This window comes from Amia ocellicauda, unplaced genomic scaffold (genome assembly GCF_036373705.1).
Source record: "Amia ocellicauda isolate fAmiCal2 unplaced genomic scaffold, fAmiCal2.hap1 HAP1_SCAFFOLD_30, whole genome shotgun sequence".
NCBI lineage: Eukaryota > Metazoa > Chordata > Actinopteri > Amiiformes > Amiidae > Amia > Amia ocellicauda.
In genome coordinates this window covers 1,158,373-1,271,253 of record NW_027102865.1, presented here as the reverse complement: position 1 = coordinate 1,271,253, position 112,881 = coordinate 1,158,373, and the positions used below count along the sequence as shown (strand labels likewise).

General features: G+C 43.3%; 28 non-coding genes and 81 pseudogenes across 28 annotated transcripts; 108 read left to right on the top strand and 1 right to left on the bottom strand.

Annotated features, from left to right (window-relative positions):
* Positions 1–11,974: 11,974 nt before the first annotated feature.
* On the bottom strand, positions 11,975–12,089 carry LOC136729262 (U5 spliceosomal RNA). Its single transcript, XR_010808875.1, has one exon. It is a non-coding gene; the product is annotated as a U5 spliceosomal RNA (small nuclear RNA).
* A 28,281-nt stretch (positions 12,090–40,370) lies between these two features.
* LOC136729295 (5S ribosomal RNA) lies at positions 40,371–40,489 on the top strand. Its single transcript, XR_010808905.1, has one exon. It is a non-coding gene; the product is annotated as a 5S ribosomal RNA (ribosomal RNA).
* A 209-nt stretch (positions 40,490–40,698) lies between these two features.
* Positions 40,699–40,817, top strand: LOC136728825 (uncharacterized; annotated as a pseudogene).
* Positions 40,818–41,032: 215 nt separating this feature from the next.
* On the top strand, positions 41,033–41,151 carry LOC136728990 (uncharacterized; annotated as a pseudogene).
* A 218-nt stretch (positions 41,152–41,369) lies between these two features.
* LOC136729547 (uncharacterized) lies at positions 41,370–41,488 on the top strand (annotated as a pseudogene).
* A 216-nt stretch (positions 41,489–41,704) lies between these two features.
* Positions 41,705–41,823, top strand: LOC136729686 (uncharacterized; annotated as a pseudogene).
* A 220-nt stretch (positions 41,824–42,043) lies between these two features.
* On the top strand, positions 42,044–42,162 carry LOC136729113 (uncharacterized; annotated as a pseudogene).
* Positions 42,163–42,372: 210 nt separating this feature from the next.
* On the top strand, positions 42,373–42,491 carry LOC136729399 (5S ribosomal RNA). Its single transcript, XR_010808999.1, has one exon. It is a non-coding gene; the product is annotated as a 5S ribosomal RNA (ribosomal RNA).
* A 216-nt stretch (positions 42,492–42,707) lies between these two features.
* On the top strand, positions 42,708–42,826 carry LOC136729442 (uncharacterized; annotated as a pseudogene).
* A 209-nt stretch (positions 42,827–43,035) lies between these two features.
* LOC136728824 (uncharacterized) lies at positions 43,036–43,154 on the top strand (annotated as a pseudogene).
* Positions 43,155–43,368: 214 nt separating this feature from the next.
* LOC136729298 (5S ribosomal RNA) lies at positions 43,369–43,487 on the top strand. The gene has a single exon (XR_010808908.1). It is a non-coding gene; the product is annotated as a 5S ribosomal RNA (ribosomal RNA).
* A 216-nt stretch (positions 43,488–43,703) lies between these two features.
* LOC136729396 (5S ribosomal RNA) lies at positions 43,704–43,822 on the top strand. The gene has a single exon (XR_010808996.1). It is a non-coding gene; the product is annotated as a 5S ribosomal RNA (ribosomal RNA).
* A 217-nt stretch (positions 43,823–44,039) lies between these two features.
* Positions 44,040–44,158, top strand: LOC136729546 (uncharacterized; annotated as a pseudogene).
* Positions 44,159–44,367: 209 nt separating this feature from the next.
* On the top strand, positions 44,368–44,486 carry LOC136728823 (uncharacterized; annotated as a pseudogene).
* A 214-nt stretch (positions 44,487–44,700) lies between these two features.
* On the top strand, positions 44,701–44,819 carry LOC136729296 (5S ribosomal RNA). Its single transcript, XR_010808906.1, has one exon. It is a non-coding gene; the product is annotated as a 5S ribosomal RNA (ribosomal RNA).
* A 216-nt stretch (positions 44,820–45,035) lies between these two features.
* Positions 45,036–45,154, top strand: LOC136729672 (uncharacterized; annotated as a pseudogene).
* A 213-nt stretch (positions 45,155–45,367) lies between these two features.
* LOC136729723 (uncharacterized) lies at positions 45,368–45,486 on the top strand (annotated as a pseudogene).
* A 209-nt stretch (positions 45,487–45,695) lies between these two features.
* LOC136729611 (uncharacterized) lies at positions 45,696–45,814 on the top strand (annotated as a pseudogene).
* Positions 45,815–46,038: 224 nt separating this feature from the next.
* Positions 46,039–46,157, top strand: LOC136729554 (uncharacterized; annotated as a pseudogene).
* A 218-nt stretch (positions 46,158–46,375) lies between these two features.
* On the top strand, positions 46,376–46,495 carry LOC136729508 (uncharacterized; annotated as a pseudogene).
* A 207-nt stretch (positions 46,496–46,702) lies between these two features.
* On the top strand, positions 46,703–46,821 carry LOC136729602 (uncharacterized; annotated as a pseudogene).
* Positions 46,822–47,377: 556 nt separating this feature from the next.
* Positions 47,378–47,496, top strand: LOC136729570 (uncharacterized; annotated as a pseudogene).
* Positions 47,497–47,711: 215 nt separating this feature from the next.
* On the top strand, positions 47,712–47,830 carry LOC136729100 (uncharacterized; annotated as a pseudogene).
* Positions 47,831–48,386: 556 nt separating this feature from the next.
* LOC136728983 (uncharacterized) lies at positions 48,387–48,505 on the top strand (annotated as a pseudogene).
* Positions 48,506–48,720: 215 nt separating this feature from the next.
* On the top strand, positions 48,721–48,839 carry LOC136729610 (uncharacterized; annotated as a pseudogene).
* Positions 48,840–49,048: 209 nt separating this feature from the next.
* On the top strand, positions 49,049–49,167 carry LOC136729503 (uncharacterized; annotated as a pseudogene).
* A 212-nt stretch (positions 49,168–49,379) lies between these two features.
* LOC136729496 (uncharacterized) lies at positions 49,380–49,498 on the top strand (annotated as a pseudogene).
* A 218-nt stretch (positions 49,499–49,716) lies between these two features.
* LOC136728987 (uncharacterized) lies at positions 49,717–49,835 on the top strand (annotated as a pseudogene).
* Positions 49,836–50,046: 211 nt separating this feature from the next.
* Positions 50,047–50,165, top strand: LOC136729488 (uncharacterized; annotated as a pseudogene).
* Positions 50,166–50,378: 213 nt separating this feature from the next.
* On the top strand, positions 50,379–50,497 carry LOC136729000 (uncharacterized; annotated as a pseudogene).
* Positions 50,498–50,723: 226 nt separating this feature from the next.
* Positions 50,724–50,842, top strand: LOC136729187 (5S ribosomal RNA). Its single transcript, XR_010808852.1, has one exon. It is a non-coding gene; the product is annotated as a 5S ribosomal RNA (ribosomal RNA).
* Positions 50,843–51,052: 210 nt separating this feature from the next.
* Positions 51,053–51,171, top strand: LOC136729552 (uncharacterized; annotated as a pseudogene).
* Positions 51,172–51,394: 223 nt separating this feature from the next.
* On the top strand, positions 51,395–51,513 carry LOC136728853 (uncharacterized; annotated as a pseudogene).
* A 558-nt stretch (positions 51,514–52,071) lies between these two features.
* LOC136729601 (uncharacterized) lies at positions 52,072–52,190 on the top strand (annotated as a pseudogene).
* A 556-nt stretch (positions 52,191–52,746) lies between these two features.
* LOC136729569 (uncharacterized) lies at positions 52,747–52,865 on the top strand (annotated as a pseudogene).
* Positions 52,866–53,080: 215 nt separating this feature from the next.
* LOC136729099 (uncharacterized) lies at positions 53,081–53,199 on the top strand (annotated as a pseudogene).
* A 556-nt stretch (positions 53,200–53,755) lies between these two features.
* Positions 53,756–53,874, top strand: LOC136728982 (uncharacterized; annotated as a pseudogene).
* A 216-nt stretch (positions 53,875–54,090) lies between these two features.
* LOC136729609 (uncharacterized) lies at positions 54,091–54,209 on the top strand (annotated as a pseudogene).
* A 209-nt stretch (positions 54,210–54,418) lies between these two features.
* On the top strand, positions 54,419–54,537 carry LOC136729502 (uncharacterized; annotated as a pseudogene).
* A 213-nt stretch (positions 54,538–54,750) lies between these two features.
* Positions 54,751–54,869, top strand: LOC136729495 (uncharacterized; annotated as a pseudogene).
* Positions 54,870–55,087: 218 nt separating this feature from the next.
* On the top strand, positions 55,088–55,206 carry LOC136728986 (uncharacterized; annotated as a pseudogene).
* Positions 55,207–55,417: 211 nt separating this feature from the next.
* Positions 55,418–55,536, top strand: LOC136729628 (uncharacterized; annotated as a pseudogene).
* A 210-nt stretch (positions 55,537–55,746) lies between these two features.
* On the top strand, positions 55,747–55,865 carry LOC136728832 (uncharacterized; annotated as a pseudogene).
* A 218-nt stretch (positions 55,866–56,083) lies between these two features.
* On the top strand, positions 56,084–56,202 carry LOC136729707 (5S ribosomal RNA). The gene has a single exon (XR_010809053.1). It is a non-coding gene; the product is annotated as a 5S ribosomal RNA (ribosomal RNA).
* Positions 56,203–56,421: 219 nt separating this feature from the next.
* On the top strand, positions 56,422–56,540 carry LOC136729639 (uncharacterized; annotated as a pseudogene).
* A 214-nt stretch (positions 56,541–56,754) lies between these two features.
* On the top strand, positions 56,755–56,873 carry LOC136728999 (uncharacterized; annotated as a pseudogene).
* Positions 56,874–57,099: 226 nt separating this feature from the next.
* Positions 57,100–57,218, top strand: LOC136729175 (5S ribosomal RNA). Its single transcript, XR_010808851.1, has one exon. It is a non-coding gene; the product is annotated as a 5S ribosomal RNA (ribosomal RNA).
* Positions 57,219–57,428: 210 nt separating this feature from the next.
* Positions 57,429–57,547, top strand: LOC136729536 (uncharacterized; annotated as a pseudogene).
* Positions 57,548–57,773: 226 nt separating this feature from the next.
* Positions 57,774–57,892, top strand: LOC136728852 (uncharacterized; annotated as a pseudogene).
* Positions 57,893–58,450: 558 nt separating this feature from the next.
* On the top strand, positions 58,451–58,569 carry LOC136729474 (uncharacterized; annotated as a pseudogene).
* A 209-nt stretch (positions 58,570–58,778) lies between these two features.
* Positions 58,779–58,897, top strand: LOC136729379 (5S ribosomal RNA). The gene has a single exon (XR_010808982.1). It is a non-coding gene; the product is annotated as a 5S ribosomal RNA (ribosomal RNA).
* A 216-nt stretch (positions 58,898–59,113) lies between these two features.
* LOC136728948 (uncharacterized) lies at positions 59,114–59,231 on the top strand (annotated as a pseudogene).
* A 211-nt stretch (positions 59,232–59,442) lies between these two features.
* On the top strand, positions 59,443–59,561 carry LOC136729453 (uncharacterized; annotated as a pseudogene).
* A 210-nt stretch (positions 59,562–59,771) lies between these two features.
* On the top strand, positions 59,772–59,890 carry LOC136728830 (uncharacterized; annotated as a pseudogene).
* Positions 59,891–60,104: 214 nt separating this feature from the next.
* Positions 60,105–60,223, top strand: LOC136729514 (uncharacterized; annotated as a pseudogene).
* Positions 60,224–60,440: 217 nt separating this feature from the next.
* On the top strand, positions 60,441–60,559 carry LOC136728985 (uncharacterized; annotated as a pseudogene).
* A 211-nt stretch (positions 60,560–60,770) lies between these two features.
* LOC136729627 (uncharacterized) lies at positions 60,771–60,889 on the top strand (annotated as a pseudogene).
* A 210-nt stretch (positions 60,890–61,099) lies between these two features.
* On the top strand, positions 61,100–61,218 carry LOC136728828 (uncharacterized; annotated as a pseudogene).
* Positions 61,219–61,445: 227 nt separating this feature from the next.
* On the top strand, positions 61,446–61,564 carry LOC136729513 (uncharacterized; annotated as a pseudogene).
* A 218-nt stretch (positions 61,565–61,782) lies between these two features.
* On the top strand, positions 61,783–61,901 carry LOC136729642 (5S ribosomal RNA). The gene has a single exon (XR_010809047.1). It is a non-coding gene; the product is annotated as a 5S ribosomal RNA (ribosomal RNA).
* A 209-nt stretch (positions 61,902–62,110) lies between these two features.
* On the top strand, positions 62,111–62,229 carry LOC136729487 (uncharacterized; annotated as a pseudogene).
* Positions 62,230–62,442: 213 nt separating this feature from the next.
* Positions 62,443–62,561, top strand: LOC136728998 (uncharacterized; annotated as a pseudogene).
* Positions 62,562–62,787: 226 nt separating this feature from the next.
* LOC136729163 (5S ribosomal RNA) lies at positions 62,788–62,906 on the top strand. Its single transcript, XR_010808850.1, has one exon. It is a non-coding gene; the product is annotated as a 5S ribosomal RNA (ribosomal RNA).
* Positions 62,907–63,116: 210 nt separating this feature from the next.
* LOC136729535 (uncharacterized) lies at positions 63,117–63,235 on the top strand (annotated as a pseudogene).
* A 226-nt stretch (positions 63,236–63,461) lies between these two features.
* On the top strand, positions 63,462–63,580 carry LOC136728850 (uncharacterized; annotated as a pseudogene).
* A 216-nt stretch (positions 63,581–63,796) lies between these two features.
* LOC136729762 (uncharacterized) lies at positions 63,797–63,915 on the top strand (annotated as a pseudogene).
* A 220-nt stretch (positions 63,916–64,135) lies between these two features.
* LOC136729111 (uncharacterized) lies at positions 64,136–64,254 on the top strand (annotated as a pseudogene).
* A 222-nt stretch (positions 64,255–64,476) lies between these two features.
* LOC136729332 (5S ribosomal RNA) lies at positions 64,477–64,595 on the top strand. Its single transcript, XR_010808939.1, has one exon. It is a non-coding gene; the product is annotated as a 5S ribosomal RNA (ribosomal RNA).
* Positions 64,596–64,811: 216 nt separating this feature from the next.
* LOC136729398 (5S ribosomal RNA) lies at positions 64,812–64,930 on the top strand. Its single transcript, XR_010808998.1, has one exon. It is a non-coding gene; the product is annotated as a 5S ribosomal RNA (ribosomal RNA).
* Positions 64,931–65,146: 216 nt separating this feature from the next.
* Positions 65,147–65,264, top strand: LOC136729320 (5S ribosomal RNA). The gene has a single exon (XR_010808928.1). It is a non-coding gene; the product is annotated as a 5S ribosomal RNA (ribosomal RNA).
* Positions 65,265–65,480: 216 nt separating this feature from the next.
* LOC136729213 (uncharacterized) lies at positions 65,481–65,599 on the top strand (annotated as a pseudogene).
* A 216-nt stretch (positions 65,600–65,815) lies between these two features.
* LOC136729626 (uncharacterized) lies at positions 65,816–65,934 on the top strand (annotated as a pseudogene).
* Positions 65,935–66,159: 225 nt separating this feature from the next.
* LOC136728843 (5S ribosomal RNA) lies at positions 66,160–66,278 on the top strand. Its single transcript, XR_010808821.1, has one exon. It is a non-coding gene; the product is annotated as a 5S ribosomal RNA (ribosomal RNA).
* Positions 66,279–66,497: 219 nt separating this feature from the next.
* On the top strand, positions 66,498–66,616 carry LOC136729325 (5S ribosomal RNA). Its single transcript, XR_010808933.1, has one exon. It is a non-coding gene; the product is annotated as a 5S ribosomal RNA (ribosomal RNA).
* Positions 66,617–67,167: 551 nt separating this feature from the next.
* Positions 67,168–67,286, top strand: LOC136729413 (5S ribosomal RNA). Its single transcript, XR_010809012.1, has one exon. It is a non-coding gene; the product is annotated as a 5S ribosomal RNA (ribosomal RNA).
* A 225-nt stretch (positions 67,287–67,511) lies between these two features.
* LOC136729375 (5S ribosomal RNA) lies at positions 67,512–67,630 on the top strand. Its single transcript, XR_010808978.1, has one exon. It is a non-coding gene; the product is annotated as a 5S ribosomal RNA (ribosomal RNA).
* Positions 67,631–67,849: 219 nt separating this feature from the next.
* LOC136729631 (5S ribosomal RNA) lies at positions 67,850–67,968 on the top strand. The gene has a single exon (XR_010809046.1). It is a non-coding gene; the product is annotated as a 5S ribosomal RNA (ribosomal RNA).
* Positions 67,969–68,177: 209 nt separating this feature from the next.
* Positions 68,178–68,296, top strand: LOC136729324 (5S ribosomal RNA). The gene has a single exon (XR_010808932.1). It is a non-coding gene; the product is annotated as a 5S ribosomal RNA (ribosomal RNA).
* A 210-nt stretch (positions 68,297–68,506) lies between these two features.
* LOC136729140 (uncharacterized) lies at positions 68,507–68,625 on the top strand (annotated as a pseudogene).
* Positions 68,626–68,834: 209 nt separating this feature from the next.
* Positions 68,835–68,953, top strand: LOC136728939 (uncharacterized; annotated as a pseudogene).
* Positions 68,954–69,168: 215 nt separating this feature from the next.
* On the top strand, positions 69,169–69,287 carry LOC136729151 (5S ribosomal RNA). Its single transcript, XR_010808849.1, has one exon. It is a non-coding gene; the product is annotated as a 5S ribosomal RNA (ribosomal RNA).
* Positions 69,288–69,497: 210 nt separating this feature from the next.
* On the top strand, positions 69,498–69,616 carry LOC136729476 (uncharacterized; annotated as a pseudogene).
* Positions 69,617–69,836: 220 nt separating this feature from the next.
* On the top strand, positions 69,837–69,965 carry LOC136729159 (uncharacterized; annotated as a pseudogene).
* Positions 69,966–70,175: 210 nt separating this feature from the next.
* Positions 70,176–70,294, top strand: LOC136729568 (uncharacterized; annotated as a pseudogene).
* Positions 70,295–70,512: 218 nt separating this feature from the next.
* Positions 70,513–70,631, top strand: LOC136729722 (uncharacterized; annotated as a pseudogene).
* A 216-nt stretch (positions 70,632–70,847) lies between these two features.
* Positions 70,848–70,966, top strand: LOC136729394 (5S ribosomal RNA). The gene has a single exon (XR_010808994.1). It is a non-coding gene; the product is annotated as a 5S ribosomal RNA (ribosomal RNA).
* A 216-nt stretch (positions 70,967–71,182) lies between these two features.
* On the top strand, positions 71,183–71,301 carry LOC136728901 (uncharacterized; annotated as a pseudogene).
* A 209-nt stretch (positions 71,302–71,510) lies between these two features.
* Positions 71,511–71,629, top strand: LOC136729186 (uncharacterized; annotated as a pseudogene).
* Positions 71,630–71,844: 215 nt separating this feature from the next.
* On the top strand, positions 71,845–71,963 carry LOC136729366 (5S ribosomal RNA). Its single transcript, XR_010808970.1, has one exon. It is a non-coding gene; the product is annotated as a 5S ribosomal RNA (ribosomal RNA).
* A 216-nt stretch (positions 71,964–72,179) lies between these two features.
* LOC136729606 (uncharacterized) lies at positions 72,180–72,298 on the top strand (annotated as a pseudogene).
* Positions 72,299–72,514: 216 nt separating this feature from the next.
* On the top strand, positions 72,515–72,633 carry LOC136728900 (uncharacterized; annotated as a pseudogene).
* A 209-nt stretch (positions 72,634–72,842) lies between these two features.
* LOC136729118 (uncharacterized) lies at positions 72,843–72,961 on the top strand (annotated as a pseudogene).
* Positions 72,962–73,176: 215 nt separating this feature from the next.
* LOC136729383 (5S ribosomal RNA) lies at positions 73,177–73,295 on the top strand. Its single transcript, XR_010808984.1, has one exon. It is a non-coding gene; the product is annotated as a 5S ribosomal RNA (ribosomal RNA).
* A 219-nt stretch (positions 73,296–73,514) lies between these two features.
* LOC136729644 (uncharacterized) lies at positions 73,515–73,633 on the top strand (annotated as a pseudogene).
* Positions 73,634–73,857: 224 nt separating this feature from the next.
* LOC136728795 (uncharacterized) lies at positions 73,858–73,976 on the top strand (annotated as a pseudogene).
* Positions 73,977–74,196: 220 nt separating this feature from the next.
* Positions 74,197–74,316, top strand: LOC136729098 (uncharacterized; annotated as a pseudogene).
* A 213-nt stretch (positions 74,317–74,529) lies between these two features.
* On the top strand, positions 74,530–74,648 carry LOC136729219 (uncharacterized; annotated as a pseudogene).
* Positions 74,649–75,530: 882 nt separating this feature from the next.
* On the top strand, positions 75,531–75,649 carry LOC136729617 (uncharacterized; annotated as a pseudogene).
* A 216-nt stretch (positions 75,650–75,865) lies between these two features.
* Positions 75,866–75,984, top strand: LOC136729386 (5S ribosomal RNA). Its single transcript, XR_010808987.1, has one exon. It is a non-coding gene; the product is annotated as a 5S ribosomal RNA (ribosomal RNA).
* A 222-nt stretch (positions 75,985–76,206) lies between these two features.
* LOC136729657 (uncharacterized) lies at positions 76,207–76,325 on the top strand (annotated as a pseudogene).
* A 216-nt stretch (positions 76,326–76,541) lies between these two features.
* Positions 76,542–76,660, top strand: LOC136728938 (uncharacterized; annotated as a pseudogene).
* Positions 76,661–76,878: 218 nt separating this feature from the next.
* Positions 76,879–76,997, top strand: LOC136728871 (uncharacterized; annotated as a pseudogene).
* Positions 76,998–77,221: 224 nt separating this feature from the next.
* On the top strand, positions 77,222–77,340 carry LOC136729486 (uncharacterized; annotated as a pseudogene).
* Positions 77,341–77,555: 215 nt separating this feature from the next.
* LOC136729165 (uncharacterized) lies at positions 77,556–77,674 on the top strand (annotated as a pseudogene).
* A 214-nt stretch (positions 77,675–77,888) lies between these two features.
* Positions 77,889–78,007, top strand: LOC136729731 (uncharacterized; annotated as a pseudogene).
* Positions 78,008–78,223: 216 nt separating this feature from the next.
* On the top strand, positions 78,224–78,342 carry LOC136728917 (5S ribosomal RNA). Its single transcript, XR_010808828.1, has one exon. It is a non-coding gene; the product is annotated as a 5S ribosomal RNA (ribosomal RNA).
* Positions 78,343–78,549: 207 nt separating this feature from the next.
* On the top strand, positions 78,550–78,668 carry LOC136729012 (uncharacterized; annotated as a pseudogene).
* Positions 78,669–78,889: 221 nt separating this feature from the next.
* Positions 78,890–79,008, top strand: LOC136729646 (uncharacterized; annotated as a pseudogene).
* Positions 79,009–85,199: 6,191 nt separating this feature from the next.
* Positions 85,200–85,314, top strand: LOC136729278 (U5 spliceosomal RNA). Its single transcript, XR_010808890.1, has one exon. It is a non-coding gene; the product is annotated as a U5 spliceosomal RNA (small nuclear RNA).
* Positions 85,315–112,881: the final 27,567 nt, after the last annotated feature.

Below are 112,881 nucleotides of genomic sequence, written 5' to 3'. Positions count from 1 at the left end.
CACACGGCACGAGGTCCGTGTGGTTTGGAACAAAGGAAGTCCGGTTCGGCTTTGTCCAAGAACTTCCACTCAGTCGATGCACCTGGAAGTTGGGGTTTCGCGAAAGTAGAGTCGTTTCCAAACAGATTTTCCACTGGTTTGAAGGCTCCAAGGTTGTGCACAAAATCTTCTTTGTAAGCAGGGTTCCACCGTAGTTACTTGAAGACAAAGTCTTTGAGGAAAGCAGGGCCCTGTTTGTTCCAAGGGTCAAGTTTCTTAAAACTCAAATAGCTATTTAAATGACTGACACTTTCGTATTCAGTCGACTTAGTCATTTGTCCAGCTGTAAAACTCCACTGATCAGGTGGGCACAGGCGGGCAGCGCAGTCTGTAAAGTTCTTTATTTAATAAAGTCCTTTAAAAGAATTCTTTGTACGGCTCAATCTCCTTCTCCCAGTTTAACTCTTCTGTTGCCGGCAAAGACTTGGTTGGTTTCTGGTTCCGGTTCGGGCAACAGAGCTACAGGTTGAGCTGTGGCAGCGAGTTACTGGTTCAGGTGAGAGAGAGAGAGAAAGAAAGGCCGTGTTTGTCCTTTATAGTCTGTCAGATCAATAGGTGATTGGTTCCTGAGTTCTTGAGATTGGATTTTGGTTTCAGCCCCCAGTGTCCTATTGGAGGGGGGCTTGATTTATGACTGATGTCAATCCATGCCATCTTTTGGAAATGCCGGTTGGCCTGGGTTCGTAGCTCTATGTCGGGATTTCGGCTCTCATCCACTTCAAAGAGTTTTTATCACCTACAGGCCCCTTTCTCCAGACATCTCATAGCAGAATTCCAAACTATTTGGCCTCTTCTCGGTGCCATCCTCCCCAAAACTGTCACTTTGATGCAAACCAGTTCCAAGCTGATGAGCTAAGGAAATCTGATAACTTTGGGGGGGAGAGGTCTTCTTTAGATCCGTGCTTCAGCTCAGAGCCCAAATACTCTTATCCAAATACACCCAACATAACGCTACATACCCCCTTTCTTGAATGGGACTGAGGTCGACTAGGACGTTATCCCCTTCAAGACAAAATAAGACGTTAAGCATTTATCTCAAAGTTATGTAACAGAATTCAACAGTGGACTTCACCATTCATGACCCCGAGAAATCAAAGAAAACAAACTAATAGTTCATTATTTAAGCAGAATGTATTCCAATCAAATTGACAATCCTATACTAGCACATATACAGGTTACATATTATAACACAAGTACATTAAAACAAAAAAACAATTGGTATTACTCAGTATTGAGTATGGTTACTGACGGTAACCAATAGGTGGAAGTTGATTAACAGAGGGAGGTGACTGGGAATTCAGGTGTTATTCAGGCACCTGACCTTCACTATGTCTATAATAGTTGGTAGGGACCTGGGTTCGAATGGTTGGCTTACATGGTAAGTCGGTGCCCCCTTTAGGGACATGCACAAAAAATGGTCTCATTGGGAAGTTGTACCTTGGTGGCTGTATCATATCTGTCATTCAATTCCACCGGCTTTGGTGATTCAACTTGAGCCCACAACCTGTTCAATAGATCCTGACCAATGATCAACTTCTCTGTTTCAAATTTGGAAATATAAACTGGATGAACCAACTTAATCTTCCCAAAGGTGAACTCTAACAATGCCTTTTGAGTGAGCTGTGCCTTAGTCTCTGTGTAACTTGTAATGTTCACACTACAAGCTTCCACTTTCAGTCGTTGGTCTGAGGTTTCCATAATTTGTTTCAGGTTGCCCATTGTGGTGGCAGACATTAAACAAATTTCAGCCCCAGTGTCCAACAAGGCTCCTCACTCCCACACATTCTCAATGGTCACTTCTATGTAAACTTGCTTGGCTCTGCCTCTCTGTGTCAGATCACCCAGTAACATCACCAAAGGTTCAGCTTGCCTGCAGGCAACTTCCCCCACTGGGAGGTCCCAGTGGGCTGATGTGTCAGAGAAACCCCCCTGCTGTTCCTCACATCCAATCAAAAACACAGAGGCGGGGACAGGGGGTGGTTCCAGAGCTAGTCATTCCTTAGGTGGCGAGTCCGGCCCTTTACCCTGGCTACTAACTTCCAGTTTGGGAAGAGGGGGCAAAGGGAGCAGAGCTAAGCGTAGCAGTAGCTCAGAAACTGCAACATTGCTCAGAGACTGAGTTTAACCCACCTAGGCTAGGAGCAGATTTCTTTTTTTTATTGTAAGCCTGGGTGTCTTGGATTCCATCCTTGGGAGGTTCTTTCCTTCTTTGAATCTCTGTCCCCTCTAACTCCAGTGGAGAAATAGGGCTCTCAGAGCGCCTTGCCAGTACTTGGGTGCTTGAATCTTTACGATCAGAAGTGCTATTGTACTTGCTTTCCCAAGCTTTCTGTGCCATTTTTTCGAATTTCAGCTATGTTCATATACGTTGCGTCTGCATGTAATATGATCATTTCCTTAATCGTTGGGAACAAATTAGCAACAAACAACCCTTTAAAGCTCACCTCTTCCTCGGCCCCGGGTCGATCTTGACCCGCAAAATAGGTTTTCCTAAGCTTTTCATAGTAATCACGGGGGGACTCATGCTTACCCTGTTTGATCTGGTGAGCGGCAGTCACTGCTGCCACTGGATCAATGAACCTGGAATAGTCCCTAACTAATGCTCTGCACAAGCGTTGAAACCTATCGCAGACCATGGACCCTTGCCTCTCCATCCAAGAATGGACTTGGCGAGAGGTAGTTTTGCGGATTAGGAGAACCTTTTCCTTCTCCGTAGCCTCAGGATAGAAACTCAAAGCATACTTAATGTCCTTAATATACGCTTCCACATTTCCTTCCTTGTCTGCTGGGTTAAAGGTTTCACAATCTTTAGCCAGTTCTCTCAACTGGCGCATGTTAACCTTTCGGTCTGGACTCTCGGGAGAGGAAGTTCGTCTGTGCGACGAGCTTCTTACCCTGGGTGGAGAAAGACTACAGGGAGGGGTACGATCAGGACGAGGCAACCCGGGGCCTAAATGTGGAGACGGTGTGCGACTCCGTGCATTGGCCGGTTCCGGCTGTTCCTTTATGCTGTCAGGTGTCAGCTTTGCAGCCCACCAAGAGGCAGCTTTCAGGGCCCCTATTTGTTGCTTGAGACGCTCATTTTCAACTTCAGTTGATTTGAGTTCTCCCCTAAGCACCTGATTTACTCTCCTCATTTCTTCACTGTCCCTTTTTAAATGTATGACCTCGCCTTCGAGTATCTCCATTTTTACAGTGCCCAAATCTTTCTCCCTGACTGTTTTGCAAAGACGCATTTCCAAAACATCCCGGTCCTTCAAAACTATCCTTTCATTTTCAACCGCTTTACATCTGTCATTTTGCAGACCTTTTACTTGGATCAGAGTTGTTTCCAATTCAACTTGACATTGTCTTAAATCATTTCCTAATTGCTCTCTCTGTTCAATTAAGTCCTCTTTTTCAGCATTCAACACAATGACTTGTTTTCCACAAGTATCTAGCTTTCCTTCAAATTCTAAAACCATTCCATGCCGTTTGGCTCTTTCTTCTTTCGCTTTAGCATACTTTTCTCCTAGCTTTTTCAGTTTTTCAAACTTGCTTATGATCCAGTTCACTACCCTTGAGCTCGCAAGTGCTAAGCTAGCCATAACTTTCATCACCTCTATCGACTCTTTTTCGAGTTGCGTCGTAGTGTCGTTTACCAACTGAGTTCGACGCGACTCTACTTCAAAGTCCAAACTGCCTAGGCGTCCAAGGAATTCAGGAATCTCTGTTCCTGGTACCTTAACAATCAATGCTTCACATGGGGACATTTGGGTAATCATTGTTTTGGCTATTCAGTAACAACCCAACAGAACAGTACTCGATTAATCACCTAATGACTCTAATGCCAACGCTTAGGATATCAACAATTTATCACAAGTAACTAAAACAGACTTAATCTTTTGTGACTTTGGATTTATGACTGATGTCAATCCATGCCATCTTTTGGAAATGCCGGTTGGCCTGGGTTCGTAGCTCTATGTCGGGATTTCGGCTCTCATCCACTTCAAAGAGTTTTTATCACCCACAGGCCCCTTTCTCCAGACATCTCATAGCAGAATAACAAACTATTTGGCCTCTTCTCGGTGCCATCCTCCCCAAAACTGTCACTTTGATGCAAACCAGTTCCAAGCTGATGAGCTAAGGAAATCTGATAACTTTGGGGGGGAGAGGTCTTCTTTAGATCCGTGCTTCAGCTCAGAGCCCAAATACTCTTATCCAAATACACCCAACATAACGTTACACACCACATCCCAAAGATGCTCTATTGGGTTGAGATCTGGTGACTGTGGGGGCCAGTTTAGTACAGTGAACTCATTGTCATGTTCAAGAAACCAATTTGAAATGATTCGACCTTTGTGACATGGTGCATTATCCTGCTGGAAGTAGCCATCAGAGGATGGGTACATGGTGGTCATAAAGGGATGGACATGGTCAGAAACAACGGGCCGTGGCATTTAAACGATGCCCAATTGGCACTAAGGGGCCTAAAGTGTGCCAAGAAAACATCCCCCACACCATTACACCACCACCACCAGCCTGCACAGTGGTAACAAGGCATGATGGATCCATGTTCTCATTCTGTTTACGCCAAATTCTGACTCTGAAATCGAGACTCATCAGACCAGGCAACATTTTTCCAGTCTTCAACTGTCCAATTTTGGTGAGCTTGTGCAAATTGTAGCCTCTTTTTCCTATTTGTAGTGGAGATGAGTGGTACCCAGTGGGGTCTTCTGCTGTTGTAGCCCATCCGCCTCAAGGTTGTACGTGTTGTGGCATCACAAATGCTTTGCTGCATACCTCGGTTGTAGCGAGTGGTTATTTCAGTCAAAGTTGCTCTTCTATCAGCTTGAATCGAGTCGGCCCATTCTCCTCTGAGCTCTAGCATCAACAAGGCATTTTCGCCCACAGGACTGCTGCATACTGGATGTTTTTCCCTTTTCACACCATTCTTTGTAAACCCTAGAAATGGTTGTGCGTGAAAATCCCAGTAACTGAGCAGATTGTGAAATACTCAGAGCGGCCCGTCTGGCACCAACATCCATGCCACGCTCAAAATTGCTTAAATCACCTTTCATTCCCATTCAGACATTCAGTTTGGAGTTCAGGAGATTGTCTTGACCAGGACCACACCCCTAAATGCATTGAAGCAACTGCCATGTGATTGGTTGGTTAGATAATTGCATTAATGAGAAATTGAACAGGTGTTCCTAATAATCCTTTAGGTGAGTGTATATGTATGTATGTATGTATGCATGTCCAATTGCTTTGACAATTCAAATGCACTGAATTGAGAGAGAGAGAGAGAGAGAGAGAGAGAGAGAGAGAGAGAGTTGTAGTCCAGACCACTGCAAAATTCCTGCTGAAGTGATCTGGATCACCACCCAATGGCCCAAGGACCACTGCAAACTTGGATTTCAATGTATTTGTGTAATCTGTGTTGCAATAGCACCTACCATGTTCCTTTGTGGTGATCTGGTTAATTCTGATCTGGGAAAACCACAATCCTGCAGGTTTAATAAGTCTCTCTACACATCAGTCCCTGAGTACCTTCAACCAATGGTCATTTTGACCAATTAAGCCCAAGATTTGAGTCAATTAAGTTGTCAAGGACTACCCAGTGAAGACGTGAACTCACGACTAGGTCACACTGTGAGCTCACCAGAGCAGACATTACACTGAGCTCACTGTGAGCTCACTTAGCGCTTTTCCAGCGACATGGTGCCGGTGCTGGAGCCGGAGCCGCTGCCCTTAGCCGGTGGCTAACCCACCTCTATGTTACAAATGTTCCCTAAACACTTATTTTGCAAGATCAATAAAAATCCTTTAGGAAATTTAAACTTTTACTGACACACATAGTTAATAGCAATGTATTATAACTTTACCAAAAATAATAATCTGTATATCTTTAATTGTTTAGACGTTATTAAGATATAATGCATCTTTCACATAGGGAACATTTGTAACATGTTAGGAAAAACAAACAAATGATTTGAAAATATTCATAATTACAGCATACAATTTGTCAGGCTTCATAAGAATGGTATTTATAACATACTCTGTAAAAATCAAGCAAATAGCATTTGTGGTTCACGAGAAAAAAAAAAAAAAAAAAAAAAAATATATATATATATATATATATATATATAATCAAAGCTATCAGACTATAGCAGCCGGTGTATGAAGACACATACGATTATACAGCATTATTTGGCAGCTTCGCAAGACCTAATTTTAAATGTTGGTGGTAAGTTAGATAATTAGTGGGGACCCGCTATCTGCAGTTCTTCCCCTCCATAATTGCTAAAATAAAGTTTTACTGACATTTTATTGACCCTACCACTGCATAGGGCACATCTGTAACATGAACGCTACTGAATGGCACATACATTGAAAACTACGGAGAACTGAGACAAATCCACTTTACACTTCATAAATAATCTTAAAACGTTTCCAACCAAGGCAACACCCACTTGAAATACGTTCATTCTCATTTTTGGTAAACAAAAAGAGAGATTGTTACATATGTTCCCTATGATGCATCTACAGAGAGAGAGAGACAGACAGACACTCTCTCTCTCTCTCTCTCTCTCTCTCAGCTGGGAGTGTGTGGGAGGGGTCTGCAGTGAGCGGGAGTGCTGCTGAGAGCTCTGTCCTTTGGCTGCGTTTTTTTGTTGCTTTACTTTTTTCAGTTTGTTTATTTTGTCTTCTGTTTTCAGTGCTTTTCTTATTGTGGGGGAACAGGGGAGGGGAGGGGGGAGTACCGGTAGTTCTTCCCGGGTCGGGGGGTCGGACCCCCTGAATGCGTCTTTTGAAAAACTGACCCGACGCCATGGAGTCAAGATCGCTCCGGTGCAGTTCTGCCCCCTAGAGCAGTGTGTGTTAGCGGTTGGGGAGGTAGCAGGGTGTGAAAATATCAAGTCTGCTGCCATTGTTATCTTCTTAAAAACCACTGATCTGCTCAATCAGCTAGTGGCTAATGGCACAGTGTTAGACGACACTTTCACCCCGGTGTTGCCGCTCGCTGCTCCTGCCCGGAAGGTAACGCTGTCTAACGTCCCTCCGTTCATCCGCACCGGCTCGGGCAGCTGATGTCCGGCATTAAGAGGGTCCCGCTGGGCTGCAAAGCCCCGCAACTGAAACACGTCATGTCCTTCCGAAGGCAGCTGTATATGATCCTCAATAACATCAATGAGGATCTTAATGTCATTTTTAAATTTAAGATCGACAATACCGACTACGTCGTGTTCGCTACTTCGGAGTCCATGAAGTGTTTCAGGTGTGGGAGCGAGGGGCATGTCGTGAGGAACTGTCCCGAGCAGGACAGGGAGCGGGAGGAGGAGCGGGGCGACGCGGGGAGGAATAGAGACACCGGCCCGCAGCCACAGATGCAGCGGGCAGACAGAGATCGAGCCCCGGCGGAGGAGACAGTCGCCGGTCGGACCGATGGTACCACTGATGCCGTGACGGGGGAAGAGCTGCCCGGAGGCGATGACGCACAGCTGGGGGACGGGGTCGAGGCAGCGGGGGATAGTGACGACCGAGACGCCGGGGGGAGATGGTGTTGAGGCGGTGCACGGGGCGCTGGTTAGTGACGAGGAACAACCTCAGCAGCCAGCAGACGGGCGGACAGACACACAGGGTGTAGCCGAGGAGGAGGCAGGGCCAGGCTCGGCGGTACAAGCCGAGGCGCCGGGTGGAAAAAACGCACTAAGAAGGTGCTGGGAGGCAGCACGGACGGTGTTGGTAAATAGTGGCAGTAAAAGAAGTGGTGGCACAGTAGTGAAGCTGGGGTAGCGAGCGGCTTGGTGGGGAAAGGTCCGGCTACACGCTGGAGCATCGTGGCAGCCACCGGGGACGCCTCGGGCTCGGAGTGACAGTGAGGGCGGCTTCACGGATTCCTCTCTCGCCTCCTCGTCCTCGGTGAGTCAGAGCTGCAGTGAAGGATATCAGGAGGTTTTTAGAGAAAACGAAGGGAAAGAGGTCTGTTGTAGTGGAGCAGTTTTTCCCAGATCGTGCACGCCTGCTGGCCTCTATTAAGTTTTTACAGAAACCCTGACCTATCAATTTGTACAACACTCACTGAAAACCATGGTTGGGGTCAATTCCTGTTTTTCAATTCCAATTCCTCCTACAAATCAATTCAAAATTGCAATTACTTTTTGGAATTGAATTGAAAAGGGAATTAAAAATTGAATTGGAATTGACCCCAACCCTGTTGAAAACAAAACAAAAAATACAGATCTGGTTCTTCAAATCTTCACTCTGGTTTCATTCTGTGTCGTAGTTCATTTATCTTGCTGTTAATTGCACCACCAATTACACTCTTTGGGGTACTGGGCAATTTTTTCAAGGTAGCCCCTAAAAAACATGTATCACATAGATTTAATGACTTGCACATAGATATATAAAAATCTTTTAATAAACATACCACATATCTTTGAGAAGGGTTCATTAGTTACATATTGCCACAGTAAATCAACATTTTTGTGTGTGGGTGTATTTAAATGTTTTGGTGTATGCTCTTAAACTTGTCTTACACTAGTTCATAGTAAAATCTGTACTTGGCGAAGCAGCTATGCAAAGGCAGTCTTTTCTCCATTAATACCTTGCTTAAGCATTACATTGATGTGGCACAACTGGACTGAAATGTGAAGTATTTGCTCAAAAGTCAAATTTAAATGAGACATGAAAGTTTATATTGTCAAGGATCCCATGGCACTATTCATTATTATTATGTATTAATATGTCTGAAGCATTAATCCAAGGTGATTTACAAGGTGTTGTTGAAAGAGTGACGTGGCTGAATTCTAAGTCAGGCTTCCCTCAATCAGGTCTAACAAATTTGTTATGACTCCACCTTTACTGCTGTGTAGTAATCTGCTGGTACAAAATGGCTGCACCCCAGAGGGTGGTGGGTGAAGTGAGTCTGTAGAGCACTTTGGGATATTTCCAGCTGCTACATGTAAGGTATTATTATTTATTAATAAATTAACTTTAGTCTCTGAAACTAAAACAAAGGCCAAAGGAACATTTCAAATGCTAACCCTTTGTGTTCTATACAGTTAAAAAGGAGAGTTAGAAATTTTGTACAACAGCATTTACATACCATATGTGGCTTCCACCTTTAAGCGATCCAGAGGTGTCTTTTTCTCCGAAGTTGGATCTCTCTTGCTGCCACCACCACGAAGATTGCTCTTTAATAATGTTGGAAGTGAATCTGTGACACCCATAATTCAATTACATTCTTATTATCAACTATAACTATGAATATAACTGATAATGTAGCATCATTAGATTGTTTACAACCAATATTTGTTTTCAATATATATATTTTTACCTTGTCTTTGTAATATTGTAGACCAAGAGTGTTATACCTGTTTTGGTGATTCTTTGTCAGATTCAGAACAATTTGCTGTGGGGCTGTCAGAACCACTTGATGGTGACACACTTTTGTCTTCATTGCTGATAAATGTGGCTTTTGTTACAATTTTTTTCAGATTGTCCAAAAGGTCTGGAATCTCTGGAGAAAAAAACCTTAGTATTAAATGATAATCATTTCTAGTAATATATTTAATACAAAGTGAAAACAAAACCATCAATGCCTGCAATTATACTTGAGAGACTTGCTCTATGTTATTGGCAAACTGACCTTTTTGTGGGTCATTAACATTAGCTACGAAAAAAATAAAAGAGATAAAATACAAGAATTACCAGGTCTAATGTAATGCATATAGTCATTAATGTAGGATTATGAAGTTATGTTGAAAAACTTTATTTAATAATCAGTATTATTAAACTATTAGACAGTGCACATTAAGAGTCTGTATTGTGGTTCTAGATTACTTCAGTATGATCAACTATAATACATTACTCTGGAATCTAAATTACTGAAGAATAACATTTATCAAGGTAAGGAATTATTTGCTATAAATAAAAAAACTTACCATCAACCATACGGTTTCGAAGACATTGGTTTTCATTTTTAAGTCTTGTGTTTTCCTTTTCGAGCTGCTTAACTTTTTGCTGTAGCTCAACTTCACTGGACTCTTTAAATGTCTGTAGAATATGACGGGATCTAATTCTTGAAGCTCCATCGGTTTTCTTTCTTATTTTGTGCTGTATTCAGAGAGGAAGAGAGTTTAAAATGAAAATATATATATATATATATGAATATGATTAAAAAAAAACAATCCTGCAATACATTTATTTAATATTTGCAGTAATTATCTCACCGGTAACTGTGGTTCATCAAGGTCACTATCATCTGAAATTTGAAGTTTTTTGTTTGGTTTAGGTACTCTCTTCATTTTAGGACAGGGCATTTTTGTTAGGTCATTAAGTTTTCTTCTTAGTTCGCCTTCTTTTCCTAAAATAAAAATAAAATAAATAAAACCCTGCATTATGTCCACAGATATTTGGGGATTATATTTATTTGTCATAAAAATACTGTGCTTTGACCATACAAATTAAGATGAACAGCCAACACTGAATCAAAACTGAAGTTAAATTATATCTGGTTTAATTTATTTTGTGATTTGGGGGATTTTATTGTAAAGCACAACACACAATAAATCGTTCTTACAAATGCCAGTCAAGTATGATGAGTTTTTAGCGCCCTCACCACCACCTACCATGTTATAAGAGTATGTTAGAAGTACAACACATTAATAACTTAAACATTCATTTCAAATATACTGTGATTGTATATATCAAATAGCATGTAAAGACTTTAATGTTTTTTTTTTAAATAAACATTGTTACCAGTCATAATGATCTGCGCTTCATGGACAGGCCATCCACCTTTTGGAGGTTTGTTCGTGTCTCTCCACTCTGCTCTGAAGTTTCGAGTCGTCTCTTCGTCATCATCAGCAATGCTGAATAAATCAAAATTGCGAAAGCAAGCAGTGGGAATCACGCTGTAAGAGTCTTTGTCGACCCCGCTTTCCCACTTCACCAACGCGTGCATCACCGCCATACTACCTTCACCTTCTCGTCCGTTTTTTCTGCGCCTTTTTCCCCCGACAAGTCACGGCACAAAAAACAGTCCCGCTCTGCATTCTGGTACTTGGCGTTCTTAATAACACCAACAGGGTGTAATCGCATAGACCACTCGAGTATAAAGTACTACATATCCCATCAGTTACAGTTTTTTTTCATCTTCTGAAACTGCAATTTAGCACTTTCAACTGTTTCTTAGTGATTCCTAGAATTACTAACCGGTATTGTAGTCAATGTGTTTATAACCTTTTTTGTTTAACGATTTGTGTGTTATCCTATGGGATCCCATGGTCTTTGATTTGGTCACGGAAGTGATTTGTCTTTGATTTGTTGATCTAGAGTTGAATTTTAATTAGTTTTTCCCTTTTGTATAATTAGTGTAGTGCTACATTTAGTCTTTGTTTTTAAATAAATTTGACAATTTATATCTTTGGAATTGGTGTCTGCGTCCAATTATTACAGAAATTGAGTTCTACAAGACTCCAGGATTCGTGATAAGGTGATACTATGAATTCACTTCTTTAATTGAAATGTATAAGTGTACCTTACGCTACATATATGTATGTATGTATGTATGTATGTCCAATTGCTTTGACAATACAAATGAATTGAATTGAGAGGGAGAGAGAGAGAGAGAGAGAGAGAGAGAGACAGACATACAGACTGACAAACAGAAAAACAGACAGACACAGACACACACACACACAGAGCCAGCCAGCCAGCCAGCTCAGCGATGACATCACGAGCCTCTCTCAGCTGACTGCTATGACATCACAGAGCACGTACATTCCGTTGCTTGCCGTCTGTCTGCCAGACTGGCTGGCTGGCTGGATGGGGGGGCTGCTTGCTGCTGCTGCGTACCTTAGCAAGCTTATTTGCTTGACCGGCCTTCCTACTCCTCTGCCCACATGCCCACCTATGCCCGATCTGCTGTTCACCTGGATCACAGCTCCGCCCCAACAAGGCAGAGCCCCCCAAGAATGGTACAAACTCACCCACGATCCCCTCCACGGAAAGCTTTAGCAAAAGGCAAAAGCGTTATACGTAATGAAGAGGAACCCGAGTCCAAGACGCATCCGACCAGCCATACATATTTGTGTGTATTAAAGATCACATTTTCTTACATTTAGTTTTTCTGTACTTTATTACATCTTATTGTGATTTATAAAAGTATTGTTTCTTTTCCATATGTATGTATGTATGTGTGTGTGTGTGTGTGTGTCTGTCTCTGTGTGAAAGTTAGTGTGTGTGTCTGTACGTGTGTGTGCCTGTCTCTGTGTGAAAGTGTGTGTGTGTGTGTGTGTGTGTGTGTATATGTCTCTCTGTGAAAGTGTGTGTGTGGGTGTGACAGTGTGTGTGAGTGTCTGTCTGTCTGTCTGTCATGTAACTCGCACATCTGTGAGGGCACCATTTTTGCAGAAGAGATGTACACATTTTGGAGCAACATATGCTGCCATCCAGACATCATCTTTTCCAGTGACGTCCCTGCATTTTCAAACAGATCACATTTTATTACACTTTGTTTATCTGTACCTTATTACATCTTATTGTGATTTATACTTGTAATGTTTCTTTTCCATATATATGTATGTACAGTGGGGGAAAAAAGTAATTGATCCCCTGCTGATTTTGTACGTTTGCCCACTGACAAAGAAATGATCAGTCTATAATTTTAATGGTAGGTGTATTTTAGCAGTGAGAGACAGAATAACAACAAGAAAATCCAGAAAAATGCATTTCAAAAAAGTTATAAATTGATTTGCATGTTAATGAGGGAAATAAGTATTTGACCCATTTTCAATGCCCTGGCTTAGGGAAGGAGGTTCTCACCCATGATTTGACGGTACATGGCCCCGTCCATCGTCCCTTTGATGCGGTGCAGTTGTCCTGTCCCCTTAGCAGAAAAACAGCCCCAAAGCATAATGTTTCCACCTCCATGTTTGATGGTGGGAATGGTGTTCTTGGGGTCATTCCTCCTCCTCCAAACACGGCGAGTTGAGTTGATGGCAAAGAGCTTGATTTTGGTCTCATCTGAGACCACTTTCACCCAGTTCTCCTCTGAATCATTCAGATGTTCATTGGCAAACTTCAGACGGGCCTGTACATGTGCTTTCTTGAGCAGGGGGACCTTGCGGGCGCTGCAGGATTTCAGTCCTTCACGGCATAGTGTGTTACCAATTGTTTTCTTGGTGACTATGGTCCCAGCTACCTTGAGATCATTAACATCTTTACATCTACATTTACATTTACATCTTTTTGTGATTTTTAAATGTATTGTTTCTTTTCCTTATATATGTATGTATGTATGTATGTATGTATGTATGTGTGTGTGTGTCTGTGTGAAAGTGTATGTGTTTGTGTGTCTCTGTGTGAAAGTGAGTGTGTGTGTGTCTGTCTCTGTGTTTGTGTGTCTGTCTCTGTGTGAAAGTGAGTGTGTGTGCGTGTGTCTGTCTGTGAAAGTGTGTGTTTGTGTGTGTATGGGTGTGACAGTGTGTATGAGTGTCTGTCATGTAACTCGCACATCTGTGAGGGCACCATTTTTGCAGAAAGAGATGTACACATTTTGGAGCAACATATGCTGCCATCCAGACATCGTCTTTTCCAGGGACGTACCTGCATTTTTCAGCAGGATAACGCCAAACCACATTCTGCCCAGATTTCAAGCGCATGGTTGCATAGGCAGAGAGTGCGGGTGCTAGCATGGCCTGCCTGCAGTCCTGACCTGTCTCCGAATTGAGAATGTGTGGCGCACTATGAACTGCAAATTAAGACAACGAAGGCCCTGTGCAGTTGCGCAGCTGAGGAAATGCATAATGGATGAATGGGGGAAAATCCCGCTTGCTAAACTTAACCAAGTGGTGTCTTCAGTGCCCAAGTGCTTAATAAGTGTTATTAAAAGAAAAGGTGATGTTACATAGTGGTAAACAGTCGACTGTCCCAACTTTCTTGGTTTCTTTTCACTGCTAATGAGATGCTGTAGAGTGAGTTAGTTATATTGCTTTCAGGAGCTCTAATCGTATTGATGAGTTCATGCAGCATTTGTAATTGAATTTCAAAAAGAAATCCTTGCTGTCTGGCCTGTGTGTATGAGATGTACTCTGTCAATCTTTGGCTAACAACTGAAACATTGGTAGAACAGAAATGGCAACATAAAAAAGAAAAGTACATTTTAAAAGAGCACATTAAATAGGATGAATATACAGTTTTTTACAATCACTTTGTCACTAATTTCAGAACCTTGATGTCATTTTTCAAAACTCTAGACACAAAACTCAAAACGGTCATCACTTGTAACACAGGCTGTCCAATGTTCAAAACATTGCATTGTGCATTCATAAATTTAAAGAAACCTAGCACTTGCAGACTTGTTGGTTCAAATAACTCATTTATCATGAAATACCATAGTAACATAGTAACACAGAAGATACCGATAGTTTCACTGTGTAGTTGTTCGTACAATCATTAAATATTGTAGTACAAAATATGTGATACATGTTTCATTATGGTACTACACATAAATACATCACTGTAAAAGGACTAGTAGAGAGAATACTACAGATTTGATTGAATCATTGTAGCTGCCTCAGTCATGGTCATGCCATGATTTACAACATGTTCTACAACTATTTCTCGGATTTCACTGGACACTATTTGCTGTTGCTGCCGCTGTCTGGTCCGTGGCCTTGTCCTCTACCACGTTCCCCCAACACCTCTCAAATGAGGCCCATGGCTGCCTCTCTGGTGAGGCCTAAGCCCTCCTCTATGACGAGGCCCACGACCACCTCTCAGAAGGGGTGCATGTCCCCTTCCATTCCTTTGACCACCACGTCTTCCTCCTCCCACTGCTTGACCTCTATTGTGACCTGGATGACCTGCCGGCTCCATGTTATCACTGTGTTGCTCGGGTGGATAGCACTCATTTCACTCGATACTCGTACCACAATGTGAAATCAATCATCAATAACCAGTTGGCAGTATTGGAAAAGCAATTACAAGGGCCTGCATACATACAGTAATGTCAAATCTGATGTGGAAGAACAATCATCTTCAACCAGGTTGGAGTGTTAGTTGCAATGCCTTTAATACATGCAGCGTGGAGAGGAACAGTGACTCAAGAAGATCCCAAAGTCGCTCTGCCTTCATTTTAACAGTCAGAGCTTTTATACACAAAAATCAAAGAGCTGGTTATAATCAGAAAGTCATTACTATGTTATCTTAAAAGTTAGCTAAGCAGAATTTATATCATTATAGGACAGAGTTCATAGATCAACACATGGATTAGGGAGCAGGCACTTCAATCATACTGTTTGACATTGTCTCCAAGATTCTCATCGTAAATAACAAGCAGAAATCAAACTACCTTCTGGCCTGACCTTCTAGCTTGACCTTATCTTTCTTAAGTATACAAGAGAGAAAAACAGGTATTAGAGAAAGAATTTCTAACTTTCCTTCCACACTGAAAACATGGTGTGGAAAAGTGCTACATGATGATGAATGATGATGAAATATTACATCCATAGATAATGTAGTCCAACTGGTTCATGCTCCTCGGTTATTGGTGTCAATGGATCTCATTATCCTGAAACTTTCATGATCGAAACATGGAATACTGTTCGTCAGTTTCCATAAAACTATGAATTAAGAGTAATGCAACAGTCACTTAACATTTTGAGCAGCTGTATCAATTGATAGTTAGATCTTTGTAATGAAATGAATAGACAGTGATCTCAGATGTAATGTGTGAATTGCATTTTGAAATGGTAATACTTTGACGTTAAGTTGTATCATTTTAGTTCAATGAACAAATGATCTGAGGTTGAAGTGTATTGTATCCAAGCAATTGAAAAATGTGCATTTTGATCATCGGGTGTGAGTTTAGTGTCTAGAGTTTTGAAAAATGACATCAAGGTTCTGAAATGAGTGCCAAAGTGATTGTAAAAAAGTGTAATATCAGGGGACAGTGGCTATTACTGATCTGGCCTTCCGTGGCCTCTGTATTAATGTAACAGGTCACATTGTATGTGTACACTGATACTTGATAGTATAATATAGTACAAGTAAAAAACATACATAGGTATCATAGAAGTATTTTGCAGAAATGATTAAGGATACTTATCAAAATGGAGAGGAAATGCTAAATCCAGTCTCCCCAGGCTGAGCTTCTATTGCTACACCTGCTAAGTGGCTGCTGGCCCCACTATATGGATAGAGCCACACCAAGTACAAGAGTCTCCCCATTGCTATTTATATCTCCCTATCCAGTCTTCTATACGTGTCAGGTATACAAGTGTGTGTGTGTGTGTGTGTGTGTCTGTCTGTCTGTCTGTCTGTGAAAGTGTGTGTGTGTGTGTGTGTGTGTGAAAGTGTGTGTGAGTGTCTGTCTGTCTGTCTGTCATGTAACTTGCACATCTGTTAGGGCACCATTAATGCAGAGATGTACACATATTGTTTATTTTCCATATATATGTATGTATGTATGTATGCATGTCCAATTGCTTTGACAATACAAATGCACTGAATTGAGACAGAGAGAGAGAGAGAGAGAGAGAGAGAGGTGCTAAGGCACATTTGTAACATAAATTAGGGAACATTTGAAACATGCTTAGGGAACATTCATAAGAACATAAGAACATAAGAACATAAGAAAGTTTACAAACGAGAGGAGGCCATTCGACCCATCATGCTCGTTTGGTGTCCATTAATATCTAAGTGATCCATGGATCCTATCCAGTCTATTTTTAAATGTTCCCAAACTTTCAGCTTCTACCACTTTCCATCTTGAATGCCTTGAAGCCCAATTTCCATTTGTTGTCCCCTGGTGCGTGTGTCCCTGCTGATCTGGAAAAGCTCCTCTGGTTTGAGGAACCTTTCATGATTTTGAAGACTTGGATCAAGTCCCCACGTAATCTCCTCTGTTCCAGGGTGAAAAGGTTCAGTTCCCTCAGTCTCTCCGAGTAGGACTTTCCCTTCAGACCTGGAATAAGTCTGGTTGCTCTCCTCTGAACTGTCTCTAAAGCAGCAATATCCTTCTTGAAGTGTGGTGCCCAGAACTGTACACAGTATTCCAGATGAGGTCTAGCGCATTGTACAGTCTTAACATTACTTCCCTTGTTTTAAATTCTACACTTTTGACGATATACCCTAGCATTCTGTATGCCTTTTGTATTGCTTCCCCACATTGTTTGGATGGAGAAAGTGAATCCACATAGATTCCTAGGTCTTTCTCATGCATTACTTCATCTAGATCTGTACCTCCCATAGTGTAATTATAGTGGACATTTTTGTTTTACTGCATGTATTACCTTGCACTTGTCCACATTGAATTTCATTTGCCAGGTGTCAGCCCACAACTGAATTTATCTAAGTTCCTCTGAATAGCATGTGCTGCCAAGATTGTATCTGCTAAGCCACCTATTTTAGTATCATCTGCAAATTTGACAAGGTTGCTAAGTATCCCAGAGTCCAGATCATTAATATAGATTAGAAAAAGCAAAGGCCCTAGTACTGATCCCTGTGGAACTCCACTAACAACCTCACTCCAGTTAGAAGTGACTCCTCTAATCTGTTTCCTATACATCAACCAGTTCATAATCCATCTACTTACATGACCCTGAATGCCTACAGCTTCCAATTTGAGGATCAGTCTTTGGTGTGGAACCTTATCAAAAGCTTTTTGGAAATCTAAGTATATCATATCATATGCTTTCACGTGATCTACAGCTGCAGTTGCATGTTCAAAAAAATGTATTAAGTTAGTAAGACATGATCTGCCTCGTCTAAACCCATGTTGACTATCTCCAAGAATATGGTTTTCATTGAGATGCTCCTCTATTTTCTGTCTAATCATTTTTTCCAACATTTTACAGGTGATGCAGGTGAGACTGATTGGTCTGTAATTTCCTGGCTCAGTTTTGTCCCCTTTCTTGTGGATTGGTATGAAATTTGCTGTCTTCCAGTCAGTGGGAACATCCCCTGTTCTAAGTGTCATTTGAAATAATCGAGTTAACGGCCTATACATAATTTCCCTCATTTCTTTAAGTACTGTTGGAAATATCCCATCTGGCCCAGGTGATTTGTTTGATTTTAATTCTGCTAGTCCCTTTAGTACCTCCTCCTCATTTATCCTGATCTCTCTTAGGGTTTGACTGGATTGATTGTCAACCTGTGGCATGTCATCTGTTTTTTCTTTTGTACAAACCTCTGTGAAATACTCATTTAGAATATTTGCCACATCTTGTTCGTTTTCCAAGATACCTCCATTTTTGCCCTTTATCTGTTTCACCTCCTCCTTAATTGACCGCTTGCTGTTGTAATTTTGAAAAAAGCTCATTGCATTGGTTGTAGCTCCAAGAGCTATGTTTCTTTCTATTTCCCTCTTTGCTTTCCTGATCCCTTTCTTAAGATCTCTTTGCAGCTCAACATATTCTATGTATTTTGTTTCATCACCATCCCTTTTGTATGTGCTATACAACATTTTCTTCCTCTTTATATTTTTTTGCATGCCTCTGGTTTGTATGTATGTATGTATGTATGTATGTATGTATGTGTGGAAGGAAAGTTAGAAATTCTTTTCTCACAACTGTTTTTCTCTCTTGTATACTTAAGAAAGATAAGGTCAAGCTAGAAGGTCAGGAGGCCATAAGGTAGTTTGATTTCTCTTTGTTATTTACAATGAGAACCTTGGAGACAATGTCAAACAGAATGACCTACGTGCCTGTTCCCTAATACCATGTATAGACCTATGAACTCTGTTCGATAATGATATATGTTCTGCTTAGTTAGCCTTTAAGATAACATAGTAATGACTTTCTAGCATGTATGTATGTATGTATATATATATATATATATATATATATATATATATATATATATATATATGTATGAATGTATGTATGTCCAATTGCTTTTGACAATACAAATGAATTGAGAGGGAGAGAGAGAGAGAGAGACAGACAGACAGACTGACAAACAGAAAAACAGACACACACACAAACACACACACACACAGAGCCAGCCAGCCCGCCAGCCAGCCAGCCAGCTCAGCGATGACATCACGAGCCTCTCTCAGCTGACTGCTATGACATCACAGAGCACGTACATTCCGTTGCTTGCCGTCTGTCAACCACTCAGTCACTGCCAGCCAGACTGGCTGGCTGGCTGGATGTGGGGGCTGCTTGCTGCTGCTGCGTACCTTAGCAAGCTTATTTGCTTGACCGGCCTTCCTACTCCTCTGCCCACATGCCCACCTATGCCTCTACTCCAAGATACTTATACAATAGAAAAACTATGGTAATAATAATATAGCCCAAGACAAAAAATATTAATCTTTCTAGACTGTATTAAAGTTCAGCACTTCGGAAAAATAGAATTATTTTGTATTTCAATAAAACAAAAATTATTACTGGTATCCACACACCCAACCAATGTAAATGTCACGGACGGTGTTAATTAGCTCCTTAATCACCATTACTTATTATATTTATATTTCACTTCACTTTATGCAATATGGCTTGTGTATTTTGTTTGGTTCTATATTGCCATTATTTTGTGTGTTGATTATCTTTCACTTTATTGTTTAATTTGTTATTCACTTAGTATTATTTTGATTGTTTGCACGCGTGCCTTATTATTTTTGTTTCTTCTTTCTTTCACAACTCACCTGGGTCCACCTGCACTCTTCACACGCGTCCCCACTTAATCACCCTGCCCTGGGAGAGGAGAGGATTATCTGCTGTAGTCCACTTTCCAATGTGGGAGGTCTCTGCGGCTCATATCTCATTCAATTATTTATTCATTTATCCTACATCAAGTTTATTTATTTTCCCACGTTTCATTCAATCACCATCAGAAGCTCTCTGTGCTAAAAGTGGCAGCACATTTGTCTCACACACATCAAACTCGCCTTTTCCTGCTTCCCAAGCCTTATCAACTTACTCAGACCCTTGTCAACTTACTCAAACCCTCTTCAACTTTGGTTAACATTGCTCTGCATTCTAACAGCTATTCTTTCTCCTATTCTTAATTTCTTACAAGAAATGTATTCAGGTTTTTTTATCAATATGTTTTATTTATATTTATACAGATGTCACTCCATTATTCGTTTATTGAAGTCATATATGTACCTAACAAAATATTAGCCAATAGGCCATTGATCTCAATAATGATTCCCATAATCCTAGGACACCTTCTCTTTTACTCTTCCTTTCCATTCTTACTTTTCTCCTGTAAAGCATTTTATATTACTTGAGCTTACTTATTCTATAGTTGTAATCTTATACTTCTGCGGTATCTTACCCTTTTCCTACATCACTCATCTTAAAACCATGGTCTACTTTGACTTTCATTTCAGGTATTATATGCTAGGCACCAATAACCAAACATTTTCTGAAAGACTGTAACATGTCACCAGACTGTTTACATTCTCCTGCTTTCACAGGCTGTCAGGGCTGCACCAGGCTCTCTTCTAGCCTTTCGTTTCCTTGAATTTGACTTTTGACAGAGCTTGTCCATAACATGATGTTTAACAAACAAATTCTGGTTCTTCTTGTGGAGACACCATGACTATTTATGTATTACTATTATTATCCATCTGTTTATTCAATGTATATTTTGGATTACTTTTCTTATAATAGTCTTTCTTTCTGATTTCTGATGCTTGAGGCACTCTGTATAGAGCCAAAGATCCTCATGAATATGATAAATCTGTTGTTACATTTTTAAATATAATTCTAAAATGATTGCCAAAACATAGACATTTACCTTATATCACCTTCAAACTATACATATACATAAACACACAAAGCACATACACATTGATATCTAAAGATAATTCAGATATCCGATCTGTGGCATGTTTTATTGACCCTGCAGTGTCTCAAACAGCCCTTATAACTTATTATTTAAGCTTATGATTATTTAGAATAAAATGTCAAATAATCCCACTCGATTATTTCATTATTTCACTATCTCAGTTTTCTTGATCCATTGTGAAAAAGTTCTGTTATTTCCTCCTCATCTGTAGAGGCTACATTAGCCCACTCCCCGGTCTGATATTCTCGTAGTAACTGTATCCAAATGTTGGGCGGACATTTAGCCTTCACGATGATGTGTACATCGTGCGGGTGAAGGAGGTGAATAACCATCTTTTCATCTAGAATATCCCAAAAAGTTGTGTTACCCTGGTTTGGTTTTAATTTTGGGAGGGACGCCCATATCATTTCTTTTTCTCCTGGGGAGAAGGGGACATGGGTTTTAGTCGTATAGACTATTGATTGACCTTCCTCTTTACTCTGTCTAGTTTTGACTTGCATGGGTGCAGCTGGGACCGTTTTCAGAGCGGTCAGATCTGGATACAATGTATTATTATAACCAAAATCAGTGATTGATTTATATTCCGGATTATATGGGGGAGGAGCGCTAGCAAAACCTCCTTTTTCATATTCCCATGCTTTGCGATCTAAATCATCCCAATCGGGCCTGTCGTCCTCGGAGTGATCTGTGTCGCGACGCGCTCCTAACACGGCAGCACATCGCGCACCTACACCTTCACCTTTTCTGACCACTTTTCTTGCCCTTCTAATTTGCCTTGTAGTTCTATTAATTCTATCGTATTTTTCACAACTTCTTCTCTCAATTCACATTACTGTTTATGATGATCTTCCATTTCTGTTATTTTCTTTTCTTGATTCTCACCAACCTGACACAATATCACAATTCCTTTCTCTGTCTTATCTGGTTGTTGTTGCTTCCACCAGTCCCGGTGCTCCTTCGGAGACCAGTCTTTCTCCCAACTTCCTTCCAACATTTTCTTCTCTACATTCTGTTTTTTTATTTCTCAAAAAACCAATAATGCTGGTGTCACTCACTGTGACGATTTATCTGAAATATTACATTATTATATATTATATTATGTATATATATTATAATAAAAACAAACACTCCAGTAAGGTACGGACACCCGTACATGACACTGGCTAAGGTAAGGGAACCCATAAACAACCATAAGCACCCCCGGACCTAGGACAGACTGTAACTTGCTAACTTGCTAACTGTTTTGTTTGCTTCACATCGTTTGCTGCTAGTTGCATGCCAAACGAGTTCGTTCTGTCCAAAATATAAGCTTTTTTCTTCTAATAAACTCAATAAAAATACAGTGCACTAGCAACTATTTCCCTTTCAAAAGTTGTAGTCCCGTTTCAGTTAAAACAAAATGTGTTCTTCAAACAAAGAAAATACTTGTGTTTCTTTTCCCTCTTTACCTGCTCTTATCACAAAGCTTCTCAACACAATCTCAGGTGCAGGTGCACTCTGCGCTATCCTTTGCCCGAGCTTTGTCCAGGAAAACTCACTGTAGCCATCTTAGTTCAACACGGGCTCTCCTTACCTGCGAGTCACACGGGTCCAGTTCACTTTGCAAGTGAACAGTCTCTTCTCAGAAACAATAAGGAAACTTGGAAAGAAACACAATCCCAGGTCGGTGTTAAAAAAAAGTTCTTTGTTTTCATATTAAAAGAAAACATTTGTATTTTCTCTGCACACTTCACAGCTCCAATTAGCACACTCAACTAATCCCTGCCCCCCTCAGAAGCGTCACTAAACAAAGGTACTCACAGTCATTTTAAATATGACATCCTGTAGTGTTTGTTTTCAAAATATGATCTTATTATCACTTGAACCAAATAAATCCTTTGACCCACTAATACCAAATTACAGTTATGGGGGCCACAGATGTGATTTGAAAATACGATCTTCCATGTCTTTCTGTTGTGTTTTGACCTGGGGATCTGTAATTGTCCAAGTGGCTACTGCACATGTACTTATTTAATATTAAATGTGTTATTTAATTAGGCTTGGTTCTGGTGAGCATGTACAAGACGTCAGCTTTTTAAATAACTGTGTGTATTGGATCATACACATTTTAGAAATACTCTCTCAAACTTCCCGCATTGGTACCTCACCAGGGAGGTAGAAAACAGCAATAGCATTGAAAAAGTGTGATTGTAGTTCTGCTCTTCTGCAATATATTTCTACAATATCTTTAACATCTTCTTTAACATTGTTTTAAAGGCTGGGACCAATATGGTGGAATATCTCCAACACACGGACATTGAGAGACTCGACCCCTTTGTGCTGCTGCTCAGAGACCAACTCTCAGTTGTCTCTGAGTAGGCTATGGATCAACTTCCTTTCCTAATATGAAGGAGACCATGGATACAAAACCTATGAAAAACAGGTGATTATTGTTATTCTTCTCATTATAAACTACTTAATACATCTCTCCCATAAAGTACAACAGGATAGTGGTGACGTCATTCAGGATTGGATTGCCATTGGTCAAAAGCCCTCTGAGAGAAATTGTGTGGCGACACTCCACACTCTTAGAAGAAATTGTTCTGCACAGAACCATAAAGGGTTCCTCGAGTAATCGCTCTGGTGGATCCCTTTATGGTTCTATGTAGAACCCCTTCAAAGGGGTTACATGAAGAACCCCCAAACATAGCGTTCTACACAGAACCATTCGTTTTAAAATGTTATATATAGAACCCATTCAAAAGGGGGACACGTGCTATACCTGAATTTGTTTTCCAAATACAATCTTTAAAAAATGTATGAGTTCATATATACAAACACACATACACAACGTAGAAATCGCACTACTAGTGAAGTAACTTCATTTACATTATATGCCACAACTCCTCAATTTGGAACGCAAAAACAAGACATCTGATGTAAAAGTGTAAACTAATTACGAACAGCACTTTTGATTTTTATCTTCAATTCAGGGGCTACTTATTCGAACAGTAAACTGTATTCTCTCTTCAGAGTGACTGGAATGTTTTTGCCTACATTCAACTTAAATATGAAAGTTTCCAAAAACGGCATAGTTTTCTTTAAGGCTATTCAATGCCAAACACAAAATTCTCTCTGCTTTCAGTGCTTGTCCTTCAGCACAATTACACAGGTTCATGATGTTCTCATTTCAATACATTGTTTTCTTATTTAAACTATTTGACTTTGAGCTTACATTGAGAATAAAATCACTTTTGCAAGTAAAACCTGGCCAAGAAAGGAAGCAGCACTACAATAAAACAATACACAGAATACAAAGCAGTTCCTTCAAAAGTGAAAGTGATAAAGAGTGATGTCTGTCAGTAAATTACGTTGAGATACATATTGGTTATTTTGAATTAGGAGTCCAACTTCAATAATTTCTATTAACAAGCCAAAATACAGATCAGAATTACGGGTAATTGAAAATAATATGTAGCGCCTAGGTAAGCTTGGATGTGTTCAGAGAAACACTAAAAACGGACCTTCCTCACACCCGTCTTGTTGAGGTGGACGTGGTCATACAGGTGATGTGGCTGGATGTCTCAGTGGTGTGCCAGGTGGACGTTGGGGAGGAGGGCACATCTTCGGGATACTTCTGCGTTGATGGCCTGGATGATGTGCAGGGGCACGTCTGTGCGGGGCAGCAGTGTGGAGATGGTGATTTTGGCAGTTTGGAATTCCTCTGTGGCTTTCTTTGCCACCTGTCTCAGGGCTGAGGCCACATCGCCCCTGCGGGCACTCAGGTCGTTAGTGCCGGTGTGGATGAGGATGTGTTTGACCTGGCACAGCCTCCTCTTGGAGAGCAGCTCCAGGGCTCTCTGTGCTGTCGGGCACCAAAGCTTTTTCACTTTTCGCCCAGGGAAGAGGCGCCTCTCATCCAGGAACTTCCCATTGGAGTCGCTCAGAATGACCACCTCTGTGTTGACCTGCCACTCCGGGTTTTGCGTCGGGAGTGGTGGGGGCAGCGGGTGTGTTTTAGGGGAGTGGCGTTTCAGGGGTTTGTGTATTAGTGGCAGGTCTGGTGATAGTGGGGGTGTCAGGAGTGGTGGGGAGTGTGGGTGGATCAGTGGGTGCGTCAGTGGGTGCGTCAGGGGTTGTAGGTGTTGTGGGGTCAGTGCAGTGCAGTCTCTGTGCTCCTCTCTTAGCTTCTCCAGCTGGCTCTGCAGGCTCCTCAGCTGGCTGTGCTGGGGTGTCCTGGTCAGCTCCTCCCTCGCTCTGTGCAGCTCCGTCCTCAGGGTTTGGCTCTGCTCCTCCTGGTCTCTCACTGCTGCTCTCAGCTTATGGATCTCAGCCTTGTGGTGCATCTTTAGTCCCTGAACTCCGCAAACTTCAGCTCCAGCACTGATAGGCATTCCTTTAGTGTTTTAATGTTGCTGGAGAGTTTTGGGGAGACAGGGGGGCAGTCTGTGGGAGATGGGGCACTGTCTGGCTCCGTGTGGCTGGGGGCAGACTGCAGGGTGGCCGGCTCTGGCTCGTGTTTCTCTACCTCAGTCTGCTGCTTTGAGGTGTGGAAGCCGAGAGATAATTGGTCCAGGCTGCTCTCGCTGTCCTGCACCATGATGGTCCCGTTGTGGTATACATTAAAAGTGAGCATCACACTGTCTGTGTCTTTCTCTACCAGCACTGAGATCTGCCTGCCTCTGCTAATGCCCCTCTTGTTGTTATTGGGGTATGTCTGGCACAGGGTTTTGTGAAAGGCGGTGGGGTACTGAGTGTAGAACAGTAGATTGTTCTTGACCCTGTTTTCTCCTTTACCGGTGTAGTCTAGGATGAGGGTCTCAGGAGATGCTCTCATCACAGCTTGTTTGTAGTCCTTATAGCCTGTGCAGAGCGAATGTCTTCAGGGTATCGGATTTCAAAAGGCAGCTCTGCAGTCAGACTGCTGTTCGATAGATTTGTATCAGTCTCAGTGGCAGTTGGGCTCTCTCCTACTGTCACTCTATTCAAATTGGAGCTCTGCATTTTCATTGGCTGAGTCAACTACTGAGAATGCTTATTTATTTTATTAATACATATTTTTTTGTTTAATTATTTGTCTCTATAGGTGAAAGGTCTTACCTCCAATTCTTGTCTTCAGCTTTTCTTTTCTGACTTTTCTTCCTGAACTGTCTCTCTGCTTTCTTCTTTTTGTGTTTCTCTTAAAATTATTATTTTTTGAATACTTTTTCTTCTGAATTTCTATTCCATGTCTTCTGTGTATGTTTATAGTGCTATATATTCATTTGTAAATGACAAATTAAATCCGCTTATGTATAAAAACAAATGTTTTTAGGAGCTCATATTCCTCTCTCTCTCTCTCTCTCTCTCTCTCTCTCTCTCTCTCTCTCTTTCTCTCTCTCCCTCTCAATTCAATTCATTTGTATTGTCAAAGCAATTGGACATACATACATATACATACATACATACATACATACATACATACATACATACATCTACACGGAAAATAAATAATAGAATTATGAATCACAATAAGATGTAATGAAGTACAGAAAATGAAAATGTAAAAAAATGTGATCTTTAATACATACAAATAAAGAAAATAGGTTTACTATTTCCAGATTCCTTTTTTGAAATACAATGACATGCATAACAAACAAGTATTTACATTATATTTACAGCCGGTGCTCGTGTGTCACTGTGTCCCTCAGGCTGTGGTAGGCGCTGACATATTGGGCAGCCAGGGTGGCTGTGTGTCCCTCCCCCAGGAGGACTGGCGTTTTTCTTTTTTCTCAGTTTTGTCACAGGTTGGGTGGGCATCCATTATGTTGTTACAGAATTTGTCCCTTATTTTGGGCTAAAGCTTTCCGTGGAGGGGAACGTGGATCAGTTTGTACCATTTTTGGGAGAATCTGCCTTGTTGGGGCGGAGCTGTGACCAGGTGAACAGCAGATCGGGCATAGGTGGGCATGTGGGCAGAGGAGTTGGAAGGCCGGTCAAGCAAATAAGCTTGCTAAGGTACGCAGCAGCAGCAAGCATCCCCCACATCCAGCCAGCCAGCCAGTCTGGCTGGCGGTGACTGAGTGGTTGTCAGACGGCAAGCAACGGAATGTACGTGCTCTGTGATGTCATAGCAGTCAGCTGAGAGAGGCTCGTGATGTCATCGCTGAGCTGGCTGGCTGGCTGGCTCTGTGTGTGTGTGTGTATGTCTGTGTGTGTGTGTGTGTGTCTGTTTGTCTGTTTTTCAGTCTGTCTGTCTCTCTCTCTCTCTCTCTCTCTCTCTCTCTCTCTCTCTCTCCCTCTCAATTCAATTCATTTGTATTGTCAAAGCAATTGGACATACATACATTCATACATACATATATATATATATATATATATATATATATACATACATACATGCATACATGCTAGAAAGTCATTACTATGTTATCTTAAAGGCTAACTAAGCAGAACATATATCATTATAGAACAGAGTCCATAGGTCTACACATGGTTTTAGGGAACAGGCACGTAGGTCATACCGTTTGACATTGTTTCCAAGGTTCTCATCGTAAATAACAAACAGAAATCAAACTAGCTTCTGGCCTGACCTTCTAGCTTGACTCTATCTTTCCGCCTTATATACTTGGTGAATAATTGAGGAAGTAGCACCAAGTGACCACATTAGGCTGCCTGAGGGTTTCTGGGGAGTGTAGTTGTCTAGGGTCGGTTTTCTTCCCTAGAGTGCAGACCTTGCAGCAGACCTGGCCTGACATGTCTGCCATGTATGACCCTGCCCCTTGGTTTGTCCCACATCCTCCCCCCCAGCTGCGACCCCATAGGTCGAGCGACAGCCGCAAAAAAGCATGCACCCGGGACAGCCCATCAACATTCCCCATGGCCTTCCCTGGCCTGTGCTGCAGGGTGAAATGAAAATGTTGGAGACTCAAAAACCACCTCATCACACGGGCATTCCTGTCTTTCGAACGATGCATCCAAGTGAGGGGGGCATGGTCAGTGATCAGGGTGAAGTGCCTGCCCAACAAATAGTATCGAAGACTGTCCAAAGCCCACTTCACTGCCAAACATTCTTCTTCAACTACCAAATAATTTATTTCATTGGATTCCAACTTTCTGCTAAGGAACAACACCGGGTGTTCGTGATCACCCATTCTTTGGGACAAAACCACTCCGATCCCCACCTCAGAGGCGTCCGTCTGGACTATAAATTCTTTCTGAAAGTCAGGTACCATTAAAACGGGGTTGCGGCAGAGCGCCTCCTGTAGGCTCCGGAAAGCCCGGTTTGCTGTATCACCCCATCTAACCATATTGGGTTCTGTAGCCTTAGTCATATCAGTCAGAGGGGCCGCTAAGGTAGCATAGTTGGGAATAAACCTCCGGTAATACCCAGTTAACCCTAAAAATGCCCTAACCTGCTTTTTATTGACAGGCCTAGGCCAAGAGTTTATGGCTTCAACCTTGGATATTTGGGGTTTCACCATACCCCTCCCTACTGTATAGCCCAAGTATTTGGCCTCTTCCAACCCCAAATTGCATTTGGTTGGATTAGCCATCAGGCCTGCTGCATGTATTGAATCCAATACCGCTTGGAGCTGAGACAAATGTGATTCCCAATCTGGACTGTGAATGACCACATCATCTAAATATGCTGCCGCATACGTCCTGTGTGGTCTAAGTATGTGGTCCATCAACCTTTGAAAGGTGGCAGGAGCACCATGCAGGCCAAAGGGCATCACTGTGTAGTGAAACAGACCATCTGGGGTTGCAAAGGCTGTTTTTTCTTTGGCACCCGGGGTCAAGGGAATCTGCCAGTAGCCCTTGGCTAAGTCAATAGTTGAAATATAGCGAGCATTCCCAATATTCTCTAACAATTCATCTACTCGGGGCATTGGGTATGCATCAAACTTTGAAATTTCATTAACCTTTCTAAAATCATTACAGAATCTCCAGGAGCCATCAGGTTTGGAAACCATGACTATAGGGCTGGACCACTCACTGTGGGATTCTTCAATAACCCCTGCCTCCAGCATTTCCTTAACCTCATTTCTAATAGTGTTCCTGCGAGCTTCTGGTACCCTGTAAGGCCTCATATTTACCTTCTTTCCTGGGAGAGACACAATGTTGTGAGAGACTAAATGGGTACGCCCCGGTATGCCTGAGAAAACTTCCCTATTACGTATTATCAAGTCGTTCACCTCCTTCAACTGGTCAGGTGACAAGGCAGCTGCAATATTCACCTTCGGTGTCCCTAGTGGCTGAGGGGGGTAAGTCAACATCAACACTTCCCTGTCCTTCCAGGCTTTTATTAAGTTGACATGATATATTTGTTCTGGGGGTCGGCGGCCGGGTTGCTGAACCTTATAGTTCACTTCCCGTATTCGCTCTATAATCTCATAAGGTCCCATCCACGTAGCCAGAAATTTACATTCTACAGTGGGAACCAACACCAACACCCTATCACCAGGCTGGAACACCCTCAGTGTAGCCTGACGATTATAGGCGAATTGTTGGTGTTCCTGTGCCTGCCTTAGGTGCTCTCTCACAATGGGAGTGACTGTGGCTATTCTCTCTTGCATAGCATTGATGTGCTCGACTACACTCCGGAAAGGAGTGGACTCGTGTTCCCACGTTTCACGGGCTATGTCTAATATCCCCCTGGGGTGCCTCCCATATAACAGTTCAAAAGGCGAAAAGCCCAGGGAAGCCTGTGGGACTTCCCTAATGGCAGACATCAAGTAGGGCAGCATGAATTCCCAATTTTTCCCATCCTTATCGATTACCTTTCTTAGCATGGACTTCAGGGTCCTATTAAATCTCTCAACCAACCCATCTGTTTGTGGGTGGTAGACTGATGTTCTCAACTGCTTAACCTGCAACAATTTACACAGATCGGTCATAACCTTAGACATAAAGGGTGTGCCCTGATCTGTTAATATCTCCCTCGGTATCCCCACCCTACTACACATCAACATTAGCTCTTTTGCAATACCTTTTGAAGCCATGGTCCGCAGTGGAATGGCTTCTGGGTACCTGGTGGCATAATCCAAAATAACCAGTATATACTGATGCCCTCTGGCTGATTTCGGGAGAGGTCCCACCACATCCATAGCTATCCTAGCAAAGGGGGTCTCTATGATGGGCAAAGGGACCAGTGGGCTTCTGAAGGCTGGTTTAGGAGCATGTAGTTGACATTCAGGACATGAGCTACAATGTTCTGTCACGTCTGCATGTACGCCTGGCCAGTAAAACCTCCTCAGGAGTCTATCCTTGGTTTTGTCCATCCCCAGATGTCCCCCCAGGATATGCCCATGTGCCAGATTGAGAACTGTTCGTCTGAATGGGGTGGGAACTAGCAATTGCTCCACAATGTCCACCCCTATCTTATTTACACGGTACAATAGGTCATTTTTTACCATAAAATAAGGATAAGCTGTTGGCGGGTCTGCAGTAGTCATAGGGGTCCCATTTACTACCTTCACATTTTCTTTAGCATAGTGTAGAGTGAGATCTCGCACCTGTGCGCTGCCAAAATCAGTGGGGAGTCCCTCTAACACTGACACTTCTACATTGTCAGCTTCAGGGGTCTCTATGAATGGATTCTCACCCACCCTGCTAGTGCTGGGTTCCTCACCCTCCATAGGGTCATCTACGTCACTACATTCCACCCCTATGTTTTCAGTTAATTTTCCCCAACCAAAACCTTCACTGTCGACTCAACTGGAACCAGGTCTACTTTTAGCTCTAGTTGTGGGATCGAGGCAACTTCTGGCTTACAGTTTTCAGTGTGCATTTCCAATTTACTATGTTTTCTATCTAGTTTTCCAAAATTAGGAAAATATCGTCCCAGTATCACATCATATGGCATGTTGGGTACCACACCGACTTCGTAATCTAGTTTCCCGGCCTCTGTCTGTATGTTTACAAGGGCTGTGGGATAGGGGCGTGTGTCACCATGTGTGCATGTGATACTGAGCTCCTGATGTCTATCCAGCTTGTTGGTCGCTACTAATTTTTCTGTGACCAGTGTAACCATACTGCCAGAGTCGAGTAGAGCAGCCACTTCTTTCTCATCGACTATCACTGTACACATGTGTTTTGGATTAGGTACTCCGCCTATGAAAACATCCGTCCCAACAGGGCAGGCATAAAATACCGGTTTCTCTTTCCCCATATCACACACATTACATTGCATTGGTTCCTCTCTACCTGGGCAGTGGGCCGCAATATGTCCTACTTTGTCACAATTGTAGCAGACAATTGGTTGTGATGGTGACCCCCTATAACCCTTAGTCTCGGCTTTAGGCCCCACCTTTGCCCCCCCCAGTCTTGCTCTTTTCTTCCAACCCAGCGCGTCATGTTTCCCAGAGTACTTTGGAACCATCTTACCCGGTCCGCTGGTTCGTCATGGCCTGGGGAACGAGTTTTTAACCTCCGGTACATGCTCTGCTGCTCCGGCTGTATAGAACCGCTCTACAATGGCCACCAAGGTGTCAGCGGACAGCACCTCATTCTGGCCAACCCAGCGTCGAACGTCCTTGGGCAAACAGCGTTGGTAGTTGTCAAGGACTATGGCCTCCACCACCTCGGCTGATGAATGGACCTCTGGCTGTAGCCATTTCCTGGCCAGATGGATCAGATCAAACATCTGCGTTCGGATTGGTTGTCCTGGTTGGTAGGCCCACTGCTGAAACCGATGTGCCCTCATCTCCGCTTTCAATTTATCATAGTCCTGGGCGTCCTTCAGCTCCAGATCAAAGTACGCTTTCTGTGCATCCCCTGCCAGATAAGGTGCCACAAGCCCTGCCCAGGAATCTTTTGGCCATCCCTCTCTCTGCTGTCCTCTCAAAGGTCATAAGGAAGGCCTCAACATCGTCCTGTTTTGTCATTTTCTGCAGAAAGTGATTGGTGCGGGGAGTGGAATGGGTTGCAGCCCCCTGTGGCCCAATCCCGGTTGCAAGTGCTTCAACACTCTCTTTCAGCTCTTTAGTCACCTTTTCCTGCTCTTCTCTAAACATTTTATTTGTATCATGCTGGACCTGCAGTGCTTCCTGATGCATCCGCATAGCATCCTGGTGAGCCACCTGCTGCACCCTGGTCGCTTCCTGTTGGGCTATTACAGCCTGTAGTTTTTTTTTTTTTGGATAAAAAAATTCACTCAGCCAGTCTGGGTTTCATGAGGTGCTGCCCGCATTCTACACCAAATGTGACAAAACGCCTTGGCTGTACACATGTGCGGGTCTTCTCTGTGATCTTCTTAGGAGTAAAAACCAGTCATGACCCAGGGAGGAGGTTGCAAATACAGGGCTGTGCCTGTATGTTTACTTCAAACAAAACAAATCTGAAAACAAAACCTAACTCACACTGGAGTTGTAACTAATCTTACATAATCATTCTATTTTAAACAAAGTCTGGAATAAATAAGTCTTGGCTTTCTCCTTATGAGCTACCTCTGTTTTCCAGATAACTCACCCTATTGTCTCTCACTTCTCTCTCTCTCAGGCCCGCCTTATATACCTGGTGAATAATTGAGGAAGTAACACCAAGTGACCACATTAGGTGCTAGAATGGCTGCCTGAGGGTTTCTGGGGAGTGTAGTTGCCTAGGGTCGGTATTCTACCCTAGAGTACACACCTTGCAGCAGACCTGGCCTGACATATCTGCCATGTATGACCCTGCCCCTTGGTTTGTCACAATACATACATACATACATATACACGGAAAATAAATAATAGAATTATGAATCACAATAAGATGTAATGACGTACAGAAAAAGAAAATGTAATAAAATGTGATCTTTAATACATACAAATAAAGAAAATAGGTATACCATTTCCAGATTCCTTTTTTGAAATACAATGACATGCATTACAAACGAGTATTTACATTATATTTACAGCCGGTGCTCGTGTGTCACTGTGTCCCTCAGGCTGTGGTTGGCGCTGACATATTGGGCAGAATGTGTCCCTTATTTTGGGCTAAAGCTTTCCGTGGAGGGGAACGTGGATCAGTTTGTACCATTTTTGGGAGGATCTGCCTTGTTGGGGCGGAGCTGTGATCCAGGTGAACAGCAGATCGGGCTTAGGTGGGCATTTGGGCATAGGAGTAGGAAGGCCGGTCAGGCAAATTAGCTTGCTAAGATACGCAGCAGCAGCAAGCAGCCCCCCCATCCAGCCAGCCAGCCAGTCTGGCTGGCAGTGACTGAGTGGTTGACAGACGGCAAGCAACGGAATGTACGTGCTTTGTGATGTCATAGCAGTCAGCTGAGAGAGGCTCGTGATGTCATGGCTGAGCTGGCTGGCTGTCTGGCTGGCTGGCTCTGTGTGTGTGTGTGTGTGTGTGTGTGTGTGTGTGTGTGTGCGTGTGTCTGTCTGTCTGTCAATTCATTTCAATTCAATTCAAAGGTGCTTTATTGGCATGATCTATCACAATATTGCCAAAGCAGATACAAATGTTCTATCAATCAAGACAAAACATTGCAATACAAGATTCAGTGGAACAAATATAGTACACATTGAAATAAAATTAAGTAGGATATAAACCATATTTGTTGTTTGTATCAAAATTTGTGTCATGATATCAGAAAAATCACTGTTTTTATTTTGTTTTGCAAATGGAGTGCCACAGGCTGGTGTCTACACACTGTCTCGCAGGCTGTGGCAGGTGGATACATATTGCGCTGCTAAGAAGGCAGTGCGCTCCTCCTCTCCCAGCAGGACGGGGAGTTTGCAGCAATCGGGGATCATGCTGAACTCAGGGATATGCATTTTTAATATTTTAAAGTATGTCTCCCTGATTTTTGTGTATTTAGGGCAGGACAGCAGGAAATGCGCCTGTGTTTCGACCTCCCCTAGGTCACACTGGCTGCACAGCCGCTCTTCTCTGGCAACCCAGAATTTTCTGTAGCGGCCTTTTTCAATGGCGAGGCTGTGGTCACTGAGCCTGTATTTAGTTAGATTTTGTCTCTCTTTTATATTTTGGATTTTTAAGTATTCAGCCAATGTAATGTTTCTATTCAGGGCCCGGTAGCATTCCAATTTGTTTTGTAATTCTAATTCGTGTCTCTAATCTTTTGTGTATTTGCTTTTCAGGTACATGTCAATTTTCCCAATTGTTGTTGTTTTGGTCATTGTGTGTTCGGGCTCTGTGAGCCTCAGAGCCGTGGGGGCGTTTCTGTGTACGTGTAAGATGTTTTTATTAAATTCTAGGTGGAATATTTCCATGGGGCTTTTGTCCCAATTGTTGTTATTGAGGTTCATGAGGGGACCCCACACTTCGCTCCCATATAGCAGGATTGGTTGGATGATGGAGTTTAATATTTTAATCCAAATAGTTATTGGTATTGTTGTTTTCCCAAATTGTGTCTTTATGGCATAAAATGCCCGGCGTGCCTTGTCTTTTAATGCGTTTATAGCCAGGCTGAAGCTCCCTGACGCACTGATGGTCAGGCCAAGGTAGTTGTATCTGGTGCAGTGCTCTAATCCAGTGCTGCCCAGAGTGAAGCGGTACCTGTTTCCCTGAGATGGGGCTTTTTTCTGGAAAACCATAACTCTGGTCTTGTCCAGATTGACTGCCAGGGCCCATTTCTGACAGTACTGCTCTAGCAGCGCCAGGTTCTGCTGAAGCCCCTGCTCTGTGGGCGACAGCAGCACCAGGTCGTCTGCGTAGAGCAGGAACTTGATCTCTGTGTCATGGAGAGTTAGGCTGCGGGCGTCAGACTGCTCCAACACTGTGGCCAACTCGATGATGTAGATGTTGAACAGTGTTGGACTCAGACTGCAGCCCTGTCTCACTCCCCGCCCCTGAGTGAAGAACTCTGTTCTTGAGTTGCCAATTTGAACTCCGCATTTGTTTTCAGAATACATTGATTTAATGATGTCATAAACTTTACCCCCTACACCACTCTGTAGAAGTTTATAAAATAATCCCTTGTGCCAGATTGAGTCAAATGCCTTTCTAAAGTCTACAAAACAGGCAAATATTTTTCCTTTATTGTTTTGGGTATATTTATTTATGAGGGTGTGTAGAGTGTAAATATGATCGGTTGTGCTGTGTTTTGGTAGGAAGCCAATCTGACTCTTATTCAGGACACTGTGCTTGGTAAGGAAGGCCAGTATCTGGGCGTTGATGATACTGCAGAACACCTTCCCCAGGTTACTGCTCACACAGCTGCCCCAGTAGTTATTGGGGTCTAATTTGTCTCCACTTTTAAAAATCGGGGTGATCAATCCTTGATTCCCGACCTCAGGGAAACACCCGGCTCTCAGCACCAGGTTAAAGAGTTTGAGCAGAGCCTCCTGCAGCTGCGGGCTGCTGTGCTTCAGCATCTCAGGGCTGATGCTGTCGGGGCCGCTGGCTTTCCTGGGTTTGAGGATTTTGAGTTGATGTTTTAGTTCCTGTATTGTAAATGGGTTATCTAAGGGATTTTGGTTATTCTTAATGATTTCTTCCAATTTATTTAGGTTTTTTAATATTTTAACCTGTTCTGGCTTTGGATTGTTTTCAACATTTTGGTAAAGTTTTTCAAAGTGTGTTTTCCAGATTTCTCCATTTTGAATTGGTATTTCATTTTTTGTTTTTGGGGTATTTATTCTGCCCATATAGTGGTCTTTTTTCTTACTGAGGAGTTGCTTGTAGTGCCGCAGGGCCTGGCAGTAGCTGAGGCGAGCCTCCTGGTTGTCGGGCTCTCTGTGTTTAGTGTTGGAGAGATGTCTCAGGTGTTTCCTAGAAGTTTCACACTCCTGGTCACACCACTGTTCTTTTTTTCTTTTAGACGATTTCATATTTTGGTTTTTAATTGTTTTAATGTTTGATTTTAAAGCCAGTCTCTCAAATATTTCATTCAGTGTTTTGGTGGCTGAGTTTATTCCGTTTTGGTTTATTTGATAGTGTGAGGATTGATATCTGTCTAACATGTTTTCAATCTCATCACTATTCAGGGCTCTTGTGTAGTTCTCTGTGCTGGGCTCTGACCATCTCTAACTGGGTGGCAGGGAGACCAGTTTTGTGGGAAGTTTGGCTCTGACTTGTGGCTGCGCTGATCTTTTTAGGTAAAGTGTTATTTGGCTGTGGTCTGATAGTGGAGATTGTTGTCTGACTATAAACGCATTGTTGGCTTGTGGGTCCAGGTCAGTTATGGCGTAGTCCACCACACTGCTGCCCAGAGCCGAGCAGTATGTGAATCTCCCCAGAGAGTACCCCCTGGTCCTGCCATTGATGATATATAGACCCAGGCTTTTACATAGGCGCACTACCTGCTTCCTGCTCTTGTTTACCACGCTGTCGTGGCTGTGTCAGTGTGGAGGTGTGTGTGTGGCACAGCGGGGAGTCTCCGAACAGGTGTGTGTTCCCCTCTGTATTGATGTAGTCCATCTCTCTGCCAGTCCTGGCATTGAGATCGCCACACAGCAGTACAGAGCCCAGGGTCTGGAAGTGGCAGATTTCGTTTTGAAGCTCATGAAAGCCTTCCTCATTATAGTAGGGGGAGTCTGCGGGTGGCATATAAATTGCACATAGGTATATATCTGTGTTATTTTGTAGGGTGTCTTTTCTGATTTTCATCCACAGGTGTGTGTCTCCTCTCTGTACTGGGCATAGGGCTGCTCGGAGCTCCTCCCTGTACCACACGATAATCCCCCACGAGGCCCTGCCACACCTGACTTTGGGTTTTTTATAGGAGGGCACAATCAGCTCCCTGTATCCATTGTATCCATCCAGTGTATAGACATATCTGCACAGCACCAAGTCTCTACAAGAATGAAAACATCTGAACTATTTACAGTGTTGATCAGTTCAGGGCCTGTGCTCTTCATTCCAAAAGTTGAGGAGCGTAAACCCTGCATATTCCAACTGCTTATTTTAAAGGACATGTTAATATATTTTATTATACTTGTCTCTTCTACATAAGAAAGTTTAATTTGTGGTCTACAACTGATATTATATTACTATTAATAATTATATATGGATATACATAATAATCACACAAAGATTTTATCTTTGCATCAAAATATCAGAATAATTAAATCACATTTTTTCTTACTCTCCATCTCCACAACCATATATATGTGTGTTGAGGCTCAGTTAACTCAGCAGTGTGGTACAGATGACACTGAGGAGTTGCCTTATCTGGGCCAGCTGGGCAGCATCGGGCCTCCAGGCTCTGGAAGCCGCTTCTGCGTGGCTGTGTTGCTGTGCTGGTCCCCGGCTGTCCGCTCTGCTGTGCTGGACGGGCCCTCTGGGGATGGGGGGGTGGGGAATGGGGCCGCGGGGTCTCAGGGGCTGGGGCTGGGGTGGAGCCGGTGGCTGGGGATGTGGCCGGGGGCTGGGGGGTTTGCTCCTGGTCTCGAGGTGGGGGTGTGTGGGGTTTCGGCCCAGGGTTGTGTCCTTGAGGACCTTTGAGATGATCCTCACACCCGTCTTGTTGAGGTGGACGTGGTCATACAGGTGATGTGGCTGGATGTCTCAGTGGTGTGCCAGGTGGACGTTGGGGAGGAGGGCACATCTTCGGGACACTTCTGCGTTGATGGCCTGGATGATGTGCAGGGGCACGTCTGTGCGGGGCAGCAGTGTGGAGATGGAAATTTTGGCAGTTGGGAATTCCTCTGTGGCTTTCGTTGCTACCTGTCTCAGGGCTGAGGCCACATCGCCCCTGCGGGCACTCAGGTCGTTAGTGCCGGTGTGGATGAGGATGTGTTTGACTTGGCAAAGCCTCCTCTTGGAGAGCAGCTCCAGGGCTCTCTGTGCTGTGGAGCACCAAAGCTTTTTCACTTTTCGCCCAGGGAAGAGGCGCCTCTCAACCAGGATCTTCCCATTGGATTCGCTCAGAATGACCACCTCTGCGTTGACCTGCCACTCCGGGTTTGCGTCGGGAGTGGTGGGGGCAGCGGGTGTGTTTTGGGGGAGTGGCGTTTCAGGGGGTTGTGTATTAGTGGCAGGTCTGGTGATAGTGGGTGTGTCAGGAGTGGTGGGGAGTGTGGGTGGATCAGTGGGTGCGTCAGGGGTTGGAGGTGTTGTGGGGTCAGTGCAGTGCAGTCTCTGTGCTCCAGTGATGTGTAGCTCCTCTCTTAGCTCCTCCAGCTGGCTCTGCAGGCTCCTCAGCTAGCTGTGCTGGGGTGTCCAGGTCAGCTCCTCCCTCGCTCTGCGCAGCTCCGTCCTCAGGGTTTGGCTCTGCTCCTCCAGGTCTCTCACTGCTGCTCTCAGCTCATGGATCTCAGCCTTGTGCTGCATCTTTAGTCTGTGCATCTCATCCCGGAGCTGATCACACAAGGAGGTCTGGGCCAGGGTGCTCAAGGTCTGCTCCCTGAACTCCGCAAACTCCAGCTCCAGCACTGATAGGCATTCCTTTAGTGTTTTAATGTTGCTGGAGAGTTTTGGGGAGACAGGGGGGCAGTCTGTGGGAGATGGGGCACTGTCTGGCTCCGTGTGGCTGGGGGCAGACTGCAGGGTGGCCGGCTCTGGCTCTTGTTTCTCTACCTCAGTCTGCTGCTTTGAGGTGTGGAAGCCGAGAGCTAATTGGTCCAGGCTGCTCTCGCTGCCCTGCACCATGATGGTCCCGTTGTGGTATACATTAAAAGTGAGCATCACACTGTCTGTGTCTTTCTCTACCAGCACTGAGATCTGCCTGCCTCTGCTAATGCCCCTCTTGTTGTTATTGGGGTATGTCTGGCACAGGGTTTTGTGAAAGGCGGTGGGGTACTGAGTGTAGAACAGTAGATTGTTCTTGACCCTGTTTTCTCCTTTACCGGTGTAGTCTAGGATGAGGGTCTCAGGAGATGCTCTCATCACAGCTTGTTTGTAGTCCTTCTTAGCCTGTGCAGAGCGAATGTCTTCAGGGTATCGGATTTCAAAAGGCAGCTCTGCAGTCAGACTGCTGTTCGATAGATTTCTATCAGTCTCAGTGGCAGTTGGGCTCTCTCCTACTGTCACTCTATTCAAATCGGAGCTCTGCATTTTCATTGGCTGAGTCAACTACTGAGAATGCTTATTTATTTTATTAATACATATTTTTTTGTTTAATTATTTGTCTCTTACCTCCAATTCTTGTCTTCAGCTTTTCTTTTCTGACTTTTCTTCCTGAACTGTCTCTCTGCTTTCTTCTTTTTGTGTTTCTCTTAAAATTATTATTTTTTGAATACTTTTTCTTCTGAATTTCTATTCCATGTCTTCTGTGTATGTTTATAGTGCTATATATTCATTTGTAAATCACAAATTAAATCCGCTTATGTATAAAAACAAATGTTTTTTAGGAGCTCATATTCCTCTCTCTCTCTCTCTCTCTCTCTCTCAATTCATTTCATTTGTATTGTCAAAGCAATTGGACATACATACACATACATACATATACACTCACCTAAAGGATTATTAGGAACACCTGTTCAATTTCTCATTAATGCAATTATCTAATCAACCAATCACATGGCAGTTGCTTCAATGCATTTAGGGGTGTGGTCCTGGTCAAGACAATCTCCTGAACTCCAAACTGAATGTCTGAATGGGAATGAAAGGTGATTTAAGCAATTTTGAGCGTGGCATGGTTGTTGGTGCCAGACGGGCCGGTCTGAGTATTTCACAATCTGCTCAGTTACTGGGATTTTCACGCACAACCATTTCTAGGGTTTACAAAGAATGGTGTGAAAAGGGAAAAACATCCAGTATGCGGCAGTCCTGTGGGCGAAAATGCCTTGTTGATGCTAGAGGTCAGAGGAGAATGGGACGACTGATTCAAGCTGATAGAAGAGCAACTTTGACTGAAATAACCACTCGTTACAAACGAGGTATGCAGCAAAGCATTTGTGAAACCACAACACGTACAACCTTGAGGCGGATGGGCTACAACAGCAGAAGACCCCACCGGGTACCACTCATCTCCACTACAAATAGGAAAAAGAGGTGAGACATTCAGATGGTAGAGTCAGAATTTGGCGTAAACAGAATGAGAACATGGATCCATCATGTCTTGTTACCACTGTGCAGGCTGGTGGTGATGGTGTAATGGTGTGGGGGATGTCTTCTTGGCACACTTTAGGCCCCTTAGTACCAATTCCAGCAGGATAATGCACCATGTCACAAAGGTCGAATCATTTCAAATTGGTTTCATGAACATGACAATGAGTTCACTGTACTAAACTGGCCCCCACAGTCACCAGATCTCAACCCAATAGAGCATCTTTGGGATGTGGTGGAACGGGAGCTTCGTGCCCTGGATGTGCATCCCACAAATCTCCATCAACTGCAAGATGCTATCCTATCAATATGGGCCAACATTTCTAAAGAATGCTTTCAGCACCTTGTTGAAGCAATGCCACGTAGAATTAAAGCAGTTCTGAAGGCGAAAGGGGGTCAAACACAGTATTAGTATGGTGTTCCTAATAATCCTTTAGGTGAGTTCATCGTAGCTCTTAATACTCTCTTTCTGTCTGGAGGAGATATAATTGAAGTATTGTACACGTACCCGGCTACTTTCAACACCCATTGCTGCACTGATATTTTTCCCTCCATTTTTCTTTATCCATTTTTTTTTTGCTGGAAGTTCCGTCAATACCCGTCAGCCTTTAAGAGACATCATGCAGCCAGGCTTCTCGGCTTGCGGCCACACCGTCCTGAATGCGCCCGATCTCGTCAGATCTCGGAAGCTAAACGGGGCAGGGCCTGGTCAGTACTTGGATGGGAGACCTCCGAGAAATACCAGGTGCTGCAAGCCTTTTACGTCTCCTGGGTAACTTCATCGTAGCTCTTAATACTCTCTTTCTGTCTGGAGGAGATATAATTGAAGAATTGTACACGTACTAGGCTACTTTCAACACCCTTTGCTGCACTGGTATATTTCCCTCTATTTTTCTTTTTTTTTTTGCTGGCAGTTCCGTCAATACCCGCCAGCCTTTAAGAGACATCATGCAGCCAGGCATCTCGGCTTGCGGCCACACCATCCTGAACGCGCCCGATCTCGTCAGATCTCGGAAGCTAAACGGGGCAGGACCTGGTCGGTACATGAATGTGAGACCTCCTGGAAATACCTGGTGCTGCAAGCTTTTACGTCTCCTGGGTAACTTTATCGTAGCTCTTAATACTCTCTATCTGTCTGGAGGAGATATATTTGAAGTATTGTACACGTACCCAGCTACTGTCAACACCCTTTGCTGCACTGATATTTTTCCCTCCATTTTTCTTTTTTCTTTTTTATTTTGCTGGAAGTTCCGTCAATACCCTCCAGCCTTTAAGAGACATCATGCAGCCAGGCCTCTTGGCTTGAGGCCACACCGTCCTGAACACGCCCGATCTCGTCAGATCTCGGAAGCAAAACGGGGCAGGTACTGGTCAGTACTTGGATGGGTGACCTCCTGGAAATACCAGGTGCTGCTAGCTTTTTCGTCTCCTGGGTAACTTCATCGTAGCTCTTAATACTCTCTTTCTGTCTCCAGGAGATATAATTGAAGAATTGTACACGTACCCGGCTACTTTCAACACCCTTTCCTGCACTGATATTTTTCCCTCCATTTTTCTATTTTTTTTTTTTTTTTTTTGCTGGAAATTCCGTCAATACCCGCCAACCTTTAAGAGACATCATGCAGCCAAGCCTTTCGGCTTGTGGCCACACCTTCCTAAATGCGCCCGATCTCGTCAGATCTCGGATGCTAAACGGGGCAGGGCCTGGTCAGTACTTGGATGGGAGACCTCCTAGAAATACCAGGTGCTGCAAGCTTTTTACGTCTCCTGGGTAACTTCATCGTAGCTCTTAATACTCTCTTTTTGTCTCCAGGAGATATAATTGAAGAATTGTACACGTACCCGGCTACCTTCAACACGCTTTGCTGCACTGATATTTTTCCCTCCATTTTTCTTTTTTCTTTTGTTTCTTGCTGGAAGTTCCATCAATACCCTCCAGCCTTTAAGAGACATCATGCAGCCAGGCCTCTTGGCTTGAGGCCACACCGTCCTGAAGACGCCCGATCTCGTCAGATCTCGGAAGCTAAACGGGGCAGGGCCTCGTCAGTACTTGGATGGGAGACCTCCTGGAAATACCTGGTGCTGCAAGCTTTTTACGTCTCCTGGGAAACTTCATCGTAGCTCTTAATACTCTCTATCTGTCTGGAGGAGATATAATTGAAGTATTGTACACGTACCCGGCTACTTTCAACAGCCTTTGCTGCACTGATATTTTTCCCTCCATATTCCATTTTTTTTTTTTTTTTTTTTTGCTGGAAGTTCCGTCAATACCCGCCAGCCTTTAAGAGACATCATGCAACCAGGCCTCTCAGTTTGCGGACACACAGTCCTGAACGCCCCCGATCTCATCAGATCTTGGAATTTAAACGGGGCAGGGCCTGGTCAGTACTTGGATGGGTGACCTCCTGGAAATGCCAGGTGCTGCCAGCAATTTACGTCTCCTGGGTAACTTCATCGTAGCTCTTAATACTCTCTTTCTGTCTGGAGGAGATATAATTGAAGAATTGTACACGTACCCGGCTACTTTCAACACCCTTTGCTGCACTGGTATTTTTCCCACTATTTTTCTTTTTTTTTTTTGCTGGTAGTTCCGTCGATACCCGCCAGCCTTTAAGAGACATCATGCAGCCAGGCATCTTGGCTTGTGGCCACACCGTCCTGAATGTGCCTGATCTCGTCAGATCTCGGAAGCTAAACGGGGCAGGGCCTGGTCAGTACTTGGATGGGAGACCTCCTGGAAATACCAGGTGTTGCAAGCTTTTTACGTCTGCTGGGTAAGTTTATCGTAGCTCTTAATACTCTCTTTCTGTCTGGAGGAGATATAATTGAAGTATTGTACACGTATCCAGCTACTGTCAACACCCTTTGCTGCACTGATATTTTTCCATCCATTTTTCTTTTTTTTTTTTTTTTTTGCTGGAAGTTCCGTCAATACCCGCCAACCTTTAAGAGACATCATGCAGCCAGGCCTCTTGGCTTGCGGCCACACCGTCCTGAATGCGCCAGATCTCGTCAGATCTCGGAAGCTAAACGGGGCAGGGCCTGGTCAGTACTTGGATGGGAGACCTCCGAGAAATACCAGGTGCTGCAAGCCTTTTACGTCTCCTGGGTAACTTCATCGTAGCTCTTAATACTCTCTTTCTGTCTGGAGGAGATATAATTGAAGAATTGTACACGTACTAGGCTACTTTCAACACCCTTTGCTGCACTGGTATATTTCCCTCTATTTTTCTTTTTTTTTTTGCTGGCAGTTCCGTCAATACCCGCCAGCCTTTAAGAGACATCATGCAGCCAGGCATCTCGGCTTGCGGCCACACCATCCTGAACGCGCCCGATCTCGTCAGATCTCGGAAGCTAAACGGGGCAGGACCTGGTCGGTACATGAATGTGAGACCTCCTGGAAATACCTGGTGCTGCAAGCTTTTACGTCTCCTGGGTAACTTTATCGTAGCTCTTAATACTCTCTATCTGTCTGGAGGAGATATATTTGAAGTATTGTACACGTACCCAGCTACTGTCAACACCCTTTGCTGCACTGATATTTTTCCATCCATTTTTCTTTTTTTTTTTTTTTTTGCTGGAAGTTCCGTCAATACCCGCCAACCTTTAAGAGACATCATGCAGCCAGGCCTCTCGGCTTGCGGCCACACCGTCCTGAATGCGCCCGATCTCGTCAGATCTCGGAAGCTAAACGGGGCAGGGCTTGGTCAGTACTTGGATGGGAGACCTCCTAGAAATACCAGGTGCTGCAAGCTTTTTACGTCTCCTGGGTAACTTCATCGTAGCTCTTAATACTCTCTTTCTGTCTCCAGGAGATATAATTGAAGAATTGTACACGTACCCGGCTACTTTCAACACCCTGTGCTGCACTGCTATATTTCCCTCTATTTTTCTTTTTATTTTATTTTTTTGCTGGAAGTTCCGTCAATATCCGCCAGCCTTTAAGAGACATCATGCAGCCAGGCATCTCGGCTTGCGGCCACACCATCCTGAACGCGCCCGATCTCGTCAGATCTCGGAAGCTAAACGGGGCAGGGCCTGGTCAGTACTTGGATGGGAGACCTCCTGGAAATACCAGGTGTTGCAAGCTTTTTACGTCTCCTGGGTAACTTTATCGTAGCTCTTAATACTCTCTTTCTGTCTGGAGGAGATATAATTGAAGTATTGTACACGTATCCAGCTACTGTCAACACCCTTTGCTGCACTGATATTTTTCCATCCATTTTTCTTTTTTTTTTTTTTTTTTTGCTGGAAGTTCCGTCAATACCCGCCAACCTTTAAGAGACATCATGCAGCCAGGCCTCTCGGCTTGCGGCCACACCGTCCTGAATGCGCCAGATCTCGTCAGATCTCGGAAGCTAAACGGGGCAGGGCCTGGTCAGTACTTGGATGGGAGGCCTCCGAGAAATACCAGGTGCTGCAAGCCTTTTACGTCTCCTGGGTAACTTCATCGTAGCTCTTAATACTCTCTTTCTGTCTGGAGGAGATATAATTGAAGAATTGTACACGTACTAGGCTACTTTCAACACCCTTTGATGCACTGGTATATTTCCCTCTATTTTTCTTTTTTTTTTTGCTGGCAGTTCCGTCAATACCCGCCAGCCTTTAAGAGACATCATGCAGCCAGGCATCTCGGCTTGCGGCCACACCATCCTGAACGCGCCCGATCTCGTCAGATCTCGGAAGCTAAACGGGGCAGGACCTGGTCGGTACATGAATGTGAGACCTCCTGGAAATACCTGGTGCTGCAAGCTTTTACGTCTCCTGGGTAACTTTATCGTAGCTCTTAATACTCTCTATCTGTCTGGAGGAGATATATTTGAAGAATTGTACACGTACCCAGCTACTGTCAACACCCTTTGCTGCACTGATATTTTTCCATCCATTTTTCTTTTTTTTTTTTTTTTTGCTGGAAGTTCCGTCAATACCCGCCAACCTTTAAGAGACATCATGCAGCCAGGCCTCTCGGCTTGCGGCCACACCGTCCTGAATGCGCCCGATCTCGTCAGATCTCGGAAGCTAAACGGGGCAGGGCTTGGTCAGTACTTGGATGGGAGACCTCCTAGAAATACCAGGTGCTGCAAGCTTTTTACGTCTCCTGGGTAACTTCATCGTAGCTCTTAATACTCTCTTTCTGTCTCCAGGAGATATAATTGAAGAATTGTACACGTACCCGGCTACTTTCAACACCCTGTGCTGCACTGGTATATTTCCCTCTATTTTTCTTTTTATTTTATTTTTTTGCTGGAAGTTCCGTCAATATCCGCCAGCCTTTAAGAGACATCATGCAGCCAGGCATCTCGGCTTGCGGCCACACCATCCTGAACGCGCCCGATCTCGTCAGATCTCGGAAGCTAAACGGGGCAGGACCTGGTCAGTACATGAATGTGAGACCTCCTGGAAATACCTGGTGCTGCAAGCTTTTACGTCTCCTGGGTAACTTTATCGTAGCTCTTAATACTCTCTATCTGTCTGGAGGAGATATAATTGAAGTATTGTACACGTACCCAGCTACTGTCAACATCCTTTGCTGCACTGATATTATTCCATCCATTTTTCTTTTTTTTTTTTTTTTGCTGGAAGTTCCGTCAATACCCGCCAACCTTTAAGAGACATCATGCAGCCAGGCCTCTCGGCTTGTGGCCACACCGTCCTGAATGCGCCCGATCTCGTAAGATCTCGGAAGCTAAACGGGGCAGGGCCTGGTCAGTACTTGGATGGCTGACCTCCTAGAAATATCAAGTGCTGCAAGCTTTTTACTTCTCCTGGGTAACTTCATCGTAGCTCTTAATACGCTCTTTCTGTCTGCAGGAGATATAATTGAAGAATTGTACACGTACCCGGCTACTGTCAACACCCTTTGCTGCACTGGTATTTCTCCCTCCATTTCTCTTTTTTTTTTTGCTGGATGTTCCGACAAAACCCGCCAACCATTAAGAGACATCATGCAGCCCGGCCTCTTGGCTTGCAGCCACACCGTCCTGAACGCCCCCGATCTCATCAGATCTTGGAATTTAAACGGGGCAGGGCCTGGTCAGTACTTGGATGGCTGACCTCCTGGAAATGCCAGGTGCTGCAAGCTTTTTACGTCTCCTGGGTAACTTCATCGTAGCTCTTAATACTCTCTTTCTGTCTCCAGGAGATATAATTGAAGAATTGTACACGTACCCGGCTACTTTCAACACCCTGTGCTGTACTGGTATATTTCCCTCTATTTTTCTTTTTTTTTTTTTTTTTTTTTTTTTTGCTGGAAGTTCCGTCAATACCCGCCAACCTTTAAGAGACATCATGCAGCCAGGCCTCTCGGCTTCCGGCCACACCGTCCTGAACGCCCCCGATCTCGTCAGATCTCGGAAGCTAAACGGGGCAGGGTCTGGTCAGTACTTCGTTGGGTGACCTCCTGGAAATACCAGGTGCTGCAAGCTTTTTACGTCTCCTGGGTAACTTCATCGTAGCTCTTAATACTCTCTTTCAGTCTGGAGGAGATATTATTGAAGAATTGTACACGTAGCCGGCTACTTTCAACAGCCTTTGCTGCACTGATATTTTTCCCTCCATTTTTCTTTTTTTTTTTTTTTTTTTTGCTGGAAGTTCCGTCAATACCCACCAGCCTTTAAGAGACATCATGCAGCCAGGCCTCTTGGCTTGCGGCCACACCATCCTGAACGCGCCCGATCTCGTCAGATCTCGGAAGGTAAAAAGGGGCAGGGCCTGGTCAGTACTTGGATGGGTGACCTCCTGGAAATACCTGGTGCTGCAAGCTTTTTTGTCTCCTGGGTAACTTCATCGTAGCTCTTAGTACTCTCTTTCTGTCTGGAGGAGATATAATTGAAGTATTGTACACGTACACGGCTACTTTCAACACCCTTTGCTGCACTGGTATTTCTCCCTCCATTTCTCTTTTTTTTTTGCTGGCAGTTCCGTCAATACCCGCCAGCCTTTAAGAGACATCATGCAGCCAGGCATCTCGGCTTGCGGCCACACCGTCCTGAACGCGCCCGATCTCGTAAGATCTCGGAAACTGAGTGGGGCAGGGCCTGGTCAGTACTTGGATGGGAGACCTCCTGGAAATACCAGGTGCTGCAAGCTTTTTACGTCTGCTGGGTAAGTTTATCGTAGCTCTTAATACTCTCTTTCTGTCTGGAGGAGATATAATTGAAGTATTGTACACGTACCCGGCTACTTTCAACACCCATTGCTGCACTGATATTTTTCCCTCCATTTTTCTTTTTCTTTATTATTTTTTCTGGAAGTTCCGTCAATATCCGCCAGCCTTTAAGAGACATCATGCAACCTGGCCTCTCGGCTTGCGGACACACAGTCCTGAACAAACCCGATCTCGGAAGATCTCGGAAACTAAACGGGGCAGGACCTGGTCAGTACTTGGATGGGAGATCTTCTGGAAATACCAGGTGCTGCCAACTTTTTACGTCTCCTGGGAAACTTCATCGTAGCTCTTAATACTCTCTTTCTGTCTGGAGAATATATAATTGAAGAATTGTACACGTACCCGGCTACTTTCAAAACCCTGTCCTGCACTGATATTTTTCCCTCCATTTTTCTATTTATTTATTTTTTATTTTTTGCTGGAAGTTCCGTCAATACCCGCCAGCCTTTAAGAGACATCATGCAGCCAGACATCTCGGCTTGCAGCCACACCGTCCTGAACGCGCCCGATCTCGTCAGATCTCGGAAGCTAAACGGGGCAGGACCTGGTCAGTACTTGAATGTGAGACCTCCTGGTAATACCTGGTGCTGCAAGCTTTTACGTCTCCTGGGTAACTTTATCGTAGCTCTTAATACTCTCTATCTGTCTGGAGGAGATATAATTGAAGAATTGTACACGTACCCGGCTACCTTCAACACGCTTTGCTGCACTGATATTTTTCCCTCCATTTTTCTTTTTTCTTTTGTTTTTTGCTGGAAGTTCCATCAATACCCGCCAGCCTTTAAGAGACATCATGCAGCCAGGCCTCTCGGCTTGCGGACACACCGTCCTGAACGCGCCCGATCTCGTCAGATCTCGGAATTTAAACGGGGCAGGGCCTGGTCAGTACTCTTATGGGTTACCTTCTGGAAATACGAGGTGCTGCAAACTTTTTACGTCTCCTGGGTAACTTCATCGTAGCTCTTAATACCCTCTTTCTGTCTCCAGGAGATATAATTGAAGAATTGTACACGTACCCGGCTACTTTCAACAGCCTTTGCTGCACTGATATTTTTCCCTCCATTTTTCTTTTTTTTTTTTTTTTTTTTTGCTGGAAGTTCCGTCAATACCCGCCAGCCTTGAAGAGACATCATGCAGCCGGGCCTCTCGGCTTTCGGCCACACCGTCCTGAACGCGCATGATATTGTCAGATCTCGGAAGCTAAACGGGGCAGGACCTGGTCAGTACTTGAATGTGAGACCTCCTGGAAATACCAGGTGCTGCAAGCTTTTACGTCTCCTGGGTAACTTTATCGTAGCTCTTAATACTCTCTTTCAGTCTGCAGGAGATATAATTGAAGAATTGTACACGTACCCGGCTACTTTCAACACCCTTTCCTGCACTGATATTTTTCCCTCCATTTTTCTATTTTTTTTTTTTTTTTTTTGCTGGAAGTTCCGTCAATACCCGCCAACCTTTAAGAGACATCATGCAGCCAGGCCTTTCGGCTTGTGGCCACACCGTCCTGAATGCGCCCGATCTCGTCAGATCGCGGAAGCTAAAAGGGGCAGGGCCTGGTCAGAACTTGGATGGGAGACCTCCTAGAAATACCTGGTGCTGCAAGCTTTTACGTCTCCTGGGTAACTTTATCGTAGCTCTTAATACTCTCTATCTGTCTGGAGGAGATATAATTGAAGTATTGTACACGCACCCAGCTACTGTCAACACCATTTGCTGCACTGATATTTTTCCATTCATTTTTCTTTTTTTTTTTTTTTTTTGCTGGAAGTTCCGTCAATACCCGCCAACCTTTAAGAGACATCATGCAGCCAGGCCTCTCGGCTTGCGGCCACACCGTCCTGAATGCGCCCGATCTCGTCAGATCTCGGAAGCTAAACGGGGCAGGGCCTGCTCAGTACTTGGATGGGAGACATCCTAGAAATACCAGGTGCTGCAAGCTTTTTACGTCTCCTGGGTAACTTCATCGTAGCTCTTAATACTCTCTTTCTGTCTCCAGGAGATATAATTGAAGAATTGTACACGTACCCGGCTACTTTCAACACCCTTTGCTGCACTGGTATATTTCCCTCTATTTTTCTTTTTTTTTTTGCTGGCAGTTCCGTCAATACCCGCCAGCCTTTAAGAGACATCATGCAGCCAGACATCTCGGCTTGCGGCCACACCGTCCTGAACGCGCCCGATCTCGTCAGATCTCGGAAGCTAAACGGGGCAGGACCTGGTCAGTACTTGAATGTGAGACCTCCTGGAAATACCTGGTGCTGCAAGCTTTTACGTCTCCTGGGTAACTTTATCGTAGCTCTTAATACTCTCTATCTGTCTGGAGGAGATATAATTGAAGTATTGTACACGTTCTCGGCTACTTTCAACACCCATTGCTGCACTGATATTTTTCCCTCCATTTTTCTTTTTTTTTTTTTTTGCTGGAAGTTCCGTCAATACCCGCCAACCTTTAAGAGACATCATGCAGCCAGACATCTCGGCTTGCGGCCACACCGTCCTGAACGCGCCCGATCTCGTCAGATCTCGGAAGCTAAACGGGGCAGGACCTGGTCAGTACTTGAATGTGAGACCTCCTGGAAATACCAGGTGCTGCAAGCTTTTTACGTCTCCTGGGTAACTTCATCGTAGCTCTTAATACTCTCTTTCTGTCTCCAGGAGATATAATTGAAGAATTGTACACGTACCCGGCTACTTTCAACACCCTTTGCTGCACTGATATTTTTCCCTCCATTTTTCTCTTTTTTTTTTTTTTTTTTGCTGGAAATTCCGTCAATACCCGCCAGCCTTTAAGAGACATCATGCAGCCAGACATCTCGGCTTGCGGCCACACCGTCCTGAACGCGCTCGATCTTGTCAGATCTCGGAAGCTAAACGGGGCAGGACCTGGTCAGTACTTAAATGTGAGACCTCCTGGAAATACCAGGTGCTGCCAGCTTTTTACGTCTCCTGGGGAACTTCATCGTAGCTCTTAATACTCTATTTCTGTCTGGAGGAGATATAATTGAAGAATTGTACACGTACCTGGCTACTTTCAACACCCTTTGCTGCACTGATATTTTTACCACCATTTCTCTTTTTTTTTAGTTGCTGTATGTTCCGTCAAAACCCGCCAGCCTTAAAGAGACATCATGCAGCCAGGCGTCTCGGCTTGCGGCCACACCATCCTGAACGCGCCCGATCTCGTCAGATCTCGGAAGCTAAACGGGGCAGGACCTGGTCAGTACTTGAATGTGAGACCTCCTGGAAATACCTGGTGCTGCAAGCTTTTACGTCTCCTGGGTAACTTTATCGTAGCTCTTAATACTCTCTATCTGTCTGGAAGAGATATAATTGAAGTATTGTACACGTACCCAGCTACTGTCAACACCCTTTGCTGCACTGATATTTTTCCATCCATTTTTCTTTTTTTTTTTTTTTGCTGGAAGTTCCGTCAATACCCGCCAACCTTTAAGAGACATCATGCAGAACAGGCCTCTCGGCTTGTGGCCACACCGTCCTGAATGCGCCCGATCTCGTCAGATCTCGGAAGCTAAACGGGGCAGGACCTGGTCAGTACTTGATTGTGAGACCTCCTGGAAATACCTAGTGCTGCAAGATTTTACGTCTCCTGGGTAACTTTATCGTTGCTCTTTATACTCTCTATCTGTCTGGAGGAGATGTATTTGAAGTATTGTACACGTACCCAGCTACTTTCAACACCCTTTGCTGCACTGATATTTTTCCCTCCATTTTTCTTTTTCTTTTTATTTTTTTATTTTTTTTTGCTGGAAGTTCCGTCAATACCCGCCAACCTTTAAGAGACATCATGCAGCCAGGCCTTTCGGCTTGTGGCCACACCGTCCTGAATGCGCCCGATCTCGTCAGATCTCGGAAGCTAAACGGGGCAGGGCCTGGTCAGTACTTGGATGGGAGACCTCCTAGAAATACCAGGTGCTGCAAGCTTTTTACGTCACCTGAGTAACTTCATCGTAGCTCTTAATACTCTCTTTCTGTCTGGAGGAGATATAATTCAAGTATTGTACACGTACCCGGCTACTTTCAACACCCTTTGCTGCACTGGTATTTTTCCCTCTATTTTTCTTTTTTTTTTTTGCTGGCAGTTCCGTCAATACCCGCCAGCCTTTAAGAGACATCATGCAGCCAGGCATCTTGGCTTGCAGCCACACCATCCTGAACGCGCCCGATCTCATCAGATCTTGGAATTTAAACGGGGCAGGGCCTGGTCAGTACTTGGATGGGTGACCTCCTGGAAATACCTGTTGCTGCAAGCTTTTACGTCTCCTGGGTAACTTTATCGTAGCTCTTAATATTCTCTATCTGTCTGGAAGAGATATAATTGAAGTATTGTACACGTTCCCGGCTACTTTCAACACCCTTTGCTGCACTGATATTTTTCCATCCATTTTTCTTTTTTTTTTTTTTTTTTTTTTTTTTGCTGGCAGTTCCGTCAATACCCGCCAGCCTTTAAGAGACATCATGCAGCCAGGCGTCTCGGCTTGCGGCCACACCGTCCTGAATGCGTCCGATCTCGTAAGATCTCGGAAACTGAATGGGGCAGGGCCTGGTCAGTACTTGGATGGGAGACCTCCTGGAAATACCAGGTGCTGCAAGCTTTTTACGTCTGCTGGGTAAGTTTATCGTCGCTCTTAATACTCTCTTTCTGTCTGGAGGAGATATAATTGAAGTATTGTACACGTACCCGGCTACTTTCAACACCCATTGCTGCACTGATATTTTTCCCTCTATTTTTCTTTTTCTTTTTTTTTTTTTCTGGCAGTTCCGTCAATACCCGCCAGCCTTTAAGAGACATCATGCAGCCAGGCGTCTTGGCTTCTGGCCACACCGTCCTGAACGCGCCCGTTCTCGTCAGATCTGGGAAGCTAAACGTGGCAGGGCCTGGTCAGTGTTTGGATGGGTGACCTCCTGGAAATACGAGGTGCTGCAAACTTTTTACGTCTCCTGGGTAACTTCATCGTAGCTCTTAATTCTCTCTTTCTGTCTGGAGGAGATATATTTGAAGAATTGTACACGTACCCGGCTACTTTCAACACCCTTTGCTGCACTGATATTTTTCCCTCCGTTTTTCTTTTTTCTTTTTTTTTTTTTTTTTGGCTGGAAGTTCCGTCAATACCCTCCAGCCTTTGAGAGACATCATGCAGCCAGGACTCTCGGCTTGCGGCCACACCGTCCTGAACGCGCCCGATCTCGTAAGATCTCGGAAACTGAGTGGGGCAGGGCCTGGTCAGTACTTGGATGGGAGACCTCCTGGAAATACCAGGTGCTGCAAGCTTTTTACGTCTGCTGGGTAAGTTTATCGTAGCTCTTAATACTCTCTTTCTGTCTGGAGGAGATATAATTGAAGTATTGTACACGTACCCGGCTACTTTCAACACCCATTGCTGCACTGATATTTTTCCCTCCATTTTTCTTTTTCTTTATTATTTTTTCTGGAAGTTCCGTCAATATCCGCCAGCCTTTAAGAGACATCATGCAACCTGGCCTCTCGGCTTGCGGACACACAGTCCTGAACAAACCCGATCTCGGAAGATCTCGGAAACTAAACGGGGCAGGACCTGGTCAGTACTTGGATGGGAGATCTTCTGGAAATACCAGGTGCTGCCAACTTTTTACGTCTCCTGGGAAACTTCATCGTAGCTCTTAATACTCTCTTTCTGTCTGGAGAATATATAATTGAAGAATTGTACACGTACCCGGCTACTTTCAAAACCCTGTCCTGCACTGATATTTTTCCCTCCATTTTTCTATTTATTTATTTTTTATTTTTTGCTGGAAGTTCCGTCAATACCCGCCAGCCTTTAAGAGACATCATGCAGCCAGACATCTCGGCTTGCAGCCACACCGTCCTGAACGCGCCCGATCTCGTCAGATCTCGGAAGCTAAACGGGGCAGGACCTGGTCAGTACTTGAATGTGAGACCTCCTGGTAATACCTGGTGCTGCAAGCTTTTACGTCTCCTGGGTAACTTTATCGTAGCTCTTAATACTCTCTATCTGTCTGGAGGAGATATAATTGAAGAATTGTACACGTACCCGGCTACCTTCAACACGCTTTGCTGCACTGATATTTTTCCCTCCATTTTTCTTTTTTCTTTTGTTTTTTGCTGGAAGTTCCATCAATACCCGCCAGCCTTTAAGAGACATCATGCAGCCAGGCCTCTCGGCTTGCGGACACACCGTCCTGAACGCGCCCGATCTCGTCAGATCTCGGAATTTAAACGGGGCAGGGCCTGGTCAGTACTCTTATGGGTTACCTTCTGGAAATACGAGGTGCTGCAAACTTTTTACGTCTCCTGGGTAACTTCATCGTAGCTCTTAATACCCTCTTTCTGTCTCCAGGAGATATAATTGAAGAATTGTACACGTACCCGGCTACTTTCAACAGCCTTTGCTGCACTGATATTTTTCCCTCCATTTTTCTTTTTTTTTTTTTTTTTTTTTGCTGGAAGTTCCGTCAATACCCGCCAGCCTTGAAGAGACATCATGCAGCCGGGCCTCTCGGCTTTCGGCCACACCGTCCTGAACGCGCATGATATTGTCAGATCTCGGAAGCTAAACGGGGCAGGACCTGGTCAGTACTTGAATGTGAGACCTCCTGGAAATACCAGGTGCTGCAAGCTTTTACGTCTCCTGGGTAACTTTATCGTAGCTCTTAATACTCTCTTTCAGTCTGCAGGAGATATAATTGAAGAATTGTACACGTACCCGGCTACTTTCAACACCCTTTCCTGCACTGATATTTTTCCCTCCATTTTTCTATTTTTTTTTTTTTTTTTTTGCTGGAAGTTCCGTCAATACCCGCCAACCTTTAAGAGACATCATGCAGCCAGGCCTTTCGGCTTGTGGCCACACCGTCCTGAATGCGCCCGATCTCGTCAGATCGCGGAAGCTAAAAGGGGCAGGGCCTGGTCAGAACTTGGATGGGAGACCTCCTAGAAATACCTGGTGCTGCAAGCTTTTACGTCTCCTGGGTAACTTTATCGTAGCTCTTAATACTCTCTATCTGTCTGGAGGAGATATAATTGAAGTATTGTACACGCACCCAGCTACTGTCAACACCATTTGCTGCACTGATATTTTTCCATTCATTTTTCTTTTTTTTTTTTTTTTTTTGCTGGAAGTTCCGTCAATACCCGCCAACCTTTAAGAGACATCATGCAGCCAGGCCTCTCGGCTTGCGGCCACACCGTCCTGAATGCGCCCGATCTCGTCAGATCTCGGAAGCTAAACGGGGCAGGGCCTGCTCAGTACTTGGATGGGAGACATCCTAGAAATACCAGGTGCTGCAAGCTTTTTACGTCTCCTGGGTAACTTCATCGTAGCTCTTAATACTCTCTTTCTGTCTCCAGGAGATATAATTGAAGAATTGTACACGTACCCGGCTACTTTCAACACCCTTTGCTGCACTGGTATATTTCCCTCTATTTTTCTTTTTTTTTTTGCTGGCAGTTCCGTCAATACCCGCCAGCCTTTAAGAGACATCATGCAGCCAGACATCTCGGCTTGCGGCCACACCGTCCTGAACGCGCCCGATCTCGTCAGATCTCGGAAGCTAAACGGGGCAGGACCTGGTCAGTACTTGAATGTGAGACCTCCTGGAAATACCTGGTGCTGCAAGCTTTTACGTCTCCTGGGTAACTTTATCGTAGCTCTTAATACTCTCTATCTGTCTGGAGGAGATATAATTGAAGTATTGTACACGTTCTCGGCTACTTTCAACACCCATTGCTGCACTGATATTTTTCCCTCCATTTTTCTTTTTTTTTTTTTTTTGCTGGAAGTTCCGTCAATACCCGCCAACCTTTAAGAGACATCATGCAGCCAGACATCTCGGCTTGCGGCCACACCGTCCTGAACGCGCCCGATCTCGTCAGATCTCGGAAGCTAAACGGGGCAGGACCTGGTCAGTACTTGAATGTGAGACCTCCTGGAAATACCAGGTGCTGCAAGCTTTTTACGTCTCCTGGGTAACTTCATCGTAGCTCTTAATACTCTCTTTCTGTCTCCAGGAGATATAATTGAAGAATTGTACACGTACCCGGCTACTTTCAACACCCTTTGCTGCACTGATATTTTTCCCTCCATTTTTCTCTTTTTTTTTTTTTTTTTTGCTGGAAATTCCGTCAATACCCGCCAGCCTTTAAGAGACATCATGCAGCCAGACATCTCGGCTTGCGGCCACACCGTCCTGAACGCGCTCGATCTTGTCAGATCTCGGAAGCTAAACGGGGCAGGACCTGGTCAGTACTTAAATGTGAGACCTCCTGGAAATACCAGGTGCTGCCAGCTTTTTACGTCTCCTGGGGAACTTCATCGTAGCTCTTAATACTCTATTTCTGTCTGGAGGAGATATAATTGAAGAATTGTACACGTACCTGGCTACTTTCAACACCCTTTGCTGCACTGATATTTTTACCACCATTTCTCTTTTTTTTTAGTTGCTGTATGTTCCGTCAAAACCCGCCAACCATTAAGAGACATCATGCAGCCAGGCCTCTTGGCTTGCAGCCACACTGTCCTGAACGCCCCCGATCTCATCAGATCTTGGAATTTAAACGGGGCAGGGCCTGGTCAGTACTTGGATGGGAGACCTCCTAGAAATACCAGGTGCTGCAAGCTTTTTACGTCTCCTGGGTAACTTCATCGTAGCTCTTAATACTCTCTTTCTGTCTCCAGGAGATATAATTGAAGAATTGTACACGTACCCGGCTACTTTCAACACCCTTTGCTGCACTGGTATATTTCCCTCTATTTTTCTTTTTTTTTTTTGCTGGCAGTTCCGTCAATACCCGCCAGCCTTTAAGAGACATCATGCAGCCAGGCATCTCGGCTTGCGGCCACACCATCCTGAACGCGCCCGATCTCGTCAGATCTCGGAAGCTAAACGGGGCAGGACCTGGTCAGTACATGAATGTGAGACCTCCTGGAAATACCTGGTGCTGCTAGCTTTTACGTCTCCTGGTTAACTTTATCGTAGCTCTTAATACTCTCTATCTGTCTGGAGGAGATATAATTGAAGAATTGTACACGTACCCAGCTACTGTCAACACCCTTTGCTGCACTGATATTTTTCCCTCCATTTTTCTCTTTTTTTTTTTTTTTTTTTGCTGGAAATTCCGTCAATACCCGCCAGCCTTTAAGAGACATCATGCAGCCAGACATCTTGGCTTGCGGCCACACCATCCTGAACGCGCCCGATCTCGTCAGATCTCGGAAGCTAAACGGGGCAGGGCCTGGTCAGTACTTGGATGGGAGACCTCCTGGAAATACCTGGTGCTGCAAGCTTTTTACGTCTCCTGGGTAACTTCATCGTAGCTCTTAATACTCTCTTTCTGTCTCCAGGAGATATAATTGAAGAATTGTACACGTACCCGGCTACTTTAAACACCCTTTCCTGAACTGATATTTTTCCCTCCATTTTTCTTTTTTTTTTTTTTTTTTTTTGCTGGAAATTCCGTCAATACCCGCCAGCCTTTAAGAGACATCATGCAGCCAGACATCTCGGCTTGCGGCCACACCGTCCTGAACGCGCCCGATCTTGTCAGATCTTGGAAGCTAAACGGGGCAAGGCCTGGTCAGTACTTGGATGGGTGTCCTCCTGGAAATACCAGGTGCTGCAAGCTTTTTACGTCTCCTGGGTAACTTCATCGTAGCTCTTAATACTCTCTTTCAGTCTGGAGGAGATATAATTGAAGAATTGTACACGTACCTGGCTACTTTCAACACCCTTTGCTGCACTGATATTTTTACCTCCATTTTTCTTTTTTTTTTTTTTTGCTGGAAGTTCCGTCAATACCCGCCAGCCTTTAAGAGACATCATGCAGAACAGGCCTCTCGGCTTGTGGCCACACCGTCCTGAATGCGCCCGATCTCGTCAGATCTCGGAAGCTAAACGGGGCAGGACCTGGTCAGTACTTGATTGTGAGACCTCCTGGAAATACCTAGTGCTGCAAGATTTTACGTCTCCTGGGTAACTTTATCGTTGCTCTTTATACTCTCTATCTGTCTGGAGGAGATGTATTTGAAGTATTGTACACGTACCCAGCTACTTTCAACACCCTTTGCTGCACTGATATTTTTCCCTCCATTTTTCTTTTTCTTTTTATTTTTTTATTTTTTTTTGCTGGAAGTTCCGTCAATACCCGCCAACCTTTAAGAGACATCATGCAGCCAGGCCTTTCGGCTTGTGGCCACACCGTCCTGAATGCGCCCGATCTCGTCAGATCTCGGAAGCTAAACGGGGCAGGGCCTGGTCAGTACTTGGATGGGAGACCTCCTAGAAATACCAGGTGCTGCAAGCTTTTTACGTCACCTGAGTAACTTCATCGTAGCTCTTAATACTCTCTTTCTGTCTGGAGGAGATATAATTCAAGTATTGTACACGTACCCGGCTACTTTCAACACCCTTTGCTGCACTGGTATTTTTCCCTCTATTTTTCTTTTTTTTTTTTGCTGGCAGTTCCGTCAATACCCGCCAGCCTTTAAGAGACATCATGCAGCCAGGCATCTCGGCTTGCGGCCACACCATCCTGAACGCGCCCGATCTCATCAGATCTTGGAATTTAAACGGGGCAGGGCCTGGTCAGTACTTGGATGGGTGACCTCCTGGAAATACCTGTTGCTGCAAGCTTTTACGTCTCCTGGGTAACTTTATCGTAGCTCTTAATATTCTCTATCTGTCTGGAAGAGATATAATTGAAGTATTGTACACGTTCCCGGCTACTTTCAACACCCTTTGCTGCACTGATATTTTTCCATCCATTTTTCTTTTTTTTTTTTTTTTTTTTTTTTTTTTTGCTGGCAGTTCCGTCAATACCCGCCAGCCTTTAAGAGACATCATGCAGCCAGGCGTCTCGGCTTGCGGCCACACCGTCCTGAATGCGTCCGATCTCGTAAGATCTCGGAAACTGAATGGGGCAGGGCCTGGTCAGTACTTGGATGGGAGACCTCCTGGAAATACCAGGTGCTGCAAGCTTTTTACGTCTGCTGGGTAAGTTTATCGTCGCTCTTAATACTCTCTTTCTGTCTGGAGGAGATATAATTGAAGTATTGTACACGTACCCGGCTACTTTCAACACCCATTGCTGCACTGATATTTTTCCCTCTATTTTTCTTTTTCTTTTTTTTTTTTTCTGGCAGTTCCGTCAATACCCGCCAGCCTTCAAGAGACATCATGCAGCCAGGCGTCTTGGCTTCTGGCCACACCGTCCTGAACGCGCCCGTTCTCGTCAGATCTGGGAAGCTAAACGTGGCAGGGCCTGGTCAGTGTTTCGATGGGTGACCTCCTGGAAATACGAGGTGCTGCAAACTTTTTACGTCTCCTGGGTAACTTCATCGTAGCTCTTAATTCTCTCTTTCTGTCTGGAGGAGATATATTTGAAGAATTGTACACGTACCCGGCTACTTTCAACACCCTTTGCTGCACTGATATTTTTCCCTCCGTTTTTCTTTTTTCTTTTTTTTTTTTTTTTTGGCTGGAAGTTCCGTCAATACCCTCCAGCCTTTGAGAGACATCATGCAGCCAGGACTCTCGGCTTGCGGCCACACAGTTCTGAACGTGCCCGATCTCGTCAGATCTCGGAAACTAAACGGGGCAGGGCCTGGTCAGTACTTGGATGGGTGACCTTCTGGAAATACCAGGTGCTGCAAGCTTTTTCGGCTCCTGGGTAACTTCATCGTAGCTCTAAATACTCTCTTTCTGTCTGGAGGAGATATAATTGAAGTTTTGTACACGTACCCGGCTACTTTCAACACACTTTGCTGCACTGATATTTTTCCCTAAGTTTTTTTTTTTTTTTTTTGCTGGAAGTTCCGTCAATACCCACCAGCCTTTAAGAGACATCATGCAGCCAGGCTTTTTGGCTTGCAGCCACACCGTCCTGAACGCGCCCGATCTCGTCAGATCTCGGAAGCTGAATGGGGCAGGGCCTGGTCAGTACTTGGATGGGTGACCTCCTGGAAATACCAGGTGCTGCAAGCTTTTTTCGTCACTTGGGTAACTTCATCGTAGCTCTTAATACTCTCTTTCTGTCTGGAGGAGATATAATTGAAGTATTGTACACGTACCCGGCTACTTTCAACACCCATTGCTGCACTGATATTTTTCCCTCCATTTTTCTTTTTCTTTATTAATTTTTCTGGAAGTTCCGTCAATATCCGCCAGCCTTTAAGAGACATCATGCAGCAAGGCCTCTTGGCTTGCGGCCACACCGTCCTGAACGCGCCCGATCTCGTCAGATCTCGGAAGCTAACGGGGCAGGACCTGGTCAGTACATGAATGAGAGACCTCCTGGAAATACCAGGTGCTGCAAGCTTTTTACGTCTCCTGGGTAACTTCATCATAGCTCTTAATACTCTCTTTCAGTCTGTAGGAGATATAATTGAAGTATTGTACACGTACCCGGCTACTTTCAACACCCTTTGCTGCACTGATATTTTTACCACCATTTCTCTTTTTTTTTATTTGCTGGATGTTCCGTCACAACCCGCCAACCATTAAGAGACATCATGCAGCCAGGCCTCTCGGCTTGCAGCCACACCGTCCTGAATGCGCCCGATCTCGTCAGATCTCGGAAGCTAAACGGGGCAGGACCTGGTCAGTACTTGGATGGGAGACCTCCTAGAAATACCAGGTGCAGCAAGCTTTTTACGTCTCCTGGGTAACTTCATCGTAGCTCTTAATACTCTCTTTCTGTCTCCAGGAGATATAATTGAAGAATTGTACACGTACCCGGCTACTTTCAACACCCTTTGCTGCACTGGTATATTTCCCTCTATTTTTCTGTTTTTTTTTTGCTGGCAGTTCCGTCAATACCCGCCAGCCTTTAAGAGACATCATGCAGCCAGGCATCTCGGCTTGCGGCCACACCATCCTGAACGCGCCCGATCTCGTCAGATCTCGGAAGCTAAACGGGGCAGGACCTGGTCAGTACATGAATGTGAGACCTCCTGGAAATACCTGGTGCTGCTAGCTTTTACGTCTCCTGGGTAACTTTATCGTAGCTCTTAATACTCTCTATCTGTCTGGAGGAGATATAATTGAAGTATTGTACACGTATCCAGCTACTGTCAACACCCTTTGCTGCACTGATATTTTTCCATCCATTTTTCTTTTTTTTTTTTTTTTTGCTGGAAGTTCCGTCAATACCCGCCAACCTTTAAGAGACATCATGCAGCCAGGCCTCTCGGCTTGCGGCCACACCGTCCTGAACGCGCCCGAATTCGTAAGATCTCGGAAGCTAAACGGGGCAGGACCTGGTCAGTACTTGGATGGGAGACCTCCTGGAAATACCTGGTGCTGCAAGCTTTTACGTCTCCTGGGTAACTTTATCATAGCTCTTAATTCTCTCTTTCTGTCTGGAGGAGATATAATTGAAGAATTGTACACGTACCCAGCTACTGTCAACACCCTTTGCTGCACTGATATTTTTCCCTCCATTTTTCTCTTTTTTTTTTTTTTTTTTGCTGGAAATTCCGTCAATACCCGCCAGCCTTTAAGAGACATCATGCAGCCAGACATCTCGGCTTGCGGCCACACCGTCCTGAACGCGCTCGATCTTGTCAGATCTCGGAAGCTAAACGGGGCAGGACCTGGTCAGTACTTAAATGTGAGACCTCCTGGAAATACCAGGTGCTGCCAGCTTTTTACGTCTCCTGGGGAACTTCATCGTAGCTCTTAATACTCTATTTCTGTCTGGAGGAGATATAATTGAAGAATTGTACACGTACCTGGCTACTTTCAACACCCTTTGCTGCACTGATATTTTTACCACCATTTCTCTTTTTTTTTAGTTGCTGTATGTTCCGTCAAAACCCGCCAACCATTAAGAGACATCATGCAGCCAGGCCTCTTGGCTTGCAGCCACACTGTCCTGAACGCCCCCGATCTCATCAGATCTTGGAATTTAAACGGGGCAGGGCCTGGTCAGTACTTGGATGGGAGACCTCCTAGAAATACCAGGTGCTGCAAGCTTTTTACGTCTCCTGGGTAACTTCATCGTAGCTCTTAATACTCTCTTTCTGTCTCCAGGAGATATAATTGAAGAATTGTACACGTACCCGGCTACTTTCAACACCCTTTGCTGCACTGGTATATTTCCCTCTATTTTTCTTTTTTTTTTTTGCTGGCAGTTCCGTCAATACCCGCCAGCCTTTAAGAGACATCATGCAGCCAGGCATCTCGGCTTGCGGCCACACCATCCTGAACGCGCCCGATCTCGTCAGATCTCGGAAGCTAAACGGGGCAGGACCTGGTCAGTACATGAATGTGAGACCTCCTGGAAATACCTGGTGCTGCTAGCTTTTACGTCTCCTGGTTAACTTTATCGTAGCTCTTAATACTCTCTATCTGTCTGGAGGAGATATAATTGAAGTATTGTACACGTATCCAGCTACTGTCAACACCCTTTGCTGCACTGATATTTTTCCATCCATTTTTCTTTTTTTTTTTTTTTTTTTTTTTTTTTTTTGTTGGAAGTTCCGTCAATACCCGCCAACCTTTAAGAGACATCATGCAGCCAGGCCTCTCGGCTTGCGGCCACACCGTCCTGAACGCGCCCGAATTCGTAAGATCTCGGAAGCTAAACGGGGCAGGACCTGGTCAGTACTTGGATGGGAGACCTCCTGGAAATACCTGGTGCTGCAAGCTTTTACGTCTCCTGGGTAACTTTATCATAGCTCTTAATTCTCTCTTTCTGTCTGGAGGAGATATAATTGAAGAATTGTACACGTACCCAGCTACTGTCAACACCCTTTGCTGCACTGATATTTTTCCCTCCATTTTTCTCTTTTTTTTTTTTTTTTTTTGCTGGAAATTCCGTCAATACCCGCCAGCCTTTAAGAGACATCATGCAGCCAGACATCTTGGCTTGCGGCCACACCATCCTGAACGCGCCCGATCTCGTCAGATCTCGGAAGCTAAACGGGGCAGGGCCTGGTCAGTACTTGGATGGGAGACCTCCTAGAAATACCAGGTGCTGCAAGCTTTTTACGTCTCCTGGGTAACTTCATCGTAGCTCTTAATACTCTCTTTCTGTCTCCAGGAGATATAATTGAAGAATTGTACACGTACCCGGCTACTTTAAACACCCTTTCCTGAACTGATATTTTTACCACCATTTCTCTTTTTTTTTTTGCTGGCAGTTCCGTCAATACCCGCCAGCCTTTAAGAGACATCATGCAGCCAGGCGTCTCGGCTTGCGGCCACACCATCCTGAACGCGCCCGATCTCGTCAGATCTCGGAAGCTAAACGGGGCAGGACCTGGTCAGTACTTGAATGTGAGACCTCCTGGAAATACCTGGTGCTGCAAGCTTTTACGTCTCCTGGGTAACTTTATCGTAGCTCTTAATACTCTCTATCTGTCTGGAAGAGATATAATTGAAGTATTGTACACGTACCCAGCTACTGTCAACACCCTTTGCTGCACTGATATTTTTCCATCCATTTTTCTTTTTTTTTTTTTTTGCTGGAAGTTCCGTCAATACCCGCCAACCTTTAAGAGACATCATGCAGAACAGGCCTCTCGGCTTGTGGCCACACCGTCCTGAATGCGCCCGATCTCGTCAGATCTCGGAAGCTAAACGGGGCAGGACCTGGTCAGTACTTGATTGTGAGACCTCCTGGAAATACCTAGTGCTGCAAGATTTTACGTCTCCTGGGTAACTTTATCGTTGCTCTTTATACTCTCTATCTGTCTGGAGGAGATATATTTGAAGTATTGTACACGTACCCAGCTACTTTCAACACCCTTTGCTGCACTGATATTTTTCCCTCCATTTTTCTTTTTCTTTTTATTTTTTTATTTTTTTTTGCTGGAAGTTCCGTCAATACCCGCCAACCTTTAAGAGACATCATGCAGCCAGGCCTTTCGGCTTGTGGCCACACCGTCCTGAATGCGCCCGATCTCGTCAGATCTCGGAAGCTAAACGGGGCAGGGCCTGGTCAGTACTTGGATGGGAGACCTCCTAGAAATACCAGGTGCTGCAAGCTTTTTACGTCACCTGAGTAACTTCATCGTAGCTCTTAATACTCTCTTTCTGTCTGGAGGAGATATAATTCAAGTATTGTACACGTACCCGGCTACTTTCAACACCCTTTGCTGCACTGGTATTTTTCCCTCTATTTTTCTTTTTTTTCTTTGCTGGCAGTTCCGTCAATACCCGCCAGCCTTTAAGAGACATCATGCAGCCAGGCATCTCGGCTTGCGGCCACACCATCCTGAACGCGCCCGATCTCATCAGATCTTGGAATTTAAACGGGGCAGGGCCTGGTCAGTACTTGGATGGGTGACCTCCTGGAAATACCTGTTGCTGCAAGCTTTTACGTCTCCTGGGTAACATTATCGTAGCTCTTAATATTCTCTATCTGTCTGGAAGAGATATAATTGAAGTATTGTACACGTTCCCGGCTACTTTCAACACCCTTTGCTGCACTGATATTTTTCCATCCATTTTTCTTTTTTTTTTTTTTTTTTTTTTTTTTTTTGCTGGCAGTTCCGTCAATACCCGCCAGCCTTTAAGAGACATCATGCAGCCAGGCGTCTCGGCTTGCGGCCACACCGTCCTGAATGCGTCCGATCTCGTAAGATCTCGGAAACTGAATGGGGCAGGGCCTGGTCAGTACTTGGATGGGAGACCTCCTGGAAATACCAGGTGCTGCAAGCTTTTTACGTCTGCTGGGTAAGTTTATCGTCGCTCTTAATACTCTCTTTCTGTCTGGAGGAGATATAATTGAAGTATTGTACACGTACCCGGCTACTTTCAACACCCATTGCTGCACTGATATTTTTCCCTCTATTTTTCTTTTTCTTTTTTTTTTTTTCTGGCAGTTCCGTCGATACCCGCCAGCCTTTAAGAGACATCATGCAGCCAGGCATCTCGGCTTGCGGCCACACCATCCTGAACGCGCCCGATCTCGTCAGATCTCGGAAGCTAAACGGGGCAGGACCTGGTCAGTACTTGATTGTGAGACCTCCTGGAAATACCTAGTGCTGCAAGCTTTTACGTCTCCTGGGTAACTTTATCGTAGCTCTTTATACTCTCGATCTGTCTGGAAGAGATATAATTGAAGTATTGTACACGTACCCGGCTACTTTCAACACCCTTTGCTGCACTGATATTTTTCCCTCCGTTTTTCTTTTTTTTTTTTTTTTTTTTTTTCCTGGAAGTTCCGTCAATACCCGCCAGCCTTTAAGAGACATCATGCAGCCAGGCCTCTCGGCTTGCAACCACACCGTCCTGAACGCGCCCCATCTCGTCAGATCTCGGAAGCTAAACGGGGCAGGGCCTGGTCATTACTTGAATGTGGGACCTCCTGGAAATACCTGGTGCTGCAAGCTTTTTACGTCTCCTGGGTAACTTTATCGTAGCTCTTAACACTCTCTTTCTGTCTGGAGGAGATATAATTGAAGAATTGTTCACGTAACCGGCTACTTTCAACACCCTTTGCTGCACTGATATTTTTCCCTCCATTTTTCTATTTATTTTTTTCTTTTTTTTTTGCTGGAAGTTCCGTCAATACCCGCCAGTCTTTAAGAGACATCATGCAGCCAGGACTCTCGGCTTGTGGCCACACCGTTCTGAACGCGCCCGATCTCGTCAGATCTCGGAAGCTAAACGGGGCAGGGCCTGGTCAGTACTTGGATGGGAGACCTCCTAGAAATACCAGGTGCTGCAAGCTTTTTACGTCTCCTGGGTAACTTCATCGTAGCTCTTAATACTCTCTATCTGTCTGGAGGTGTTATAATTGAGGAATTGTACACGTACCCGGCTACTTTCAACACCCTTTGCTGCACTGATATATTTCCCTCCATTTTTCTTTTTTCTTTTATTTTTTGCTGGAAGTTCCGTCAATACCCTCCAGCCTTTAAGAGACTTCATGCAGCCAGGCCTCTTGGCTTGCGGCCACACCGTCCTGAACGCGCCCGATCTCGTCAGATCTCGGAAGCTGAACGCGGCAGGGCCTGGTCAGTACTTGGATGGGTGACCTCCTGGAAATACCAGGTGCTGCAAGCTTTTTTCGTCACTTGGGTAACTTCATCGTAGCTCTTAATACTCTCTTTCTGTCTGGAGGAGATATAATTGAAGTATTGTACACGTACCCGGCTACTTTCAACACCCATTGCTGCACTGATATTTTTCCCTCCATTTTTCTTTTTCTTTATTAATTTTTCTGGAAGTTCCGTCAATATCCGCCAGCCTTTAAGAGACATCATGCAGCAAGGCCTCTTGGCTTGCGGCCACACCGTCCTGAACGCGCCCGATCTCGTCAGATCTCGGAAGCTAACGGGGCAGGGCCTGGTCAGTACTTGGATGGGTGACCTCCTGGAAATACCAGGTGCTGCAAGCTTTTTACGTCTCCTGGGTAACTTCATCATAGCTCTTAATACTCTCTTTCAGTCTGTAGGAGATATTATTGAAGAATTGTACACGTACCCGGCTACTTTCAAAACCCTTTGCTGCACTGATATTTTTCCCTCCATTTTTCTTTTTTCTTTTTTTTTTTGCTGGAAGTTTCGTCAATACCCGCCAGCCTTAAAGAGACATCATGCAGCCGGGCCTCTCGGCTTTCGGCCACACCGTCCTGAACGCGCATGATATCGTCAGATCTCGGAAGCTAAACGGGGCAGGACCTGGTCAGTACTTGAATGTGAGACCTCCTGGAAATACCAGGTGCTGCAAGCTTTTACGTCTCCTGGGTAACTTTATCGTAGCTCTTAATACTCTCTATCTGTCTGGAGGAGATATAATTGAAGTATTGTACACGTACCCAGCTACTGTCAACACCATTTGCTGCACTGATATTTTTCCATCCATTTTTCTTTTTTTTTTTTTTTTTTTGCTGGAAGTTCCGTCAATACCCGCCAACCTTTAAGAGACATCATGCAGCCAGGCCTCTCGGCTTGCGGCCACACCGTCCTAAATGCGCCCGATCTCGTCAGATCTCGGAAGCTAAACGGGGCAGGACCTGGTCAGTACTTGGATGGGAGACCTCCTAGAAATACCATGTGCTGCAAGCTTTTTACGTCTCCTGGGTAACTTCATCGTAGCTCTTAATACTCTCTCTCTGTCTGGAGGAGATATAATTGAAGTATTGTACACGTATCCAGCTACTGTCAACACCCTTTGCTGCACTGATATTTTTCCATCCATTTTTCTTTTTTCTTTTTTTTCTTTTTTTTTTTTCTGGAAGTTCCGTCAATACCCGCTAACCTTTAAGAGACATCATGCAGCCAGGCCTTTCGGCTTGTGGCCACACCGTCCTGAATGCGCCCGATCTCGTCAGATCTCGGAAGCTAAACGGGGCAGGGCCTGGTCAGTACTTGGATGGGAGACCTCCTAGAAATACCAGGTGCTGCAAGCCTTTTACGTCTCCTGGGTAACTTCATCGTAGCTCTTAATACTCTCTTTCTGTCTCCAGGAGATATAATTGAAGAATTGTACACGTACCCGGCTACTTTCAACACCCTTTCCTGCACTGATATTTTTCCCTCCATTTTTCTATTTTTTTTTTTTTTTTTTTGCTGGAAATTCCGTCAATACCCGCCAGCCTTTAATAGACATCATGCAGCCAGGCATCTTGGCTTGCGGCCACACCATCCTGAACGCGCCCGATCTCGTCAGATCTTGGAAGCTAAACGGGGCAGGGCCTGGTCAGTACTTGGATGGGAGACCTCCTAGAAATACCAGGTGCTGCAAGCTTTTTACGTCTCCAGGGTAACTTCATCGTAGCTCTTAATACTCTCTTTCTGTCTCCAGGAGATATAATTGAAGAATTGTACACGTACCCGGCTACTTTCAAAACCCTTTGCTGCACTGATATTTTTCCCTCCATTTTTCTTTTTTCTTTTTTTTTTTGCTGGAAGTTTCGTCAATACCCGCCAGCCTTAAAGAGACATCATGCAGCCGGGCCTCTCGGCTTTCGGCCACACCGTCCTGAACGCGCATGATATCGTCAGATCGCGGAAGCTAAACGGGGCAGGACCTGGTCAGTACTTGAATGTGAGACCTCCTGGAAATACCAGGTGCTGCAAGCTTTTACGTCTCCTGGGTAACTTTATCGTAGCTCTTAATACTCTCTATCTGTCTGGAGGAGATATAATTGAAGTATTGTACACGTACCCAGCTACTGTCAACACCATTTGCTGCACTGATATTTTTCCATCCATTTTTCTTTTTTTTTTTTTTTTTTTGCTGGAAGTTCCATCAATACCCGCCAACCTTTAAGAGACATCATGCAGCCAGGCCTCTCGGCTTGCGGCCACACCGTCCTAAATGCGCCCGATCTCGTCAGATCTCGGAAGCTAAACGGGGCAGGACCTGGTCAGTACTTGGATGGGAGACCTCCTAGAAATACCTGGTGCTGCAAGCTTTTTACGTCTCCTGGGTAACTTCATCGTAGCTCTTAATACTCTCTCTCTGTCTGGAGGAGATATAATTGAAGTATTGTACACGTATCCAGCTACTGTCAACACCCTTTGCTGCACTGATATTTTTCCATCCATTTTTCTTTTTTCTTTTTTTTCTTTTTTTTTTTTCTGGAAGTTCCGTCAATACCCGCTAACCTTTAAGAGACATCATGCAGCCAGGCCTTTCGGCTTGTGGCCACACCGTCCTGAATGCGCCCGATCTCATCAGATCTCAGAAGCTAAACGGGGCAGGGCCTGGTCAGTACTTGGATGGGAGACCTCCTAGAAATACCAGGTGCTGCAAGCTTTTTACGTCTCCTGGGTAACTTCATCGTAGCTCTTAATACTCTCTTTCTGTCTCCAGGAGATATAATTGAAGAATTGTACACGTACCCGGCTACTTTCAACACCCTTTCCTGCACTGATATTTTTCCCTCCATTTTTCTATTTTTTTTTTTTTTTTTTTGCTGGAAATTCCGTCAATACCCGCCAGCCTTTAATAGACATCATGCAGCCATGCATCTCGGCTTGCGGCCACACCATCCTGAACGCGCCCGATCTCGTCAGATCTCGGAAGCTAAACGGGGCAGGGCCTGGTCAGTACTTGGATGGGAGACCTCCTAGAAATACCAGGTGCTGCAAGCTTTTTACGTCTCCTGGGTAACTTCATCGTAGCTATTAATACTCTCTTTCTGTCTCCAGGAGATATAATTGAAGAATTGTACACGTACCCGGCTACTTTCAACACCCTTTGCTGCACTGGTATATTTCCCTCTATTTTTCTTTTTTTTTTTGCTGGCAGTTCCGTCAATACCCGCCAGCCTTTAAGAGACATCATGCAGCCAGGCATCTTGGCTTGCGGCCACACCATCCTGAACGCGCCCGATCTCGTCAGATCTTGGAAGCTAAACGGGGCAGGGCCTGGTCAGTACTTGGATGGGAGACCTCCTAGAAATACCAGGTGCTGCAAGCTTTTTACGTCTCCATGGTAACTTCATCGTAGCTCTTAATACTCTCTTTCTGTCTCCAGGAGATATAATTGAAGAATTGTACACGTACCCGGCTACTTTCAACACCCTTTGCTGCACTGGTATATTTCCCTCTATTTTTCTTTTTTTTTTTTGCTGGCAGTTCCGTCAATACCCGCCAGCCTTTAAGAGACATCATGCAGCCAGGCATCTTGGCTTGCGGCCACACCATCCTGAACGCGGCCGATCTCGTCAGATCTCGGAAGCTAAACGGGGCAGGACCTGGTCAGTACATGAAAGTGAGACCTCCTGGAAATACCTAGTGCTGCAAGCTTTTACGTCTCCTGGGTAACTTTATCGTAGCTCTTAATACTCTCTTTCTGTCTGGAGAAGATATAATTGAAGAATTGTACACGTACCCGTCTACTTTCAACACCCTTTGCTGCACTGGTATTTTTCCCTCTATTTTTCTTTTTTTGTTTTGCTGGCAGTTCCGTCAATACCCGCCAGCCTTTAAGAGACATCATGCAGCCAGGCATCTCGGCTTGCGGCCACACCATCCTTAACGCGCCCGATCTCGTCAGATCTTGGAAGCTAAACGGGGCAGGACCTGGTCAGTACATGAATGTGAGACCTCCTGGAAATACCTGGTGCTGCAAGCTCTTACGTCTCCTGGGTAACTTTATCGTAGCTCTTAATTCTCTCTTTCTGTCTGGAGGAGATATAATTGAAGAATTGTACACGTACCCAGCTACTGTCAACACCCTTTGCTGCACTGATATTTTTCCATCCATTTTTCTTTTTTTTTTTTTTTATTGCTGGAAGTTCCGTCAATACCCGCCAACCTTTAAGAGACATCATGCAGCCAGGCCTCTTGGCTTGTGGCCACACCGTCCTGAATGCGCCCGATCTCGTCAGATCTCGGAAGCTAAACGGGGCAGGGCCTGGTCAGTACTTGGATGGGAGACCTCCTAGAAATACCAGGTGCTGCAAGCTTTTTACGTCTCCTGGGTAACTTCATCGTAGCTCTTAATACTCTCTTTCTGTCTCCAGGAGATATAATTGAAGAATTGTACACGTACCCGGCTACTTTCAACACCCTTTGCTGCACTGGTATATTTCCCTCTATTTTTCTTTTTTTTTTTTGCTGGCAGTTCCGTCAATACCCGCCAGCCTTTAAGAGACATCATGCAGCCAGGCCTTTTGACTTGTGGCCACACCGTCCTGAATGCGCCCGATCTCATCAGATCTCGGAAACTAAACGGGGCAGGGCCTGGTCAGTACTTGGATGGGAGACCTCCTAGAAATACCAGGTGCTGCAAGCTTTATACGTCTCCTGGGTAACTTCATCGTAGCTCTTAATACTCTCTTTCTGTCTCCAGGAGATATAATTGAAGAATTGTACACGTACCCGGCTACTTTCAACACCCTTTCCTGCACTGATATTTTTCCCTCCATTTTTCTTTTTTTTTTTTTTTTTTTTTTGCTGGAAATTCCGTCAATACCCGCCAGCCTTTAAGAGACATCATGCAGCCAGACATCTCGGCTTGCGGCCACACCGTCCTGAACGCGCCCGATCTTGCCCGATCTTGTCAGATCTCGGAAGCTAAACGGGGCAGGACCTGGTCAGTACTTAAATGTGAGACCTCCTGGAAATACCAGGTGCTGCCAGCTTTTTACGTCTCCTGGGGAACTTCATCGTAGCTCTTAATACTCTCTTTCTGTCTGGAGAAGATATAATTGAAGAATTGTACATGTACCCGGCTACTTTCAACACCCTTTGCTGCACTGGTATTTTTCCCTCTATTTTTCTTTTTTTTTTTCGCTGGCAGTTCCGTCAATACCCGCCAGCCTTTAAGAGACATCATGTAGCCAGGCATCTCGGCTTGCGGCCACACCATCCTGAACGCGCCAGATCTCGTCAGATCTCGGAAGCTAAACGGGGCATGGCCTGGTCAGTACTTGGATGGGAGACCTCCTAGAAATACCAGGTGCTGCAAGCTTTTTACGTCTCCTGGTAACTTCATCGTAGCTCTTAATACTCTCTTTCTGTCTCCAGGAGATATAATTGAAGAATTGTACACGTACCCGGCTACTTTCAACACCCTTTCCTGCACTGATATTTTTCCCTCCATTTTTCTATTTTTTTTTTTTTTTTTTTGCTGGAAATTCCGTCAATACCCGCCAGCCTTTAAGAGACATCATGCAGCCAGGCATCTCGGCTTGCGGCCACACCATCCTGAACTCGCCCGATCATATCAGATTTCGGAAGCTAAACGGGGCAGGGCCTGGTCAGTACTTGGATGTGTGACCTCCTGGAAATACCAGGTGCTGCAAGCTTTTTACGTCTCCTGGGTAACTTCATCGTAGCTCTTAATACTCTCTTTCTGTCTCCAGGAGATATAATTGAAGAATTGTACACGTACCCAGCTAATGTCAACACCCTTTGCTGCACTGATATTTTTCCATCCATTTTTCTTTTTTTTTTTTTTTTTTGCTGGAAGTTCCGTCAATACCCGCCAACCTTTAAGAGACATCATGCAGCCAGGCCTCTCGGCTTGCGGCTACACCATCCTGAATGCGCCCGATCTCGTCAGATCTCGGAAGCTAAACGGGGCCGGGCCTGGTCAGTACATGGATGGGAGACCTCCTAGAAATACCAGGTGCTGCAAGCCTTTTACGTCTCCTGGGTAACTTCATCGTAGCTCTTAATACTCTCTTTCTGTCTCCAGGAGATATAATTGAAGAATTGTCCACTTACTAGGCTACTTTCAACACCCTTTGCTGCACTGATATTTTTCCCTCCATTTTTCTTTTTATTTTATTTTTTTGCTGGAAGTTCCGTCAATATCCGCCAGCCTTTAAGAGACATCATGCAGCCAGGCCTCTTGGCTTGTAGTCACACTGTCCTGAACGCGCCCGATCATATCAGATTTCGGAAGCTAAACGGGGCAGGGCCTGGTCAGTACTTGGATGTGTGACCTCCTGGAAATACCAGGTGCTGCAAGCTTTTTACGTCTCCTGGGTAACTTCATCGTAGCTCTTAATACTCTCTTTCTGTCTCCAGGAGATATAATTGAAGAATTGTACACGTACCCGGCTACTGTCAACACCCTTTGCTGCACTGGTATATTTCCCTCTATTTTTCTTTTTTTTTTTGCTGGCAGTTCCGTCAATACCCGCCAGCCTTTAAGAGACATCATGCAGCCAGGCATCTCGGCTTGCGGCCACACCATCCTGAACGCGCCCGATCTTGTCAGATCTCGCAAGCTAAACGGGGCAGGACCTGGTCAGTACATGAATGTGAGACCTCCTGGAAATACCTCGTGCTGCAAGCTTTTACGTCTCCTGGGTAACTTTATCGTAGCTCTTAATACTCTCTATCTGTCTGGAGGAGATATAATTGAAGTATTGTACACGTACCCAGCTACTGTCAACACCCTTTGCTGCACTGATATTTTTCCATCCATTTTTCTTTTTTTTTTTTTTTTTTGCTGGAAGTTCCGTCAATACCCGCCAACCTTTAAGAGACATCATGCAGCCAGGCCTCTCGGCTTGCGGCTACACCATCCTGAATGCGCCCGATCTCGTCAGATCTCGGAAGCTAAACGGGGTCGGGCCTGGTCAGTACATGGATGGGAGACCTCCTAGAAATACCAGGTGCTGCAAGCCTTTTACGTCTCCTGGGTAACTTCATCGTAGCTCTTAATACTCTCTTTCTGTCTCCAGGAGATATAATTGAAGAATTGTCCACTTACTAGGCTACTTTCAACACCCTTTGCTGCACTGATATTTTTCCCTCCATTTTTCTTTTTATTTTATTTTTTTGCTGGAAGTTCCGTCAATATCCGCCAGCCTTTAAGAGACATCATGCAGCCAGGCCTCTTGGCTTGTAGTCACACCGTCCTGAACGCTCCCGATCATATCAGATTTCGGAAGCTAAACGGGGCAGGGCCTGGTCAGTACTTGGATGGGAGACCTCCTAGAAATACCTGGTGCTGCAAGCCTTTTACGTCTCCTGGGTAACTTCATCGTAGCTCTTAATACTCTCTTTCTGTCTCCAGGAGATATAATTGAAGAATTGTACACGTACTAGGCTACTTTCAACACCCTTTGCTGCACTGATATTTTTCCCTCTATTTTTCTTTTTATTTTATTTTTTTGCTGGAAGTTCCGTCAATATCCGCCAGCCTTTAAGAGACATCATGCAGCCAGGCCTCTTGGCTTGTAGTCACACTGTCCTGAACGCGCCCGATCATATCAGATTTCGGAAGCTAAACGGGGCAGGGCCTGGTCAGTACTTGGATGTGTGACCTCCTGGAAATACCAGGTGCTGCAAGCTTTTTACGTCTCCTGGGTAACTTCATCGTAGCTCTTAATACTCTCTTTCTGTCTCCAGGAGATATAATTGAAGAATTGTACACGTACCCGGCTACTTTCAACACCCTTTGCTGCACTGGTATATTTCCCTCTATTTTTCTTTTTTTTTTTGCTGGCAGTTCCGTCAATACCCGCCAGCCTTTAAGAGACATCATGCAGCCAGGCATCTCGGCTTGCGGCCACACCATCCTGAACGCGCCCGATCTCGTCAGATCTCGCAAGCTAAACGGGGCAGGACCTGGTCAGTACATGAATGTGAGACCTCCTGGAAATACCTCGTGCTGCAAGCTTTTACGTCTCCTGGGTAACTTTATCGTAGCTCTTAATACTCTCTATCTGTCTGAAGGAGATATAATTGAAGTATTGTACACGTACCCAGCTACTGTCAACACCCTTTGCTGCACTGATATTTTTCCATCCATTTTTCTTTTTTTTTTTTTTTTTTGCTGGAAGTTCCGTCAATACCCGCCAACCTTTAAGAGACATCATGCAGCCAGGCCTCTCGGCTTGCGGCCACACCATCCTGAATGCGCCCGATCTCGTCAGATCTCGGAAGCTAAACGGGGCAGGGCCTGGTCAGTACATGGATGGGAGACCTCCTAGAAATACCAGGTGCTGCAAGCGTTTTACGTCTCCTGGGTAACTTCATCGTAGCTCTTAATACTCTCTTTCTGTCTCCAGGAGATATAATTGAAGAATTGTCCACTTACTAGGCTACTTTCAACACCCTTTGCTGCACTGATATTTTTCCCTCCCTTTTTCTATTTTTTTTTTTTTTTTTTTGCTGGAAGTTCCGTCAATACTTGCCAGCCTTTAAGAGACATCATGCAGCCAGGTCTCTTGGCTTGCGGCCACACCGTCCTGAACGCGCCTGATCTCATCATATCTCGGAAGCAAAACGGGGCAGGGCCTGGTCAGTACTTGGTTGGGTGACCTCCTGGAAATGCCAGGTGCTGCAAGCTTTTTACGTCTCCTGGGTAACTTCATCGTAGCTCTTAATACTCTCTTTCTGTCTGGAGGAGATATAATTGAAGAATTGTACACGTATCCGGCTACTTTCAAAACCCATTACTGCACTGATATTTTTCCCTCCATTTTTCTTTTTCTTTTTTTTTTTTTTTTTTTTGCTGGAAGTTCCGTCAATACCCGCCAGCCATTAAGAGACATCATGCAGCCAGGCCTCTCGGCTTGCGGCCACACCATCCTGAACGCGCCCGATCTCGTCAGATCTCGGAATTTAAACGGGGCAGGGCCTGGTCAGTACTTTTATGGGTGACCTTCTGGAAATACGAGGTGCTGCAAACTTTTTACGTCTCCTGGGTAACTTCATCGTAGCTCTTAATACTCGCTTTCTGTCTGGAGGAGATATAATTGAAGTATTGTACACGTACCCGGCTACATTCAACACCCTTTCCTGCACTGATATTTTTCCCTCCATTTTTCTATTTTTTTTTTTTTTTTTTTTCTTGGATGTTCCGTCAATACCCGCCAGCCTTTTAGAGACATCATGCAGCCAGGCGTCTTGGCTTGTGTGCCACACCATCCTGAATGCGCCCGATCTCGTCAGGTCTCGGAAGCTAAACGGGGCAGGTCCTGATCAGTACTTGGATGGGTGACCTCCTGGAAATACCATGTAATGCAAGCATTTTACGTATCCTGTGTAACTTCATCGTAGCTCTTAATACTCTTTCTGTCTGGAGGAGATATAATTGAAGTATTGTACACGTACCCGGCTACTTTCAACACCCTTTGCTGCACTGAAATTTTTCCCTCCATTTTTGTTATTTCTTTTTTTTTTGCTGGAAGTTCCGTCAATACCCTCCAGCCTTTTAGAGACATTATGCAGCCAGGCCTCTTGGCTTGCGGCCACACCGTCCTGAACGCGCCCGATCTCGTCAGACCTTGGAAACTAAACGAGCCAGGGCCTGGTTGGTACTTGGATGGGTGACTTCCTGGAAATACCATGTAATGCAAGCTTTTTACGTATCCTGTGTAACTTCATCGTAGCTCTTAATACTCTCTTTCAGTCTGGAGGAGATATAATTGAAGAATTGTACACGTACCCGGCTACTTTCAACACCCTTTGCTGCACTGATATTTTTCCCTCCATTTTTCTTTTTTCTATTGATTTTTGCAGGAAGTTCCATCAATACCCTCCAGCCTTTAAGAGACATCATGCAGCCAGGCCTCTTGGCTTGCGGCCACACCGTGTTGAACGCGCCCCATCTCGTCAGCTCTCGGAAGCTAAACTGGGCAGGGCCTGGTCATTACTTGAATGTGAGACCTTCTGGAAATTCCAGGCGCTGCAAGCTTTTTTCGTCACCTGGGGAACTTCGTCGTAGCTTTTAATACTCTCTTTCTGTCTGGAGGAGATTTAATTGAAGAATTGTACACGTACCTGGCTACTTTCAACACCCTTTGCGGCAGTGATATTTTTCCCTCCATTTTTCTTATTTCTTTTTTTTTTTTTATTTGCTGGAAGTTCCGTCAATACCCGCCAGCCTTTAAAAGACATAATGCAGCCAGGTCTCTCGGCTTGCGGCCACACCGTCCTGAACGCGTCAGATCTCGGAAGCTGAACGGGGCAGGGTCCTGGTCAGTACTTGGATGGGTGACCTCCTGGAAATACCAGGTGCTGCAAGCTTTTATCGTCACTTGGGTAACTTTATCTTAGCTCTTAATACTCTCTTTCTGTCTGAAGGAGATATAATTGAAGTATTGTAAACGTACCCGGCTACTTTCAACACCCTTTGCTGCACTGATATTTTTCCCTCCATTTTTCTTTTTTCTTTTTTTTTTGCTGGAAGTTCCGTCAATACCCTCCAGCCATTTAGAGACATCATGGAGCCAGGCCTCTTGGCTTGCGGCCACACTGTCCTGAACGTGCCCGATCTCGTCAGACCTTGGAAACTAAACGGGCCAGGGCCTGGTTAGTACTTGGATGGGTGACCTCCTGGAAATACCAGGTGATGCAAGCTTTTTACGTATCCTGTGTAACTTCATCGTAGCTCTTAATACTCTCTTACAGTCCGGAGGAGATATAATTGAAGAATTGTACACGTACCCGGCTACTTTCAACACCCTTTGCTGCACTGATATATTTCCCTCCATTTTTCTTTTTTCTTTTATTTTTTGCTGTAAGTTCCGTCAATACCCTCCAGCCTTTAAGAGACTTCATGCAGCCAAGCCTCTTGGCTTGCGGCCACACCGTCTTGAACGCGCCCGATCTCGTCAGATCTCGGAAGCTGAACAGGGCAGGGCCTGGTCAGTACTTGGATGGGTGACCTCCTGGAAATAACAGGTGCTGCAAGCTTTTTTCGTCACTTGGGTAACTTCATCATAGCTCTTTATACTCTCTTTCTGTCTGGAGGAGATATAATTGAAGAATTGTACACGTACCCGGCTACTTTCAACACCCTTTCCTGCACTGATATTTTTCCCTCCATTTTTCTATTTTTTTTTTTTTTTTTTTTTTTCTGGAAATTCCTTCAATACCCGCCAGCCTTTAAGAGACATCATGCAGCCAGGCGTCTCGGCTTGTGGCCACACCGTCCTGAATGCGCACGATCTCGTCAGATCTCGGAAGCTAAACGGGGCAGGGCCTGGTCAGAACTTAGATGGGAGACCTCCTGGAAATACCAGGTGCTGCAAGCTTCTTACATCACTTGGGTAATTTCATCGTAGCTCTTAATACTCTCTTTCTGTCTGGAGGAGATATAATTGAAGTATTGTACATGTACCCGGCTACTTTTAACACCCTTTGCTGCACTGATATTTTTCCCTCCAGTTCTCTTTTTTCTTCTTCATTTTGCTGGAAGATCCGTCAATACCCACCAGCCTTTAAGAGACATCATGCAGCCAGGCCTCTTGGCTTGCGGCCACACCGTCCTGAACGCGCCCGATCTCGTCAGATCTCGGAAACGAAACGGGGCAGGACCTGGTCAGTACTTGGATAGGAGATCTCCTGGAAATACCAGGTGCTGCCAGCTTTTTACGTCTGCTGGGTAACTTTATCGTAGCTCTTAATACTCTCTTTCAGTCTGGAGGAGATATAATTGAAGTAATGTACATTTACCCAGCTACTTTTAACACCCTTTGCTGCACTGATATTTTTGCCTCCATTTTTCTTTTTCTTTTCTTTTTTTCTGCTGGAAGTTCCGTCAATACCCACCAACCTTTAAGAGACATCATGCAGCCAGGCGTCTCGGCTTGTGGCCACACCGTCCTGAATGCGACCAATCTCGTCAGATCTCGGAAGCTAAACGGGGCAGTGCCTGGTCTGTACTTGGATGGGTGACCTCCTGGAAATACCAGGTGCTGCAAGCTTTTTACTTCTCCTGGGTAACTTTATCGTAGCTCCTAATACTCTCTTTCTGTCTGTAGGAGATATAATTGAAGTATTGTACACGTACCCGGCAACTTTCAACACCCTTTGCTGCACTGATATTCTTGCCTCCGTTTTTCTTTTTTTTTTTTTTTTTTTTTTTTTTGCTGGAAATTCCGTCAATACCCGCCAGCCTTTAAGAGACATCATGCAGCCAGGCATCTCGGCTTGCGGCCACACCATCCTGAACGCGCCCGATCTCGTCAGATCTCGGAAGCTAAACGGGGCAGGACCTGGTCAGTACTTGAATGTGAGACCTCCTGGAAATACCTGGTGCTGCAAGCTTTTACGTCTCCTGGGTAACTTTATCGTAGCTCTTAATACTCTCTTTCAGTCTGGAGGAGATATAATTGAAGAATTGTACACGTACCCGGTTACTTTCAACACCCTTTGCTGCAGTGGTATTTTTCCCTCCATTTTTCTTTTTTCTTTTTTATTTTGCTGGAAGTTCCGTCAATACCCTCCAGCCTTTAAGAGACATCATGCAGCCAGGCCTCTTGGCATGCGGACACATTGTCCTGAACGCGCCCGAACTCATCAGATCTCGGAAGCTAAACGGGGCAGGACCTGGTCAGTACTTGAATGTGAGACCTCCTAGAAATACCTGGTGCTGCAAGCTTTTACGTCTCCTGGGTAACTTCATCGTAGCTCTTTATACTCTCTTTCTGTCTGGAGGAGATATAATTGAAGTATTGTACACGTACCCGGCTACTTTTAACACCCTTTGCTGCACTGATATTTTTCCCTCCATTTTTCTTTTTTCATTTTTTTTTGCTGGAAGTTCTGTCAATACCCTCCAGCCATTTAGAGACATCATGCAGCCAGGCCTCTTGGCTTGCGGCCACACCGTCCTGAACGCGCCTGATCTCGTCAGACCTTGGAAACTAAACGGGCCAGGGCCTGGTTAGTACTTGGATGGGTGACCTCCTGGAAATACCAGGTGATGCAAGCTTTTTACTTATCCTGTGTAACTTCATCGTAGCTCTTAATACTCTCTTTCAGTCTGGAGGAGATATAATTGAAGAATTGTACACGTACCCGGCTACTTTCAACATCCTTTGCTGCACTGATATTTTTCCCTCCATTTTTCTTTTTTCTTTTTTTTTTTGCTGGAAGGTCCGTCAAAACCCGCCCGCCTTTAAGAGACATCATGCTGCCAGGCCTCTCGGCTTGCGGCCACGCCGTCCTGAACGCGACCGATCTCATCAGATCTCGGAAGCTAAACAGGGCAGGGCCTGGTCAGTACTTGGATGGGTGACCTCCTGGAAATACCAGGTGCTGCAAGCTTTATACGTCTCCTGGGTAACATCATCGTAGATCTTAATACTCTTTCTGTCTGGAGGAGATATAATTGAAGAAATGTACACGTACCCGGCTACTTTCAACACCCTTTGCTGAACTGATATTTTTCCCTCCATTTTTCTTTTTTTATTTGCTGGAAGTTCCGTCAACACCCGTCAGCCTTTAAGAGACATCATGCAGCCAGGCCTCTCGGCTTGCGGCTACACCGTCCTGGACGCACCCCGTCTCGTCAGATCTCGGAAGCTAAACGGGGCATGGCCTGGTCAGTACTTGGATGGGAGATCTCCTAGAAATACCAGGTGCTGCAAGCTTCTTACGTCTCCTGGGTAACTTCATCGTAGCTCTTAATACTCTCATTCTGTCTGGAGGAGATATAATTGAAGAATTGTACACGTTCCCGGCTACTTTCAACACCCTTTCCTGCACTGTTATTTTTCCCTCCATTTTTTAATTTTTTTATTTTTTATTTTTTGCTGGAAATTCCGTCAATACCCGCCAGCCTTTAAGAGACATCATGCAGCCAGGCATCTCGGCTTGCGGCCACACCGTCCTGAACGTGCCCGATCTCGTCAGACCTTGGAAACTAAACGGGCCAGGGCCTGGTTAGTACTTAGATGGGTGACCTCCAGGAAATACCAGGTGATGCAAGCTTTTTACGTCTCCTGGGTAACTTCATCGTAGCTCTTAATACTCTTTATCTGTCTGGAGGAGATATAATTGAAGTATTGTACACTTTGTCTTAGGGACAGTCTGGCTAGCAGTGACTGAGTGGTTGACAGACGACAAGCAACGGAATGTACGTGCTCTGTGATGTCATAACAGTCAGCTGAGAGAGGCTCGTGATGTCATCGCTGAGCTGTCTGTCTGTCTGTCTGTCTCTCTCTCTCTCTTTCTCTCTCTCTCTCTCTCTCTCTCTTCCTCTCAATTCAATTAATTTGTATTGTCAAAGCAATTGGACATACATACATACATATGTATATATATATACATACATACATACATCCATACATGCTAGAAAGTCATTACTATGTTATCTTAAAGGCTAACTAAGCAGAACATATATCATTATAGAACAGAGTTCATAGGTCAACACATGGTTTTAGGGAACAGGCACGTAGGTCATACCGTTTGACAATGTCTCCAAGGTTCTCATTGTAAATAACAAACAGAAATCAAACTATCTTCTGGGCTGACCTTCTAGCTTGACCGTATCTTTCTTAAGTATACAAGAGAGAAAAACAGGTGTAAGAAAATAATTTCTAATTTTCCTTCTACACATATATACATACATACATACATATGTAGCGTTATGTTGGGTGTATTTGGATAAGAGCATTTGGGCTCTGAGCTGAAGCACTGATCTAAAGAAGACCTCTCCCCCCCCAAAGTTATCAGATTTCCTTAGCTCATCAGCTTGGAACTGGTTTGCATCAAAGTGACAGTTTTGGGGAGGATGGCACCGAGAAGAGGCCAAATAGTTTGGAATTCTGCTATGAGATGTCTGGAGAAAGGGGCCTGTAGGTGATAAAAACTCTTTGAAGTGGATGAGAGCCGAAATCCCGACATAGAGCTACGAACCCAGGCCAACCGGCATTTCCAAAAGATGGCATGGATTGACATCAGTCATAAATAAAGCCTCCCTCCAATAGGACACTGGGGGCTGAAACCGAAATCCAATCTCAAGAACTCAGGGACCAATCACCTACTGATCTGACAGACTATAAGGAACAGCGGACAGTCTTTCTCTCTCTCTCTCTCTCACCTGAACCAGAAACTCACTGCCACAGCTCAACCTGTAGCTCTATTGCCAGAACCGGAATCAGAAACCAACCAAGTCTTTGCCGGCAACAGAAGAGTTAAACTGGGAGAAGGAGATTGAGCGAAGAATTATTTTAAAGGACTTTATTAAATAAATAACTTCACAGACCCACCTGATCAGTGGAGTTTTACAGCTGGACAATTGACTAAGTCGACTGAATACGAAAGTGTCAGTCACTTAAATAGCTATTTGAGTCTTAAGAAACTTGACCCTTGGAACAAACAGGGCCCTGCTTTCCTCAAAGACTTTGTCTTCAAGTAACTACGGTGGAACCCTGCTTACAAAGAAGATTTTGTGCACAACCTTGGAGCCTTCAAACCAATGGAAAATCTGTTTGGAAAAGACTCTACATTCGCGAAACCCCAACTTCCAGGTGCATCGACTGAGTGGAAGTTCTTGGACAAAGCCGAACCGGACTGCCTTTGTTCCAAACCACACGGACCTCGTGCCGTGTGCTGTTATCTGAGCCCGAAGCCAGAGAGGCCTCTCTGCGACGAAGTTCACATAAGTTTAACAGTTTGGAGTTTGTGATTCATGACATTTGAGAAATCAATTAGAAATGTTAATCTGTGATTCATAACTCTAGAATGTGTAATATCATTTAGTTTTCTTAAATATAAATGTGAGTTGCATTAAACTGTTTTGTTGATAATTTTAGAAATAAAATCTGTCAACGCCGAGAAATATCTTCTCATTCCTGTTTAACTGTTTAGTCTGAAATTGACACAAGTTAATAGACATTAGATTATTGGTGGCCCTGCCTATCCTTAATCATTGAATAATAATCAGTTAAGGGAAATTGTGGTAACAAATATGATCTTTCTCGGCACCTAAACGTAAATGAGACTGATATATATATAACGAGAAGTTACCTGACATAAATACTAACCTGCGTAGTTATTTAATGTCTGACTAATAATACTAAGGAGAGACTCACCTTCGTCTTACTAACCGGTATTGTAGTCAATGTGTTTATAACCTTTTTTGTTTAACGATTTGTTAAACGGAATGTACGTGCTCTGTGATGTCATAGCAGTAAGCTGAGAGAGGCTCGTCATGTCATCGCTGAGCTGGCTGGCTGGCTCTCTGTGTGTGTGTGTGTGTGTGTGTGTGTGTGTCTCTCTGTCTGTCTGTCTGTCTGTCTCTCTCTCTCTCTCTTACTCTCTCTCTCTCCCTCTCAATTCAATTCATTTGTATTGTCAAAGCAATTGGACATGCATACATACATACATACATATATATGGAAAATAAACAATATGTGTACATCTCTTTCTGCATTAGTGGTGCCCTCACAGATGTGCAAGTTACATGACAGACAGACAGACAGACACTCACACACACTTTCACACACACACACACACACACACACTTTCACAGACAGACAGACAGACAGACACACACACACACACACACACACACTTGTATACCTGACACGTATAGAAGACTGGATAGGGAGATATAAATAGCAATGGGGAGACTCTTGTACTTGGTGTGGCTCTATCCATATAGTGGGGCCAGCAGCCACTTAGCAGGTGCAGCAATAGAAGCTCAGCCTGGGGAGACTGGATTTAGCATTTCCTCTCCATTTTGATAACTATCCATAATCATTTCTGCAAAATACTTCTATGATACCTATGTATGTTTTTTACTTGTACTATATTATACTATCAAGTATCAGTGTACACATACAATGTGACCTGTTACATTAATACAGAGGCCACGGAAGGCCAGATCACTAATAGCCACTGTCCCCTGATATTACACTTTTTTACAATCACTTTGGCACTCATTTCAGAACCTTGATGTCATTTTTCAAAACTCTAGACACCCGATGATCAAAATGCACATTTTTCAAAACTCTAACACTTTTTTACAATTGCTTGGATACAATACACATCAACCTCAGATCATTTGTTCATTGAACTAAAATGACACAACTTAACATCAAAGTATTACCATTTCAAAATGCAATTCACACATTACATCTGAGATCACTGTCTATTCATTTCATTACAAAGATCTAACTATCAATTGATACAGCTGCTCAAAATGATAAGTGACTGTTGCATTACTCTTAATGCATAATTTTATGGAAACTGACAAACAATATTCCATGTTTCGATCATGAAAGTTTCAGGATAATGAGATCCATTGACATCAATAAACGAGGAGCATGAACCAGTTGGACTACATTATCTATGGATGTAATATTTCATCATCATTCATCATCATGTAGCACTTTTCCACACCATGTTTGCAGTGTGGAAGGAAAGTTAGAATTTTTTTCTCTAATACCTGTTTTTCTCTCTTGTATACTTAAGAAAGATAAGGTCAAGCTAGAAGGTCAGGCCAGAAGGTAGTTTGATTTCTGTTTGTTATTTACGATGAGAATCTTGGAGACAATGTCAAACAGTATGATTGAAGTGCCTGCTCCCTAATCCATGTGTTGATCTATGAACTCTGTCCTATAATGATATAAATTCTGCTTAGCTAACTTTTAAGATAACATAGTAATGACTTTCTGATTATAACCAGCTCTTAGATTTTTGTGTATAAAAGCTCTGACTGTTAAAATGAAGGCAGAGCGACTTTGGGATCTACTTGAGTCACTGTTCCTCTCCACGCTGCGTGTATTAAAGGCATTGCAACTAACGCTCCAACCTGGTTGAAGATGATTGTTCTTCCACATCAGATTTGACATTACTGTATGTATGCAGGCCCTTGTAATTGCTTTTCCAATACTGCCAACTGGTTATTGATGATTGATTTCACATTGTGGTACGAGTATCGAGTGAAATGAGTGCTATCCACCCCAGCAACACAGTGATAACATGGAGCCGGCAAGTCATCCAGGTCACAATAGAGGTCAAGCAGTGGGAGGAGGAAGACGTGGTGGTCAAAGGAATGGAAGGGGACATGCACCCCTTCTGAGAGGTGGTCGTGGGCCTCGTCATAGAGGAGGGCTTAGGCCTCACCAGAGAGGCAGCCATGGGCCTCATTTGAGAGGTGTTGGGGGAACGTGGTAGAGGACAAGGCCACGGACCAGACAGCGGCAGCAACAGCAAATAGTGTCCAGTGAAATCCGAGAAATAGTTGTAGAGCATGTTGTAAATCATGGCATGACCATGACTGAGGCAGCTACAATGATTCAATCAAACCTCAGAATCAACTCAGGATCAACTGTGGCCTCAATCATCAGAAATGTCCGTACTGAGAAGCGTCAAGTCTTCAGCATGCACTAAACATTAGGCTACTCTCAATTGTCAAATGACTGTATACTGCATACCAATGTGTAGCACAGAGTATAGTGTGCCTTTTGAAAGAAATGCAGACAGAGTGAAGCAGCTGATGACTGAGTATGTTCAGGTATGTTCAGTTTCAAGATGCCTCTTGTGAAAAATGGTTGTGAGAACCTGAACCTGAACACAGGGCTGATGGAAATTCAGAAGTACAGTAATCAATCCTTTGTTTTACACTAAGCCAGGTGAGGAACACTGCAGTTGACATTTTACTGTAGTTTTGTTCTTTTTTGTAGCTAATTATTGTTGCATGGCTTCAAAGAAACCTATGGTGTGATTTGATTGTATTGCATCAATACATTTCAGATTTTGTTCAATGATTCCACTGTGTCTGTAGTATTCTCTCTACTAGTCCTTTTACAGTGATGTATTTATGTGTAGTACCATAATGAAACATGTATCACATATTTTGTACTACAATATTTAATGATTGTACGAACAACTACACAGTGAAACTATCGGTATCTTCTGTGTGGGTGATCTAAATAAATGTTACTATGGTATTTCATGATAAATGAATTATTTGAACCAACAAGTCTGCAAGTGCAAGGTTTCTTTAAAGATATGAATGCACAATGCAATGTTTTGAACATTGGACAGCCTGTGTTACAAGTGATGACCGTTTTGAGTTTTGTGTCTAGAGTTTTGAAAAATGACATCAAGGTTCTGAAATTAGTGACAAAGTGATTGTAAAAAACTGTATATTCATCCTATTTAATGTGCTCTTTTAAAATGTACTTTTCTTTTTTATGTTGCCATTTCTGTTCTACCAATGTTTCAGTTGTTAGCCAAAGATTGACAGAGTACATCTGATACACACAGGCCAGACAGCAAGGATTTCTTTTTGAAATTCAATTACAAATGCTGCATGAACTCATCAATACGATTAGAGCTCCTGAAAGCAATATAACTAACTCACTCTACAGCATCTCATTAGCAGTGAAAAGAAACCAAGAAAGTTGGGACAGTCGACTGTTTACCACTATGTAACATCACCTTTTCTTTTAATAACACTTATTAAGCACTTGGGCACTGAAGACACCACTTGGTTAAGTTTAGCAAGTGGGATTTCCCCCCATTCATCCATTATGCATTTCCTCAGCTGCGCAACTGCACAGGGCCTTCGTTGTCTTAATTTGCACTTCATAGTGCGCCACACATTCTCAATTCGGAGACAGGTCAGGACTGCAGGCAGGCCATGCTAGCACCCGCACTCTCTGCCTACGCAACCATGCGCTTGTAATCTGGGCAGAATGTGGTTTGGCGTTATCCTGCTGAAAAATGCAGGGATGTCCCTGGAAAAGACGATGTCTGGATGGCAGCATATGTTGCTCCAAAATGTGTACATCTCTTTCTGCAAAAATGGTGCCCTCACAGATGTGCGAGTTACATGACAGACAGACACTCATACACACTGTCACACCCACACACACACACACACTTTCACAGACAGACACACGCACACACACTCACTTTCACACAGAGACAGACACACAAACACAGAGACAGACACACACACACTCACTTTCACACAGAGACACACAAACACATACACTTTCACACAGACACACACACACATACATACATACATACATACATATATAAGGAAAAGAAACAATACATTTAAAAATCACAAAAAGATGTAATAAAGTACAGAAAATCTAAATGTAATAAAATGTGATCTTTAATACACACAAATATGTATGGCTGGTCGGATGCGTCTTGGACTCGGGTTCCTCTTCATTACGTATAATGCTTTTGCCTTTTGCTATAGCTTTCCGTGGAGGGGATCGTGGGTGAGTTTGTACCATTCTTGGGAGGCTCTGCCTTGTTGGGGCGGAGCTGTGATCCAGGTGAACAGCAGATCGGACATAGGTGGGCATGTGGGCGGAGGAGGAAGGCCGGTCAAGCAAATAAGCTTGCTAAGGTACGCAGCAGCAGCAAGCAGCCCCACCATCCAGTCAGCCAGCCAGTCTGGCTGGCAGTGACTGAGTGGTTGACAGACGGCAAGCAACGGAATGTACGTGCTCTGTGATGTCATAGGAGTCACCTGAGAGAGATGTTTGTGATGTCATCGCTGAGCTGGCTGGCTCTGTGTGTCTTGCTGGCTGTGTGTGTGTGTGTGAGAGAGAGAGAGACTTTTTGACTTTTATCAGACTTCATTGCCTGTTTGCAACACGCAATAATTCATACAAAAGAAAATAAATAAATAAATAAAAAATAGTGTTCCCCTTTGTTTGTCTCCCCCCAACAAGCATTAACTCCGCCACTGATCTGTACACTTTTAAAGAAAGCAACCCAATACACACAACAAAACAACCATCAAATACTAAACCCTATAAATGAATTACATAATAAAAACCAACTCCCCGTCATACAATTCACAAAGGGCATCATTAATACACCAGACCTGTTCAAAACTCTCCAAATCATTCATCAGCCTGTAATAGTTAAACTCTAGTCTGACTCTGCACTTGACCAGCATGGCAAACACTCTCACTGCATCCTCACTGCCCTCCCCACACACTCTGTTCTTCCTAGTCTTATAGACGGCCATTTTAGCCTGGCCCAGCAAGAAGTTTACCAGCTGGTCCACATGTTTGGTCTTTCTGGTGTATCGCGCCCCTAAAATAAAAACCTTTGTGTTAAAAATCAGGTTAAGATCAGTAAAAAGACGAGTTAAAAGACTAAAAATGGGTGACAACCGAGAGCAAGTGCTGAAACAGTGAAACACGGTCTCTCTCTGAGCACAGAATGGGCAGGCGTCGGACACAGCAGGGTTAAGAACAGTAATAAAAGAATTGACAGCAATAATGGTGTGTAACACCCTCCACTGCAGATTGCCAGCTCTCTTATTGAGGGGGGCTTGTACAGGCTTCTCCAGGCGGGCGCAGTGTCTTCCCCCAGCCCCAGCCTGTAAAGTAATTTTAGGAATCACAAAGAAACAGTTGAAAGTGCTAAATAAGTATTTTGATGCACCATATTAATTTAGGAAATTTACATGTTGTTTTTCATCAGCTTCTGTATCTGATGGCTCCACATCACTGGCTGGATTGACAGCAACGACACTCTAAAAAAAGAAGTGTTAAGTTTGAGCATTCAGGACTTGTTTTGAAGATCCTGAATATCACTGGTCCACAATTTATCTGTGAAACTATGGGTTAATCTCCATATACAAAATACTTTTCACACACACTTTAAATTTACAACTAAATTTACATGTTGATGTCTTTCGTCAGCTTCTGTATTTGATGGCTCAATATAACTGGTTGCATTAACAGCAACGGCACACTACAAGAAAATAACATTATATTTAAACATTCAGGACTGGTTTAGCATCACCTCGAATATCCCTAGCCCTTGAGGTCGATTGTTATTGTGGTCTTCAAGACCAGTGCTTCTCAACCTTAGTCCTGGAGGAGGCCCACTGTCTGCTGATTTTCATTACAACAACATTGTAGGTTATATCAGTGACTGTGGTCCTAAAGTACCCCTATGCCTGCTGTTTTTTTTCCAGTTGAGCTCTTAATTACCTAATTGGCTTAACTGAAGCCATTTAACCCTTTTCCCAGGTCTTTGGTTGTTGATGAGTTACAAAGAGCTGGATTGTGGCCCGCCATGACTGGAAGTGAAGAACACTCACTCTAGGCCTTTAACTTAATGTTCATATGTAGGGGCCTATCCATCTGATTTGTTTTTGCACATTTATTAACAGAAAAATTGATGGTACGTGAAATCATCTGAGCTGAAAAATATAATGTTCCACCAATAATAAAATAAATGTATTAATTAAAATTATAGAGATAATAGAATGTTCACAGATTATTAGTTCAGAAAACAAAATATTTTTTTATATCTTAAATAGAATTAACACTCAAATCAGTTGTAGGGTAAACAAGGTCTATTTTTTGGATTGATTTTATAATTATACATGTATGGCTGCATGAAGCTTACCTGAGAATCTGATATTTTAGTAACTTTGTTGCTTCTTGTTGGGTAGTCCACATTTGCCGCCGTTCTTTTTCTGTAAATGTAAATCAAAAGGCAATAATTACATACTGTAATTAAAATACAAAAAGTATAAACATTGTATTATTATTTTTGTATCCTGTTTCTCCATCTCGATGCTGTTCTTTTTGGAATTGCATATCTAGGTTTACTTAAATACTGTTTATAAGATTGTAAACTCATCATCCAAATTTCTTCATTTGCCAAACTTTATGTAGTGCGCTTGCAGTTTCAGAAGAAGAAAAAAAACTGTAACAGATGGGATATGTAGTACTTTATACTCGAGTGGTCTATGCGATTACACCCTGTTGGTGTTATTAAGAACGCCAAGTACCAGAATGCAGAGCGGGACTGTTTTTTGTGCCGTGACTTGTCGGGGGAAAAAGGCGCAGAAAAAACGGACGAGAAGGTGAAGGTAGTATGGCGGTGATGCACGCGTTGGTGAAGTGGGAAAGCGGGGTCGACAAAGACTCTTACAGCGTGATTCCCACTGCTTGCTTTCGCAATTTTGATTTATTCAGCATTGCTGATGATGACGAAGAGACGACTCGAAACTTCAGAGCAGAGTGGAGAGACACGAACAAACCTCCAAAAGGTGGATGGCCTGTCCATGAAGCGCAGATCATTATGACTGGTAACAATGTTTATTTAAAAAAAAAAAATATTAAAGTCTTTACATGCTATTTGATATATACAATCACAGTATATTTGAAATGAATGTTTAAGTTATTAATGTGTTGTACTTCTAACATACTCTTATAACATGGTAGGTGGTGGTGAGGGCGCTAAAAACTCGTCATACTTGACTGGCATTTGTAAGAACGATTTATTGTGTGTTGTGCTTTACAATAAAATCCCCCAAATCACAAAATAAATTAAACCAGATATAATTTAACTTCAGTTTTGATTCAGTGTTGGCTGTTCATCTTAATTTGTGTGGTCAAAGCACAGTATTTTTATGACAAATAAATATAATCCCCAAATATCTGTGGACATAATGCAGGGTTTTATTTATTTTATTTTTATTTTAGGAAAAGAAGGCGAACTAAGAAGAAAACTTAATGACCTAACAAAAATGCCCTGTCCTAAAATGAAGAGAGTACCTAAACCAAACAAAAAACTTCAAATTTCAGATGATAGTGACCTTGATGAACCACAGTTACCGGTGAGATAATTACTGCAAATATTAAATAAATGTATTGCAGGATTGTTTTTTTTTAATCATATTCATATATATATATATTTTCATTTTAAACTCTTTTCCTCTCTGAATACAGCACAAAATAAGAAAGAAAACCGATGGAGCTTCAAGAATTAGATCCCGTCATATTCTACAGACATTTAAAGAGTCCAGTGAAGTTGAGCTACAGCAAAACGTTAAGCAGCTCGAAAAGGAAAACACAAGACTTAAAAATGAAAACCAATGTCTTCGAAACCGTATGATTGATGGTAAGTTTTTTTATTTATAGCAAATAATTCCTTACCTTGATAAATGTTATTCTTCAGTAATTTAGATTCCAGAGTAATGTATTATAGTTGATCATACTGAAGTAATCTAGAACCACAATACAGACTCTTAATGTGCACTGTCTAATAGTTTAATAATACTGATTATTAAATAAAGTTTTTCAACATAACTTCATAATCCTACATTAATGACTATATGCATTACATTAGACCTGGTAATTCTTGTATTTTATCTCTTTTATTTTTTTCGTAGCTAATGTTAATGACCCACAAAAAGGTCAGTTTGCCAATAACATAGAGCAAGTCTCTCAAGTATAATTGCAGGCATTGATGGTTTTGTTTTCACTTTGTATTAAATATATTACTAGAAATGATTATCATTTAATACTAAGGTTTTTTTCTCCAGAGATTCCAGACCTTTTGGACAATCTGAAAAAAATTGTAACAAAAGCCACATTTATCAGCAATGAAGACAAAAGTGTGTCACCATCAAGTGGTTCTGACAGCCCCACAGCAAATTGTTCTGAATCTGACAAAGAATCACCAAAACAGGTATAACACTCTTGGTCTACAATATTACAAAGACAAGGTAAAAATATATATATTGAAAACAAATATTGGTTGTAAACAATCTAATGATGCTACATTATCAGTTATATTCATAGTTATAGTTGATAATAAGAATGTAATTGAATTATGGGTGTCACAGATTCACTGACTTTATTATGTCTGTAAATTAATAAACTTAGAATTGAGACATACTGTGGTCTTTAATAACACATTTCTGTAACAAAATCACAGCCTTACTGATAATGTATTCCACTTAACATAATATAAGAATAGTTTGGGGATAAACTTGTTTTTTATTTACCATTGTCTTTTAGGTGGAAATATTCCCAGGCACTGGAGTTTACATTGACAAACTGTCCTGGATCCTTGCAGAGAGGTGCAGCACGAATACGTCATATGCAAGAACCCTGACGGTTGCTGTCTTTGACTTTCCAACATTACTAAAGAGCAATCTTCGTGGTGGTGGCAGCAAGAGAGATCCAACTTCGGAGACATTAAGATCCTCATTGATGTTATTGAGGATCATATACAGCTGCCTTCGGAAGGACACGACGTGTTTCAGTTGCGGGGCTTTGCAGCCCAGCGGGACCCTCTTAATGCCGGACATCAGCTGCCCGAGCCGGTGCGGATGAACGGAGGGACGTTAGACAGCGTTACCTTCCGGGCAGGAGCAGCGAGCGGCAACACCGGGGTGAAAGTGTCGTCTAACACTGTGCCATTAGCCACTAGCTGATTGAGCAGATCAGTGGTTTTTAAGAAGATAACAATGGCAGCAGACTTGATATTTTCACACCCTGCTACCTCCCCAACCGCTAACACACACTGCTCTAGGGGGCAGAACTGCACCGGAGCGATCTTGACTCCATGGCGTCGGGTCAGTTTTTCAAAAGACGCATTCAGGGGGTCCGACCCCCCGACCCGGGAAGAACTACCGGTACTCCCCCCTCCCCTCCCCTGTTCCCCCACAATAAGAAAAGCACTGAAAACAGAAGACAAAATAAACAAACTGAAAAAAGTAAAGCAACAAAAAAACGCAGCCAAAGGACAGAGCTCTCAGCAGCACTCCCGCTCACTGCAGACCCCTCCCACACACTCCCAGCTGAGAGAGAGAGAGAGAGAGAGAGAGAGAGAGAGAGAGTTAGTGTCTGTCTGTCTCTCTCTCTCTCTCTCTCTCTGTAGATGCATCATAGGGAACATATGTAACAATCTCTCTTTTTGTTTACCAAAAATGAGAATGAACGTATTTCAAGTGGGTGTTGCCTTGGTTGGAAACGTTTTAAGATTATTTATGAAGTGTAAAGTGGATTTGTCTCAGTTCTCCGTAGTTTTCAATGTATGTGCCATTCAGTAGCGTTCATGTTACAGATGTGCCCTATGCAGTGGTAGGGTCAATAAAATGTCAGTAAAACTTTATTTTAGCAATTATGGAGGGGAAGAACTGCAAATAGAGGGTCCCCACTAATTATCTAACTTACCAACAACGTTTCAAATTAGGTCTTGCGAAGCTGCCAAATAATGCTGTATAATCGTATGTGTCTTCATACACCGGCTGCTATAGTCTGATAGCTTTGATTATATATACATATTTTCTCGTGAACCACAAATGCTATTTGCTTGATTTTTACAGAGTATGTTATAAATACCATTGTTATGAAGCCTGACAAATTCTATGCTGTAATTATGAATATTTTCAAATCATTTGTTTGTTTTTCCTAACATGTTACAAATGTTCCCTATGTGAAAGATGCATTATATCTTAATAACGTCTAAACAATTAAAGATATACAGATTTTTATTTTCGGTAAAGTTATAACACATTGCTATTAACTATGTGTGTCAGTAAAAGTTTAAAAAATCCTAATAATTTTTTATTGATCCTGCAAAATAGGTGTTTAGGGAACATTTGTAACATTAGGGTTACGATTTGCCATAGACGCGGAATGAGTTTGATTGTGATGTTAAATGGGGTTTAAAGACGCAGTCGCCTCGGTGCTGATTACTATTGCTGTGTTTCTCCACTTCTACTCCATGCTTGGGAACGCCCACATCCAGTGACGTCAAAACCGGTGGAAAAGCGGGCCGGTTCAAAAAAGATCAGCTGGATCCCAGGCCGAGCAGCAGCTCCGGCTCCAGCACCGGCACCATGTCGCTGGAAAAGCGCTAAGTGAGCTCACAGTGAGCTCAGTGTAATGTCTGCTCTGGTGAGCTCACAGTGTGACCTAGTCGTGAGTTCACGTCTTCACTGGGTAGTCCATGACAACTTAATTGACTCAATTCTTGGGCTTAATTGGTCAAAATGACCATTGGTTGAAGGTACTCAGGGACTGATGTGTAGAGAGACTTATTAAACCTGCAGGATTGTGGTTTTCCCAGAACAGAATTAACCAGTGTAGCGTTATGTTGGGTGTATTCTGATAAGAGCATTTTAGCTCTGAGCTGAAGCACTGATCTAAAGAAGACCTCTCCCCCCCAAATTTATCAGATTTCCTTAACTCATCAGCATGTGAACTGGTTTACATCAAAGTGACAGTCTTGGGAGGATGGCACCGAGAATGGGCCAAATAGCTTGGAATCCCTGCTGTGAGATGTCTGGGGAAGGGGGCCTGTAGGAAATAAAAACTCTTTGAAATGGACGAGAGCCGAAATCCCGACACAGAGCTACGAACCCGTGCCAACCGGCATTTCCAAAAGATGGCATGGATTGACATCAGTCATAAATCAAGCCCCCCTCCAATAGGACACTGGGGGCTGAAGCCGAAATCCAATCTCACAAACTAAAGAACCAATCACCTATTGATCTGACAGGCGTATAAAGGGTAACGCACGGCATCTCTCTCTCTCTCTCACCTAAACCAGTAACTTGCTGCCACAGCTCAACTTGTATCTCTGTTGCCAGAACCGGAACCAGAAACCAACTAAGTCTTTACCAGCAACAGAAGGGTTAAACTGGGAGAAGGAGATTGAGCCGTACGAAGAATTCTTTTAAAGGACTTTATTAAATAAAGAACTTTACAGACTGCGCTGCCCGCCTGTGCCCAGCCATCCAGCTGGACAATTGACTAAGTCGACTGAATACGAAAGTCATTTAAATAGCTATTTGAGTCTTAAGAAACTTGACCCTTGGAACGAACAGGGCCCTGCTTTCCTCAAAGACTTTGTCTTCAAGTAACTACGGTGGAAACCTGCTTACAAAGAAGATTTTGTGCACAACCTTGGAGCCTTCAAACCAGTGGAAAATCTGTTTGGAAAAGACTCTACATTCGCGAAACCCCAACTTCCAGGTGCATCGACTGAGTGGAAGTTCTTGGACAAAGCCGAACCGGACTGCCTTTGTTCCAAACCACACGGACCTCGTGCCGTGTGCTGTTATCTGAGCCTGAAGCCAGAGAGGCCTCTCTGTGACGAAGTTCACATAAGTTTAACAGTTTGGAGTTTGTGATTCATGACATTTGAGAAATCAATTAGAAATGTTAATCTGTGATTCATAACTCTAGAATGTGTTATATCATTTAGTTTTCTTAAATATAAATGTGTGTTGCATTCAACTGTTTTGTTGATAATTTTAGAAATAAAATCTGTCAACGCCGAGAAATATCTTCTCATTCCTGTTTAACTGTTTAGTCTGAAATTGACACAAGTTAATAGACACCAGATTATAGGTGGCCCTGCCTATCCTTAATCATTGAATAATAATCAGTTAAGGGAAATTGTGGTAACAAGTAATGATAGGATCTTTCTCTCCACCTAAACGTTAATGAGACTGATATATATATATAACGAGAAGTTACCTGACATAAATACTAACCTGCATAGTTATTGAATGTCTGACTAACAATACTAATGAGAGACTCACCTTCGTCTTACTAACCGGTATTGTAGTCAATGTGTTTATAACCTTTTTTGTTTAATGATTTGTGTGTTATCATATGCGATCCCATGGTCTTTGATTTGGTCACGGAAGTGATTTGTCTTTGATTTGTTGATCTAGAGTTGAATTTTAATTAGTTTTTCCCTTTTGTATAATTAGTGTAGTGCTACATTTAGTCTTTGTTTTTGAATAAATTTGACAATTTATATCTTTGGAATTGGTGTCTGCGTCCAATTATTACAGAAATTGAGTTCTACAAGATTCCAGGATTCGTGATAAGGTGATACTATAAATTCACTTCTTTAATTGAATTTTATAAGTGTACCTTACGCTACACCTTTGACCACCACGTCTTCCTCCTCCCACTGCTTGACCTCTATTGTGACCTGGATCACCTGCCGGCTCCATGTTATCGCTGTGTTGTTGAGGTGGATAGCACTCATTTCACTCGATACTCGTACCACAATGTGAAATCAATCATCAATAACCAGTTGGCAGTATTGGAAAAGCAATTACAAGGGCCTGCATACATACAGTAATGTCAAATCTGATGTGGAAGAACAATTCCTTTATCCCTCTGTTCTCCACCAGGGTTGTGCTGATCGCCTCGATTGGCAAGTTTGCAGTGTGAGGAGTGGATCCATGTCGTCGTTCCTAGGCACTTCACAGCTGTGTGGGTGGTCAGGAGCACCTGGTAGGGCCCTGTCCACCTGGGCTGTTGGGAGGACTTTCTCTTGTGTGCTTTGATATACACAGTCACCTTGCTGGAAGGGGTGGTAAACCTGCTGGGATGGTTCAGTCTGGGCGGCTTTCATCTGTGAATGGACAGCTTCGAAAGCACGTGTTAGTCCCATACAAAAAGACAACATAGCATCATCCATCAAGTGGATGTCCATTTCCCTTACAGACAATGGAGGAGTGATGGAGAGTCTCATAAGTCATCCCATAATAATCTCACACAGAGAAAGACCTGTTTTTCTCAATTTGCTGACGATTTCATTGTCATTAGGACTATAGGAAGGGGATCTGGACGTTTGAGTCCTGTTTGTTTGCATATATTAGACAGCTTATTCTTTAATATCCCATTTTGTTTCTCCACTGCTCCAGCTGACTGAGCCTGATGGGGCAGTGAAAATGTTGTTTACCTCGCAGGGCTTTGCATAGTTCCTGCACTATTGTCCCAGTGAAGTGAGTGTTCCTATCACTGGAAATTTCCCTGGAATGCGAAATCTACATATAACATCCCTTAACTGTATTTTTGCTACTTTTACTACTTCAGCCTTCCTACGGGATAGGCTTCAACCCATTTAGAACACCTATATATTATTACAAGTATATATTCATATCCACAACATTTAAGCTTTTGAACACAATCTATTTGCATATTGCAGGATTATGAGCTTGACAAATGTGGCAAGTTCTACAATATTGCTAAGCTGTTACTATAAAACCTGGGGCAAACCAATTTAAAAGACTGATGCACACATCCCCCCTTTGCCCGTGTGGCCAACACCATGCGCCACATGGGCAAACCAGGGAAAGAGTGCCTGTGAGGCAACCAATGCATTAGCAAATGTTTGAGCTCTCTTATGGAAGGTGCAGTGGCCAGTTGCAATTTCCTGGAGCTTTTACAGTGCATCTCAAATTAAATTTCATCCAGCCCCAGGTCATAAAAGTCAAACCCTAGTTACGACATACATAACACATACATTTTGTTGCTTCAAAGAGAATACAAAAGTCAGCAAAACATTCTTTTTTACAAATTCAGTTTGTAAACTGTATTGTACATATATTTGTTGCGTTTTGATTTATAAACATTATACATTGTACAAATCTTAAGTGAAGGGCAATGGACTGATTCTGACTTCATGGCTGTCATTCTATTCATTTGAATAATGTGACATCTCCACTAATAGTACATTATAAATTAAACTATCAATAGAAGAATATGTGCTACTGCGGACGTCATCTGAGCAGTTTCACAATATATTGTAGATTCCTATAATCTGGAAAACCTTTAATTATAGTATTTTAACTTATTTCTCCACTGAGTCAAGCATCACTTCAGCGTAGTGGACCTCAGCATTGGTCTGTTCAAGTTGCTGTGAGGCTGTCTTTAAAGCCGCGCCCTCGGCCTACTGTGTCTCAACAAGAACACCAGCATCTTCTCCATATGGGTCAGACATCGGTTCCTTCAGGACACGATTCATAATATGCATATCTGCCATGTGGAATAAATCAGTCTGAAGACACAATGTGTGGTTCACACAACATCAGAGATCATCCTTATAAAAGGCATCTCTATCACATTAGTTGACATTCGCACAATCTATAAGGTTTCTAGTAAAGGGACAATTCAAAATAATAATAATCTTGATTCCAATTTATCTCATTTATCAAATTATTTCAGTACAGCACTCAGCTGTCGTCAGCAGCATCATATCTCCTGTGTTTATTGAATCAGCTTTACTTCCTAGTGTAGATACTCTTTTTGTGTGGAGTTGTCAAAGTTTCAAAACAATGTGCTTATCTTTGTCCTTTTATCTAACTTAAATACCTGAGAACATTACAATAACTATTACAGCAGCTCCTTCAACACCATAGTTAATAGTAGTTGGGTAAATGATGGCAGTTATTAATCTTTGTTTCTCAATTCATTTTTTACCAATAAACCATAATTTGAAATTATTTCCATACTCCTATTATTCCTATTTTCATTATTATTAGTTTTATGCGGTTGTCATCTAGTATGTGATGTATTCGTCTGTATCAACATCAATATTATTATCATTATTAATACAAGCAGTGTAAATTACCATTCATTACACTCTTGCTCTGTTTGTAATAAGTTATGAACCCTTACACGTACTTACAGTCTCTGCCTTGTCTCTGACTTCTCTCTCTCTCTCTCTCTCTCATCTCAGGCTGCTTGTCTGCTCAGGCGAACAGGGGGAGCAGAGGAGCACATACGGCCCTTGCCCCCTGCCCCCCTCTTCCTAATTGATAGGGTATTTCTGTTTGTGAAAGGACTATTTCCAAACAGTTTTATAACTTGCCATGACTATGTTTCATTAAATTAGTTATGTTACACCTTTAGTTATACCTGTAGTAACTTCATTATTTTCCCTCATATTCCAGTCAATCACCATCAGAGTCTCTCGTGGCAGTACATTTGTCTCACACAGAACAAACTCTCCTTTCTCAACCGCTTTCAATTTTGGATAACATCGCACTGCATCCCAACAGCTGTTCTTTCTCCTATTCCTAATTTCTTACAAGAAAATGCAAGTTATATTTGATCGATTTGTATTATTACTATTTATATACATTTCACTACATTATTGTAGTTAATGAATGTATTTAATCTTTGGAAAATAAGCCTTTTCATTGATCTGAATAATGATGTCCAGGTACTTCAGGAAAGCACATTTTCAAAAAATGTGTCCAGTCAATGATTTCCCCAACTAAGAACCTGCGTGGGCACTAAGACTGTCCTCCTGCGTGGCTCATGTCTTTATTGTGTCACTTCCTCCTATTGAAGTCCAATCTACACCAGTACAGGTTCAGAAGAACTGTTCCCGAATCCAGATTGAACTGATCAATAGTTAATTTCTTACCTACACATTGTATTTAGGGATCTATTTCTAGGGATTTAAAAACTCTTCATTGTGGAACTCATAGCTTCCAAATGAGCACATCGTTAATTTCCTGGAGTATCTGGTTATCTATTTATCAATATGTAAGAAACCTTCACCGAATGTTTGTGGTTGCCTCGGATTCCTATTTCTAAATTTGGCTCTAATTCCATTTCTAACATGTTACTTTTAACTTCTGTATTCGTAAGACCTATTTAAATAACTTAATTTTGTATTATTATTTCTGTTTGCAATAGCATTCTGTGTACAGTTAAATGCTGACTTTCTTGTAGGTCTGTTATTACAACATATTTAACTGGCGTTTTTTAGCTATCATTCTGTAACTATTTGTGACTTATGACTCTCTTAGTCATATTCTGGACTATACAGTACATGAAAAAGTCAAAATATGGACATTTACCTTGCGCAAACTGAAAACGTACAAACATACAAAGAGACACATATTAATTTATATCCATAGTAAATTCAGATACCATGGTTTTGGTTGGCATGTTATATTGACCTGCAGTGTCTCAAACTACCCTTATTTATTACTTATCTAGTAATTTTCCTTCAGTATCTTGAGGACTATCATTTATACTGAAAAACATATATATATATTTTTAATTTGTCTTCGGGGCATTCAGATTGAATTATGCCTGTTGTCTTTTCTTTCTTTTCTCTAACAAATGTTTTAAGATAGCTAGCTTTGGTTTCTCATTTCTTAATGCTTTGTATTCCTATTTTGCAAAACCGTTTTTAGGTGCTCAAGTCTATCTGAATCAAAAGTCCCATCTTCTGGAAACCTTAATTTTCTGTCACCTATTGTCCAGTCAAACGCACCGCTTCACTCCATAGTTATCATAGGGGGAGAAAACATAGCAAAAAACAAGAAAACACAAATAATACTAAATCCTATATAGGAATAACAACAAACATGCTTTTCAATGTTTGCATTTATAGAACTTGTATATAACTTAATGACTTTTCTTCATTTACCATAAACACTATAAACTTCTATAAACTATAAACACGTTATTTTATATTATCACCGGCGTATCAGATATTGAACAATTAATTAGCGCTCCTTTTTTTTTTTTTTTCTAATAGTAGGTCAAACCCACTTAAGCCTGCGGGAACCCAGACAGGAAAACACAGTCCTGTTCCTTCACAAACAAGAAGACACAGTCAAGTCTATGGTAACCCTAAGAAACCATGCTCCTCGGTTATTGGTGTCAATGGATCTCATTATCCTGAAACTTTCATGATCGAAACATGGAATACTGTTTGTCAGTTTCCATAAAACTATGCATTAAGAGTAATGCAACAGTCACTTATCATTTTGAGCAGCTGTATCAATTGATAGTTAGATCTTTGTAATGAAATGAATAGACAGTGATCTCAGATGTAATGTGTGAATTGCATTTTGAAATGGTAATACTTTGATGTTAAGTTGTGTCATTTTAGTTCAATGAACAAATGATCTGAGGTTGATGTGTATTGTATCCAAGCAATTGTAAAAAAGTGTTAGAGTTTTGAAAAATGTGCATTTTGATCATCGGGTGTGAGTTTAGTGTCTAGAGTTTTGAAAAATGACATCAAGGTTCTGAAATGAGTGCCAAAGTGATTGTAAAAAAGTGTAATATCAGGGGACAGTGGCTATTAGTGATCTGGCCTTCCGTGGCCTCTGTATTAATGTAACAGGTCACATTGTATGTGTACACTGATACTTGATACTATAATATAGTACAAGTAAAAAACATACATAGGTATCATAGAAGTATTTTGCAGAAATGATTATGAATAGTTATCAAAATGGAGAGGAAATGCTAAATCCAGTCTCCCCAGGCTGAGCTTCTATTGCTGCACCTGCTGGCCCCACTATATGGATAGAGCCACACCAAGTACAAGAGTCTCCCCATTGCTATTTATATCTCCCTATCCAGTCTTCTATAGGTGTCAGGGTGGGGTGCCTATTCCCCTGCATGCTTTGAAACCTATAGCACCTGGGACGCACACTTGGGATCCGGTTCCTCTGCCCCTCACATACACATGAGGAATCCCAGGTGCTCAATACGTCATACTGTCTCGTTCATCTCATGTGTAAACTATGGACAAATACATGACTAAACGTGTTAAGTTGCTTTTCCCAGAATGCTTTGCGCCACGATATGCAAATAACGGGGACTATGATTGGCTCCCTGACATTACCCACACTGCGACTGATGCTACCCATTTCACTACCCAACAAAGACCCATAATATGCATGTGTCTGTCTGTCTGTCTGTCTGTCAAAGTATGTGTCTGTGTCTGTTTGTGTGTGTTTGTGTGTCTGTCTCTGTGTGAAAATGTGCCTGTCTCTGTGTGAAAGTGAGTGTGTCTGTGTCTGTGTCTGTCTGTCTGTGAAAGTGAGTGTGTGAAAGTGTGTGTGAGTGTCTGTCTGCCTGTCTGTCTTTGAAAGTGTGTGTGAGTGTCTGTCTGTCATGTAACTTGCACATCTGTTAGGGCACCATATGCAGAGATGTACACATATTGTTCCTTTTCCATATACACTCACCTAAAGGATTATTAGGAACACCATACTAATACTGTGTTTGACCCCCTTTCGCCTTCAGAACTGCCTTAATTCTACGTGGCATTGATTCAACAAGGTGCTGAAAGCATTCTTTAGAAATGTTGGCCCATATTGATAGGATAGCATCTTGCAGTTGATGGAGATTTGTGGGATGCACATCCAGGGCACGAAGCTCCCGTTCCACCTGTAGCGTAAGGTACACTTATAAATTTCAATTAAAGAAGTGAATTTATAGTATCACCTTATCACGAATCCTGGAATCTTGTAGAACTCAATTTCTGTAATAATTGGACGCAGACACCAATTCCAAAGATATAAATTGTCAAATTTATTCAAAACAAAGACTAAATGTAGCACTACACTAATTATACAAAAGGGAAAAACTAATTAGAATTCAACTCTATATCAACAAATCAAAGACAAATCACTTCCGTGACCAAATCAAAGACCATGGGATCGCATATGATAACACAAATCGTTAAACAAAAGAGGTTATAAACACATTGACTACAATACCAGTTAGTAAGATGAAGGTGAGTCTCTTGTTAGTATTATTAGTCAGACATTAAATAACTACGCAGGTTAGTATTTATGTCAGGTAACTTCTCGTTATATATATATATCAGTCTCATTAACGTTTAGGTGGAGAGAAAGATCCTATCATTACTTGTTACCACAATTTCCCTTAACTGATTATTATTCAATGATTAAGGATAGGCAGGGCCACCTATAATCTGGTGTCTATTAACTTGTGTCAATTTCAGACTAAACAGTTAAACAGGAATGAGAAGATATTTCTCGGCGTTGACAGATTTTATTTCTAAAATTATCAACAAAACAGTTTAATGCAACACACATTTATATTTAAGAAAACTAAATGATATTACACATTCTAGAGTTATGAATCACAGATTAACATTTCTAATTGATTTCTCAAATGTCATGAATCATGAACTCCAAACTGTTAAACTTATCTGAACTTCGTCGCAGAGAGGCCTCTCTGGCTTCGGGCTCAGATAACAGCACACGGCACGAGGTCCGTGTGGTTTGGAACAAAGGCAGTCCGGTTCGGCTTTGTCCAAGAACTTCCACTCAGTCGATGCACCTGGAAGTTGGGGTTTCGCGAAAGTAGAGTCGTTTCCAAACAGATTTTCCACTGGTTTGAAGGCTCCAAGGTTGTGCACAAAATCTTCTTTGTAAGCAGGTTTCCACCGTAGTTACTTGAAGACAAAGTCTTCTATAAACTATAAACACGTTATTTTATATTATCACCGGCGTATCAGATATTGAACAATTAATTAGCGCTCCTTTTTTTTTTTTTTTCTAATAGTAGGTCAAACCCACTTAAGCCTGCGGGAACCCAGACAGGAAAACACAGTCCTGTTCCTTCACAAACAAGAAGACACAGTCAAGTCTATGGTAACCCTAAGAAACCATGCTCCTCGGTTATTGGTGTCAATGGATCTCATTATCCTGAAACTTTCATGATCGAAACATGGAATACTGTTTGTCAGTTTCCATAAAACTATGCATTAAGAGTAATGCAACAGTCACTTATCATTTTGAGCAGCTGTATCAATTGATAGTTAGATCTTTGTAATGAAATGAATAGACAGTGATCTCAGATGTAATGTGTGAATTGCATTTTGAAATGGTAATACTTTGATGTTAAGTTGTGTCATTTTAGTTCAATGAACAAATGATCTGAGGTTGATGTGTATTGTATCCAAGCAATTGTAAAAAAGTGTTAGAGTTTTGAAAAATGTGCATTTTGATCATCGGGTGTGAGTTTAGTGTCTAGAGTTTTGAAAAATGACAAAGACTCTGAAAATGAGTGCCAAAGTGATTGTAAAAAAGTGTAATATCAGGGGACAGTGGCTATTAGTGATCTGGCCTTCCGTGGCCTCTGTATTAATGTAACAGGTCACATTGTATGTGTACACTGATACTTGATAGTATAATATAGTACAAGTAAAAAACATACATAGGTATCATAGAAGTATTTTGCAGAAATGATTATGAATAGTTATCAAAATGGAGAGGAAATGCTAAATCCAGTCTCCCCAGGCTTTCCACCGTAGTTACTTGAAGACAAAGTCTTTGAGGAAAGCAGGGCCCTGTTTGTTCCAAGGGTCAAGTTTCTTAAAACTCAAATAGCTATTTAAATGACTGACACTTTCGTATTCAGTCGACTTAGTCATTTGTCCAGCTGTAAAACTCCACTGATCAGGTGGGCACAGGCGGGCAGCGCAGTCTGTAAAGTTCTTTATTTAATTATTTAAGTCCTTTAAAAGAATTCTTTGTACGGCTCAATCTCCTTCTCCCAGTTTAACTCTTCTGTTGCCGGCAAAGACTTGGTTGGTTTCTGGTTCCGGTTCGGGCAACAGAGCTACAGGTTGAGCTGTGGCAGCGAGTTACTGGTTCAGGTGAGAGAGAGAGAGAAAGAAAGGCCGTGTTTGTCCTTTATAGTCTGTCAGATCAATAGGTGATTGGTTCCTGAGTTCTTGAGATTGGATTTCGTTTTCAGCCCCCAGTGTCCTATTGGAGGGGGGCTTGATTTATGACTGATGTCAATCCATGCCATCTTTTGGAAATGCCGGTTGGCCTGGGTTCGTAGCTCTATGTCGGGATTTCGGCTCTCATCCACTTCAAAGAGTTTTTATCACCTACAGGCCCCTTTCTCCAGACATCTCATAGCAGAATAACAAACTATTTGGCCTCTTCTCGGTGCCATCCTCCCCAAAACTGTCACTTTGATGCAAACCAGTTCCAAGCTGATGAGCTAAGGAAATCTGATAACTTTGGGGGTGAGAGGTCTTCTTTAGATCCGTGCTTCAGCTCAGAGCCCAAATACTCTTATCCAAATACACCCAACATAACGCTACATACCCCCTTTCTTGAATGGGACTGAGGTCGACTAGGACGTTATCCCCTTCAAGACAAAATAAGACGTTAAGCATTTATCTCAAAGTTATGTAACAGAATTCAACAGTGGACTTCACCATTCATGACCCCGAGAAATCAAAGAAAACAAACTAATAGTTCATTATTTAAGCAGAATGTATTCCAATCAAATTGACAATCCTATACTAGCACATATACAGGTTACATATTATAACACAAGTACATTAAAACAAAAAAACAATTGGTATTACTCAGTATTGAGTATGGTTACTGACGGTAACCAATAGGTGGAAGTTGATTAACAGAGGGAGGTGACTGGGAATTCAGGTGTTATTCAGGCACCTGACCTTCACTATGTCTATAATAGTTGGTAGGGACCTGGGTTCGAATGGTTGGCTTACATGGTAAGCCGGTGCCCCCTTTAGGGACATGCACAAAAAATGGTCTCATTGGGAAGTTGTACCTTGGTGGCTGTATCATATCTGTCATTCAATTCCACCGGCTTTGGTGATTCAACTTGAGCCCACAACCTGTTCAATAGATCCTGACCAATGATCAACTTCTCTGTTTCAAATTTGGAAATATAAACTGGATGAACCAACTTAATCTTCCCAAAGGTGAACTCTAACAATGCCTTTTGAGTGAGCTGTGCCTTAGTCTCTGTGTAACTTGTAATGTTCACACTACAAGCTTCCACTTTCAGTCGTTGGTCTGAGGTTTCCATAATTTGTTTCAGGTTGCCCATTGTGGTGGCAGACATTAAACAAATTTCAGCCCCAGTGTCCAACAAGGCTCCTCACTCCCACACATTCTCAATGGTCACTTCTATGTAAACTTGCTTGGCTCTGCCTCTCTGTGTCAGATCACCCAGTAACATCACCAAAGGTTCAGCTTGCCTGCAGGCAACTTCCCCCACTGGGAGGTCCCAGTGGGCTGATGTGTCAGAGAAACCCCCCTGCTGTTCCTCACATCCAATCAAAAACACAGAGGCGGGGACAGGGGGTGGTTCCAGAGCTAGTCATTCCTTAGGTGGCGAGTCCGGCCCTTTACCCTGGCTACTAACTTCCAGTTTGGGAAGAGGGGGCAAAGGGAGCAGAGCTAAGCGTAGCAGTAGCTCAGAAACTGCAACATTGCTCAGAGACTGAGTTAACCCACCTAGGCTAGGAGCAGACTTCTTTTTTTTATTGTAAGCCTGGGTGTCTTGGATTCCAACCTTGGGAGGTTCTTTCCTTCTTTGAATCTCTGTCCCCTCTAACTCCAGTGGAGAAATAGGGCTCTCAGAGCGCCTTGCCAGTACTTGGGTGCTTGAATCTTTACGATCAGAAGTGCTATTGTACTTGCTTTCACAAGCTTTCTGTGCCATTTTTTCAAATTTCAGCTATGTTCATATACATTGCGTCTGCATGTAATGTGATCATTTCCTTAATCGTTGGGAACAAATTAGCAACAAACAACCCTTTAAAGCTCACCTCTTCCTCGGCCCCGGGTCGATCTTGACCCGCAAAATAGGTTTTCCTAAGCTTTTCATAGTAATCACGGGGGGACTCATGCTTACCCTGTTTGATCTGGTGTGCGGCAGTCACTGCTGCCACTGGATCAATGAACCTGGAATAGTCCCTAACTAATGCTCTGCACAAGCGTTGAAACCTATCGCAGACCATGGACCCTTGCCTCTCCATCAAAGAATGGACTTGGCGAGAGGTAGTTTTGCGGATTAGGAGAACCTTTTCCTTCTCCGTAGCCTCAGGATAGAAACTCAAAGCATACTTAATGTCCTTAATATACGCTTCCACATTTCCTTCCTTGTCTGCTGGGTTAAAGGTTTCACAATCTTTAGCCAGTTCTCTCAACTGGCGCATGTTAACCTTTCGGTCTGGACTCTCGGGAGAGGAAGTTCGTCTGTGCGACGAGCTTCTTACCCTGGGTGGAGAAAGACTACAGGGAGGGGTACGATCAGGACGAGGCAACCCGGGGCCTAAATGTGGAGACGGTGTGCGACTCCGTGCATTGGCCGGTTCCGGCTGTTCCTTTATGCTGTCAGGTGTCAGCTTTGCAGCCCACCAAGAGGCAGCTTTCAGGGCCCCTATTTGTTGCTTGAGACGCTCATTTTCAACTTCAGTTGATTTGAGTTCTCCCCTAAGCACCTGATTTACTCTCCTCATTTCTTCACTGTCCCTTTTTAAATGTATGACCTCGCCTTCGAGTATCTCCATTTTTACAGTGCCCAAATCTTTCTCCCTGACTGTTTTGCAAAGACGCATTTCCAAAACATCCCGGTCCTTCAAAACTATCCTTTCATTTTCAACCGCTTTACATCTGTCATTTTGCAGACCTTTTACTTGGATCAGAGTTGTTTCCAATTCAACTTGACATTGTCTTAAATCATTTCCTAATTGCTCTCTCTGTTCAATTAAGTCCTCTTTTTCAGCATTCAACACAATGACTTGTTTTCCACAAGTATCTAGCTTTCCTTCAAATTCTAAAACCATTCCATGCCGTTTGGCTCTTTCTTCTTTCGCTTTAGCATACTTTTCTCCTAGCTTTTTCAGTTTTTCAAACTTGCTTATGATCCAGTTCACTACCCTTGAGCTCGCAAGTGCTAAGCTAGCCATAACTTTCATCACCTCTATCGACTCTTTTTCGAGTTGCGTCGTAGTGTCGTTTACCAACTGAGTTCGACGCGACTCTACTTCAAAGTCCAAACTGCCTAGGCGTCCAAGGAATTCAGGAATCTCTGTTCCTGGTACCTTAACAATCAATGCTTCACATGGGGACATTTGGGTAATCATTGTTTTGGCTATTCAGTAACAACCCAACAGAACAGTACTCGATTAATCACCTAATGACTCTAATGCCAACGCTTAGGATATCAACAATTTATCACAAGTAACTAAAACAGACTTAATCTTTTGTGACTTTGGATTTATGACTGATGTCAATCCATGCCATCTTTTGGAAATGCCGGTTGGCCTGGGTTCGTAGCTCTATGTCGGGATTTCGGCTCTCATCCACTTCAAAGAGTTTTTATCACCCACAGGCCCCTTTCTCCAGACATCTCATAGCAGAATAACAAACTATTTGGCCTCTTCTCGGTGCCATCCTCCCCAAAACTGTCACTTTGATGCAAACCAGTTCCAAGCTGATGAGCTAAGGAAATCTGATAACTTTGGGGGGGAGAGGTCTTCTTTAGATCCGTGCTTCAGCTCAGAGCCCAAATACTCTTATCCAAATACACCCAACATAACGTTACACACCACATCCCAAAGATGCTCTATTGGGTTGAGATCTGGTGACTGTGGGGGCCAGTTTAGTACAGTGAACTCATTGTCATGTTCAAGAAACCAATTTGAAATGATTCGACCTTTGTGACATGGTGCATTATCCTGCTGGAAGTAGCCATCAGAGGATGGGTACATGGTGGTCATAAAGGGATGGACATGGTCAGAAACAACGGGCCGTGGCATTTAAACGATGCCCAATTGGCACTAAGGGGCCTAAAGTGTGCCAAGAAAACATCCCCCACACCATTACACCACCACCACCAGCCTGCACAGTGGTAACAAGGCATGATGGATCCATGTTCTCATTCTGTTTACGCCAAATTCTGACTCTGAAATCGAGACTCATCAGACCAGGCAACATTTTTCCAGTCTTCAACTGTCCAATTTTGGTGAGCTTGTGCAAATTGTAGCCTCTTTTTCCTATTTGTAGTGGAGATGAGTGGTACCCAGTGGGGTCTTCTGCTGTTGTAGCCCATCCGCCTCAAGGTTGTACGTGTTGTGGCATCACAAATGCTTTGCTGCATACCTCGGTTGTAGCGAGTGGTTATTTCAGTCAAAGTTGCTCTTCTATCAGCTTGAATCGAGTCGGCCCATTCTCCTCTGAGCTCTAGCATCAACAAGGCATTTTCGCCCACAGGACTGCCGCATACTGGATGTTTTTCCCTTTTCACACCATTCTTTGTAAACCCTAGAAATGGTTGTGCGTGAAAATCCCAGTAATTGAGCAGATTGTGAAATACTCAGACCGGCCCGTCTGGCACCAACAACCATGCCACGCTCAAAATTGCTTAAATCACCTTTCATTCCCATTCAGACATTCAGTTTGGAGTTCAGGAGATTGTCTTGACCAGGACCACACCCCTAAATGCATTGAAGCAACTGCCATGTGATTGGTTGGTTAGATAATTGCATTAATGAGAAATTGAACAGGTGTTCCTAATAATCCTTTAGGTGAGTGTATATGTATGTATGTATGTATGCATGTCCAATTGCTTTGACAATTCAAATGCACTGAATTGAGAGAGAGAGAGAGAGAGAGTTGTAGTCCAGACCACTGCAAAATTCCTGCTGAAGTGATCTGGATCACCACACAATGGCCCAAGGACCACTGCAAACTTGGATTTCAATGTATTTGTGTAATCTGTGTTGCAATAGCACCTACCATGTTCCTTTGTGGTGATCTGGTTAATTCTGATCTGGGAAAACCACAATCCTGCAGGTTTAATAAGTCTCTCTACACATCAGTCCCTGAGTACCTTCAACCAATGGTCATTTTGACCAATTAAGCCCAAGATTTGAGTCAATTAAGTTGTCAAGGACTACCCAGTGAAGACGTGAACTCACGACTAGGTCACACTGTGAGCTCACCAGAGCAGACATTACACTGAGCTCACTGTGAGCTCACTTAGCGCTTTTCCAGCGACATGGTGACGGTGCTGGAGCCGGAGCCGCTGCCCTTAGCCGGTGGCTAACCCACCTCTATGTTACAAATGTTCCCTAAACACTTATTTTGCAAGATCAATAAAAATCCTTTAGGAAATTTAAACTTTTACTGACACACATAGTTAATAGCAATGTATTATAACTTCACCAAAAATAATAATCTGTATATCTTTAATTGTTTAGACGTTATTAAGATATAATGCATCTTTCACATAGGGAACATTTGTAACATGTTAGGAAAAACAAACAAATGATTTGAAAATATTCATAATTACAGCATACAATTTGTAAGGCTTCATAAGAATGGTATTTATAACATACTCTGTAAAAATCAAGCAAATAGCATTTGTGGTTCACGAGAAAATATATATATATAATCAAAGCTATCAGACTATAGCAGCCGGTGTATGAAGACACATACGATTATACAGCATTATTTGGCAGCTTCGCAAGACCTAATTTTAAATGTTGGTGGTAAGTTAGATAATTAGTGGGGACCCGCTATCTGCAGTTCTTCCCCTCCATAATTGCTAAAATAAAGTTTTACTGACATTTTATTGACCCTACCACTGCATAGGGCACATCTGTAACATGAACGCTACTGAATGGCACATACATTGAAAACTACGGAGAACTGAGACAAATCCACTTTACACTTCATAAATAATCTTAAAACGTTTCCAACCAAGGCAACACCCACTTGAAATACGTTCATTCTCATTTTTGGTAAACAAAAAGAGAGATTGTTACATATGTTCCCTATGATGCATCTACAGAGAGAGAGAGAGAGACAGACACTAACACTCTCTCTCTCTCTCTCTCTCTCTCTCTCTCTCTCTCTCTCTCTCTCTCTCTCTCTCTCTCTCTCTCTCTCTCTCTCTCTCTCTCTCTCTCTCTCTCTCTCTCTCTCTCTCTCTCTCTCAGCTGGGAGTGTGTGGGAGGGGTCTGCAGTGAGCGGGAGTGCTGCTGAGAGCTCTGTCCTTTGGCTGCGTTTTTTTGTTGATTTACTTTTTTCAGTTTGTTTATTTTGTCTTCTGTTTTCAGTGCTTTTCTTATTGTGGGGGAACAGGGGAGGGGAGGGGGGAGTACCGGTAGTTCTTCCCGGGTCGGGGGGTCGGACCCCCTGAATGCGTCTTTTGAAAAACTGACCCGACGCCATGGAGTCAAGATCGCTCCGGTGCAGTTCTGCCCCCTAGAGCAGTGTGTGTTAGCGGTTGGGGAGGTAGCAGGGTGTGAAAATATCAAGTCTGCTGCCATTGTTATCTTCTTAAAAACCACTGATCTGCTCAATCAGCTAGTGGCTAATGGCACAGTGTTAGACGACACTTTCACCCCGGTGTTGCCGCTCGCTGCTCCTGCCCGGAAGGTAACGCTGTCTAACGTCCCTCCGTTCATCCGCACCGGCTCGGGCAGCTGATGTCCGGCATTAAGAGGGTCCCGCTGGGCTGCAAAGCCCCGCAACTGAAACACGTCGTGTCCTTCCGAAGGCAGCTGTATATGATCCTCAATAACATCAATGAGGATCTTAATGTCATTTTTAAATTTAAGATCGACAATACCGACTACGTCGTGTTCGCTACTTCGGAGTCCATGAAGTGTTTCAGGTGTGGGAGCGAGGGGCATGTCGTGAGGAACTGTCCCGAGCAGGACAGGGAGCGGGAGGAGGAGCGGGGCGACGCGGGGAGGAATAGAGACACCGGCCCGCAGCCACAGATGCAGCGGGCAGACAGAGATCGAGCCCCGGCGGAGGAGACAGTCGCCGGTCGGACCGATGGTACCACTGATGCCGTGACGGGGGAAGAGCTGCCCGGAGGCGATGACGCACAGCTGGGGGACGGGGTCGAGGCAGCGGGGGATAGTGACGACCGAGACGCCGGGGGGAGATGGTGTTGAGGCGGTGCACGGGGCGCTGGTTAGTGACGAGGAACAACCTCAGCAGCCAGCAGACGGGCGGACAGACACACAGGGTGTAGCCGAGGAGGAGGCAGGGCCAGGCTCGGCGGTACAAGCCGAGGCGCCGGGTGGAAAAAACGCACTAAGAAGGTGCTGGGAGGGAGCACGGACGGTGTTGGTAAATAGTGGCAGTAAAAGAAGTGGTGGCACAGTAGTGAAGCTGGGGTAGCGAGCGGCTTGGTGGGGAAAGGTCCGGCTACACGCTGGAGCATCGCGGCTCGGAGTGACAGTGAGGGCGGCTTCACGGATTCCTCTCTCGCCTCCTCGTCCTCGGTGAGTCAGAGCTGCAGTGAAGGATATCAGGAGGTTTTTAGAGAAAACGAAGGGAAAGAGGTCTGTTGTAGTGGAGCAGTTTTTCCCAGATCGTGCACGCCTGCTGGCCTCTATTAAGTTTTTACAGAAACCCTGACCTATCAATTTGTACAACACTCACTGAAAACCATGGTTGGGGTCAATTCCTGTTTTTCAATTCCAATTCCTCCTACAAATCAATTCAAAATTGCAATTACTTTTTGCATTCACAGAATATTCTTTATTGGAATTGAATTGAAAAGGGAATTAAAAATTGAATTGGAATTGACCCCAACCCTGTTGAAAACAAAACAAAAAATACAGATCTGGTTCTTCAAATCTTCACTCTGGTTTCATTGTGTCGTAGTTCATTTATCTTGCTGTTAATTGCACCACCAATTACACTCTTTGGGGTACTGGGCAATTTTTTCAAGGTAGCCCCTAAAAAACATGTATCACATAGATTTAATGACTTGCACATAGATATATAAAAATCTTTTAATAAACATACCACATATCTTTGAGAAGGGTTCATTAGTTACATATTGCCACAGTAAATCAACATTTTTGTGTGTGGGTGTATTTAAACGTTTTGGTGTATGCTCTTAAACTTGTCTTACACTAGTTCATAGTAAAATCTGTACTTGGCGAAGCAGCTATGCAAAGGCAGTCTTTTCTCCATTAATACCTTGCTTAAGCATTACATTGATGTGGCACAACTGGACTGAAATGTGAAGTATTTGCTCAAAAGTCAAATTTAAATGAGACATGAAAGTTTATATTGTCAAGGATCCCATGGCACTATTCATTATTATTATGTATTAATATGTCTGAAGCATTAATCCAAGGTGATTTACAAGGTGTTGTTGAAAGAGTGACGTGGCTGAATTCTAAGTCAGGCTTCCCTCAATCAGGTCTAACAAATTTGTTATGACTCCACCTTTACTGCTGTGTAGTAATCTGCTGGTACAAAATGGCTGCACCCCAGAGGGTGGTGGGTGAAGTGAGTCTGTACAGCACTTTGGGATCTTTCCAGCTGCTACATGTAAGGTATTATTATTTATTAATAAATTAACTCTAGTCTCTGAAACTAAAACAAAGGCCAAAGGAACATTTCAAATGCTAACCCTTTGTGTTCTATACAGTTAAAAAGGAGAGTTAGAAATTTTGTACAACAGCATTTACATACCATATATGGCTTCCACCTTTAAGCGATCCAGAGGTGTCTTTTTCTCCGAAGTTGGATCTCTCTTGCTGCCACCACCACGAAGATTGCTCTTTAATAATGTTGGAAAGTCAAAGACAGCAACCGTCAGGGTTCTTGCATATGACGTATTCGTGCTGCACCTCTCTGCAAGGATCCAGGACAGTTTGTCAATGTAAACTCCAGTGCCTGGGAATATTTCCACCTAAAAGACAATGGTAAATAAAAAACAAGTTTATCCCCAAACTATTCTTATATTATGTTAAGTGGAATACATTATCAGTAAGGCTGTGATTTTGTTACAGAAATGTGTTATTAAAGACCACAGTATGTCTCAATTCTAAGTTTATTAATTTACAGACATAATAAAGTCAGTGAGTCTGTGACACCCATAATTCAATTACATTCTTATTATCAACTATAACTATGAATATAACTGATAATGTAGCATCATTAGATTGTTTACAACCAATATTTGTTTTCAATATATATATTTTTACCTTGTCTTTGTAATATTGTAGACCAAGAGTGTTATACCTGTTTTGGTGATTCTTTGTCAGATTCAGAACAATTTGCTGTGGGGCTGTCAGAACCACTTGATGGTGACACACTTTTGTCTTCATTGCTGATCAATGTGGCTTTTGTTACAATTTTTTTCAGATTGTCCAAAAGGTCTGGAATCTCTGGAGAAAAAAACCTTAGTATTAAATGATAATCATTTCTAGTAATATATTTAATACAAAGTGAAAACAAAACCATCAATGCCTGCAATTATACTTGAGAGACTTGCTCTATGTTATTGGCAAACTGACCTTTTTGTGGGTCATTAACATTAGCTACGAAAAAAATAAAAGAGATAAAATACAAGAATTACCAGGTCTAATGTAATGCATATAGTCATTAATGTAGGATTATGAAGTTATGTTGAAAAACTTTATTTAATAATCAGTATTATTAAACTATTAGACAGTGCACATTAAGAGTCTGTATTGTGGTTCTAGATTACTTCAGTATGATCAACTATAATACATTACTCTGGAATCTAAATTACTGAAGAATAACATTTATCAAGGTAAGGAATTATTTGCTATAAATAAAAAAACTTACCATCAACCATACGGTTTCGAAGACATTGGTTTTCATTTTTAAGTCTTGTGTTTTCCTTTTCGAGCTGCTTAACTTTTTGCTGTAGCTCAACTTCACTGGACTCTTTAAATGTCTGTAGAATATGACGGGATCTAATTCTTGAAGCTCCATCGGTTTTCTTTCTTATTTTGTGCTGTATTCAGAGAGGAAAAGAGTTTAAAATGAAAAAATATATATATATGAATATGATTAAAAAAAAACAATCCTGCAATACATTTATTTAATATTTGCAGTAATTATCTCACCGGTAACTGTGGTTCAAGTTTTTTGTTTGGTTTAGGTACTCTCTTCATTTTAGGACAGGGCATTTTTGTTAGGTCATTAAGTTTTCTTCTTAGTTCGCCTTCTTTTCCTAAAATAAAAATAAAATAAATAAAACCCTGCATTATGTCCACAGATATTTGGGGATTATATTTATTTGTCATAAAAATACTGTGCTTTGACCATACAAATTAAGATGAACAGCCAACACTGAATCAAAACTGAAGTTAAATTATATCTGGTTTAATTTATTTTGTGATTTGGGGGATTTTATTGTAAAGCACAACACACAATAAATCGTTCTTACAAATGCCAGTCAAGTATGACGAGTTTTAGCGCCCTCACCACCATCTACCATGTTATAAGAGTATGTTAGAAGTACAACACATTAATAACTTAAACATTCATTTCAAATATACTGTGATTGTATATATCAAATAGCATGTAAAGACTTTAATGTTTTTTTTTTATATAAACATTGTTACCAGTCATAATGATCTGCGCTTCATGGACAGGCCATCCACCTTTTGGAGGTTTGTTCGTGTCTCTCCACTCTGCTCTGAAGTTTCGAGTCGTCTCTTCGTCATCATCAGCAATGCTGAATAAATCAAAATTGCGAAAGCAAGCAGTGGGAATCACGCTGTAAGAGTCTTTGTCGACCCCGCTTTCCCACTTCACCAACGCGTGCATCACCGCCATACTACCTTCACCTTCTCGTCCGTTTTTTCTGCGCCTTTTTCCCCCGACAAGTCACGGCACAAAAAACAGTCCCGCTCTGCATTCTGGTACTTGGCGTTCTT